Here is a 144,179-nt window from a genome sequence, read left to right on the forward strand (position 1 = left end):
AACGAAAAATTGGCCTGCCTTTGTTCACGCAGACAGGTATGGTACGCGGGGTTTTAGCGTCCCCAGCCTAAATGTTACAGTCCATGACATGCCTGGAGAGCAACTTTTCTCAAGTTCACGTTCGCCACATTGTCGCCCTCTCGACTCCATGCCCTCACGCCCCTCACTGGCCTTTCCTCCTAGGAGTGGGGGCCTTAGTTAACCCCTGCCAATGATGGCTGTACTTGCTCCGACGAAGACATTTCCTCCTGGAAAAACGTTGCCAAACGATCTGAGGCCCCGCCTCTACCCTTGACCATTTTGATTTGTGCGGTCCATGTGTTGTAGAGCATCACGAACATTACAACAGTCATAGCAATTGAAATATCCTTCCACTAGGATTTCATGAGTGCTGGCGACACGCAAAAGGGAAATAAAATATTGCCGGGACTGCACCGGTAATTGAATTGAGATTGATTTGAATTTAACTACGTAGGACAGCTTGGACCAAGAGCGTCATTGCTGATTGTCTTTGGTCTGAAGAAGGTAATCATCGAAGCGATACTTATAAAGAGAACATGTATAGGGAGTGGCGCAGAAGGCCAGAATCCTAAAAAGAATAGGAAGAGAAAGGTTGAATGAGATCATTGCTAGGTGATCAGCCTAGTGTCCTCACCCTAGGCTGCTAGGCGGCTGCAGTGGTGCCCTGAGGCCTCGACTTGAGCTTGTTTTCCTTGAGCTATTGTACCATGAGGGAGCACTTTCGGAACTTGGACACCTAGCACTGACGGGTCCATGCCAGTAGGGTGGCACCACAGTCCAGAGAGTCACAGGTGTTTAGGAAAGAGGAAGTAACGATAAAAAACTATCTCAAATTCACTTAGTTTTTTCTTCAAGTTGAGCCCGAACAGCGCAGTAAACAGGTTATTCTTGAATGCGGGTACCCTAACTAACGCTGCTAGAAAAATCAACGAAATCGACGAACGCGCCCAAAGTAGGAACTATTTCAATGAAACAACTCTTTCACCAAAAGGCGCAGTTATAATAACACAGCGCGAGCTGAATTGCGTTTGTGGCGCAAATAAGCGCCGAGTTACATTGGCGTTTTCATAATCTGAGATCAGAAACGCATACTCTGCCTCTCGCACAAATGATACTGGAGAAATTTGTGCACGAGTGAGCGGGGTTCACGAACAAGCCTCTCGGAACGAAGTGTAAGCCATCTCTTGTCGAAGCCACGTTCAAAATGAAGTGCCCGTAGACCAGCGGCGGCGGCCAACGGCTCGGATAACAGGGGTGCACGAATCCGTACGTGTGCAACGAAAGGGGAGACGGGATACAGCACGCAGGTTCTTCGCAGTGTTTATGCAGGCTGGCCATTCGCGCCGGCAACGACTTTTTATTCAACCATAACACTATAAGCATTCCTCCAGCGCCGCATGACTACAACTTCGGCAAACGTTCCGTGTTCCAGTCTATAGCGTCACAAAGCATCTTTGCTGAAACGTCACTGTCCACGACGCGCATCGAGCGAACATCTACACGTAACAAGCAATGCACACCTCTGAAAGAACAGCAATCTATGGTCCGGACAGGCGGTAGTGCAAATATTAAAAAATAAATGTAATCCACCTGAGAACGTGAGTGCGCGTTTCCGGAGGTGCCAAGTAAATACAGCTCACACGGCGCTAAAGCATAGTTCCATTTCGGCCGTCATTCACGGGCTAAGCGATATTTCTTGCCTGCGCATCTACCTTGCAACACGAAAAAACCAGTAGACACCTAGCGAGCAGCAGCTTATCATCACGGGCATCGCACAGACTGCCTTTCCGTGCGTTAGGAAAGACAGCGGCACAGACATAAGCGGCATTAGTCGAGAACCTGATGGCTTCCGCTGCTTAAAACGCCGCTTACAAACGGGGATAGGAAGTTTGCAGCTGCGCACATAATCTGTTCTGTACATACAGCTCTTCTTAGAGTGGTTTAGTAGATCAAATGAATAGAAAAATTATCGTGTAGACTTACCGAAAGTGGACGATTAAGTTGGATTTCGACGAAAACATAATCCACGAGAGAACACGCCGACGACACTGATACATCCGTGCACACAGTTGTTTGCAGCCCGAATGATTTTCCGCCGTATCGAGGTAAAACGGGTTGAACGTGGAACAGAAACCCGTTTCATGGTCGTATCTTTACCGCTCGTACCCTTACCGTGTGTAGCTTTGTCGGGTATCGAATACCACCGAGGGAAATAGGTTTATAAGCTTGAATTCTTTACATTTAAAAATGTTATTGTTTCCGCGAAAACAAAGCCGAAATCTTTCTGCTTGCCCATACGTGCCGCATCTTCCGCCGAATAGTATGTGGCACACTTTTCGAATAGTAGTTATAATGTTGCGTAGCATAACGTCTTTTTGTGCGTCTGTTCGAGTTTAGAAAACCGGTACGGGCAACATCAGCGTGTCATCGGCTCCGAAGCAGCAGGTGTATGGGGAGGAGCGAAAAAAATACTACTGGCTTTGTGATTGCTGCGTCGCAGCACTTTTTCACGTGAATGCAAACTGCAAAGGTATATATGGAAGATGTTAATCGCGCAGTTGGACAATGCTCTCTGAGACTCTCATAACGGTGTCTCTAAGGGATGGGCGCATCCTTGAATTCTCACGCCCGACTTTCCTTATGTATTTTCAGGACGTTTTAAAGGGAAATGTAGAAACGCTGATAAAATCTTTTTAGATTGAGGCGGTAGGCAGTAACGGTCGAAGGTTGGTTTGGTTTTGTGGGGTTTAACGTCCCAAAGCGACTAAGGCTATGAGAGACGCTGTAGTGAAGGGCTCCGGAAATTTCGACCACCTGGGGTTCTTTAACGTGCACTGACATCGCACAGTACACGGGCCTCTAGAATTTCTCCGCCAAAGAAATTCTAGCCGCCGCGGCCGGGATCGAACCCGCGTCTTTTGGGTCAGCAGCCCAGCACCATAGCCACTGAGCCACCGCGGCGGCTAGTAACGGTCGAAGGATGAAGTGGAATTGTCTCGAGCGATTCCTTTAAGGGAGAGGGTATTCGTTTGTTGTAGTGCAGTCTGAAGGCACTCTTACTTCGGGAATGCCTGCCTTTCCTCGTTTTACATGTTAGCATTAAATATTGTTGAATTGTATTCACGATATACGTCACGGTATAACGAAAAGGAACTTTTCAAGGCTTTTGACAACAATATACAGGAGGCCGTTGTATTGTCCTCGTACAATATTTTTTTTTTATTTCCTGCAATAGCGAAGAAAGTGGAGGACTGTAGACATAGTTGGGGTCAACCGATGCAGTTCCCTTCAGCTTGCAGTGCAAAAAGAAATTGTAATTGTTCTGGACTTAGTCGAAAGGCAGTGTATAGATTGTCAGATAAAGTTGAGATTGTTATCGACTGCTCCATAGACAGTCGACAAGCTATATAGTCTATGGACTATCTGTAGCCTATAGGTAGTCTATAGATCGTTTTTCGAAGAAAGAAAATAAAGACAGTTATAGACTTCAGTCTATAGACCGCCTATAGACGAAATAAAATTAAGGCAGTTATAGACTTTAGTCTATGCATAGTCTATAGGCCGTTTATAGAGAAAAGAATATGAAGGCTGTTATAAACTTCAGTCTATAGATGGTCTGTAAACTGTCTACAGACGAAAGGAAACTAAGGTGATTGTAGACTTTAGTTTATAAATAGTCTATAGACTGTCGATAGATGAAAGTACATAAGGCAGTTATACATAGACTAGTCTATAGATAGTCTACAGACCGTCTATAGAGAAGAAGCAATTATGAAAACTATAGACTTTACTCCATAGATGGTCTACAGAATGTCTATAGACAAAAGGAAAAGCCTAAAGGATGGCTACAGAGTCTATAAAAAGTCTATAGGTCATTTTTTAAGGATTGCTGAGAGCAACCTAGGGAGGCCAGTAGGCCGCCTAAATCACGTGACCTTGCGGCATCATCACAACCTGCCACTGGATAGTGAGTAAACTGCCCACAGCGGCAACCTGGGCCGCACTAGGCCCACCAGGTGGGAGCACCTGCCAACGCACGACAGTGGCGCATCGTTTAACCGCTGCACCACTAAGCCAGGAGGGGTATGAGGGCTCCCAGGGGTGTATGAATATAAAGTAGAGAATGGCCTCCTGCATATATGGGAATTAACCCGTTATGCTATCACGTCATACCCTTAATTCGGAGCTAAGTGGCCCCTCCAATTTTGAGCAGTGGTTTGTTTTCGCAACGCGCACCCAGTAGTTGTAAACATCTGGTACGCCTTCACGACGTGACCATTCTCTCGCATTTATTTGTTTATGCTCTTGTTTCCGAATGGCGTCTTTGCGGCTTTCTGGCTGGCGTGTCGCTGAGGCACCGTGTCCGCGTAAACCATCCAAGCCACACAACGCGAGCACATCGTGTTTCTTTCCTTATTGTTAACTAGAGAACGAATAAAGAGGTGCTGCGCGTGGATATTAGATGGCATTACTTTTGTTCTTCTATCCACATTAAAAACTTGGCCCTACGTACGTTTCTGATTCGCTGTGCTTCCCCTGCATTCTTTTCCAATTCAATGGAACTCCATGCGTTCACCACGACTTCTCAGGCATATACGGTGTGAGTCCTCTGTGTATTCGTGTACAGTCCTTGTCAAAAGTGACCAGGCTGCATAACGCACACACTTGTTCAGTGGATAACTTATGGCACCTTCCGACCTCTAAATCACTGTACCGCAAGGAGAACCTCTTGTCCGCATCCTTTCAAGACCGTTTGATCTTTAGGGAAGTCGTAAGTCGCCACTATACGAGGGAGGAGCAAACTAGAGGATTGCACGGGTTCAGGCCTCGCCCAGACCGCGGACCGCGTCTGGGCCCGGTCCGGGCTGCAGCTCTCATATAGAAGGCACGTGTACAACTTCCATTCATCATTGCAGAGTGAAGTATACTTGGGGGATCCTATCAGTGACCCGGACGAAACAGGGCCATGGTGCTGACTGAGATAAAATCACTCAACGCTTAATGTGCTCATTTTTGAAGTCTGCCACAGTTGCATTTTCCCCACGCCAGAAAATTTTCAGACAATACTGTTTTTTTTTTACTTTAACCCGCAAAGCCATGGAAATGAAGGGATCACGTTGCTCCAACAACTTTCCAGTGCTTTTTTCTTTTTAGGCTTATTCATAAGCCACTACTGCTACTTCTTTGTTGACGCGGAACTAGAAAAAGGTCATTTGTAGATCAAGTTCATTCAGCGTCACTCACAGTGCTAGTTCCAAGTAACCTCGGACGCGCATGCCTGGGCGCATCGAATCCTAAAAGAGAAGCTAAAAAGGAAATGCTGATATTTAGCACTTAGCTGCCCAATAGTATGGCGTACTTAGCGAAGCATTGTAACGCCTGACACACACCTTCTCTGCATTACTGTATTCGTCTACTTTATTATACAACACCGATGGTTTGGACTGTTTCAGCTATCAACGAGCTCACGCAGTCGGATCTACCAAAATATGAACCGCGTATGCGTGGTTTTGGGCTACCGCTCAGGACAGGACATTTGTAGCCTCCTAAGAACCACTAGAGAAGGACCTTCACTAGTGTTCTGTTCAAAGATAGTGCTTGACTGTCTGCCTTCGCCTCCAAAAAACGCATGCCTCGCCATTGGAGAAGAGCATATTGGTTGAGGCCACTTCGGATGTTCAGATACGTATACGACACAATAAACAGGCAATTTTGGTTTTCGTCTCCATAAAAACGCGGCCAGTGTGGCCATGAATACAACCTGCGAAATAGAGCTCAATAAAAAAAATCTGGTTGCTACGACTTGGAGGGCGCTTTAATATTTAGACATAGCGGGTCATAAAAACAAAGATTGATTGGCCACTTGAAGTATATTGGGGCGTGTGCACAACCCTTTTCGTTTCGCTCTCGGAACTTCGGGTGTGTTCACAGACACGATCACTTCAATAAACTGGGTCTTTCCCTTCCCTTTCCCCAGTGTGGAGTAGCAGGCCAGGGCTATGTCACCACCGGCCGACCTCTCCACCTTTTCCTCTCATTAAAATTCATCTCTCTCTCTTTTCTATCGGGCGGACAAACCCTCCTTCTATTGTTTTTTTGCGGTTACCAAACCAATTTCTGTAATACCTTTTTGCGATTTGAGCTCTTTTACTGGTCACTTCTTTACTCAGTTGTGTAGCCGGAGAATGCTTGCACTCAGTGAGCATTTTTCCTCTTGAACTGCTTAGGGAATGGGCCCGAGCGCGGGCCGGATTCAGTGGAGTGAAAATGTCTAAGAACGGCAGACTGGGTGACGTGGTAATACATAAACGAGCTTTTTAAACAGTGCAGGAGAGCAGGACAAAGAACAAGTAATTTTCTTTGTTATGTTGTCCTGCGCTGTTTAAAAATATCGATAGTGATAATGTAGCAAGCTCGAACCTGACCTGGCGGCCTCAGTGCCCAAACTGTCCACACATATATGCAGACATAGAACACTGCCTCACACAGTGCCACGCAGCCTTCCAGTCCCCCGCCTAGCCTTTCCCCCCACCCCCACCGTGGCCCATCTGGCTCGCCTCCCTGGATCTGAGGCTGCAACGTGCCCTCGTCGCCTTGGCCCAGGACGTACTGAACGCCTAATAGAAAGGATGTTCGAATAAAAAATGTCACACCACCACCACCAGGCTCGGGTCGGGCTCGGGACTCAGAATGCGGCCTGTGCAGTGCTCTAAACCAAACCGTGCTTCCTATTTGCTTTCGGCAAAGACGGTACGCACTACTCGGATGCTTCCCTGTGTGGCGGCTGCATTCTGGCAGCTACAGACTGTGAATGGCCCGCACAGCATGTCCAGGCAGTGAATGGCGCTGAACACCTGCCGGGCGTCCTTCGTTCACGTAGCGCCCACGGCAAAATGGAAGACAAGTTTGCACCAGCCTAATTTCGGCGATAAAGACTGCAACACCAGTGACGTTGAACTTTATGGCCGGAACCACTGTACAAGCTGGCGCTGCGCGGGTAATTAACTCTGCAGCCCTGCGGCTCTGCTCAAGGTTGCCGCGTCCCGATCAGGTTTCGTGACGAGTTCCGTGGCCGCACCCTTGGGCTTTCTCATTCGGTGCGATAAGGCAATTGACCGTGAAACAACCAACGGGCGGCACTATATACTCCATATCCTCGCTTATAAGTAGTGATGCGCGTGCCTGAGAAGATGACCACGAAGGCCCTGGCCACGCAGCTGTGAGGAGCACCGTGCTAAAAAAGAAAGATTAATAAGGAAACTTCTCAATCTTCTGAAACCCGAGGAGCCACGCTGTCTCGCCCCTCCATACCTAGGCGGCAAAAAAAAATCTATCGAAAAATAAATGTAAATAGAGCGAAATCAGAGCCCGGACAGCCTCTACTTGACGGCCGCCTTCGCCCCCCGTAATCGAACTGAGTTCCTGCTCTTGGGAGAGGTCGGTCGCTCCTGTCTGCTTATGATCGAGGTGCATATTGCTGTTGCACTGTAAACTAGGCAGGCTACTGTAAACAGAAGTTGGCACTGCTGTGCACAACGTCACGAGGTGGTGAGTTTAAAAACACCGTTTTCTTCGTTAACAATATTATGAAGGCTGGCATGTCGTAGTCGACATCCAGAGAAGTAGTGAATGAAAAGATGCATGCAAAGAACTAAGGTTCGCATGAAGTTTGCTCCTGTTAACTACCTCGCAATCATTTCTAGATGCACACAGATAACGAAGGACTGACGTAAACTATTTTAAGCTGCGTTACCGCTATTATTATCTCTAGACGTTATATAAGCGATCAGCGCGCTGTTACGGCATGAGCAGCCGCACAGAGTAGTAGCCCTTGGCCTTGAAGTACTCGTATGTTAACGAGAGGAGTTGCAAGTCGTTCTGTTACCTTTTTTTTTTTCGTCTGGCCTCAGTTAATTAAATGTACGGTCGCGCAGCTAGCTAACCCCTAGGGACCAGTGAACGATAACCGCACAAATCTCCCGCTTAGTATTAGCATAACTGCACACCACCGCACCCGTGTATCCTGGCGTGTGTGCACTGCTTATACGAAGAGCGCATCGCACGCAGAACTTGGGAGAGAAAATGGCGGGCAAGCACCCTACTCTGCTCGTATAGCATGACTTGGCGGGACACGTTCCTCGGCGGTCGCGCCCTGTTACGCCCCCTGGCTGCGGCCGCTATGGTTCTCGAGGTGTGGCAGCTGCGGGCGTAAGATAGAAAGCCAAACTATATCATCGCTGGGCGTATACTAAGCGTTTAGAACGTAAGGCACGCATGCGCGTATGGGGACTGGTGTGCCGAGCGAGCCTTTTTTTTTTTTTTTTTGCCCTGCATCAAGATAGGAGCACTTCGCGTTCCTCGGGTAATTCGAGACACTCCCTCGCGTGGTTTCTCCGGCGGCCTGAGCCACGGAGATTGCCGGGCGAGCAGAGTGGTTGCCGGAGTGGCTGTCGAGTATAGCGCGTGTACAGAACGGCGCGAATCGTTTTCATTAGGCGCGCGCCGTCCGGTAATGGTGCTCCGTTGAGCAGGCGTGAACTAATGTGGATTCCTGGCGTAGAGCGCGGGCCCTGAAAGTACTTGCACCTGTCTCAATGAGCGCACGTGGACTTTCGCTCTATGAGAAGAGAAATAGTCGGAAATGCCGGAAGAAATCTTTTAGGCGTCCGAAGTTTGTGCGCAAGTTCATTGTTCGAAGCAAGTGCATGCATGACTGGATGCAGCTATCTCCTACTATTAGGTCTCTGATTTGAACTGAAAGCTTTCCCTCGTCACTGTTTTTATTTGCAGTGTCACAGGGCCCGACAAACACCACGCGCCACTGAGAGAGAAGTTTTGGGTCTTCATGAAGAGATGATGTAGTTGATGAATTTAGAGCGTGTCAACGGAGGGTGAGGAACGTATGGCGATATGGCAGAAGCGGGCATCAAAAGCCGGCGCTTTGCCCTCTCCCATCGCATCGATCCGTTCCAGGTCGAAATTTCGTAAAACTGCCGGCACTCGACAGTGCCTGAAATTCTTACCCTTTCGCCCGCTGTTTTCTCAACCTTTTCAGCCGGCGGCAATTCTCTCGCATATCCGCCTTGCATAAGGGGTACTTTACCGCTTATTTTTTCTTTTATAGCGATGCACCGAATGGTGCATGATGCTTTGACCGCAATCTAACAATAACATGGTTTAGTTTCTTTTACTGAGTTTCTGCACACCTTATCCTTACAAAAATGGTCTATAGACATTCTATAGACTTCGTATACACTGTATTGCCTTCCTATAGATATTTCTTTTTGTCTATTCATAGTATATAGACTGACTATAGACAGAAGTCCACTAAAAGTGCATGGCCATAAATCTATAGATTGTCTATAGGCTGTCTATAGCATTTGTATTTTCTATAGACTGTTCCCGAGGATTTGTCTCTAGAGAGTCTACAGACTTTGCAGAAGTCTATCGACACTCTATAGACTGTCTAAAAAATTATTGTCCACCTTACAAAAAATTTTTAGACAATCTATAAACTGTATAAAAAATTTTTGTAAGGGTAGCGTTTCTGCATCTTCACACTTCCTTTGTCCCTGACGTAGAGCTTGAAGTACACATACCTACTAACCTATAGCAAGCTTACTAATTTTGGACAAGCGCATTTTTTTCAACCGGAAGCTGTTTATGATTTTTAGGACGTTGTGAAATTGCATCGCAATAATTGATATATCCGCAGATCCATCCTCAGTGTGCTTGTAGCTTTCTGCTATTTATTGCCAAAAACGCACTCGACTGGTTTTCTATGGGAGTCTTTACTTGGTACGAGCGGAGGCGAAACTTTAAAAGCAAGATCTGTCTAAGCATAGGAACGTTAAACCATTCCCACTAGTATGTTCATAACAGTATATTACTATATTTGACAGTTGTCAGACATTTAAAAGCGGTGTCCAGGGAAGTTGGGGTTGTTTTTTTCGAGTGGCTTTATATTCCCTGATCCTTTCTCTAATCTCACAGTTGTGATGGAAACAACGTAATAACCAGTTATATGATATGATACGCTATGGTATGGTATGGTATGGTATGGTATGGTATGGTATGGTATGGTATGGTATGGTATGGTACGGTACGGTACGGTACGGTATGGTATGGTACGGTACGGTATGGTATGGTATGGTATGGTATGGTATGGTATGGTATGGTATGGTATGGTATGGTATGGTATGGTATGGTATGGTATGGTGTGGCGTGGCATGCTGCGATCTGGTATGGTTTTGTATGGCACGGTGTGTTGTGGTACGTAGAGTTTAAGCCGCAAAGTTCTGCATGGACTATGGAGACGCCGTAGTAGAGGGCCCTGCGTATTAATTGTATAAGTGATCGCGTATCAGTGAATTTCATTGTTGTTTGCATGTAGTTGAAGGGCTTCGCAGATGGATGTACAAATGGAAATTACGTGAAGGGCGGCTGTTTTTTATGGGTGATTCTTGAAAATGTATTTTGTAAAGTAAAATGTATCAAAAGTATAATTCAGTGTCGCAAAATTCGTGCTTTGGTGACTGAACGGACATTATTGGGTCGACGGGAATGTAATAGATATTTAATATCACATTATGACTTGTCGTCAAAAAGAAATCGGCACAGTTTCATGTGTGGCAAGTGTTGCTATGCCTTTTGGCGCTCGATACGGCCTCAGCATTGGTTCAAACATGTAAGATTAGAGAAAGAAACATTGAAGGCTTATGGGCAAGCCTCGCAGAAGACGCACTGCGGATGATCACCCGAGATAGTCTTATGACTACATGAGAGCTCACATCAACATAGCAAGAGGTTGTTTTTAATCGTCATAAAGGCATGTACATTTGCCTCTATGGAGTACAACTTAATTCGCATCGCTGTCATTACAAGGAAGTGCCACTAGAGACAATGCTGTTTCTTTTTTTTTCAAAGCAAAAGTGAAGTGTTTAAGCTCTAATGCATGCGCTCGACAATTTTGCAAGCAATTTTGCAGGTCTTGGCTGACATAGTCAGTGATTACCTGATGACGGACGCCATCGATAAAAATATTTATGCAGCATCTTTTTAATGCGTATCTGTTGTCATCTGAGATGGAGACACTGCTCAGCACCACCATAATAATTATGGTGGCAATTCCCGGAAGGACCTGACTGACACCGCATTTCGTACTTCGAGTTTACGATGAATAAATACCTCCACACGAATAGCTTTTGACCTTGCTATTTTTCTGGTACAACAAATGAGGCATGTATTGAAACACAAAGTCGTTTTTCTTAATATGCATGAAAGAGACATCTTGGCATTGCTTTATGTGCGCCAAATGGTCACCTTGTATTGGGCGCATAGAGGACGCCAGAAAGCACAACTGTTTTTGAGTACAGAATTGGCTTCGCACTTTAGATATTGCACTTAAAAGTGTCTGTGCGATGAACCACCATGTCGTGAGGACATCTGTCTTCTATAAAGACACAACTTTCGTCTTTTTCAGCAAGCGTCGGGTGACTTACACGAGAATGATGAATGTACCCCCATAATTTTGCATATACCACTTATGTGGTGCTTTCCGGAGGGTTCGTGACCTTTGCGAGAACCTGCATGGTTTCGAGCCTTTTACATATCTCGGTCTGTTCACTACGAGGTCATTTTGAGAGGGGACGGAGAGTCGAAACTCTTTTGCTTCGCTTGCACTCTTTCTATCTCTTTTTCTTACTCTAATTGAACAGGAAAGTTTAGAAACCTTGCTCTGCAAATCGGCATGACCTTCACAACCGTTATCGAACACGGCTTGTTCTTGAGTTCACGTGCACCACGATGGTGGCCAATGCATAACTTCTGCAGTGCACATCGAAGCATTGTGAGGATTAGCGGATTGCAGGTAAACACGCATCCTTAGTCGTCGTACACCAATATGGCTGCCGCATGATGTCGATGGAGGTCATCCAAACGTACGCGGAAGGAAGTCTTCATGCAGTCGTGAGACCCTTCGGCTGTGCTTAAGCTGTGCCAGCCGAGTAAATCGTAGGCTGTAAACAGAAAGGAGTGAAACGGAAGCAAGCTGTCCTTTATACGCACTCCCTTTTGCAGAAATGGAGTACGTATAGAGGACACCTTACTCTCTTTTAACTCCCACATACACGTGTTTGTGTTTAGAGTGCGAATCACAAGAACAGACGTCAGACAAGGTTCATTTTTCACCCATCCATTTATTTATACTATCGCTTCCCTATTTACAAAAGAAGAGAAGGAGAAGAAGAAGAGGGCGAGAGGATGTGGGGGGGGGGGGGGGGGGGCATGTACACCTCCGACAGAGAACGTGTTGGCACACACGCAAAACTCCATATAACTCTCGTAAATCTATTTATAATATTGGCGTGTGCGCTCGTTCGGAAATGTTTCATCGCTGGCCTGCAAACGACCGCTGCGCATGCGCGGAAACAAGCTTGTACGCTCATTCGGTCCGTCCCGCTTTAACCATTAGGTTAATCGAGTGGCGGCGCATTATTTCATAACTTAATTACTTTCTCAGTGCTGTACAGTATATCTAACAGGCTGAAAAATGTGTGTTCTGTCACATCGTCTGCATCACCGTTTGAGTGGTGACGCAAAGCGTTTGAATGATAGATTTCTATAGTTGGCTGCTTTATCGGATTTTTTTAGCTTGAATGGAAAATGGCAGCTCAAAATGAGACAGAGACACAAAAGAAGGAACAAGCAAGACATACACTACCCTAGGCACCATTTGCACAATCATTCGCTGTACAAGCACTGCACCAACTAACGTGCCAATAACTGGAAGTGGCAACAGGGTGAAACCGGTCAAACCATCCTGGTCAAACCGGACCAGGACGAATTTCTGCGGAAGCCGTGGATCTTTCCTCTGTAGCCCTATAGCTGCCATTGGGTGGACGCCAATGAGTAATTACTCCCTCATTACTAACCTGCCAAAGAGCGTTACTCGGCAATCATTGTTTACCGGAAGAGTTGCTCGTGCTTTGAGAAAGTACGCGGCATCGATGTTGAGTTCGACCTCAGAAAGCTTGTAGGTACAGTGCTTTTCAAAAGTTTCCAGGACTTAGCGTGCGACTGCAATACGCTCTTCCCCGTGTACTTGTAGCCACCCAAAAGCAAAGTGGCCTGTAACATTTTGAACAACAGTGCGCGAGCAACTCGTCTTTACCTCCGAAATGTACGCTATGAAGTTAGGTGATGAACGCCATGATAAGGGTCTTGTATCGCAAATCGAGCTCGATTACTATAATGGAGTCTATGTGGTTCGTAACAGTGAAAGCTAAGCTGAGGTGCGTGTTGATTTGAGTGTCTTTGTAGCCTTTGATTCACTGATTGAAAGGGCAACATTTTTGAGACAATAAGATGGGAGGGTACGTAGTTCGGACTTCTTGGGCTGCATCTGAGTGCGTTAAGTGTTCCCTGTCGTATTCAATCCGACACGACTTGATGTTTCTGCAGCGGTTTCGCATGCAACCGTGGATGTATGTGTTCAATGTCGCATTCAATCCGACACGACTCGATGTTTCTGCAGCGGTTTCCCATCCAACCGATTTCATCGCGTTGATGTGCATGCCTTTAGCTGGGCCCAGAAAACACTTTCTTTATGTATTGGAATATTACGACACATCGCTATCACAATAGCTGGAAACCAAATACTTGGACGATAACGGGAAAAAATAGAAAGGATCTGAACACAAGAAGAAAACGGCAGATACACGCGACAAATATTGTGATCTCACCACCACTTCCGCACTTCCCGAAGAAAAAAGACAGGCGTGGAAAGGTCAACAACAAAACCGGAACAACCAAAACGATCAACAACTTATTGGACACTCGAATCTCGTCCTTCTGTACAGAGAATAATGAAGTGAAAGCGATTTGCAGAGCTGCCTTTATGAACCGAGCCATTGGTTCAGCTGTTGTTCCGTACACTCTTAACACCATTTAGCCCATATATGAATAAAAAGGGAATAAGCTGTCCTCTGGTGCACTCCTTTTTAAGTAGAAGGCATGCTGCCCTAGTCCCACGGTAGATTTCTATCACTAAATGCACTGAATGCTCAGTCTTGGCAGCAGAGGCATATTCTCACCTCAGAATAATTTGATGCAGGCAGCAATGGAAGGCGGCTTTAAAACGCCACACCGCAAGCCTTAAGATTAGTGAATAGAGATTTACACCTAACTGCCAGAACTTGGCATGTTTTCAAAAACAGAATTTGTTTCCGCTGCCAACCGTAACCATTCCGCATTTTTATGATGGAAATCTACCCCAGGGCTTGGGAAGCGTACCCTGGTCTTAAACGGGAGTGGACTAGAGGATATCTTATTCCCTTTTTACTGCCATGTAGCCTAATTCGTGCTACTTTGGAACCCATAGATGCAGCCCGATGCGCCCGCAAAAGCTTGGTCAAGTGAGCGTAAAATAACGACATACTAAGTTTTCAGAACGTTTGGAGGAACACCGGATATTTCAGCACTGGCAGCCGTGTGTCGACGCAGCGGTTATCGTACGAAACAATTAAAAAATTATTTCCTTCGTGCGCTTGCCGTCAGCGCCGACTGGTGGTGCCTGTGTGCTGACTTTAACGACTGGCTTCAGCTATTGCTTTGATTTCGACGTTGCTGTCACTCTCTCTCAGGCGTGCAGAAGCGTTTGTTAAGTTGAAAGTGTTCGTTAAGTTAAAAAGTAAGTGCAGATTCTTCGCACGTGACGTCACAGGCAGTGCCTGACGAGCACAAGATTTTGGATAATGGAGCTTTGGTCAAGCTGCACAGCTGCAGCACTTGGTCGAATGTCTGTTTACCGAGCAAGCAAGCGTTGAAAGTAGTTTTTCATTGATGGCGATTATAAATCAACAGCTGAAAAACCGGCTTCCGATCTGTTTCCTGAAGAGCTCTCACGTCAGTTCTCCTTGGGGGCCACAGGTAACGCAACAGTCTGCAAGTCACGAAATCTCCGGTCAGAAATACTTGATGTAGTTTGGGGTAAATTAGGCGTACTGACCTTCGACACCCGCGTTGTGAGGAATGTGACTAAGCCTAATTTACCCCAAACTACACCACTGAAAACACGTCTTTTGAGCGATGAAAGGCGCTGCTGACCAGCGATAACGTGGAGGACGTGGAGGATAACGTGGAGCTCGAACTCTCCTTTCTTTAAGAAAGTTTTTCCTCCCTCCTACTGACCTTGATTAAAGACTTCTTCCCTCTTTTCTGCAGCAGTCGTTCTGCGCTCATACCGTATTCGAGAGCTATGAATGGAAGGACTTGCGTCCACCCTGCATACGTCGCTGCTCTGAGCAGCTGGAAACGAATGCGGTTTTACATAATGAAACTGAATTTGCTTTGTATTTTCTTACAGTGTTTGCGTACGGAAAGGATAATGCACCCGATGAACGAAGTTACTTTTGCCCGTGGTGAACAGCTGTGACGTCAGCGCAAGACATCCGTATGCATTGTGGGTTGGGGCCGGGTGAAGTGCGCACATTCGCTGAAGTAGTCGACACAGCGACAAAAGGAAGGTGCTGCCATTGCACATAACGCGAGCTCTTTCTGGCAGAGCGAGAGACTAGAATCTATACAAGAAGGGCGGAAGAAAAAAAAATTAGGAGAGGAGTGCTCTCATGCACACATCGTAATAATCATAAGCGTTTCGTGCAACCATTTCAAGTTCTACAATCGCTGTCTCTGTACACACACACGCACACACACACACACGCACGCAAAGTGTACACAGTGCCCTCAGGATACAAGATCTTCGTTTTTTTGGAATAGTCAAGAAGACCAGTTCAGGACTGCGAAGCAATAGTCTTCATCTACAGTCACTTGTGCACCCAAAATGGCGGTCTTCGTTCGTGGAGATGGCTTAAGGACAAGCCGGTGGTCCTTGTCGATGCCGGGACGTTGCATTTGGTTCGCGTGGTGCACTAGGCACCTCCCCAGTGCCACGCGATTGCACACACCAAGAAAACCACCAGGTCGCGCTCACAACACGTCGTTGACGGCTCCAGCCGGACCGTTGACTGGTGTTCTCTCGTTCCCGTGATGCTCAGTTTCCTGGAAGGTCGCTGCTCTCTTTTCTCAAAAACCCGATGGAACTAACTTTGGAGCGACCACAGCGGGTAATTTCATGCGCTGAGGACTTAATCAGGTTAATGCAAACTTTCCAGGCCGCGTGGTTTGCTCGGGCTATGTGAGAGATGAAAAAAGAAGGCAAAGAAGCATTCTCAGTGCATGGTGCAGGCTATCTGTCCCGTCACTTTGACCGTCTCTTCTTATTACGCGCACGGACGAAGGGTTGTCCACGCTCATGCCTTGTCGAGCACACATCTCCTACACACAGCTGTCCACGTAAGTACACCACATCGTTGAATCACGTTAAAGGTCCAGCCGGCACATTTCGAGCTTAACACTTAGCGACTAGCTTACTCGGGCGGAGGTGGAAGTCCTCAGACGGTCAGAGTGTGAAGTCCATCCTGTTACTTGCTTGCCTAAAGCACACAGACTCGCACTTCATTGACAAGGAGGCGAGGGACATAACCAACTGGCGCTGAAAAGAGGACAGCTGCTGGAAACTTGCCCTTAAATTCGGAGTTTAATGATGCATCTTCTAATGGGCCCTCAAAGCAGCATGCCTTGGTCGTGACTTGCGGTTTGGGAATATCAGGGACGAGGTTGTCGTTGGTAATATGGTACCGTGGACGGCTTCCGGACAGGATTAATTGCATCTGCACATTCACCGGTGTTGCCAATTATTAAGCTTCATGCCGCGGTTATTCCTTTCTTGCTGTAAGTCAGACACATTTCACTGCGCGGAGGCGCCCGTCCGGTAGACGGCACCGTATTTTTTTGATCTAGCTTCATCGGCCAGGTACGTACGCCATTATTTGTTTGTCCCTGCGTCCTGTGCAGTCTATTCACTGCTGCAGTCTAGTCTTGTCATTCCCGTGCTACAAGCAGTCCCGGAACCACGCCTCATCAGGATTAAAAGCGGAGCTGCCTTACGACGTCTTCTACGAGGCTTAGCGGCTACGGTTTGAGGTGGCAGCATGAGCGGCTTGCGCAGCGTCCCGCGTCCTCTGGCGGGTGAAGACGCCCAAAAACCGTTGCAGTCCTCGACGGCAGCGCTGTTCATTCAGCAACACTTAATCCTGAATCCACTCGTTTGTTTGTTTTTACGAAGCCGTCCCATCGATACCTCTTTCGCCTAAGACCGAACGGTCTGTTGTCCCGACTGGTGCGTGTCCAAAGGAGAGCTCGGACTTCGGGTTCTTTGGCCCGGCCATGTTGGACCTGCACAGTATGGCCGCCAAGATTTCCAAGGCGGCGGTACGTGGTTCGTGAGACTTGGGTCCAGGAGTCCCGTTACGTGCAGAACATAGACTCAGTCCTCGCCGCTGCTGCAGCGGCCGCTGCTCCCCGGGTCTGCGCCGCCATCAGGTGCGGTTCCGGCGGGAGCAGGCAGAGCGGGGACCAGGCGGACTCGCCGGTCCCCGCGACTGATTGTCATAAGGCCTGGTAATCGGGCGTCAGGCCCAGGCTGAGGTCGCTCAGTGCCGCCGCCGACACCAGCGGATGTCCGAGCCGGAAGCCGCTGGCTCCTGTCCCCGGAAGCATGGAGCTCGGGTCCCCCCCAGCTGCTGCGGCGGCCGCGGCGGCCGCTGCCGTGAGGGTCGATGACGGGTGCACCGGCGGCGCCAGCACGGGGGCGCCCGTCGAAGACGGGCTCTTCAGGTCCGAACCGAACAGGCCGTTCATGCTGTGCGGGTGGTGCAGGGACAGTTCGGTGGTGGGCGTGGCCGGACTGCCCGGAAGTCCGCCCAGGTGGAGGTGATGCGGCACGCCGCCGGAAGTGACTGAGGACGGTTGTGGAGGAGGGGGCGACGCCTTGCTGTGGTGCTGTCGGTCCGCCTTGAGCAGTGTACTGCTGTCAGGCGGACTCATGCAGCCGCCCGAGTCCGAACCGGATTTGCTGGAGTGGTTGCTGTTGCCCGATCCTTTAGTGGGCAGCTTGTCGTTCGGGTCCCTGCGCAATCAAGAGTAACAACAACGAGTTATGTAACAACGAGTTTTATAAGAACACGTTACGAGTGTAGCGGGACAAACGATTAGCGCAACACCCAAACATCATTGAGTCTTTAATGCGCGTATTTAGTTCGCGATCCAGTGCTGTTTCTTACATCATGGCATGCCTCAGGATTTCGTGACATTCGTTGTCGCTGGCGAGCCCGCAAACATGTTATGCAAACGATAGGTCGCTGCATTCATTTCCAATTATTCAGTTGCTAAATTTGCCCAAACTTGCACGGCATATGCCCATCGCTTTATGATACGTGCTTAAAGGCTGGTTCAGCTTCAAGCAGCTGAGCGAATTCAGCGAATGAGCGGCGCGTCGCGGTGAAAAGATCGCTCGAAACGGGTTTTTGTGCCGAGGCGGCGGAATCGCAAGCGTATTCGCTCGCATGTGAAATAGGCTTAATGTAATTTCGTGCTTTCTTTCTTCTTATTCAAAACAGTAAGCTCCGCGGCAGCCATCGGTTAGGGCTAAATGGTCAATGCCACAAGGCCAAGAAAATGTGGACTGTGGCTGTTCATTCTGTTCACAGATAAAAAGAACAGGTACAAACCGGTGTGTCGGACCCTGCTGAAGAAAGCTGTATGGTGAAATAACCTCACAGAGGCGTCTTAAAACAAATATCATACAACTTGTATGATATTGCAAGACATCTGTATGACAAATGTATGATTTTGGAAATATGAATGACATTTGTATGCCATTTGTAAGATAATTGTAGGAAATTTGTAGGACAAACCCTACGAGGTTATTGCGTCATATAACTCTTTTCGGTAGGGGAAGGCTGCCTAAAATCCAAATGTACCCCGATCATGAAGTCTAGAACATCGCGCAACCGCCTTTCCCCTCTCCCGGTTAGGAAACAATGTAAACAACTAAATAAACAAAAACTGATACTTGAAAACTAGACGCCTACGTACACAGGGCCGTGCAGTGTCGCTGTTGTTTTCCATTCAAAATACGGCCCGGATGTTCAACCATCCCTAGTGTCGACCGCAGCGCCACGTTCATCACGGTGGAGAAATGGCGAAAATCGCGTACGTTCGCGCGAGTTCGATGCCTATACTACAGCCACGCTGCGTTATGGCTGTCAGGTCAAGGAGTCGTCCGCCGCTGTCTGGCCGGTTTCCACCGGGAAGAAACGAATAAGCGAAAGGAAAGAAGGAACACGAAGAACAAAAACAGAAGACGCCGAGAAAATAACCGAATGGTACATTTCGGCCCGACTGAGTCCGACGTTGCTGTGGTGGCGGTGGTTCTCGTTCCGTCTCCGCCACGCCTCCCGTTTCATCGCGTGCGCATGCGGCAAAAAAATAGGCGCTTTTTATTTTGGTTCAGCCCCTTTCGCTCCTGGCCCTTTCGATGTTCCTCAGCGGCTGCTTGCCTCAATCGCCACTTCTTTCCGCCATGATTTATTTACAGCGCCCTCTCGTGGCCTTTTGTATCGCTTGCGCAAGTCTTCGCTTCCCTCTCCATCCCTCTCCGTTGCGCACCGCATGTCTTCCGTCCTCTCTCTCTCCCCCTCTCCTCCTGGCTTCTGACAGTCCCTCCTCTTTGATTCATTCAAGGATTCGCGCCGCCTGGTGGCGCGATGATATAGAGTCCGCCCTGTCTCTGAGCGCGTCTGTGGCACATCCAAAACGGATTTTGCTTTATTCTCTCCTTATTTTTCCCACTCGCTGTTCCTTTTTCTTCACATTCTTTATTTTTCTATGGAGCCTGTGAGCAGCGCAGTAACCCCTCCCTCCCTACCCTCCTTTAGTCCGTCTATATATCTGTCTGGAAAAGTTCGGTGCAGCGCTTGTAAAGCTACTGCTCTGGCAGATCCAATCTGGTGGTTGGAAAGGATACACGCATTGACTGGGCACTGTGTCACTCCGCGCGTCCTTGCGCTGCCCTTATCATATCAGCTATCTATGGCTTCATATAACCAATACTCGCTAGAGGAATACAAGTTTCTGACTCAGTACGCCTGACTTCATACGCGCCGAACAATGCTATGCAGAGCTTTGAGGTGCGCAGAGGACGCGGAACTATGTCGCCGTGCGGACCGAAAGGAAAAGGCGTAATGAGGTGTCCATACGCCGACAACTTTCCTTAAGTCGCACGCAACTGGTGGTGTCCTAGACGTGCAGTGTGGTCGCGGAGGTGTCGTATTTCACTCAGAGGTGACTTCTTTCGATCGAGACCGCAGAGCGCAGGCGCGGTGGCCTTGTAGCCGTGTTACGTGGTTTTTTAAGACTGCACACATGGATATCCTCTCCGCTGCACACTTTTTTACGAAGTCATGCCTTTCCGGAACCGCATGACTACTGCTTTTGTGAGCGCGTGTTGCCACGATTGCCAATGGGTCCTGGTAATAATGATAATGATATCAATTGTAACAATAATAACGCTTCTTTTTGTCCTTCAGCTGAGGAAAGAAAACTTTTATACAAATAGTTTGACTCGTCATTTGTTTCCAAAAGAACAAAGATGTTAAGAGAGTCGATGAACGGCTAGTAAACAATTAAGACGGCATTCGTAAACCCGAATTTGGTTGTAAAAAAAAAATAATAATTCATCTCATATAAAAACAACATGTCTGAATTCGACGCCACTCTAGCCATTCTATTGCGGCGTAGAGGGGAAAGGGTTGCAAGGAAGGGTTTATTCCTAAAGCATGCCATGTGAGAGGAGATGGAAGAAGGAGCGAAAAGAGAGGAGAGAAAGGGGAGGGCGCACCGGAAGCAACAGGGGTCGCAACTGTTTGTTACTCCTCCTGCACGCTGCAGACGACGCAGTCAGCAGGCTACAACGAAATGTAGCGATGCTGTGACTGGTTAAGCTTTAACGAAGCTGTGATTATTATGTTCCTAAGCCAAGGAAAACGGCTACGAATAATACCTCGGGAACTTGTAATGGATTATCGTTGCCGAAGATCATCTCTCGTGTCGGATAACTGAGCTTGGTACCGCGCTAACTACATCGGAAAATGAAATGCGAAACGGCGACTTAGTATGCATACAAATTGTTCGAGCACGAAGCAGACGGCACAGGATTGTACAGCTGGCTCTTTACAATGTTATAATTTCATCTCTGTTAATCGGGCGCAAAGAGCACTTAATCCTGTCTTTCGTTATTCGTGTGTGTCGTCGTTCTTTCGCTCGGACGACATGAAAACGCACGCAGATTTTGAGAAAGCAGTATACAGTTTTCTTCGCAGTGGCGCCGTTATCGCGCTGGTCTCGTAGGCGCTCAGTGAAGTATCAGTTAATCGAGAAATACTAATTGATGCCAGAGAGATCAGAAGTTCATCGAAAACCCCTCTACAGAAAAAAAAAAAAAGCTGTATGATGCAATAACCTGATACAGGCTTCGTCATACAAAATGTTATAAACTTTGTATGATATTATATGACGTTGTTGTGACCAATGTATGACTTTGCGAAAAAGAATGACATTCGTATCACAGTTGTATGCTAGTGACAGTGCGACATTTGTATGGCAAACCGTGTGAGTTTACTGCATCACTGAAATTATCTTTCCTGCCACAGGCTAGGAAGCCGCATATGATTCACGCGACAGAAACTTGAAAAAAGAGCAACAAGTATGAATCTGCCTGCAAGACGGTGCTGGCATTAGCAGCACAAACACGTAGAACACATCATTAATCGCAGGCTGTGCGGTCACATCCCTAAGGCCCTCACCGACCGCAATCACGAGTTGAAGCGCCGGAAACGGGCGCGTCCGGCGCGTCGTGGCGGATTACCCGGAACATTCGCGACGTCCCCTCGGCTGAAACGGTGCCTTGCACCTGTCGTACCCGACACATATGTCCGAGCGCCTTCGCAGGTTAGTGTTCCTCCCGGGTTTCCTGTACATATGCCTCCTTGTGCGTGCTTCTTAATACGTGAGCGTAAAAATAAAACGTTAGAGAACAGTGCGGCGACCCGCACTCGGAGAATGCGAAAACATTGATGCCTCCTTCACACTCGTCGCCTCTCTTTGCTTCACTTTAGACTTTTTGCCTCTCTTTTTTACTTCTTACAATTTTGACGTCTACCGCTATTTTCACGTCCTCCCACTATACGCCCGTCCGGGGCTATTTTGACGCCTAAATGACCTTCCGGCCCCTGATTATTTAGCCACCAAATTTGGTGTACAACAACATATGATCATCCTCTGTCACGTGGTTGAGTTTCTTTCCCGTAATTTTGACGCCTAGTATTGTTTTCACGTCCTTACGCTATGTAGACTTCCGATACTATTTTGACATCAAAGTGACATTTTTGGCTTTAATTAATTAACTAATTACTACACATCGACCAAATTTTGACGGGCATCATCCTCACATGATTCTCTATCGCACACGATCATCCTTTTTCGCTTAGCTCTCACACGAACGGAGTATATACACAGTCAGCCCGCGAGCGCCTTTGTATCGTGACCGGCGCATTATATTCGATACAGCTGCAGTTGGAGAATCGTTCACTGAAAGACAAGGTGACACATATTGGAAGATCGCATACGGTCTTGCTGATACGTTTACCTTTCCGTTTAAAGTGATCGACTACATTTTACTTAATTTCTATCTTTTTCCAAAGGAACTACGCTGGGGAGTCTGGTTCAATATGTTGGCTAAGACAAAATAGACTTTTGTTAGAAATGTACACAATAAGGTGAAGAACTGAACTGTAACGAAACCTTGCACGCCTGTACATTCGTACAGTAGCGAGAAGCTTAAAAAGAACTTACAGGAGAGTTACTAGTTTGGTTTGGTTCATGGGGTTTAACGTCCCAAAGCGACCCAGGCCATGAGAGAGGCCGTAATGAAGGGCTCCGGAAATTTCGACCACCTGGGGTTCTTTAACGTGCATTGACATCGCACAGTACACGGGCCTCTGGAATTTCACCTCCATTGAAATGCGACCGCTGCGGCGGGGATCGAACCCGCGTCTTTCGGGTCAGCAGTCGAGCACCATAACCACTGAGCCACCGCGGCGGCAGTTGGGTCAGTGGTTATGGTGTAACGCGAATGCTCAAGGTTAGCTGTAGTGGAGAAGGGAGCAACTTTCCAAAGCAAGAATAAGTTTGGGGGAAGTTCTTTATTTAGCGCAGTGATAATGCCCTTGTGATCAGTAAAGTGAATGTTAATGTACTCCATGTCCTTGTCTAATTCTCTAGATCTACAGAAGCTTCCAGAGTTTTGAATTGTCGAGATCGATGCAAGTGTTTTTTTATGCCTCATGGTGGCTCAGCAGGGGAGGATGGGGACTGAGGGTTCTTGCGGACAGACTTATGCTGTATGCCCCTTTAAACTCATGAGAATACGAGTCACAACAGAATTGCGCGGAGGGCAGGTCTGAACGGAAGCGCTGGTTCCGTCCACTCCTTGTATCCGTTGACTTCTGCTGCACTTCGTTACTTCTAAAACGTTCTAGCAGCTGCCCCAACAGTGAAATTCGTTAGGGCACATTTGTTCTAACCTTCTTCGACAGCTCCATTATGATCGGACCATTTTCCGCGCTCCCACAATGGTTCAGATGGAAGTCGTGACTAAAAGGCGACAATGCGTATTGAGGCTGAGGTTGAGGTCGTTGCAAGTTACCAGTGGGGTTAGCAATGCGCGCTGGCTCTCAGACTGGCATGCGCAATTTTTGGACAACGACGGTTGACATGTTGCGGGTCTGGACAATACCGAGAAGGGCGGGTCGGTTGCAGTGCAGGCGTATGTTCTGCGCACTTACAGCGAATCCACAAAACGGAGTCCTCGGATTTCGTGCTAATGTGAGATCGTGCGCAAAGAAAAAACAAAAACGGACATGCTAATTTTAATTCCCACCCGAAGAATAGGTTAGGTCCAGTCAACTCTCATTGTATCCTACATATATCCCTATATATATCCTCCTATATATCCTCCCAGTCTACACGACAGACACGCAATAGACCATAACCTTACCCCATACTTTGCGCGAACAAATATATTCAAAAACTCATTTTTTCCACGAACAATCACAACATGGAGCTTACTGCCAGCAAATGTCTTTTCGGCTCATGATGCCGCTGCTTTTGAAAAGAGTGTCGTACCGCATGTGGAAAACTTAGCGATATCAGTGCACTCTGTTTGGTTTCCTTTGTTTATTGCCGGAACGCTGGTTTTGCCTAGTGTTTCATATTATTTTTGCTTTTTGAATGTTGCCCCCCTGCATGGTTTCCATGACTGCAGTATGTGTAAATAAATAAATGAATAAAAACTCACAGTATCTCATGCGTCATCATGCACACAGCTGCCGCCGCGATGGCTCAGTGGTTATGGTGCTCGCCTGCTGACCCGAAAGACGCGGGTTCGATCCTGGCCACGGCGGTCGAATTTCGATGGAGGCGAAATTATAGAGGCCCGTGTACTGTGCGACATGTCAGTGCACGTTAAAGAACCCCAGGTGGCCGAAATTTCCGGAGCCCTCCACTACGGCGTCCCTCATAGCCTGAGCCGCTTTGGGACGTTAAACCCCCATAAACCAAACCAAAGCATGCACACAGCCTTATTTTTAATCCTGAAGACATGATGAACCTACACCCGGTCAAACGAGGACATAAACGCTCTCTGGTGTCTAAAGTACAAGTTGAAATGAAACGATGATGCGAGCTTCCAATACGTGTTAAAGCTATAGGATCATAAGACAACACGATTATGCGAACATGCAGGGATCGCACGTTACTCGATACCTGCCACTCCTGAACACCGGCGCTATACCACGCTCTCGCGTATTTCCACTGAATCCGCGCACAACACGGAATCCTCAGATTTCGTACCAACGTGAGATCGTGCTCCAAAACAAAAAAAAAAAAAAGAGGGGAGGGGCAGGGAAACTCGTACACGGTATTTTTATCTATTTTTCTTGACCCTTCCTCATCAGCTTTTTTCTTTCTCTTTCTTTCTCATCCCCTCTTTTCATCTCCTTTCATATTTTCTTCTTGCCATCTTGGCGATTCCACGCCGGCATATCCTGTTTCATGCCGACACGTCGTGCTCCGAGGAAGGCAGCTCCAAGGCCGATCCAGGGATGGCTAGTGCACGAATGCACGCCCGGTATGGATGTCCCGCGCACGTCCGCGGTCCGTGCAAAATCGCGACCGACCACGACAAACGTGCCCGAAGCACCCTTCGCGTGTGCGGAGCCTTTACGTCGGACGAGAAGCCGTGTCCCACGAAAAGACTCGTGTCTCTCGATATCGGTTTACATGATCTCTCCGCGGGACGCTTCAGAGCACGCCTCGAGAAAAGCCACCTTGGACGCCGCGGGCATCCAAATGTCCCTGCCGCTCGCGGATTATGATCTATGCAACTGTTGCGAGTATGGCTTAAAAACATTCTTAGGAGTTGTCTGATAAATCACACCTGCTTTATAATCTCTTCGCAGTATACGCTTAATCATTCTTACTTCTTCTATCATTTCAGGAAGAATTATGAAACGATAGTGAGAATTCGGAGCGTTTGAAATGCAAAAGGTGCCATCAATATATATATTTTTAATATATAACTTTCGAAAGCCATGCAGATTGGTACGAACGCGAACAATAAGCGCTCATATTTCAGGAAGATAAGTAGAGATAACACCGAGCTCCCTCTATTTTCTTTTTTTCTCACTAAAACGCTTAGACATATTCCAGCTATGGCCGTATATGGGGCACCTTTCTGCAAGGACGATGGTGGCGTAGTCGCGCTCAAACGAAATACCCGGTACCTCACGGTGTCTGCAGCCTTGACGGCTACAAGTGGCCTGGGGCAGTATATTGCAAGAATTATCTTCACGTTCGATTCTTTGGCGTTTTTGCATGTGCTCAACTAAGCCTACCATGCCAGCGCCGACGAACGACTTTACTTGCTGCCGACACAAATGACGTCACGGGTGTTAACTATAGCAAAACGGCCAATGAGTGGAGCCGGAAACGTGTAGTTAAAAAAGGCTGTCCGAGCAGCAATTCTTCTGTTTTGTTTAAATTTGTACTGAATAGTGGCGACACTGTAATGCACAAAAAATTAAAACGCTGCTCATAACTCGTAACTTTCTAGTATTTAGTCCCTACAGTGATCCCTACACCAGAAGATAAAAGATTAGCGACTTATAATAATCTCTGTGTCTGAAAGTGATAAAACTAGGCCCAAACATAGTGGTGTGCACAATAAATCAACAAAAAATTCAAAAGGTTCGATCACTTGCCATTACAGAAGTAGGACTATAGAAATGTTTTGCTGTTGTGCAGTTTGCTTGAACATTTGCCGTGAATCACCTGACAGCAGGACTCCTGCGTCACTGGCGACTGGCACTTTGACTTTGCTCTTATAATCAACCTTGGAAAGGGCCGTTTCTTCCATAATCCGAAGAACTGATAACACACTTGTACGCATAAAAGAAAACTATTCGCGTTTTTCTACAGCTTGCATGGCACGTGATACGAAAGGGCGTTACGTTAAGTATGCAGCAGATGTCCACGTAACCGTCGTACTTCCCTGCGCTAAACGCAGAAGCAAGAAGTCAGTGGGGCTGATAGTCGTGTAATAGGAGACAGCTGGGTGATATAGTATTTAGTCGTGGCAATATATACGACAGCATCACGGGGTAACTGTAACAGAGTGCGGATTCGTATAGATTATTGAACCCATCAGAGGAACAATGATGTAAAGCCGGGCATGCTACAGAAGCTCGCGAACGCAGACTTAATTATTGCGCATGTACAAATTACAGTACCGTCTCTCCAGAGCAGGTAAGAAAATATGGGTGCCCACAATCAAGGAGACAAGACCTAAGACATTCGACATCAATGCAAGGAACTCTGCCGCCTAGAAGTGGGTTCTATAAGCCGAAAAGATAGGAAAAAGACAGAAAATACCTGTCACGTATACTGATGTGTTTTTGTAGGTGTAGCAAATGGAAAAAAAAAAACGGCGAGACAATTGCGGATGCAATGACAGCTTCCTACAGCAAAAGCTTCGCCAAAAATAAAAATTCGCGTATTATGATCAACCACTGTGTATGTGTAACAAACCTCGCAGTAAATTCAAGCGTTCTACTTCCTTTGCAAGAAAGCATTGTGGCCAACAGCCTCTATGTTGCCAAGTTTTACGGAGTTCGGGAATGAAATTTCATTCATTTATTTAGTAACCAGGCTTCACTTAGACCCGAGCTCATTTAGGTACTCCTAAAGCTTATCCACAAATTAAACTACAAAAATATGTGTCTATTTAACGTTTTACTTATTCAAAATTGATCTCGGTGCTCACGCATGACACCTCGTTTCCTGCGATAAACCACAAAAAGGGGTTACGTTTCAGCCCTAACTTTGTTGCCTGCACACCTTTTGTTGCACTATAAAACTAGTCTCACCGGTTTTCCAGGGCGACGATTAGTCACCCACGTGCTACTCTGTTTGTGTGCTTAACAACGGCACCTATGTCCTAAATGTTTCAAGCATAATTATGACAACACACTAAATAATAAAGACAAGCGAAGCGTTATTCATGCCAGCGTAATCACGTAACCGCCTTACGAGTGCTGCTTGCGTGAGCCGCCGAGCGCGGGGGGTGGTATAAACGCGGTCATTAAATAATTTATGTCGGCATCACCTCACCACCTTGGGCATAAAAGTCCAGCCCCTCGCGTCTTGCCTTCCGCTCATGAAGAGAAAATTGTTCCATAAAAATAAAAATAAAACGGTTCTTCTAAGAAACAACAATAGCCCCGACGATATATCATCGCCTTTTTTTTTCTACTACGTTTTCGCTATGCGCGGGGCGAAGGCGAGAGAAAATAAGGCAGCTGTTTCCTTTCCCATTGTTCCGGTTCCTCTCGAGAGCGTGAAAATGCACAATCGTGAATAAGCACGAGCACCACCTTCCCCCTCTCCACAGTTCTCCTTTCATGTATACCCACTGTCCCTCACTCTCTCCTTTCCTGGCATCGGTCTTCCTTTCCCCTCCTGAAGTTTCTGACGTGTGTATTCTTCGTTGTAACTACCAACTCACGCACCGCCCATTCGCTATAGCGGGAGAGAGAGAGAGCACGAACGAAGGTTGCACGGACTCGCTCAAGTTGCGTGCATCAGTCAGAGATTAGAGGAGGCCCCGTAAGGAAAGGCGATACAATAGGCGTCACGTTAAACATATTAAGGGATAGCTGCTTGGTCTATGGGGAAAAATGACCCCCCCACCCCCTTTCTCTGCGCAAACTTTTTCAATGGGAGGCCGCACACTATTTTTGAGGACGAAAAAGAAATCCACAAATGTTAACCCTCCCTCACTGCCCCTTGAGCTCTAATTGATATAGCTGCTGCCTTCTGCCTTCCTTCTTAGTCATCGTATATATGAATGTAAATATACATGAATATAAATTTACGATCATGTGTACAAGCCGAAAGCGAGACCAAGGATATCGCCTTTTCCAGCGCCCTCTTTCGACGGAGAAATCAGGCGCACCTACAGCTCTTAGTTTGTGGTAAGCTGTGGATAGAAGGTGGAATGGTTTACGGGGGTTTAACTTCCCATAGCGACTCAGGCTATCAGGGACGCCGTAGTGAAGGGCTCCGGAAATTTCAACCATCAGGGGTTCTTTAACGTGCACTGACATCGCACAGTACACGGGCCTCTAGAATTCTGCCTCTATCGAAATTCGGCCGCCGCGGCCGGGTTCGAACCAGCGTCTTTCGGATCAGGAGCCGAGCAAAATAATCACCGAGCCACCGCGTCGGCTGTAGTGGATACAAGACACGAAATGAATGTACCCCGCTGTAATATATTACAATAATATTCGTCCGATTCTATTCGATTGTTACAATTCGCTTGCGCGACTGACCTATTCCACTGACAGGTATTGAGGGTGAGGAGCCAAAACTATGTTCCATTTTTTTTATTGCACTTAATTTTGGTCCCAGAAATGGAATCAGAACGAGATAATTATATCGCTCCCCAGCTCGGCCTGCGTGGATAAAACAGCCCCATCTCACCAAGTACGAATGCCGCAACACGGCCTGCCATTCGAGACAGAGCCACGCACAAGTATCTTCGAGTTTGAAACGCGTCCATTAGTCATGTGTGCTCATAGCGATGTTTGTTGTCACATAAGAACGCGTATTCAATTAGGCACGTCTATTCCGAGGAAATCATCTTTTATAGGCTCGGTGCCTCATGGCAACTACACTGTCACGATCTTGAAAGCGTCCCATTACAACGTGAAAAGTTGCTGTTCTCAATTTCACTGTGTGTCAGCAGAAAATTCACGCAACGACACTGATGCAATTGTCACATGGGCAATCTCAACTCTTCTTGAGCTAATGACCATTAATATTTTCGATAGTTATGCAGGTGCAGTGATGCCAAACGGTCAGTTTCAATGAGGCCACCCGACAGATGGAGCTAGGGGTAGCAACACTGAGTATAAAGAGACGAAGTGAAACGGTGATAAAACAAGGCAAATAATGAAGTTACTGCTATTTTAAACTGGACGTTCGTTTCGGAAAAATATGTTCAAATACTTCCCAATTTTTACGCAGTCCACAGACAGCGATGGTGGGCCTAATGTGAACAACGACGGGCTCTTCGTGGAGGAAGCACTCATTTTTCGTCGCCTTTGCTGCCACATAGTAATGACCGTCTTTGTCGCGTTTATAGCACAGTATATAGAAGCGCCTGTGGGACACTCCTTGGTCTCGGTTGTCGCGATGCACGCAGAGGCGAAAACGAGCCGACCACAGCGGCACTCCGCACAAGAACCCCGTCGATTAGTTTTCATTTGGCGATCGACAGACGGCCTGCGAAGACGTCAATCTGACCACCAAATGAAAATTGAATTTTGTAATAAAGTCAGGTTGTGTTTTATTTGTTTCGCGCTTATATCTTCTTTTTTTTTTCACGTTTAGCGCGTATGAGGATGCCCTCAAGGGCTCTTGATACTTCAACGGTGATTCGCGAACCTCCGTTAAGCTGATCCTTTTCGAGTTGAATGATATCATTGAAATCGCTGTGTTGCACCAGCCGATACACATTATATTCGACGACAGGCATTCAAACTGCCAGTGTGACATGGGTATTCGCTGCTCTTCTATCTCGTTACAGTGGAAACATCCATATAATGCTCCCACTAAGACATATTTTTGCAGCAAAACTAACAATATCCTAATTTCCGGCGAAGCTCTTACGGAGCAAAACGTGGTTTCGTACCGGCCGATCCATCTTAGATTAGTTGGCGGCGCCAACGCCATGTGGGATGGATGTCGCGAAAATCACCAATACAGCTAAAAAGCAAACACCGCGGCCTGGAGATTTTTGAAGAACGCTGTACGTCACTTCCACATGTGTTTATACATAGGGCACAGTAGATCTGTGCATCGCTCTTTACTTTCATTATTTAACCAAAACACAACCACAACTAGAACCATCCAACTCGCACTGCGCGCAACTCGACAGCCCTATCTCGCAGCGTCCACCGCAGGGAACGATTACTTTTCTCCCTCCCTCTACCTTCTCAGTTAATGCACCGAACTAGCAGTAATCTTCTCTTCCCCCTCCTCGAGCGCCGGGCTTTGCGTTGAAGCTCACGCGAGCGGCGAATCGTGACCCTCTCTCGAGGTTGAGTTTTTATTGTTCGCTGATTCGCCATCACCCCTGCTCCTAATTTGGACCCACCGCCACCAACCACCTAGGCTCTCCTGACCCAAGCAATCCATTCCTTGCGAATCGGTCCTCCTCTCTCGTGGTTTGAGGGCGGGTTTTCTCTCTTTTTGTGCCTCTCTCTCTCTTTCTTTACTTCCCTTTCTCTTCATTCTACGTAGCTGCAGAAGACAAAGCACGTGCATTTCATGCGCCCGTAACTGTCGTCCGATGTAGTGTCGTTAAATGTATCCAGTTTCATTTATTTACACCGTCAAGACATGCAGCATTGTGGAGAGGAGCGGATTGCATAATCATACCTGTGGCAAAAGAAAGAGTAACGCAAAATCATGCTTAGTCTGGGAAAAAAAAAAAACAGCCGGGAACATGATTTTAGCAGATGACTGAAGAGAGTTGTGTGCTGAATAGAAAATGCCGAAAATTGAATGCTACAATTGTTCAGAAACTAGTTCGTGATTACTTTCACTTCCTTTCAACACTGTGCATACTTAATTGGGAAATTCCACCTTTTCATTTTTACTGCGCTCACCTTGTACCTACTATTCACAAGTACAGGTATATTACCACTGTTTTGGGACTTTGCACAAAACCGTAGCCATTCGTCTAGAGTGGGCGTGTGTCATCCCCAGCAATGCCCAGCAGTTAAGTCTCGTGCGGCTCTTGCGATTTCAGTGTTAATTCTTTGGGCACAAAGACAACGGGCATGGCCCAGGTCTGAACTCAGTGTATGTTACTGAGGTACGGACTAACTTTGCTGACTAATTCCTTGTGCGATCGCAACGCGCTATGCTGCCTCGTGTTCAGAAGCATAGCCCTTGACACCAAACGTGTTTTCCTTCCGAGTTTGTTCTATTACTCATTGCGGTTTGATGCAAAGGTACAAAACGACATGGGGTGTGCGAACATACCTTAAGACATCCATCACTGTGCCCCTGATATACAGACACAGCTACGCTCAAAAGTAAAGAGGCCAAGGGAGTTGCTTCTTGCCCACTCTGAGTCTCGTTTCGAAGCACCAGCCTTCGAATCTTTTGAGGGCCAGATAAAATTTTGCCCTCACCCCTCCAAACGTTAAACTTAGGCCTAACGTTTTAGTTTTCACGAAGGCTGTACGTTTTCGTAACTTTAGCTGTGCGTGATAAAGCATACATACAAAAACCGTTGAAATAATAGTGGGCGTTTACAAACACCTATACCTCCACGAAAGCCTAGTCGTCATCCTCATTTTCCGTTGCCCTTCGTGTGGGCAAACTCTGAGCAAACCTGCGAAAGCCGTTGCTAGCTCAGCGCTCGTGGGAAGCATAACGGTGCCCTCACCTTTCTCCTTGAAGCGAGGCATGAAATACCATACAAAACAGGAGACGTGCGAATTCGTCATCGTTATAGTTTCTAAAGCTCCACTTTGCAAAAGAAAGAAAACTCGAGTTGGGAGGGAGCGAGTCAAGAAAGAAATATAAAGAATAAAGCAAAAAGAGAGAGAGGTGTTGCTTGAGTAGGCGGGTAGTTAAACAGTGGTCCGAGAGAGGGCGTGACATGCCGGGGCCAAATAGTTTTGTGGGAGGACCTCGGCAGAAGAGCGACGGTCATTGTCTGTACAGAATAGCGGAGGATGAACCGGCGGCGTGCACTTGACGATTCATTACCGAAATTACAGGGTGTGCGAGGTGTGCCCCAAGGGCACACACTCGATGTACACGGCAAAGTGCGCACGGTCGCAAACCAGTTTCCTTTTATTCTTTCTTTGCTGGTTGTTTACTTTCGCTGCCGCCACTGCGTGCTGTTGTTGTTCCCCGCTATAACCGAGAGGCGTTGTGAGCGCGAAGTCGTTGCCGTTTGCGGTTGAAAAAACGATTTTGCTCCCTAGAGCCGCTGGTCCGCGTGGGAAAAACACGAAAGGTGCCTCTGTGGGAACGCTCTGGAGGCGTCTTTGAGGAGTTGCGTTTCTAATCTCGGGTGCCCGAAGCCGGCGATTTATTTTGTGCACGTGAGGGATCTCGCATTTGCTTGCTATGTCTTTGCAGTGCTTTTCTCAAAATATCCTCACGTTCTTCTCATTAAAAAGTGGTGTGAACGGTACTGAGTTCTTCTAAATGGAAGCGAGTGATTACGTATGTCCCCTGTACGTGTATGGGTCTAAAGAGCAGAATGGATGACCCTGTGTAGAGACACGTATCCGAATATTCGGAGCGTATTTTTTCTTGTGACGTCACCAACGCGCCAAAGGGCGTGTCTCACGCTGCTCGGTAATGTCAGGAAGTCAACTCGTGTGCTTTCGAACGGCAGTCTGCTCGGTGAGTACATTCGTATTCGTAAAATAAAAATCCCGACACACGTCACTTCAGCCGACACCAGTTCATCAACGTTTAATGGAAATTTAATATTACCGTTTGAATCTAAAGATGAGAAATTATCGCTCTTCAGTTCTTTATTCCACCCTTTATCATATTCCCTGTCGCGGGACTTGCCTGAATGAATGAATGAATGAATGAATGAATGAATGAATGAATGAATGAATGAATGAATGAATGAATGAATGAATGAATGAATGCTATACCGGAGAGCACATATTGCCCTCCTTTAAGTTCGCTGTTTCGTGCTGTGCTTTATATTTTGTGATCAAGTCGTCACACTCTTGTTCCTCACTGCTCAAGAGCCTTTATAGGCTAGCAGGCAGCGGTCACGCATGTCTCTGCGTACGTATCCCAGTCGCCGGCTTAAAACTGTGCCGCTCATTCCAACTTCTGGCCACCGCATAAGGGTTTCATCATAACTTAGTGCTATTACTGCGGTTCAGCGGAACCGCATACGCTCCACACATCTTTCTCACACATTCGCCTTTGTGAACGCATTCGCCTTCGTTGCAACGTGCCATCAAGTTCAGTTTTCCGTGCAGCTGAGAACGGAGGTCATTCCATAAAGCAGTGTGAATACGGCCGCACCGAAGAGTAATGAAAATAAAGTCGCAAATCTAAAGAGTACGAATGATTCTATCGTCCTTGGAAGCATTTTTTTTTTCAATGCAAGGTGATTAAAGGTTCGAATTTTTGAAGCTTCTAGGTGAGGCATGTCAAGTATTTTTTCGCTAGCATCTAAAATGATGACGTAATCACAGATTAAAACGGCGACGTTGCTCAGGCTTTTCCTCACCGCTTCGAAGAAGTGTGCAGATGACGTAATTTTTTGCCGAATTTTTATACTTCCGCTGCCTTCACCCACTTACTGCCGCGCATCGTCCGATGCCGCCAAACACTGCTTCGCAGGCTTTACGTTGGATGGCGTGGGTTTTCGTCCTTGAAACAGCCGTTTCTTCGCTATAAACGTAACGCCACCGTACATGACGTAATCACTGCGGCCCCTTACCGGCGCCGTGTGCTGCGGAGAAGCCTCAGAGATTACGTCACCATTTGAAACGATAGCACAAAAATTCTCCACATTCGTTACCAGCAAGTTGCAGTCATTCGACCCATTTTAGCTGGTCGAATTCTAAAACCTCTTCAGTTGTACCGCGCCGTATGGCGATGGGGTCAACTGTTATGAAGGTTACAAGAGCGACCTGACATATCAGGTGGCTGTGCATGGTGAATGTACAGCGCAAGCCGTGTGCGTCTTTTTACTGTTTCTGTCCATTGTCCTTGCCTTGCGCTGCGCATTCACCATGTTATGAAGCGCAGAGCCCATTACGGCCAGAGCTCCGCCGTCATTCTGGAAAGCATGTTTCATACCATGCTTCAAACGCCAAGGCTAACAGTTCAAAGCGTTCATGATCGGACGATGCGCACACCCTGCACATTCCACACCGTGGCTCTTGCATCTTGGTACGGTGGCTACGAAGTAAGGAATGAGAAGAACACATAACTGAAGGAAACTAGTAAAGAAAACGCATAAAAGCGGCGACGCACTAGAGGCCCGCACCTCCTTCTTTCATATACTGTTCGTTCTCTCCTAGGCAGCGACCAAGGCAAGCCGGGCCTTCCTTCTTTCTCAGACACTCGGAGAGTCCTGACTTCCGGTGCAGAAAGAAAAAATGCGCTCCCCTCTCTCCGGGTCTAAAAATAAGTCACTCCGCAGCAGAGGCGCGGGCATGCGCGCATCTACAGATGAGAAGCGCGGCTCTTTTCTCGGGGAGGCCCTCTGCAGCTTCTCGAAGAGAGCAGGCGGGCGCCCAGGGACGCGGACGCGTGTTCCCCTTCCCTCGAAGTGCCAGGTTCTTATACACCAGGCAGCGACCGACAGCGCTTGGGCTTTTGCTTCTTCGTGACACAGTAGAGGCATTGCATGCGTAACGGCCATGCTGCTCCAATTAATGCGAGGATGCCGGAACCTTGTCTGAACTCGCCTCGTTTGCTTGCTAGTGGCAACCCGAAGAACGAAAACATTCAAAGGCTGGAGTTGCTTCTTTGAGGATTGTCTTTGGGCGAACTTGTTCGTACTTGGCTTAAGGAGAAGAACTGAGAGAGAGAGAGAAGAGTGTACAAGTTTATTGGGGTGCAACGTCCCAAAACGACTCAGGCTATGAGGGACGCCGTAGTGGAGGGCTCCGGAAATTTCGACCACCTGGGGTTCTCTAACGTGCACTGACATCGCACAGTACATGGGCCTCTAGAATCTCGCCTCCATCGAAATTCGGCCGTCGCGGCCAGGATCGAACCCGCGTCTTTCGGGTCAGCAGCCGAGCGCCGTAACCACTGAGCCACCGCGGCGGGTGCTTAGGACGAACAATTGAGAGAGAAACAGAAGAGTGTATGGGAGATTCACAGGAGAATGGCGTTTCTTTTGCACACAGTAGACGTAATTTGGCTGCCGCTGATGATTAAAGCGATGACGGTGATGGCGAAGAGGAGGATCCTTTGGGATAGAAGGTGCTCCTCTTTGCGCCAGGGTCCCCTCCCTGAACAGGGTTGAACTAGCAATGCCCCGGACCAAGGTCATCACCCAGTGGTTGACTTCTTATGTGTAGGCAAATAAATGTTTAATCACTCAGCAAAAGTGTCAGCTTGGGAGATGCGAGACCATGAAATTTGATGGGATGGGGTGGTCGGAGATAGCGCAGGACAAGAATAACTGGAAGTCAGCGGGAGAGCTCAAACATTGTCCTCTGGTGGGAGGAGCAGAGGTGATAGTGATAATGATGATAATGACGAAGTGTAGTTGCGTTCTGTTTGCCGCGACGAGGAGGGAAAAGAAAGCAAGTATAATGCAAGAAAGCGAGACGGCAAACTTGTTAAGACTGAATATACCGTGTGAGTTGGTCACGCTTCACGTTCAAAGTTCAAATCGCGAATACGCAGGATCACGCACCAAGAAAAGGGCGAAAGATTCAAGCAGCACAAGGCACATATATATCCTTAGCCAAAAGCGTTGCTTCACCTCCCAGCCAGATATTCTCGTGTCTTCTCCAAAGCCGGCTGTAATCACCCTTGGATTACTTTTGTACAATATGATACGTCAATGCGCACGATATCTTGATATCAAGGAGAAGCTACCAACAGTCACCATGCTCCTTTTTTGCGCACTTAAAGTGGCCATGCTGTGGCCTATTTCTTTTTTTGGCCGTATCGAAACAAAGCAGGGCACGAAAACCATGCAGTATGCCATTAAATTCATTGCAGAACAACGTTACTGGTCCAGACCGAAGGACCTCTGTCCTAGCGACAACTCTGTTCGGTTGGATAAAGTTGGCTATACGAAAGCCTTGTCGTCAGCGTACACTTCGCACTTGATTCGATGCGGCAAGAATGAAGGCTGAAATAAAACAGTATCGTTGTTGTCACTGGGAGAATATAGTATTGAATTTAATGAATAAATAGCGGGAACAGTTAGTTAACACTGCTCACGTGCTCACTCATGCCAGTAAGCATGTGTCTGCTGTGTCCAGGAGGCGCGGGTAAGACTAGGAGCTATCCTTGGGTGTGACCTGTGCCAGCATTGCCGCCACAGCCTTTATAGCCCCGTTTGTAAGAACATTGAGCCCACTGCTGGAAGCTTCAAGGCTTTTATAAAAGGAAGTGCGCTACACGACAGCGCACTCCTTTTTTACTGATTTTATGATTTATTCTTTCAGAGTACTCTTATCGCGCTCGTGTAACTCAAATAAAATCCCAACTTGAACTTCGTACCCTAGCATCCCGTCGTCAACTAACTCGCCTTTCTCTTTATCATACGATCATACGTTTTTTTTTTTTTTTTCACAGCTTGCCACCGAACAATGTACTCATCCGCACAGCCCATCGTTTATCCCGCCACAGCCATCCCAAAGCCGTCTACTCCCAGCGCGCCCATACCACAACGTTCCAAAAATCTTTTTTCCTCCGTACTGCCCTGGATTGGAACGACCTTCCCGGCCATAACGCTTCCCTAACAGATCTTAAACAATTCAAGACTGCCATCGAAAATCCGTTTTTGTCATAACTGCCGCACTCCCCGCCCACACCTCATGTAATACCCCTTAAATTGGGCCTTTGAGGACCTAATAAATGGATAAATGAATGAGTATATAGGCATATTTGTGTTTACAGTGAGTGTAAAGTCATGTCCCATTGGTGTACAGAGGTAGTGTTCTTCAGCCGTATGCCAGTTTTGACAGCGTCTTTCATTATTCTTCAAGAACTGAAATAAGAATCCTGGAGACTGGGTTGTTCATAATGGCTCATTACCAATCATTTTCTTCATCTGAACTTGGTACCTTCCTCATAAGCCTCGTGACCTGCTCAAGCGCAACGATTTGCCTACAGACAGAAGCCATACTATAACGAGAGTCCCTGGCTCTCCGCAATGAAGCTAGTCGAGATGGTCTCACGACCGCACATACAAGCCTTCGACGGAAGCCATTCGTCCTTTCTCCACAGCGGCGGCGGGGTAGTATCAGTATGCGACAGCGCTTCTTTTTCACGCAGTGGGAGGCTGGGCAGTCGGTTTCTTTTTTATCAGCGGCGCGACTCGGGTGTTGCCAGCGGCGGTCAGGTTTCGAATGTCGCTGACGGTTGCGCGCGGTCGCAGATTAGCAGCCGCCCGCCCGGACCGCAAGCTACCATGCTCCCGCGAGAGTGTGCGCACTGTCGGCACCGCTGGATGGAGGAAACCGCGCTCGCGCATTTCTGCCGACGCTGCAAGCATGCCCCAGTCCGCACTCGGACATAGGCGAACCGCTATAGTCGTGCTATACGTGGTGTGTGTGGTTGCCGGCCTTGACGCGTAATCGCAGAGTTTGCGTAAGCGAGGTCGGCATGGCCTTCTGGAGATATGTGATCAGAGATCTGCCGAAAAGGCGCGTAGACCGGAGGTCTGCACAAGTCAGTCCTTGCGTAGATATTTCAGTTGGAAATATGAAATATGATGGTCGGACTATACCTACAGAATTAAGACAAATGTACAGTACGGTTCACTGTTAAAGGGAACATGTGATCGCGTGGCCTCTGCGCTTCGCGGAGCGATGCCGCCGAGAATTTGTGGGAGTTGTGGGCACAAGACGCATGTGCAGTAAGTATGGCAGCTGGTCTTTCTGCGCATGCGCTTCATGCCACCTGTTCTCGCCGCATCTAGGCAGCAAGGCTTCGTGAAGCGCGGAGGCCACCCGATAGCATGTTCCCTTTAACAATGGACCATACTGTACACACAAGCAGCACGGGTAATTGGCCCAGTATAGCAAATGGATGGTTTCAGTGTGGTCCTTTGTAGGACGTGCTTTTGCCAATATATTTTCAATATTGGGACGATTGTGCTGCTGGGGATATATGTCCCCACCAGTGCCACTAATCATTACGGACTTGTGCTGTTTAACAGCCCATTTCAAAAGTTTAGAAAAATTAATGAGTGGCTGAAAGTTAGGGCAGCCTGCGTGCCTTTTTCCCACAAAATTCGTCCGCGTTTAGAATGCTCAAAACTGGTGACGGCCATTTTGGTCAAGGCGGGCAGATAAATTTTTTCCTTCAGCATACTCGAGTCAAATTTATTCGGGAACTGACTAGAGCACACAAGGCTGCCCGCAGACACTGTTCCCCATTGCGGGTACGGCACCGGAGACGCATATCCAGTTAATATTTGGGCCGAGCCAGTTAGTTCAATCCTGACAAAACATACTTGCAAAAAAAAAGAAAAGAACAAGGAAAAGGAAAGGGCGCATAAGACATCTATAAAGTTTGTATTGCACAGTCAGGCCGGAATGAAACGCAAACATGCATTGTTGGCTTTTCTACTTTCCGGCGAGATATTCCTTTACAACCAGTTTATGAATACAGTCGAACGTCGTTATAACGACGGGTTATAAAGAAGCTCCGGCTATAACGAAATAATCGTCGGGCGCCTTCAACTTCGTTATAACGAAGTTCAGCTCAATGTACTCTGGTAGACCATTTGCCCAGAAACATGAATCAGGCCAGTTGTACAGAGCAGCTTACAGTAAAATAAATTGGTTTTTGAGAAAGGGAAATGGCGCAATAACTGTCTCGCATCTCGGCGGACATCTGAACCGTGCCTTAAGGGTAGGGAGGAAGGTAGGAGTGAAGGAAGAAAGGGAGAAAGAGGTGCCGCAGTGGAGGGCTTCATTTCGACCACCTGGTCATATTAGCGTGCACTGACATCGCACAACACACGGACACCTCTGTACACAGGTAAAATATTTTGTTTTGTTCGCAGGCGCTGTTCGCGCTTCAATCCGCCCTAACTGTAAACGTATTTCGAGACAAATATTCGCCATTTTCGAACAAGTACGCTTCTGAAACCCGCATACACAAAAACAAGACTTGAAGCAGTCGCAAAATTCATAATAATGTCAAGAAGAGTGAGAAAGCCATATAGTTGATGTTTCGTAGAAATGCGTGAACATAAAAAAATATACAGAGAAAATTCAGGCGTTGCCAGCGTTACTTTTTTTTTTCTACTTCTTCGGCAGTCAAAGCATCGGTTACCGGAGCGCTCCAGGTTCAGGTTTTACGTTTCCGTGGACGCGTTAGTTAACGAGCACTGTTCACATCAACGAGTACCGAAAAGCGCAGAAAAATAAAAGTCTTTCTTTCACCCGGCAAAATCCCGGCCGCACTTCGGCGCCAAACAGGCAGCAGAGCTGGAATAGCGTCGGCAGCACCGGCTCTCTGAAGAGCGCAGAATGTATACGCTATCTCGGCCAAGAGTGATTAATATTCCGTGGGCGCAACGCGGTGCTGCATAAGCCCTCCGCGCGAGCACGCGTACCGTGACCGTTTGTTGACCTGTACCCTGTTTACTGCTGCGCTTTGCCGACCGCGGCGTTTTCAACGCGCTTTATTTTTTATTTCTTTAACTTTTATTTTTTTTTATCAGTGAGTCTTTATTTTACACGTTAATTTCTTTATCCCACGCGCCTTCGGTTACTCGCATCGCAGATGTCATAATTTCCACCTCAGAGATTATCTTTATTTCGCTTTTTACCCTTAACTATTTAGGACTAACTTTGGTTTGGTTTATAGGGGCTTAACGCCCCAAAGCGACTCAGGCCATGAGGGACTCCGTGGTGAAGGGCTAAGACTAACTTTACATTGCACTTTTGCATTGCACTTTTTTCGCTGTGGTTTCATATTTTTTGTTGTTGTTGCCGTCGTCTGTGCGGTGTGGTGAATGCTGAGTCTTGTTATTACTGCACGTGTTTTTTTTGTTTTTTTTTGCCTTGCCAGCGGTTGAGACAGGCCGGAAGCTTTAATGTGAGGCTCGGAAACCAGCCCAGAAAAATAAAGGAAATGAAAGAACCAGATAATGAGGATGAAAAAGCAAAAAAAAAAAAAGAAAACACCGCCTGTGAGAAGAACAAGCGATCTCCGCAGCAGAAGTAGGTGATGCCTGAGAGATCTTAATTCAACAGATTCTCCACACTCCGGCCTCCTTTTAATTCCTTTTCTACTTTGCTTTTTGGGCATTCGGCTTGAGTTTTTCAATCATTTTCCTTTTTATCGTGGAGCTGTTCGACGATAGTTCTCAGCAGTGACACGACCCGCATCTGGCACCCGCACATTACGTGACTTTAATGAGGCATCAAGAGAAGACATCTGTGCCAGAGCCAGAAGCTTTATGCAGCAAAAAAGTTAATAGAAAAAAACAGAAAGCGGCAGCGAGTGATTAAACCCACGAAACGGGACTGCAATATTTCGCCACAGAGCAGCTGCTCACATGCAAACAAGAAAATATACGCGGACAAAGTCGGGAAATAAAAAAAATATAAACAGATACGCGAAAAGGAGATAAACATTCACCGAAGACTTTCTCGTTCGAATATTTAAATTACTGATAAAACAAATTCGTATGCAATCGCTAGTCTGTAAACACCCTAATAAATTGAAGCTCTTCGGGAAGGAATTTATCGCACACGCATGAATGCTCAAGTGGATGGCCCACTCACGGCGTCGTTTTGACGCATTTGGGAGAAGGGCGTCATATGGGAAAAATTAAACGCAGGGGAGATTCTAGCACGCAATGCCATTTTCGTTGTCTAAGCCCGGCTACAACTTTGTTTCTTATTCCTGCAGATTTTAAATTCGGCCTTTATCCCTGCGGAAAGCGCCGAGATGGTCCGGATCACGCAATCGCTCGCAGGCTGGCTCCCGCAGGCCAGTCACGTGACCTCTACCCCCCCCCCCCCCCCCCCCCCTCGTTACCCATCGCAAAAGCTCTCCTATTCCTTCTGGCACAAATCGCCATTTTTGCTTCTTCACGCACTGCTCTTGTATTTGCCGCACTCCATCCCGGCATACACGCGGGCCGGAAACGCGAAAATCATCGCTCGCGACTGCAGCGCGCGCACCACGCACATGCGGTGGGGTGATCAAATAATCATAGCTCTACTCAGCGCGAAAACACATTCACGCGCGAATAAGAGAAACGTATGCATCGGCGACGATCGTTCGGAGCCGCTCCGAATAGCGTGCTCCTCTTTGTGCAACGGCGGCCGTAACGTTAACAACGTGCCTCCCTGAGCCTCTCGCCTCCCCCGCGTCTCCCGGGACCCGACCGACGCATTTTGCCCTTTTTGATTCGCGAACGCCCGCCGCGCCCCCTCGCTGCGCAGATTGCGTGCACGCGGCGGCGGCCCGGCAGGCATTGCGGTTAAGGGGAGGGCGGCGCATAAAAAAAAAAAGTAAAAAGGAACAGGTCGGTGGGCAGGAGTTGGATAGGTTGGGCGCGTTGTGATGATGAGGTCGTTACTGCGCATGCGCTATCAGAGAAGGCGGGAAAGAGAAAAAAACGCGTCGTCTGCGATCGCGATGGGTGAGAACAATGGCGCCACGGGGCAGGTGTTGACGCGAGCAGGGTTGGGTATGGTGGTGGTTCGTTTCTCCCTTCGCTGACTCGCTTTGCAGCTCTTTATTTACTTCCTTCTCTCTCTTTATCGTGGCTTCGCTTTTTGATTGGCCGATTGTCTAGGCCTCCATTCCGCGCTGCACAGGTTAGGGCGATGCTCAGACTGAAGGACTGATGGAACAAAAACGAGGCCATACGTGCCCTGTTAAGAGCGTTAGTTGCCGGGGTTCTTGTCCTGTTCTGAAGAAGCCGATGGCAGCTCTCTGCCTTTCAGAAGCACATTTATTACTACCACTCGTCTCCAGTGAAGCCTCGGTATCAATGTGCGCTGGCTGTGCGCCGGGCTCGGTACCGTTACCGCCAGATGTGCCACTCTGTGGTCTGATACGTAAAGGAGACGTGTTACTTTCTTTTCAATTTCATTTTAACGATGACATTTCGTCAACACTATTTGTTTTGTTTTTTTTTTCTTTAGTTTATGGTGCTCAGGTGGTAGTAATACGTCTGTCGTTTAGCAGGGAACCCATAGCGCACTCTCTTCGGCATCACGTGATGACCTTTTGAGTGATGAGAATGGAACACATACTGTGTTCACATGCTGGTGCGCAATCTGTGTAGGGTCGTCTAGTCTTGTCAAATGTATACTCTACACCCACAAGGTACACCCAAGTGCACACACTACATCCATTACATTGAAATGTATACGCTCATGCCCAAAAGATGTAGCTAGATGTATATGCGCTGGTGAAACTAGAACAAAAGAAGGCGGACAACAAATACGAGCTCGGCCTTGGCGTCTGCCTTCTCTTGTTGTTTCAGCTGAATATTTGCCCTGTAATAATGAATCATCAATTGGTCCAAAAATCAACTCTCGTAAGCTACAGCCTACACCCAGAGAGGTAGGCATGCGACTCGCTTCTTTCGGGAGTTGCAGGATGGCAAAGTTGCCGCAAACATTTGTTCATCCTTTGGTTTCATGCATGCGAGAAACGTAGATGGCAACGCAAGGAACGCAAAGCACGCGGATGAGCACAGGTTAAGTCACCACGACAGTGAGAGCTGTGCATAAGGTGGCTGCATTCGGTCTTGTGTGGACACATAGGAAAGAGCCCGTGAAGCAAGAAATATCACAAGAAAGACCATGACATAGTGTTACAAAGGTTTACTCCAGTGGTATAAAGTGCTTGGTCGCAGCGATATCAGGCGCAAGTCTGATTACCGTGGCGATTTGTCAGCGCTCGTCCTTGTGCAACGTGTTTCTTAATTTCTCCTCTAATTTTTTCTGCATCAGTTGAAACCAAACTCTGAAATGGACCGACTATAGTCTGAGAACTCTTCTTCGTCAGGGAAGAATAAATAGTCTATAATACTTTCTACTTTTTTCGTTGTTCAACACTGAAGGAAAGTAACTAAGAAATATTTCTGTGCCTTGCCAATCACTTCAGTACTTTCACATCTGCCGTAGCGGTGGTGGTGGTGGTGTTTGTATACAGGCGGTAGCCATAGAGTGGCCTGTGGAATGCAATTGCTCTGCCCGAGTTATTCAATGCAATACGTGTCTACCATTATCCCGCAATGACGTTGAAATCGTTTTCTACTGACCAGCTGGGGCCGTAGTAAAAAAAAAAAAGAAAACAAATACTTCCAAGCACACCAAGGTTTCATTCCCCATGAAGCCAACATGGTTCCCATGAACATGCAAACCACATTCTCGACAATGCCAACTCCCCGGACATCACTGTCGCTGCAACGACAACACAAGAGCAGTACCAAGAGCAACACCAGAAGAAGAAGAACGAATGGCCTGGTTCCAAGCAATTACAGTGCCTGTCCCGAGTCGTTAAGACTAAAACTCCTCAAGAGCGGCGCGAATTGTTGACGTCAGACAAGATGCACGCAACCGTCGCAGGGGCAGGCAAAGGGGGGGAAAATCTTTTTTCGCCTGCCGCGCTGTTCGGCGTGAGTCACCCCCTTTGCTCGGGCCCGTCAACGAGTGATGATGCCCTCCGCGCCGGTTCCTCGAGCACAAAAACAGCGGACGGCGCATACTTTCCCACGCGTCGTCGCATTTGCCGGTGTGCTGCAGGGGCGACTTCGAGGCGCCAAGAACGAACTCACTGTGTGAGTCTCGCTGGTTGCAGGGTTGCGAAGCTCGGAGCAAGTTTCGCGCTCACGGCAGTTGCACGAAAGAATGAATGAATGGACGGCGTCACAAAGGAGCTAAGCTGTAATTACAGCGATTGATGGATCGCTCCCATGGTGTCCCACATTTTCTTCTTCTTTCCGTTTTTGTCCAAAAGTTGCAGCTTGCTCGGTGAAAAGAAACGGAAGTACTCATTGCTCAGGGCTATATATATATATATATATATATATATATATATATATATATATATACACGCACACACTCTTCTGTGTAAACCCTAGAGAAAGAAGGTGTATAACCGGAGTAAAAAATTTACGTACCGATAGAACCGTCAAATGCAAGAAAGATGCATATATTGTTCGCCCTACACATAAATACGGGACAATGGCATGTGTACTGCCGTGATACTTTACATTTTTGTACAGCCTGGTCAAAACTCTTCAGGCCATGGGATTTGCTTTCGAAACCAACAGTGGAGCCCTCACGGCACCCCTAAAGACTTACGTATTTTATAATGTGAGGATGAGGACTCTCCACTCCTTACAGGGATCTAGCGCTTAACGGATGAGTTCCTCACTATATTGGTGGTCTTGGTTAGAATCACCAAACTCGTTGTGCCTTAATTGTGCCATTAATTACTTCAATATTTTGGCGAGCAAGCTAGCACTGATCACTGGCAGTATATTATTGGTGGTATACAAGCGGTAGTCATTTCATTCCTTTTTGGCTAAAGCAACCACTTTCTCTGAATTTCGCTGAAAGAGAATTATGCCATTTCTGAGCTGGGAACTGCATATGTGGTGAAGATATACACAAGATTATTTGCTCTCTAAGTTAACTAATAAACTAATAAAAAGGAGCTGTTTGTTTGTTTTTTTCGTGGGTCGTTTCCATCGCCATTATAACAGACAACTTGGCACGCCACCTAGCACGGTAGATGCACCAGAAACGTTAAATTGCATGATGTTATCCAGGGCCCCCGAATAAAACTAGATCTTGCCAGTATAGCAGCCCGTACGAATGGTTTATAGAATAACGCAGGCGAGGCGCTCTACAACTGATGAGAACAAACGCCAATAAAGCTTCGTTTCGTTCCTATCTACTCAAAGCTAAGACGTAGGGGGCGCTGGCGTATGGGCTTCATTACGTATACGGCGAAGTCTCCATTCCGCCTGTCGTCGCATGAGACGAACAATACACCTCTCGTCACGCATCATGGTTCCTCACCACTGTCGACGTTCGCACGAGGCGTTGACGTCTCATTGGCTTCTCTGTTCTCCCGGCGCAACCAATCGGAAGCCCGCGGCGTTTATCGCCTTCACGCCTCATTGGCCCGTCGGGAAGCCTCGAAGCGTTACCGCGAGCATCTCCAGGCGTGCAACAATTGGTCTGTCTACCGCAGGAGCGAACGAAACAATTGGCGTCGCTCAACATCGTCGTCTAGGTTTTTATTTTTCATTCAACCCCGCTGACGAGCTGCTATTGTTTACAGGAGGCCCGCAGTTCTCATGGAGATGTCACGTTACAGATGGCTTCTCGCCACATATTGTTAGAGGTAAGGCCTCGAGCTACAAGCCTGTATACCCTAGCCTATAGACGCGTACAGCTCGTTGTTTTTCAATCGCGGCTCCGCTGCTGCCAGGAGTCGTCACTCAAACGCTATCCGTCCGCTATTGTTGCCTCTTCTTCATGCGAAGATGCGCTGGGCAACAAGAAAAAAGAACAGCAGGCGCGTATGACGCTCTTCTGACAGGTGCTGACGGGACAATGGGTCCCGTCAGTCAACTGCGCCGACTGCGGCGTACTGGAAGTGTCTACGCAGCCTTCGCCTTATTGCGAGCTCCGCGTATGAACGCCTCCCGCAGTCACTGCGAGCTGTCACTCAAAGTTGTCGCGATTGTTTGCGCAGTGGCGACAGCGTTATCGTGGACTTCGTTAGGGCGCGACGTATCGTCGTTATGGGGCGCATCTCTATTCCCAGACATGCTCGCGCGTCCACGTTCGTTGCGAGCTGCTGTGTATGGGCGTCCCTGCTACGAATACTTTGTCTGGTGCGTTATAACGAGACGTATTTATACAGGAGTATATGGCCTGCAGAGAACGACTCGTCTTTACCTGCCCCGTTTTAGGACCAGAATATCAATCGAGGCACTCGAGAGCGGTCAATGAACCAGACCACTTGAAAAGCAGTGTTAACTAAACGTTGGCTGCTTCGGAGCACAATGAGAATCTCACTGCATACGCGTCGTTCTATAGGGCCATCTTCAAGGGACCAAATGTACTTAGAGAACTACAGAGTGGGAAATATAGAATCAACAGAATAATATCTTCCGCCCGTTCACATTGCCAAACCGTGTAAAATCCCGCCTGACCGCTATACATCCCATAAGATCCGTCATCAGGTGAGTCTTGGCAAGACCTTTATGTGTAGCGGTCCATTTTGAAGTTCACGGTTTATGCTGTCTACTTCGTTATGACAAGCTGGCGTATAACATAGCTCGTACACGTGGTTCTTAAAATATGTAGGCGGTGTAATAACGAGTCACTCGCCAGGTGTACTCGGTGGCAAAAATCAGCAGGGGGTTAGCGACTGAAGTCAAGCTTTGAATGACTCGAACTTAGCGAAACAGACGTCTCAGAATAATTCCCTGGTTTCTACTCAACTTTGGCCGAATATTCTGCCGATCAGAGGGAGTACTGTTCACGTCATTCATACTGACACCGCTTTCGGCGAGCTTAAGCACAGGCTTAGCCAGGTAGATCACCACGACCTCGTTTCTCTCCGGCCATCACCTGTAACATGGTTTCCGTTAAACCGTGTCTACGATTTACGTGAGTCCAACAACCACTATTGCATGAATTCATTAAGGATTGGAGGGTAAGCTTTAGGGCAGGCATGCGGGCAGGCGGCGAACAAAAAGCCATCGTATTTTGCTGCCGGCAAAACTCTATACACTCGAAACACTAATAAGCCTATGTGGGAGTAAAAAAGGGGAGCAAGCTCATCCTAGTGCACTCCCTTTTAAGGGCCGGATATCCTGTCCATGTTTTGGAGTAAATCTCGATCACTATATACTCGTATACGGAATACTTACTCTTGACAGCGAAGGTATATTCCCACAGAAAAAGCATAGTAATTTGATGTTAGCAATGGAAGGAAGTTTTAAAACACTGCCCCGGAGGTCCTGAGGTTAGCAAAAAGAGGATATTTGAACCTCGTCGAGAATATTCGTATTTGCAAGAACTTCGCATGTTTTGAACAGGGAATTTTGTTTCCATTGCCGAGCATAACTATCCCGTGTTTTTAGTGATGGAAATTACCCTAGGGCTTGGGCAGCATACCCTGTCCCTTAAAGGGAATGCGTTAGAGAGCTTACTCTCTATTTACACCTTTTAGTGTTTGGAGTGTAAGCATGCACGCATTTTTTATCACTAACTCAAGTTAAAAGTTTACATGTGCTTGTGGCTCGCAGTAGGCAAAGGAGGCAATGCAACTTTGTATCTGCGCTGCAGTTAATGCACATGTATAATGTGTTTGGATTCGGGGAAGTCGTTTTCCCTTTTCTGGGAAAATATGTCCGTGCTCTCATTTTAGCCCTCTCGTAATGACGTCACATGCATCGGCGTTGCGGTTTCACGGTTTCTTCAGACGGTTTCACGCCTTTAAACCTCGTCCGTGTTTTCGGCCAAGGAACAGCGCATGCGCGAATCCCATAGAGGCAAAATCGGTACTAACTTTTTTTCAGAATAAGGGACCGGGCATCTGCGTATTAACTGGAGCACCGATCACCTCAAGCGGGCGCTCGAAGTTCGTTCCCTACACTATGAAATGTAAAGTACCAGTAGTTCCCGTTTAGGATATTGAAGTGATGGACACTCGCAGGGAGCCTGTTTCATGCGCTGGTAAAATAATAACCATGGACATTTCGCCGCTTCAGGTCATCAAGGGTTCTCACAAGGGCAGAACAAGAAGTGGGGGAAGCAAAAAAGAAACGAATATTGGAAGCAGTTGATAGCGAGCACAAATGGTGGCCCTTTCTCGTGTTTCGTTGAGAAGCCCGCCGGCTGTCGTTTCAAGCGAAGACCGCGAAGAAATACGCATTGAAAGTACCCACACTCCTGCCATGTAAGCACCTTGAAAAGGCACGCTCCCGCTCAGGCATGACAGAGGCGTACTTAGGCGCAGTATTTACGCGTGAATTTTCGTATCCTGCATCAAATTGTGTACTTGACGCAAGAAAAGCGAGAAATTTGACATGCAGAAACGATATTGAACTCAATTTTTTTTCGGTGGAAAAAGTCAAAGGAATACTTAATCCAATGGAACCAACACCTCCCCACCCCCCTTAACTGCCGTCAGGGCTGTGGCATGTTGCAAGTTGCGCGTCCGCGCCGAGGGTGGCGCCACGGTTGAAACGATTGCAGCGATCCTGGTATCGGCGGTAAACGCAGCTGCAGTTAAGCCTAATAAAAGTGAAATTTCTCGACCACTATGAATAATAAAAACATGCTTATGAACTAAATTATAACCAGCCATAGGTATTAAAAATAAGATATCAAAGAAATTAGTTGCGAAGATGACGACGCGGGTAACGCAGCAGCAGACGACAAGCAGACGACGGCCGGACAACCGCGCAAGCGAAAACGGCGACGTCGGTGACATTCGCACTGCAGCAGCGTCATTGGCGTCATGTCGAGTCACACAGTGAGCTTTTCTTGGAGTTTTTATACGAAGCACTAGCACTGCAGCCTATTATGTTGTCCCTAACCCAACGCACTTTGATTTCTTCTGCACGAGTCAAAGGTTGAGCCGCCGCGGTGGCTCAGTGGCTATGGTGCTCGGCTGCTGGCCCGAAAGACGCGGGTTCGATCCCGGCCGCGGCGGTTGAATTTCTTTGGAGGAGAAATTCTAGAGACCCGTGTACTGTGCGATGTCAGTGCACGTTAAAGAACCCCAGGTGGTCGAAATTTCCGGAGCCCTCCACTACGGCGTCTCTCATAGCCTTAGTCGCTTTGGGACGTTAAACCCCATAAACGAAACGAAACGAGTCAAAGGTTGAAAATTTTCGCTGCCTTTCTCTGGGTGTGTTTGTTCATAGCCACAGACTGATGCGTTTCAATACATGTCAGATGTTTTACTTCCCTGTTATTTACCTGAATCTCTTACAAAGTCGCGTACAAACCTATATTCAGTCATGTAGCATTTTATTATGTACACTGTAGCTACCTTGATACCTTTTCTTTATCCCCTATATATTCTCTGTTCGCTCATGTCTTCTAGGTTTACATAATGGCGTTTTTTTATTTTGATTTTTAGGATGCCTGTTACTGATACTGCAATGTCACTGATGCCTAAAATCACTTTTTGAACATCGATTGTCACTGCTGATGTTCTTTTAATAAACTGTTCTTTTGTACAAAACCATTTGCGCTTCTCGTTCTCGAGCGAGCGCAGCTGCTAAGCAGTCGCGCCGCTCGCCAACATGCTCCATGCTACGTCAACAGACACATCGAAATACAAAAGCGAGTGAGCAGATTCCGTAAGTACTTAGGAAATCAAGCTTGAATGCAGCCCGGGAGCAGTTAATCGCCAGTATTTACAAAGCTTGGATCGAGCTAGCGGCCGCCAGCACCAGTAACGCGCGAGTACAGTGCACTGTAGCGCGAGCAACCGGCCGCAACCAGCCGCCTAAACGCGCGCCGCCATATTGGATTTTTGATGCGTTTACCGCCTCTCCCAGGTGCCGCCACCATCGCCTTCTAAAAAAAACGTCCCCATTGGCTCTATGAGAGTGTCACTCCCTTGCTGCCGTCTTCAAGACTGACACATAAACCTTCCCCTGGCGCAACCGCACTATGTGTGGGCAGTCGTAGCTTGAGGGCACTTTCGGTGAGGGCAGGAAGGATCGTCTACAGTTGCTATCCATGCCGAACGGGATTGGGATGGTACAGTCTGCTCCTGGGCATTTCTCAGGTTACAATCACGGGCTCTCTGGGTAAGATGCTGTGTGGTTGTTGGATAATCCTGTTGGAAGGTTATTACCTCCTTTAGGAAGTCATCGATCTTCTTTCAACAGCAATGTAACGGTTCTTCACTACCGAGCTTGGGTTTCCATAGGCAGGACACGGCGAGAGCCCTGAACCTAGCTTTTCGGGTTCCGCCTCTTTACTCCTTCCATGCGGTCACGGCCAGACATCCACGTCAAGTGAAATGTGCGGGTGTCACGCAAAGTGCAGAACGTGCACTGAACCACCCATTTTCGTTCCAATTAAGTTTTTTGAAAATGCATTGTACACATGGGAGCCGACCTCTTCATAAGTTGTCTTTAAATGTGCTCTTGATGTTACGAATCTTATGGGCCAATTCTGTTATATTCCTGCTCATCCACTTTGTCGGTTGGTCCGTCAGAGTCAAGCGAATTCATCCAAAGCAAATATTCAAATATAGAAAAACGCGGAAAAGAATTTGAACAAACGATATAAAACGCTCCCCTTTTCTAAATGAACAAAAGAGATTGAATCCCCTGCACGCGGCCATCTACTCTGTTCTCGGTGCCATGACGGTCGTCCACGAACACGATAACACGAAGAAAGGTACAGCACCATCGATACAAATCGATATCCCCGATTCTCTGAAGCGGTTTCGTGTCTCTGTCCGGAGGCCGGAGCCCGAGATCCCCAACGGAGAGCGTCGAGGAGCGAGCGGTTTGCGGCAAGCTGCTGAGTCTTGGCGGGGGAGAGACGCCGCTGGTCGTTTCGAAATAGCGTCCTCGTCGCCGACGCCGCTTGGGCTCGCCGGGCGGCTCCGAGGTCTGAACAGCTTTCCCAGAATAACAGGAAAGAGAGAAAGAGAGAAGAGGGAGAGAGCAGCCTTCCCCGCTTTGGTTCCCCCTCAATCTTTAGTCTCTCTGCTTCGAGGGAGAGAGAGAGAGAGAGAGAAAAAGCGCTGCCGTTGCTGCTGCTGCACTTTCTCGGGGCTTACGGCGCGTAGTTGGTCCTCGTGGTTGTCTCTGTCGAGCGGCTGGAAGCGTTGAGACAGATCGAAGCTCAAGATCGTGCATAGGTCGCGGGATCGAATGCCTTCCCCGGTGGCCGCGCATTTCGATGGAGACTAAGCGAAGAAGGTGCCGCGCACTGAGACTGAGGCGGATTTCGAAAAAAAAAGGCCAAGACTTAATCCAGAGTTAATCTCAGAATTAATCGAGAGAAGCTTAAACTATGGCTGCCAGATAGCCCATATCGTTTCTCCGGCACGGAAGGATAAGTGAATGAATGAATGAATGAATGAATGAATGAATGAATGAATGAATGAATGAATGAATGAATGAACGAACGATTGAATGAATGAATAACAGTCAACTGATCGATTTTCCTTAATGTGCTTCATTCTTTAATCTTCTCTAATGCGGGGATGTGAGGCCTTTAAGGATACAATAATCAGTGAATAATACCAATCGGTAGCTAAATAAAATCAATCAATTAATCAGTCAGTCAGTCAGTGAGTCAGTCAGTCAGTCAGTCAGTCAGTCAGTCAGTCAGTCAGTCCGGCTATCAATCAATCACGAAGATCCGCCAGGACCGCGGGTTATCTCTCTCTGTTTTTAATATGAAGCGTGCAGAAGCACTGGTGCTTCAGGTAGGACAGCTATTTCTTTTATATCCGGTGCTTTCCATTTCTCTTCAGCTGTGCTATAGAGCGCTGGAAGCTACATTCGGGGGCATAGACCCACGACAGCGCGTGCGACGCCCGTAATTCATTGGCAAGCAAGTGCCTATGTGTGCTTCGCATTCTTTGTGCTCCTTCTAGGAGGTGCGCAGCATAAATGTTCTTCGCCTCATACGTGTACGTAACTAATCAAGTTTAGCAAAAGTTAACACCCACGAAATATTTACACGGTTTCGCGCGGTGCTCCTGCCGACACATATAGCGCAGAAAGTTGTACAATCAAGCTGAATTGAAAAGCGAACACGCACACGCTGTATTTTTCTACTTTAAAGCCAGGCATTCCTTCAAAACCAGTTTACGAACATATACACTTCGCTGGCTCTGTTAGGCACAAACATGAATCACTCCAGGTGTATACAATAGCTTAAAGTATAAAAGGTCGAATATTGTGTTTTGTTCGTCGCCGCTGTTCGCGCTTCATTCCGGCCTTATAGTACAATCGACTGAACTTCAAAAACCTTGTTATACTTTTTTTGATAAGCGAAACGAAAAGCATGCCTTCCATTTAAGATGCTTTGGACCGATGTGGTATGTCGCAAACAACTGAGGTCAACAGCGATACAAAAATGAGAAACTCAAAATAAAACTTTACCAATGTTAGCCATGTGATATAACTGCAAATAAATAATTTTTGTTATCCAATGAAACTGTTACTTCAGAGAATTCCGCTGAGATGTAAGAGGCTGCTTCACTACTTTGTACGCTATAGGGAACTCGTGCGCTTTACAAAGGCATCGGCGCATCCTGGGCATTGATGTCCGCTGCCGCAAAGAAAAATAAAAGAATAGCTGTAGCTTCGAAAAGCAAATGTCAGTGGTAGAAAACAAACCCAAGCAGTTAATATCCTGGCGACGACCAATAGGAGGAAATATAGTGTGTTGTGTTGTGTTGTGTTGGGTTTTATGGCACATAGGCAGCTAAGGTCATCATGCGCCAAGCTCGAGGTATTAAGAGGAAATAGGGTCGGAAAGGCCATCTAATGGGATAAGCCGGTAGCCGGTGCTCATTTAAGGTAACCCAGCGGACTGCAAGGGAGGCGAGACGGATGGCCGGGTGTGCGTGCTTTTAAGGCGAAAGCCCTTAATGGCTCATACTGTCGTCCGTTAACAAAGCGTGTAACACGTGCTTAACTCGGGAACTAAAAAAGACAGAAGAAAGCCAGTGGTTGCTTCAGATAGAGGAGGAAAAATTGAACCTAGAAGCTAAGTTTGATGACTATAGAATAATTAGTTAATTAATTATGGGCAAAATGTCGGAATTGCGTCGAAATAGCGCGGACGTCGATATAGCCACGGGAACGGTCTGACGTCACAACCACCGGAAGTCGTCACGGCACAGTGAAAATTGTCACAGAATGGTCGGAAAAACGGCGGATTTGTGTCAAATTAGATGGGAAAATGTGTAATTTAGCGTAATTAACACTTAAGACCCCCGAAAGATGTACAATTTCGGTATCGATATAGCCACGGGAACGGTGTGACGTCACATCCACTGGAAGTCGTCACATCATAGTGTCCTCGGCTTTCGCCTCTCAACCCTTTAGTTGCCGAAGTGTCCTCGCAATTTTTTTTAAGATGACGGAATGGAATTAGCGGGCAGTATAGTTGGCGCTTGGCAGAGGTAATTAGATCATCAATGCAAGCGGTCCTATTAGAGGTGATACTAGAGCGAACGCAAACCATGTTTGAGGAGTTGCTTCGAGAATATAACCACCAATTGGACAACCCTTTCGCTGTCAAATCTACGAGAGCATTCGGTGTCGAGCAGGACAGGGCACAAGTTGCCAACGAAACGAGTCGGCGCATACTGTTGAAACGTGTCCCACGTGTGCTGCGGTCCGGCCTTAAACCGCCACTTTATCAGGCCTATCTTATCGCGCAGACCAACTCGCGATGTCGTGAACACTCTCACGTATGACCTGCCAGCTCCTTACAGCGAAGTGGTAAGATTATGCGGAGGGTGAGCCATCAGGGACCAGACGAGATTTAGCAAGAGACTTTCCTGTTCCAACCCCTCCCCCTTTCAGAAGAAGACAGATAAGTAAAAAGGACTAAAGTAATTACAAAGAATCCACGTTCTGCGGCAATCTTAAGATCGCGCACGGTGCATCTGACATCTGATTCGTCGAGAACTGCCCGACCAAACATCGAGTTCTTTAGCGCCATTTCCTATAATCTCGCCGATCGCCGTGTCGACTGGCCTGCCGTCCGCAGCAATAAAACGACTCGAGCAGTGTGGGGCGCCGCCCAGCAGTTACTGCGTGATAGCCATAAAGACAACAAAAAAAGCTAATCCTTGAAAAAAAAAAGCTAAAAAAGCAAAAAGTGAGCAGGACCAATTCCTGAAAGCCTCAGGCGACATATCGGAGCGAGCTGAATTCTCGAATGTATACAGGTTTGCAACTTCGGGACCGGCGGCGGTGGCTCGCGAAAAGTGGGGCGCGTATACGCAACCCCTTACTTCCTTCCTATACACACACGTTGCCTTTCGTCAATCCGTGCACAATGCGTGTATATAGAATTTCACGCGATGCAACGCGGAGCACCCGGTTATACACCCGCGGTGTATAGAGAATTCCGTGCTATATATATACACGCATCACGGGCAACACCAAATACCTGCTGCAGCAAGCTCCAGAGCTAGCCCTCACCCACTGCACCCTTTCTCCTTCACTCCCGTGCTTTTTGGCGTGTAAGACGCAGTTATGTATAAGTCATGAGCACATCTATGTATTCGATGCATATTTGGTGGGCACATCTTGAGGCAATAGGACAGTAAGCTTGTTACTGACGTGAAATTAAGGACAGGCGACATTTAGAGCGGCTCACTGGTGGCCTGTGCGTTCACTACTACTAATTACAGAGTATAGTGGATACAGGCAGCGCAGTTAACTGAGGCTGTGTACGGATGATGCTGTTTCCAGATTTGCTCTGGAACTCGAATGTAGGCGAGCGTATAGACAACAGATCACCAAAGGGGATCAGCAGTGCGGTAGAAAGTCACTTTTGTCATAGACACCCCCCAGGTGAAACATTTCACTGGAACTGCGTTTCGTAGAAATGACAGGGTCCAAATTGCGCGCTTAACACAGGTTGTACAGTCCGCTCAGGAGAATGCAAAATATTTTAATTTTAGTGCTGACACCGTAAAGCGTTGTAGTAAACACCGTGTAAAAATTAAAGAAAGTCACGTTATTCATATTAAAGAAACAGAGAAGGAAAAGGAAACAACCCTACTGAAAGTTTCCATATGACGAGTTCGATAAGAAATTTCATGGAGTGAGTATGGAGCATATATGGAGTCGGTGTGGGCTGTGAGGAGGCACGTATGGACTTATGGACTCCATATGAAGTCACGTACACTGCATGGAAATGGCATTAAGTATTACGTGGAATGCTTATTGACTCTGTACAGACAATATATGGATTTCCACGTATATTTTCATATCTTATGGACTCCGTATTCCAATAATTCCATACGAGTGGATCATATGGAAGGTTTCACTAGAGAATTGTGCGAAGGCAAACACGGTATGTATGCGAACTACGGCGTGCAATTTCGTTTAGCCCTGGAAAGCCGGGCGGATTCCTCCTTGCGTGAAAGAAGACGGTGGAAGGAAGGGATGGGTGGAAGTCGCTGGCGAGGGAGAACCTGCGGAGAGGGTTATGTTTACGTCTGTGTGTATCTCCTCGGCCCGCGGAATGGGAGAGGAGGAAAACGGCGCGCCATCGGAAAGCCCAGGGAAGGAAGGAGGCAGCAGCTTAAGACGCGAGGAAGAATTAAGAAAAGTAAAAGGCAGAGTTTGCGCGCAGGCGCGTGTTTATGCTAAAATGAGAGACAAACAGGCCCCCTCTTCAACCTTGCTCGGTGAAGGACGGAGCTGCCTGCGTGTGGTGTGGCTGAGCGGACGCTCCAAATTTCCCTTTTCTGTTTTTCTTTTCTTTTTAGCGTCGCCCGAAAAAAAAAAAAGATCATTCTCCCAGGAGTTTACACCAAGACGCTCGTAAAGAACGCGCGGCTCGTCATTACTAACGTCGTTTCCTTTCCCCCTTCTCCTCTGTTTTAAACAGATATGTATATATAAATATATACACAGAGTATGCATGACTCAACCGGAACCTTCGAAAGAACAAAGTGGGCGTTTATGTGGAAGGAGATAGACAGCAAAAGGGAGAAGAGCACGACAACGCTCTGCAACACTGAAGCAGCCCATAGGGTGGAATCTACTACTTCGAAGATTAATTGTATACAGGAATCTGGTAAAAGACGCCTGAGAAACGAGTATAATCAATGACCGGAGGTGAAGTTTAGAAGCGCTGAAAAATAAAAACAGAACAAAAATTGCCCGCTGTTGCCTCACATCGCATGCTGTGAAGAAACCGGCGCCGGTCCGACGTCTTCCCCTATGTTGACAGCATGTGTGGAGGTAGACACATGACGTGCCTACGCGTCTTGCGTCACCACGAAACTGCGCGGTACACGGACTCATTTCACGGCTGGGGTCGCTGCATGTGACGGGGTCAGTTATAGCACCTTTGCTTCTTTGTCTTGTGACGAGGACTCCTGGTTGCTTCGTTTGAAGCCTGATTGAAAATGTAAGAAGGCACAATTTTGTTGCTCCAATAGCCTCCTTAATGCTTGAAAGGATTACCAGCACCCAATGACAACTACGCGAAATGGCGTAGAAGCGATTCAGAGCTGGCTCAAGCTGCATGTCTAATCTGTAAATATTGAGCTCCAGTGATTATGATGTCTGCTTTGGATGATGACTAACGTGTTTGTTTTTTTGTTTGTTTTTTTTTCTTTGGAATTAGGGCACTCTACAAGCGAAGGAACCTAAAAGTTCGCATTCCCCACTGAATTGCTGGTGTGTTCCTATCCTTCGTTATAAGCCTGAACTCCCATATTTTGCTTTGCGAATCAAATACAGGGCCCACTAATCCAGCAACAGCCCCGCCGCAGTGGCTCAGTGGTTACGGCGTTCGGCTGCTGGCTCGAAAGCCGCGGGTTCGATCCCGGCCGAGGCGGTCGAATTTCGATGGGGGCGATGTCAGTGCACGTTAAAGAACCGCAGGTGGTCGAAATTTCCGGAGCCCTTCACTACGGCGTCCCTCATAGCTTGAGTCGCTTTGGGACGTGAAACACTAATAAACTAATAAACCAATAATCCGGCAACACCGCTTTTTTCAGATCACGTGATTATAACTTGTACCATGACGCCCGCTATCATCACGAAACTGAAACTAATAGAAAGCAATCCTGCATCGTTCTTAACGTCAGGGTGCTCTAGAGGGACAAAAATGTTTTGTTTAGATATATTCCGACGCTTGTTGAAGTCATGTTGTTGTTGTTGTTGTCGTTGTTGTTGTTAGCCTTTGAAACGACGGCACATACCCACACTGGGGGATCGGCCAAGAATCGGGAGGCAGAGGTTGCTATACAATATAGTTTAGCGTCTCTTTTTGTCAGTACCATGACGGTGCCGCCGAAAGGGTTAGCGCAACGTCCTTTCCACGTTTTATTCATCCCACTGTGCCAGGTATACGTGTATACCGAGTTAATTGGCTGGAAGAGGAGACGGTGGCCGCTACATGGCGCTGATTTCGCGCACGCTTGCGTACCCGGCTCTTTGGCGGGCTCACGTCCGCGTTACAGCGGCCACCGACGCCGCTCGCGCTAATCCCTCGGTAACGACGTCGGCGCGGAAAAAAGAAGATAACGCGAGGGAGCAACGGCTCGTGTGGCCTGCTAGCGCTGCGCTGGCCGAACGTGAGCTCTGCCTGGCGCGGCTGTGGTCAGGATATGCCCGCGGCGGTGAAGTGTGCGGTTGGTTAATTAGCTTGAGTAAAAAGAGAAAGAAAGCGGTTGCCGCATGCATGCACTCAACGGCAACTCTTGCCTCGGGCAGATATATAGGCGGGCGGACGGGGTCGCGCTGTGCCAACGATCCCCTGAGGTCGCGCAGATCGCATCTGTATAGTGCTGCTTCACGCAGTGTGGGCTATGTATACACGGGCGCCTTTAATTCGACCCTTGGTGAGAAGTCACGAAGCTTTCGGTCTGGTCTTCGATGGAGTTGTTGACCCGAGCGGACACGGAGTGGAGGTCGGGATACAGGTTCGGGTTACGCGGCTTTGATGCAGGTAGACCGGTACAGACGGGGAATCGAATTACGGGGAGATAGCGTTGGAAAAGAGATGTGAAACCGACTGTCGAAACAAAAAAATGATGGAGGTGGAGTACAGAATTTACTCGCGTAATGAACGCGCTCTTCCCTGCCCCTAAAAATCTCGGGAAGTGTGTGTATGTGTGTGTGTGTGTGTGTGTGTGTGTGCGTGCGTGCGTGCGTGCGTGTGTGTGTGTGTGTGTGTGTGCGTGCGTGCGTGCGTGCGTGCGTGCGTGTCTGTTTGTAAGGGGGGGGGGGGTATTCATTATGTGGGGTGAAACACTGTGGTTAAACAGGGCGGGAAGTAAGTTGGCACAGTAATTACTACACCCGGAACGACTCACACTCCAATAAAACAAAACGCACTTTTCAGTGCATGCTCGATTACCTGCAGCAGCACTGGCGTACACTGGAGATGTAATTCATGGCGGTGGTACTTGTCCGTTTCTCAGACACTCTTAATTCCAGGAATCTTTTAAAAGAAGTATATATAAAAGTAGTAATTACAGCCCAGGCAGCCTTTTTCACGTTTCACCCTTTTGCAGCATAAGATGTTATCGCTTCGATATAGCTTTCAAATATGCACGCAAACACATGCAGAAAAGGGGAATCTAGAATGCGACCTATAAGATATGTTACTTTATAGCTGCATTTAGGATAGAAGAACAATGTCAACATAATGTTCGCCTTTCAGTAATCACTTTCAACCTTTGAGGAAAGGCACTATTCGACATTTTAATAGCGAAATTCGTCGTGTTTAAATCATAAAAGAATATTCTAGCATCGCGAGGGACGTGCTATCAGCTGCAAATGAAACGCGATCACGATAACTGGTAAGTGAGCAAAGACTGGGTTAATTAACACCTCCACGCGACGATTTTCGCGTCATACAAATAAAGAGACTGCACTAGTAGTCATTCTCCTTGAGCTAAAATCATATCGTCCTTTTTCTGTTTCCATTTGCAATATCATGTTCGCGTTTCATGTGACGCTGACTGTACATTTCAATCTAACCGTGACACCAAAAACCCACTGCGACACAGCGGCGGAGCCCACGCAGACCTTCTGTCGGGTCACAGGGAGTACTGAACTGGCTGAAGACTATAGTTTATATGAACAGAAATTGCCCTGCGTTGCCTTTGAAAGCTATTCATAATAAGACGTGCGTGTATAACTAGGCCAAGCTACAGCCATGCAGGGAACAAAAGCTCATATGACTCAAGCTTAATCGCTTGAATATTTCACACTGTGCAATACTATAGGTGCGTACAGTATAAGTGGATAGTTTGAATATATAAGCGCAACGAATATCACTTTACCGCAACCCATTCGAAATGTATCGCACAAATAGAGTTCATGACAGCTATAACATGTACTAATCTATAATCTTTAACATGTACTAAAATCTTATCAGTGCTTTTTCATTCTTTCCGTGCCAAAATTTTTGTGTTCTTCATGTTTACGTCTTTTAATTTTCTTTTGCCTCTAATGGAGCTCTGATGTAGCGCGAAGATTGCCGCGGCTGCCGGTTGTCGCCGCACAAGCCCACTTGTGGCTTCGGCGCTTCCGTTTCTTTGTATGTTCAGATTATGCTGAATAAAGATTATTATTATTATTATTATTATAGGCAAAGCTTATGTGTTGTGCTGCTCTGACGTCACTTCTTCACACACCTTCCAAAAGCAAACGCTACTTTCGTTTAGGGCTTCGCTCTACTAGCACTTAGCTGTTCTCCCATATTTTGATGACAATTCACAATTCGAGGCTTGAAAGATCTATTTCGCTAGCTACACTCCACCTAGCAAGGCAGGAGGCTGCAGAGTTTTAGTGAACCACATATGTAATGTAACGATCTTTTGTTATATATATTACGTGCGACTGTTTTTTTTTTTTTCCCCACTCCGCCCAGGCCTAGACAGTCAAGCCCACGCTGCATGCCGCCGCTTTGCGCATGCGCCGGCGACAGCAAGTAGCACGTGCACAAATGCCGGGTTAAACGCGTACGCTGCGAAAACAAAAAGACAGACAAAGCAAAGCGGGAGAGGAAGGGTTGAGAGAAAGGGGGGGGGGGGGGGGAAGGGCAACGTGGCGCGCTCAAAAAGTGTCGCGGGTCGTTTACACCGGCCGCAGGTGTGAAGACCGCTGCTCGCTTGTACAGCGTATACGTGTTATCCGTATCAGCAGCAGCGTGTATTCTACACCCCTACCTTTTTTAACTTGCAAATTACTCACGCCTGGCGCGTACGTGTGTTTCTGCACCGAAACCCAGCTCTTTCCCTCTCTCGCACGCACACACAACACACTTACACACTACTCGCCTATCGCTTTGAGCGAAGCGAGAACGGCATTGTCCCCGAAACAAAGTTTATTCTTTGTTCGGATTCTATTCCCGTTTCTTTCTTTCTTTCCTTCTTTCGTTCTCTCTTTCTTTCTTTTTTTCTTTCTTTCTTTCTTTCTTCCTTGCTTTCTTTCTTTCTTTCCTTCTTTCTCTCTTTCTTTCTTTCTTTCTTTCTTTCTTCCTTCCTTTCCTTTCTTTCTCTCCTCCTTTCTTTCTTTCTTTCTTTCTTTTCTTCCTTTCTTTCTCTAACTATTCTCTTCACGCGAAAGCGTATTATATGCCCTCTCGTTCATTAGCGAGCCGCGCTGAAGCCATAGCGTACGGGTGGACGCCGCGCCAGCGCCGCTCCCCCGTCCGCGCGGGGGCGCTGCGCGCTAATTGGGCGGCCAGGCGGCCGGATATCCATTGGTCAGTGCAGGGGCGTGTTTTCAGTGCGTCCGAGCCGGACGCTGTTAGCGGCACGGGGCCTCGCCTTTCTTGCAGGAGGGTGGAGGTGGCTGGTGTGTATTAACAAAACCGTTCCGGACACTGGGCGGCTAGCGCGCGTGCCGTGGTGCCGAGACTCTGATATTGGATAAGGCGCGGCGGCGCGCGCCCGCTCGGCTCTTTCTAGTGTATCGCGGGCGATGGCCGTGCTACATACAGTGAGACGACGTTAATGAGCATGGCTTAATACATGGCTCGACGCTTAATACTTTTCTTGGCTCCCTCGCCTCCCCCCCCCCCCCCCCCCCCCCCCTCAGCCCCCTCTCATATAGAACTCAAGCGTTCTCTCTCCCACCTATCGTATATCTTTTCTTACCATGGTGATTCAACAAATGATTTTAAGCTGTTATTTTGTAACGCGTCTTCGTACTGGATTGGGTGTATACGCCGGTTTGAGTGCAAGTCGCGGGTTCGGTTCCCGGCCGAGGCAGTAGTCTTTAGATGGAGGCGAAAGGCGGAAACGCCCTTGGGTGCTGTGGCTACACAGATGCTATACATAGGACAGTGGCGGTAATTGTGACGATTCATTTCCGTGTCCATTATTTACGCCCTTTAATTATTAGCAGTTGCCGCCTGTGACGTCAGCGTTAACAGAGAAAAAGCAGCGCCATATGTCAACTCTGTCTCTTATGAAAAACAGCGACGGCCAATAAAAAACAAAAAGACGAAGGAAAGGAAAAGGTTGCTTACAGAATAACACACAAATACAGATAACATACAAATTGGCGTCATCGCTGCTTTTGGTTTGTTTGGTGCGCTGTGTCTGCGTGGTTACCAGCAACAACACTCAACGTATCGTATGTAATCTTGCTACGTTGTGCCATGCATGCGTACATCTACACCGATTATTGTAAAAAAACAAGCTTTAAAATTCAGCACTGTGTGTGGCTCACTTCCTGCCTTTGTGTCTCCATTTGCAAGCCCTAAGTGGCGCTAGGTTGTACAAGACCTAATAGCTAGGCAAGAAGGCGGTGTCAGTGATGATGATGATGTCCTCGGACTTAATATAGACAGTACCTCTGTTTTCGTCTTTTTCTTGACAGATCAAATAAAGCAAAAAAAACAAACATAAAGAACGAGGAAGTGTAAAGATAAGCGCTGAACTTCAACCCCGCAATTGGAAACTAGGAAACCTGTCGTATCCTTCTTTTTCCTCCCTAAAACCATCTTATACATTCCTCTGTAATTGTCGCCTGTATACAGATGATTCCTTTCGATGGCTTAAAGTATATTTCGCTATCGGAGCTTGGGCTGACGAAACTGCGGGCCCGTTGGTGGCACTAAACACCTCCCTTATAGCTTGTGCTCAGTTTTATGAGCAACAACTTTAAGAGGGAAATGTGGAGTCGGCACCATAACGTGTCTCAAGCGAAAACTCAAGCTTAACACCGTCGAGCCTGGAGAAAATGCACCGTCTGAGGTGTTTATAGCCCAGGTTACGCCTGGGAGTGGGGTATACTCTGCTCGTAAAACGGTCGGGCAGCGAGGACAATACTGCTGCCACTTCAGTGTAACACGCTTAAGGCAGGAAGTCTGGAAGTTCTTTTGTTTCCTTTTGCCTTTCTTTCAGGCACGAAGCAAGATGATGCGAACAAAAGGCATCTAAGAAAGTGGGTTCTTCTCCCGACGTGTGCTACACCCTACAGGCTGGTTACGGCACACAGGTTCACAGTGCGAGCATCCTTGACAGCGATACCGAGGATGGCATTTGAGCACGGAGCTAGACAGAGAGATTAAGTGACAGGTCCCAATTGTTTACACCTGTGAACTGCGCGAAAATGTTGAAAATAATTTTCCCGTGGTAACTAAACAACTATGGACTTTATTACCCGGAAGTAATACGTCTGTGTTACCGTTTTCAAATGAGATACCTCAATCCAAAAAAAAAAAAAAAAAACATTTATAGAGTCACGTTTTTCAATCATGAAAAAAATGTTTTTTTTTTTTCAATCAACCACTTCAAATGAAATTGGTTCCCTCTACAAGGCGGCGGGCATGCCTATTAATAAAAAGGCATATTTTTCTTTAAAAAATGCTTTAAATGATTCTCTGAGGACTCTAGTAAACACACAACCGCAGCGGTGGCTCAATGGTTATGGTGGCCGGCTGCTGACCCGAAAAGACGCGGGTTCGGTCCCGGCCGCGGCGGTCGAATTCCGATGGAGGCGAAGTTCTAGCGGCCCGTGTACTGTGCGATGTCAGTGCGCATTAAATAACCCCATTGCGGTCGAAAATTTCCCGAGCCCTTCACTACGGCGTCCCTCATAGCCTGAGTCGCTTCGAGGACGTTAAACCCCCGTAAACCATCTTGTAGACACACCAAAGGACATTTTCATAAAGGTCTGGCACCCACGCTACGCTGTACAACACGATTTCGAACGGGCATATCCTCTCAGGCCATGCCCACCTCCTCTGGACGACTGCTGTACGAGTTGATATGACCCGCTTGAGTTAAGCGCGCTCCCAGCTCATCTGCATACCGGGGCCATATGGGTGGTGCAGCACGGCGAATCGGCGGGACGGGCGTAGTCCCTTAATTGCCATCCGTAATTAGGCGCAAGGGGCCTATCCTGACGGTCGCATGCCCACGCGGCGCGTTTCAAGGCATAATCAGGCTCGTTTGTACGCAGGCTTGCGCCTTGGGACGCCCGTACATCAGCGAACATTTTGATGCCCTGTACATACACCCTGCTTCTACGCGTCTTCCCATTTTGATGCTTTGGGCGCGCCGCTTTCGGGAGGACACAAGGGTCGGCCAAGTCAAAACGTAAACAAAGTGACGGAGTTCAAAGGAGCCCAACGGCTCGAAGTGGATATGGCTGTCGGTTGGAGTTGAACCGGCGACCTTCCTCGCGAGCCGCGGCGTGGAGAAATTGAAGGAATGCGGGTCAGAAGTGTAGAGGCCAGCCGACCTTTAAGGAGGGATGCAAGTACGAACTTGGTGGTTGCGGTTGGATGTCTGTATACTGTTCTGGGAAGGCAGGGGCGGAATTCAAATTTGACTTCACACTGGTCTTTCCTGCTCGATCTAATTGTAGGACGCAATTTGTATGCGATGAATGAAGGAAAAGTACCGAAAAAGGACGTCTGATGTGCTTCGTGAAACGTACACAGATAATGGTTAGGCGGGAGCAATCTTTACGCTATTAATAATCGAGGACGCGGCCCACAATACTGAGAAATATGTTTGACTAATTGCGCATTGAAGCATTAGTATTCCGTGGACCTTCGTGAGGAGCAATTAAATTTACCACCATAGCTAATCACTGAGTGCTTCAATGCGATGCGCCTCCATGGCATACTGCACTTGTGTGCTTCATTTTCACAGCAGCAGAGCACGTCAGAGAGAGAGAGAGAAAATATATTTAATTTACTTTTATATCGCCCAATCCGGGAGCTTTTCAGTATATGGCTGTCTACCGGGTCTCGCCCAGGACATACACGGCCGAGCTATAGGGTGCCTAACATCACGCCAAACTCTTTATAGTGAATAGATTCCATTACCCAAGCAAAAAATGATTTGGTTAAACTTTAAGTTCAGTGTTACAGTGCGAATGAATTTCAAAATTAGCTATACCTTGAACCTTCAAAATGTTAAGTAATCTGTCATACCCGCTAGTTCTGGACAAAAGCATTTTGGAGCGGGAAAGAATTTATAAGATCAATTTTTTTCACTCATTGTAAGACTTCACTATAACAATCAATATATCCGCAAAACTCCCGTCGGCAGGCTTGAATTTTTTTTTTGTTATGAACGTTTTTGCTGTCATCACAAATTTTCCCCACTGGTTTTCATACATGGCAGTCTTGATTGCTCGATGTTAGCGATGGAAACACTATAAACGAAATATTTTGTAAAACACCGGAAGAATGGACCATTACCTGCTATATTTCTTTACTACTGCGTAACAATTTTCTGATATCACAAAGTTTCGCCCAAGAATGTTCGACACGACCGCTGTGATTAAGGTACACGTGACGCGTGTCGCAAATGCTAAGAGCGACTTAAACCGTGCATTCCGCGCGTCCCAAGACGCGAGCACGGACGAAGATCTAGCCGGGGAGAGCCTTGGCGAGGTTCGAGAGGCCTCGGCCCGAACAACGTAAACATCCGGAAACTGCGCCGCTCTGCGGCAGTCTGTAGCTGCGCCGTGGACGACCGACCGAGCGGCGAGTGCCGGCTGCGCGCTGCTCCCGCCCAGCTGTTCCCGGCGCAGAGTTGGCGTGCATGTGCGTCGGGCGTGCGAGGACTGCTGTGCCGACGCTACCGTGTGTACTCTAATTGCAGTTGCATCCGCGATTCCTGCGGCGGGTAATGAGGGAAGGAAAAAGGCTCGCTGTTATCTGACACGCTGTTATCTATAACAAACATCTGTCTCCTTTGTTCCGAATATACCCGATCCCCACACCTATAGCGCATCGTGTAATGGATGCATGTGATGTCAGAGACGTTGCTGCGATGGCGCTGATGCAGGTTTTATTTGCAGTTAGAAATGTTATTCATCGTGCAGGCAATGAATGACGGGGTGAAAGGAAAGAGTTGCGGTTACCCAGCAGAATTTTAAGGCGGAAGCCTTTAATGCCTCATCGTTGTAAGCAGGAGTTGTCGACAGAAAATGTCACGCTTTTCAATTGGTCGAAATGCTCGTGACGTCACAGTGCGCGAATTTCAAATGGGGCCAATTGTACTTTGGCTAGTAACCATGCATGCAATCAATCAAAGGGATCGTATAGTGATGCTCCAACTAAGTTGGACTGAGTTTAGTTAATTGCTGAATTAAACAATTAGCCTAATTAAGCGACAACAGCGTCCGCGGAAGAAGACGCTGCTGAAATAAACAGATAAGTACGAAACCGCGTTCGCTCCACCACCACGCCCTTCCCCACTCAGTTCGACGTTGCTCGTTTCATATACGTTGTGTCGAACATCCTAGACAGTTCCAACAATTGACAGGTGAATGACAGAACACGATGGATAGAAATACAATAATATAAATATGAAATAGCCTAATTAACCTTTCTAGTTAGACCGCATAAATAAATAAAACCGAGAACGAAATTGGTCGAGTTGGGGAATCGAACCAGGGTCTCCGGAGTGCGATACGAGCACGCTAGCCACTCCGTAATGCCAGCTGAATGGTTTGGAATGAACAAAGGCGCGTCTAGCTAATACGGCGTCTTCGTTCACTCCCATCTTCCCCCTTTCCCTTACGGCGAGGTGCAGGTGTCCACCCAGATATGCGAGATAGATACATTTCCTTTCCTCAAAAAATAAATTTACCGTCCAGCAAGGCGTACAGCCGAATTGTCGATGGCGTTCTGTGCACTCCCTGGCAGCGTTGCAAGACGCTGTCGCGTTCCACTCTTACAGGCGAAGCTTAACATGTTAACCAGACATCAGTAACACACGCAGACAGCCAATGGACGCGTCATTCGCTGGCAGCACTTCAATCATCATTCACAACCACATTCGTGACAGAATGCTGTACTAAGGCTTTCGCCTTGCACCACTTTAGTCGCCAAAGTGACTCCTAATTTTTTTGTCTTTTCAGTTGTCGCAAATGCCCCAGCGTATGCCCCAGCAAATGCCCCAGCATGTATGTGCCGCCGCGGTGGCTCAGTGGTTAAGGCGCTCGGCTGCTGACCCGAAAGACGCGAGTTCGATCCCGGCCGCGACAGTCGACTAGAGGCCCGCGTACTGTGCAATGTCAGTGCACGTTAAAGAAACCCGGGTGGTCTAAATTCCCGCAGCCCCTCACTACGGCGTCCCTCATAGCCTGAGTCGCTATGGAACATTAAAACCCCCGTAAACCATAAACCATAAACTATGCATGCATGTATGCGTTAGCACTTTAGCATATAGATGTATGTATGTGTATATATATACCCCACTCTGTACCACATCTCGTAGCTACATTATTGTTCGCCAGTTGTTCAGGAAAGAGTGAGTTGGGGTATAAAAATATTTTCAGTTATCTAACAAAAGTCATTCCGCGGGTAATCAGCCAATCAATTATCAAGAAAGATTTGCTCTTATCTATGTGTGTGTGTTTTTTTTGGTTGCGAATACCCACGCGCCACGTAGCAGATATTTGAAGGAAGCTGCGGTGTCACTATACCGCAAATAAGTTTCCTTTGAAGTTCTATCAGTTCTCCTCCAGTGATTAATTAATGAATGAAATGAAGTAAGCCATGCAGTTATTTGAAAACAGCTGCCGTTCCTGCTCCAAATACCCAGTCGTCACGCAACGCAGCACATGACTGATGAGCCGTGCGCTGTCAGCAAGGTTGCTATTCGATGTCGCTATGTCACATGTATTAATTGTAGTTGTATCCGTTTCCCAGCCCCGTGTTGGATGATGAATGGGGTGAAAGGAAGGTTGTAATGTAATAGAATTTCGTCCTCTGCTGTTCCACTAAGCCCGTAATGAATGGAATTAACACCTGTTGACAGACAGTTTTAGTTATCGATAGCCTGCGCAAGTTAAGTTCAGTTTAGGTGAACGACTGTTGTGAGTTTAGTGAGTTCGGCGGGTTATTTGAAGAACTGAGCTCTTTATACAGGCTAAAGCTGTAGGTTTGGCAGGCACATTCTTGGACGAATAAAAATAAAACAGCGAGAACTGATGTATAGATCCCGAGTTTTGGTAGTGGTCATGATATCCATGATGTTGATAATTTTCTGCGTTGGCGAGCGCACGTGAACAAATCCGGCACCGATAAGTTCCTCAGCCTAAAAAATTGTCTCGAGGACGTTGTGACAAGATGTGTATCTTACAATCATTCTCCGCTTGTGCCTGGCACTGCTGCACCATCAAAAAATGCGTGCAGATAACCGCAACACTCGTTTCCATTGAATATGAAACAATGAGGATTTTCGCATGTGTAAGCTTTTCGCAGCTAAACGAAAAAATGTAGCGATAGCGAGAGATCTTGGCATACATTACTGCCGCGACTCCGCTGGTTTATACAGTTAATGCAGATTAGTGTTAATTAAGTTGATTACTTGTAAAATAACGCTCAAATCCAAATGTTTAATGAAGCTTTGCCTAAATCTGCTTATTCACATGTTGAGCAGTAAAGTATGTAGAGAGAAATAATACACTAACTTAATCCAGGCACGCCACTGATATTTAGTACAGTGTCCTGAGGAAAAACTCCCAAGGTGGAGTAAATTTCACATAGGGGGTAATTACCCGCCGCGGTGGCTCAGTGGTTACTGCGCTCGGCTGCAGGCCTGAAAGACGCGGGTTCGATCCGGGCCGCGGCTGCTGGATTTCGATGGAGGCGAAATTCTAGAGGCCCGTGTGCTGTGCGATGTCAGTGCACGTTAAAGAACCCCAGGCGGTCGAAATTTCCGGAGCCCTTCACTACGGCGTCCGTCATAGCATGAGTTGCTTCAGGACGTTAAACCCCAATAAACCAAACCAAACATGGGGGTAATTACTGATTAGCATCAATCTAAACGTAGCGATAGGGTTACAAAGAAAGGCTATACACACTTTTCTCAGAAGCTTCGTAGTCGAAGAAAAATTAATCTTTATACGGGGTCGAACCCGAGACCCTCACCTGTCCGGGACAGCCGCTATACCAACTAAGGTAACCAGGACGGCTAGCAGCTGGTATACGGCGAGGCCGGACTGATCAACAAATCGAATCGATGTTGATCGAGCTAACCATTTCGGAGCCTGGGTGTCTCAGATTCGCAAACAAAAGCCAAAAGTATCGACTATACTATACTCCCACTGTAGGGGAGGCACCTGGCTATATATAGGCTCATTTGCTAATGAAGAACACGTGGCATTCATTTATCCTGGCATCAATATACGTCTGGCACCCCTGATTGAAGCTTCGCAAACGCGGGCCGTTGACCGCACGCTGTAATAATCATCTGACCAGTCTCGGTCATATATGGGGGCCACGGGGCCAGCCACTCTGCCCTCCTTATCGTGCACGACCAGGATCAAATCGACGAGAGCGTGATCACTGCATACGGGGGCCAAGTTGCGCTGAAAACGGCCTGCTACGTCTACAGGCTGGGCAACCCTGGCATGCGTGATGAGCATGTATGCGAAGCCTCTTGTACATTGACCTTCTGAACGGCCAGAGAAGAGCACGACCGAATATTCAGTCTGAGTGATTCCATCGCGGAAGCGTATATATATATATATATATATATATATATATATATATATATATATATATATATATATATATATATATATATATATATATATATATATATATATATATATTGTAACGACGAAGAAGTTCTTGTTCAGGCGAAGACGACGACGAACTTCTGACCGTTGTGTTGAGCGGCATTGCCATCGCTTTGTGTGTGAGCTCTCGGTGCTCGACCTGTGCGTCTACGAGGCCTGTGTCTCTATGTCTACCACCGGCGCCCTGCTCCTCTAACCGTCCCAGTGCCCATCTTACATTATATATATATATATATAAGCTTTCGCGATGGAATCGCTCAGACTACAAATTCGGTCGTGTGTGCATATATATATATATATATATATATATATATATATATATATATATATATATATATATGTTTATATATATATATATATATATATATATATATATATATATATATATATATATATATATATATATATATATCCTAATTGTCTAAGCACTACAGTTCGAGCATTAAAGTACTTACATACAACGGCGCACGTTTTGCTGCAGCTAACTAACGCTCGGAGAGGACTGATGTTATGGAAGCCGAGCAGGTAAAGCCGCTTATGCATCTCATTAATGTACGCAGCGTTTCGAAAAGGTCGACCGAATGTGGCGTCAGGGTGATTGCAGGAGCTTTTATAGTTCCTCGGTATCTGCACGAGAATCCAAGTACTGAGGAGCATGTACTCCGGCATGCATTGTGCTGGACGCAAAGAACTGGAGGTACGGGAAATGAGCGGCCGAATCTCATTAACTTTCTGAACACCTCACCGTGTAGTAACGTGTCAAAGACGAAAATTTATATTGACAATTCACATGTGCTTTCTGAAACAAGCGTGAAAAGTAAATTTAGCAACACTTACAATGACTAACCATGATTTTTTTCAACAACGCATTTTTTGGAACATTGGCGTTTCTCATATGCGGAATGGCAATCTCGACTGAAACTGGTTTTACGTTCTGTGCAGTACAAATTTTTTTCTTGCTTTTTGATGACTACCTAATAGGTGCTTGTAATGTCTTCCCAAATTATAGAGAAATCCACTAAGCTTGAACAATGTTTTAACGTTTTCTTTCACCGCGCTAGCTGTATCGCATTCAGAACTTTAGAAGCCGTGGGAGGCAGGAAAGCATTTTTTGAGCAATGACTTTTGCAGAATAGCTACGGTACGCGCGTCTCACGATGACCCAAGCGTGCCTCTGTGCTGTGATATGTGCCCACCCTTTACAAGCGTTTGAATAAGTGGTAATAAATATTATAATTGCGACGCTTTCCACAAACATCACGCAGTATGCAAGCGAAAAGAAACACTTCTAAGAAAGGGGTTTCCTGAAGGAAAATAAAAATTGAATTTCATAAGTTCAAACTTTGGAAAATTGGCAAGTAAGAAGTTCAACAAGCAGCGTTGCGGGAACCACAGCCGAGATAGGAAAACCAAGGGCCATATACACGACGTTGTGCTTACGTTAGAAGTTTTTGTTGACTGGTCGGCGTCTTTGTTTTCACAACAGCAGTGTTTATAGTAAATGGAGAAAATATTGTGTAAGTTGATATGGCAACAAATAAATGAACGGAAGGTGCATGGGTTCAATCGACGATATCATCACCTTATTTTTTTGTTTACATTTCTTGTGCTGCCTGCGTCGGTTCTCTTATAGAACTGCTGGGTGGAACAGCTTCTTAAGTGACAACATTACGTACTTGCTTCATTCCTAGCACATGTACATTTGTGTATCACTTTCTTTTGATACTTGAATGATCACATTGATCACGATAGGACATCTGAAGCGCTGTTTGGTGTCCGCCTTTGCCAGGCCTCGTCGACTCAAAGAAAAACAGTCTGCATGTTACGAAGACAAGGCCCGTCTCTATCAAGGAGGTCATTATGATGTTTGGCATATCCTCTTTCAAAACAAACACGCAACCTGGTCACATGAGCGACCGACAGGCTAGCTCACACGCACGTAATTGTGTAATAACTAACCGAAAGGTACAACGAGATTTACTGGTGATTAATATATATATATATATATATATATATATATATATATATATATATATATATATATATATATATACGTGTGTGTGTTTTAGAAGGCCTAAAATTTTTGACAATACGGTTTCTGAGGTAACGAGAAGCTTTCTTGCGGCATGGAAACACCAGTGCTGGCGGAGGTCGAAAAACTGGCCAATGATGTTAACTAGTAAAGTTATTAGCGAAATTATAACAGCTAACTTTTAGCTATTAACGACAGAATTAGAGATTTGTAGCCGGTCGGTACTTTTAGCCATAGCAGTTTTGAGAATTTCGAAAACACGATAACTCTCGGTCGGTCGTGTGGCTCGACAAAATTTGGCTATTTCTACTAGTTACGCGCACTGGAGGGGTTGTTTCGGTTGCATGCTTTTGTAAAGGGCATATATCTTGGCACGATGTAGCCAAAGTTAGTTGAGCCACAGCGGCGAGGGTAATCGCGTTCTCGAAATTCTAAAACCTGATTTGGGTATTACCAACCGCCGGCTACGAATCTCTAATTGCAGTAAGGTGCCTATTTGTAGTAACTAAAAAGTTAAGTATTGGAACTCAGTCAATCACATTAATAGTCAACATGATTCGCCTGTTTTTGGACCTCCCCCAAAACTTGTATTACTGTGCCGCAAAATGCTTATCTTTTTCCTCAAAACCCTTTTTTTTTTTTAATTTAACAGACCTCGAATGTGTCAGTTTCATAATGTGCATCCCTGTGCGCCCTATACAAATTGTTTCTCTTCTCCGCAGACGTGGAAGTCTCCACAACAGTCCAGTTCTTGCATCCGATTGCATAAGACGTAGACACTGACATAAAGAAATGAGAGAGAGAGAGGGATAGACCATGCTTAAAGGGCCACTGACCAGGGTCCGGACATTTTTGAAAAACAAGCCCACTGCATAGATGAGCCATCGAAGATAACCTCTGCAAAATACTAGAGCCATGCGCGCCCCGAAAAGCTGCGAAAATTCAAATCAAAGCCCGTTCGTTCTTTCCTTCCTTCAAAAACGGGCCCGGCCCACTACTCTGCACCCCGCTGACGTCAAGGGGGGCTACTTTCGCTAAAGGCACTCCATTGGTGCATCGTTCTGACTGACGGGAGAAGGTTGGGCGTAGCCTTGGCGTCGCGTCGTCTGCACAACGCTTTCCGCAGCGCCTTCTGTTCTGGCTCATGCCTACAAACCCGCATGAAGGAACAAAAAAAAAAAACTGCGGAGGGAGCGTGCGGCGACAGCCTTGAACCCTAGCCATAAAAAGTAAAAAAACAGTAAAACTGAGGGAGTTGGCTCGCCCCCCCCCCCCCCCCCCCCCCCCCCCCCGCCGTGATCCCGTCACGAGACGCTCTGCGTGCGCGCTCCCTTCTCAGTTTCTTTTCTTCTATGCGAGCCCCCCAAAACAAGGTTTTAATTAGTAGTGCAGCAGAGCCTTTCCCTCGCTCGCCCACTTTACCGCTCCGCACACATACCGCTTATCTTTCGTGCATCTTGCGTACGCCTTGACTCCAATGAATGACATATGCTTTGGAGCGGAGAAAAGACACAAACACACAGAACACAAACACGCATGGAGAAAAGCAAACGGGCGGTTGCCGGGTCCGCGCTTCGCCGTGTGTTTCGAACACAACCGACTTCCGCCCCTCCGCTCGTGAAACGGTGGGGAGGCCTAAAAGAAAATGAAAAGGTGGCTCGTTAACTGGGAATGACAAACAGATGTATGAAAGGATGCGCTCGCTAACAAGTCTAGGTGGTCGAGCCGATCGCGCCTCTCGATCGTTCAGTGTGCGGAGAAAATGCAAAAACCAAGAAAAGATTTCTATTGAAGGCGGGGCCATGACGTCGCCCTGTGACGCACTCCACAGACACCACGCCTCCGGCTTACACCGGAGAAGGAAGGGGTGATTTTGCCTTGCCGAGCCTACTCGACGAGGAGCGGGAGAGAAAAATTTCGAGGAGGGAATGGAAGGAGAGGAGGCTCGCTCAAAGTGAGGTAGAGAGTGTCTGCTGGCCGCGGGTGGGCAGGGGGCCTTTAAAACTGCCAAGGGAAGGGGCACAACCCTGCCTACTCCAAAGAGGAATCAGAACGGGAAGAATCTCAATCTAACAATACAGTTAGTCATCACCGCCACCGCAATGATATACGGACGTCAAATTCATTGTGCAAAGGCGCATAGATACAAAAGATCCATAACACGCAGGATCTTCGGCATTCATGTCTTCCACGGTGTATCGGCGTCTAGCGCATTTTGCCTCCGTGCCAGCGTCACTACTTTATGACATATCGTTATGATGTGTTCGCACACCCTTATACTGCATCGGTTGGGAGAGCGCCACCGATAAGGAGACCTATAAGGGATATCCATTGTACTGAATGAGTCGGCGTTGCGCGTTGTTGTGCATCTGTGCACAGCCATAATATGACTTAATTTCGTGCAAACGGCGCCTATTCCGAAGTTCAGATTCATACTGCAGCATACAGACCAAGTGTTCCAAGCGAGATGATGGGCGAAAATATCAAACTGGTCGCATCAGACCCTATAGTAAATGGTCGCGCGTAAGCATTCTTGTGCCATAACATATTATTTACCTTGGGAACAGCGTCACGCGAGGCTTAGCTGTTAGCTAAACAGTTTGCTGTAACGATTTCTGGAAATGCCTATTGCATCTTATGCGTGTCTGCGAAGAATATCTGCAAGTATTAGTGCATAAAAGACGCAATGAAAGAGCAAAGACCCACCGCCGTGGCTCAGTGGTTATGGTGCTCGGCTGTTGACTCGAAAGACGCGGACTTGATCCCGGCCGCGGCGGTTGAGTTTCTATGGAGGCGAAATTCTAGAGGCCCGCGTACTGTGCGATCTCAGTGCACGTTAAAGAACCCTAGGCAATCGAAATTTCCGGAGTCCTTCACTACGGCGTCTCTCATAGCCTTAGTGGCTTTGAGACGTTAAACCCCATAAACCAAACCAAACCGAAAGAGCAAAGTTTTGTTTCGTTAATTGTGTCTTTTAGCTAGTACAATATCTCCATTCTTTAGTTTAGCTTCAATGCCCGTAGCCAGCTCGGTTAACCCCTTTTGCGCACCCTCAGTTCTTCTCGCAAGCTTGTTACGCTGAGATATCAGCGAAGCCGGCGCCGTGGCCGCCAGATGTCAGATCGCCATGAGTGATCAGAATCAGAGTCTTGTGCCCACACGCAACACTATAGTATCGAATGGACATGGCGATAGGAAGAACTGGATCATCGGCAAGCACGTACGACCTCACGGAAGCTGGACGAGGGCCAGCATGTTCTCCCGGGCCAAAAATCAGGCGTGACCGCAGCTGGCGGACGCTCCATCATCGGCTGATACGTATCTGTGGAAGTGAAGACATCGCTCCCTCCTCCTCCTCACCTGACCCAGACGCAAGCTGAGTTCTTTCGATCCAAAACTATTCGCCGCGGTGGCTCAGTGGCTCGGGCACTCGCCTACTGAGCTGGAGTTCCTGGGTTTGAAACAGAGTATATGGCGGCCGCATTTCGATGCAGACGAAAGCTAAAGGCGCCCGTTTGCTATGCGATGTCAGTGCACGTCAAAGGTCCCCAGGTGGTCGAAATTATTTCCGGAGACCTCCACTACGGCACCTCTTTGTCTCTGCCTTCTTCCCCCCCCCCCCCCCACCTTCCTCCTTTCCCTCGTGGCGCGATTGAGTTGTCTACCAAGAAGTTTAGTTTAGGTCATAGTTGTTTAACGTCCCAAAGCGACTGAGGCTATGAGCAACGCAGTAGTGAAGGGCTCCGCACCTTCGATTTCCTACCCTGGGGTCTACTCCCCTTCCTGTCAACTGTGTGGCCAACATACCACTCTATTCCACATACTCTGGGCTTGCCCTCGGGACTCCCCCCCTCGAGGCTTGCAGCTCTCGAATCCAGACCAGTGGGAGGCCGCATTGCTCAGTTCCGACTCGGACACACAGATCCAGGTTGTGACAAGAGCCCTAGAAGTCGCCGAACGCCACGGGCTCATGGCCACTTGATGGGGCTGTAACCCCACACCTTCAGATACATTTGTCGACGAAAATAAAGTTTATCCTCCTCCTCCTGATAACCAATCCGAGCTCACTGAAAAGTGATGTTAGAAAGCGCGGCATGGCCGTTTTCATGAAACACTCATCAAAGCATGATTTGCCTTTGTTGTATACGTGCAGGAGCCTGCACTGACATCGATATCTGAAGTCAGTGTACGGCTGGAGGTGCGTGACTGACTAAAGTTTATGGATCGTATACAGGGAAGTTCTAAGGCGGAGTCTGTCTTAATCATCAAACAAAAACTCTAATGGAAAAACTTTGTTGATGTCTTCAATGAACGTCAACATTTTGCTGTAATATGCGTTTCGTGTAAGCGGTATTTTCTTGAACATAATTCATTTCTTGAAATGAAACATATTTCTTGAAAGTGAGGTGCGGTGCAGCGATGTTCACCGCTCCTCGCCATCTCGCTGCTCCAGCGCGAGCGAAACAGAGATTATGACGTGATACGTGCGTCACGGAGTGACGTCATTTAATGGGCATCGCTGTGCGCTCTCCGCAGGCGCGCGGTTTTCGAATTGCGCGATTCAAGGCCCAAATTTTTGAGCCACAGCGGCGAGAGTATAATCGCGTTTTCGAAATTCGAAAAACAGATACGGCTATTACTAACGGCCGGCTATCAGTCTCTAGCTGCAGTCAGATGCCAATCTTTAATAGTTAGAAACTTAGCTATTACAATCCAGCCATTTACTTTACTAGATAACACGATACGCGTGTTTTCCGACGTCCGCCAACACTTGTATTACTATGCCGCAAAAAAAGGTTCCCTTTATCGCAAGAAACCTATATTTAATAATTTGTGGCGGGCTCCCCTGAAACGTCTGGTATACTTTGTACCGAGATACAGAAGTGCTGCGCGGGAAGGCGACAAAGATAAGTGTTTCACAACGAACATCCGCTGAGTGAAAAATGAAACTGACCACCACGCGGAGTCTTCATCTCCCCAGGATTCTTGGGCAACACGACAACCTTGGCATCATCTTCCGTTACAGTCGTTGCGAGGGGAAAGCTTGCGGATACGTTCCACAAACGGCTTTAACTTGCGCGAAACTTTACCAAGAAACACACGCCACTTTCTGCGAAGCTTTGGCGAACCGACACGAGTTGACAGTCTACAGGCATAAAGTTTATAGAGACCTGCTTGAGGTCAGAACGTCCTTTGTGAAGGTATAGAGGCTCGGCTCTCTAACGAAATAAGCAGTGGGCCACTTGGAACGGACCAAAAGCCTGCCTTCCCTTAGATAATAATAATAAAAGATCGAGTTCAGGTTCCCGAGGCCAAAAACACAAGCCGGTTCTTTCATAGGTTCTGAATTTTTCAAATTAATTTCGGCAAATTCGCAACTATCCGCATAGCTTACAGTTGAAATGATCTTGGGAATTCAGCGGACCGTCGCTGACACGCAAGTACTACATGCTTGATTCTTGCATGCTAAGGGTGTGAAGAGACTGCGTCAACAACACCTCTCTTCCAAATATTTTTGGTAGTCAAGCACCGATAGTCTGTTAACCCTTGCAAAAGTGTAGGTATCTATGCATATTTTTGTTTCAAGTTTCCGGGCATCAGAAATCATGAGGGCGGATATGGTGTCACGCGTAATTCACTATCGTCGATGCACCAGCACAGGAAGCTAAAGAACGATGGCACCAAAATCAGTGGAGCTACTTTTCATTTATGATCAAATATTCTTTGTATCTTTTCGATCAAATAATTCATGCAGTGAAACAGACGTTACAACGCAGGAATAAGATATAGGCATGTAGTTGTGGTTACACCAATGCATATGACGAGCGGAGAACGTGGAGTTTAACAGGAACTTGCAGTGTGACAGTGTATATAAAGGCGCGTTCCGCTTTATTACCCTTCAGATCTTAAGCGAGGAAACAAAGAAGTGATAGGGGCGTCTAGCATGTAATCGGATTCTGTTTATCTTCAAGCAATCGTCTATCCCTCCTCAGGTGCACACTATGGCGACGCAGCTCCGAGATTATAGCAAGCGTTTGCGTACCCTATCCCAAAAGCTGCAGTGTATATGGACATCGGGCGTATACAAAGAACCACAACGCTGAATTTGCTGTCTAGAGACAACCGTCCTCGAACTTGCTTACATACTAACTCATCCATTAACTATGTAGCATATTTTCGTGTGCCATTTCATAGGAACCTTTCCGTCTTGTTCGGAGCAAACCGCATGCATTCACCCCACATGAAGCCCAAGTCATTGATAGTTTGTTTCTGGTCGCATGCGTCGACTGCAGACTACTTCAGTCTGTTTACAACAGTACGCAATATGGACGACTTTGTACAACTCCTTGCATATTTAGTACACCGGCATAGGTATGCAGAAGTAACCAAAACTTGAATACAGGCTCCGTCCCTGTAATACGCAGTGCCAACTGAAGCACGAGGCATGGATGTCTTTCTATGGTGCAGTGCCGACTGTGGACCTACGTGATATGGGTACCTTCCTGTGGTCTGCATACACCATTAGCGCGTCGAACTTGGTTACGAAACCAAATATTTGCCTGGTAAACACAAGGGTGCGTACTGCGACATGCACAACAACACACGGGAGAGAAACGGATGAGGGCGCTCACCTGTCCTTAGCCTCGGCGGCCCTGTCTCGTTGCCGGCGGTTCTTGAACCAGTTGCTCACTTGCGTGGTGGTGAGCCCCGTCGCCTCGGCGAGCTCCCGTTTCTCGCGGGGCGACGGGTACGGGTTGTGCGCGTACCACTCCCGCAGAATGTTGCGCGACTTCTCCTTGAAGCAGTAGCTGGTCTCCTCGCCGTCCCATATGGTTCGGGGCAGGGGGAACTTCCTGCGAATCCGATACTTCCCAACTGCGCCCAGCGGCCGACCCCGAAGCCGCTCGGCCTCGATGTAGTGCGCCTTGAGCCACAGCGCCTGCAGCTTGGGGTGCGAGGCAGCGGAGAAATGATGGGATTCCAGGATGCGGTACAGTTCCTTGAAGTTGCCCCGGTGGAAGGCCACCAACGCCTTGGCCTTCAACACACTCTCGTTCTTCTGCAGGTGCTCGCAGGCCGGCAGCGACCAGAGGAAGCGACCCAGCCGCTCGATGTTGCCCGACTGCTGGAGCACCTCGCACACGCATGCCACCTGCTCCTGGGTGAAGCCGAACGACGGGAGCATGCTGGCCGCTGACGCCGCGGGCCCGAACTGCATGGACATGCACCCCGGCCGTCCGCCAACTCAGCCCGGCCGGATCACCGCACTCGTCGGAGCAGAACACGACGTCGTCGACACGTCGTCCTCTTCTCGCTGGTCGGTCCGTGCTCGATGTCGCCGCGGGAAAGCCGCCGGGGCCACATTCACGATCGCTGCCGTGGCCGTTGCGAGCACAGTGCAGGGGAGGAAGACACCAGGAGGCTACTACAACGGCACGGGCCGCCACGGTCGCTCCCGGCGATGCTCGGGTTGTTGGTGCTGCCGTGCCGTCGGTGTCGCCGTCGCTGTTGATGCTGCTGCCGAGCCGTTGCACGGTCGCACATCACTTCTTGCGCTTACTTTCCACCCCTCCACTCGCGATCGCTATCTTCCTGTCCCCCACTCCTTCACCCCTCCCTCTCTCCCACTGTGCGGCTTTCGACAAACCAGAAGAGAATCTCAACCGCGAGCGCCAAGTTTTCTGCGGGCGGAAGCGCCCGTCCCCACACCACAGTTGCGAAGGGGGACCTTCGCCGCTACGGACTGACGCGGCTTTTCGCGGCGCGGACGGTTTCCACTGGGACCGCCGGCTGGGGCGGCAGCAGCGAGCTCCCCTCCCACGTCCTCCTCCTCGAAAGCTCCGTTTCGGGGGTCGGCCGGTAGGGGAGTTAAAGGCGGGACCTTCGCTGGGCGGGCGGCGACGGTTGGGGCGGGTTCTCCGGTGCCCGGCGGTGAAGTGGCCCTGCACGCACCGTTCGATATTCTCTTCTTTTCCTGCCGACTCCCCCTTCCGCTCAACGAATCGCGCTTCCCTCTTTCCCTCTTCTTTTTAATACTAATCTATCGATGCCCGCTCCCTTCTCCTTTCCTCCGGCTTCACGCGTCGTCGTTCCCTTCTTTGTCGTCGTTGTAACTATCGCACGCATGCACTCGCACGTATGAAAAAGAAAAAAAAACGAAAACCGCTTCGCGTCGTCGCCGTCAGGCTGTCCCGGTTTCGCGGCTGCGTGTTGGGTGGGGGATGATGTGGGGGACGGAATCGCCGCCGCGGTGACATTGCGATGCGGTTTCGCTACCCGGTGGTTTTGATGCGGCGCGCTCCCATTGGTTGTCGCCATGACGATGGAGCGACGCCCGTCGTGGCTCCGCCTCCCCCCACTCCCTCCGCCTGCCCCGTTGCGGCGTTTTTTGTCTTGTCCGCGGCTCCGACGCCGCCGCCATTTGTGCTCCCGCGATTTCTTTCGCCTGTTTTTGTCGCTCTGTCACCTGTCTTTCTTTGCGTCTTGTTTTTCTTTTCCGTTGGATCGTTTCGTACGCGAATTCGGAGTTGCCGGTTTGGCATGTGTGTGCCGCTGACAGGCCCAAGAGCTCGTGTTGTTAGCGGACGAAAAAGCGTACAAAGATGCGGGGCCCGCCGACTCTCGTCAGTGGTTTCGGTGGCTTGGCGCTCCCGACGAGTGTGGTTTTTGTTGAGCGCAACCGCCTGGGGAGTAAGATTTCGGCTGCGGTGAATGAAGTGGCGTTGCTGTTGGCGCTCGCGTTTCGTATCGTATGTAACCATGATTATAGAACTGATACCCTCTCCCCATTCTACTATCTCGTTGTGTTACGTTTAAACGACGCATTCGATAGCCCCCCTGCTTTCGCATTGCTTTTGTGACGTCAGAGAAGGCCGCCTTGTTACGTGGAGCAGTGATTCCAACACTGGTTCGCCTAGTTTTCCCATTGTGGCGTAGAGGTATGAGCGTAAGTAGTTCGGGCGCGCACTTTACAGATGGCAAAGTCAGTGCAAAAGTCTTTTCACCATGGTCTCTGCCCGCTTCGTACTGAATTTAGATCTGAAGAGATACAGATTTTACTGAGTGTCGTTTTACTTCTGGATTAAGGGACTCAGTTAAGCAGTGAAATGAAAGTTGCAACGAATTTTTCCGAGAGATCACCAGTTAAGCTCAACACTGTAAAAGCAAGCAAACAGTTCAGGTAGCACTGAAACGACACAACAATGTTACTTAATTTAAACGTTACTGTACTCTGTTGTTAATTTGGCAGCCGCTGTGGCTCAGTTGTTGTGGTGCTCGGCTGGTAACCTGCAATTACGCGGGTTCGACCCGGCCGTGGCGGTCAAATTTCGATGGAGGCGAAATTCTAGAGGCCCGTGTACTGTGCGCGATGTCGGTGCACGTTAAGACACTCCAGGTGCTCGAAATTTCCGGAGCCCTTCACTACGGCGTACCTTATAGCCTGAGTCGCTTTTGGATGTTAAAGCCCATAAACCAACCATCTGTTGTTAATTTCCCGTTTTCGTAACATTTCTGGAATGTTACGAATAAAGGGTGGAGTAACCATGCCTTGACCTTAACTAAATATTTAAACAAAAGAATGTAACTTCCTTTAAATGGTGAACCAACCTTACAAGAGCGTTCGGGCATGCAATTTGTGAAGGCACACAATTAATAAACGCTTTGCAGGGACCAATAACGAAGGCCAAACTCCAGTTCTACAAAACGTCACAACCTTTACATCCAAGTAGAGTGGAGAGCTGGGCGAGTTAGTACATGGCTGTGGAAAGGAAACCGGCGCAGTGGAGAAAGACACAGAACCGGAACACAGGACGATGCGTTGTCCCGTGTTCCTGTTCTTTGTCTCTCTCCATTGCGCTGGTTTTCTTTCTACATTACATGAAACTCACTAACCTCCGAACGGATAACGATAACATGGAGACAGACTTACACCGCCGTTATTGAAGAGTGTCCCATGTGTGACGAATGGGTAATAAGCAAAGTCCTTTAAGAAAACAATGAGGTTGTTTGCAGTCTATGGCAGGCACAATTTAAGAGATTGATTGCAAAGTATTGCTAGTTGAAGAATATATTTAGTCTATAAAACCAGTGGGAAAAGTCTCTGGGTATAGTGCACGGAATATATACGTAATATTATTTCATAGTTACAATTTAAGTATTACAATGATGTTTAGAACGCAGTATTAGGACAATGTTTACTCAGAACGTTATAATAATATTTACTATACAACATTTGTTAATTCTGACATTATAATAATACTCAGAACGTAGCATTCGAACGATGTTAACCTTTAATGTTAAACTAATGTTTATGGCACAGCATATAACGTTATTTGCTCATTTTTTAGCACTAAACTATACATTACAACGTAACATGTAACGTTAATACAACTTACATAACAATTTTATGTTACAGTCATGTATGGTGCTACCTGGAAGAAGGAAAGGTACTTTAATTTTACTCACGAGCGTACATTTGTTGCACTTAGGCTTACGCGTCAACGTGAATTTATTGCAGGGTCTGGAGCGTGTTCCAAGGGGATTATTTCATTATTAACTGCCCGCGTATAACGTCTACAGAGGTTTACTGGTTTACCTTGTTCGTTGCTACTCGCGCGCTGTGTAAGCGTATCCAGCCTTTTTTATTGCAACTACACCAACACTGGAAGCTTTGGGGGAAATAATGCGGTAGACATAACGCTTAGTGAATTCTCTGTGCTCTATCCAATAAACCCTTCTTCTCAGTGCATTTTTTGTTATGACTCCATCTTTGAGCATTAGTTCTGATATTGAAGCTTCGATATTTGAAGTAACCGGAAAAAATGAAACGCACAGAATTATGCATAAACTAACGTCGAATACATTTCCTCTGTTTTCCCTATGCATGTATATTTTTCCGATAAATTATTGGCGGCTTTTCCATGCCCAGAAAACACCAGCAATATGCACACAGTTATTCTCGGTGTTATCATTTACCATCGAAATATAAGCGAAAAAAATTATTAGAGCGCGAAAACCACAGTCCACACGTTCCACCAGCTGTACACACTCGCGCCCACCCTAAATGCATAGGCCCCTGCTACAAACCAGCAACTGCGAGTGGATACAGTGAAACCAGCGACACCGTTTATATGCCCTTACAGATGTAATGGATATTCGGACTCTGTGTATACGCCCCGACTTTACGGCGAGAAGCTTCTGTTGAAAACAACCCCTCATAGCTTCAATGGAGGGGAAATGAAAAAGTGAAAGAAGATGTTTATGCTGGAAGCACTAGGGGACAGCGATCCAAAATCCGACACCCGAGTCGCATGCGGCGTCGGGGGGAAGCCGCAAAGTGACGAGGCGCTTGGTGGCACGCGTGGTGGTGGTGGCGCTGGTGTCGCCCCTTGTCGCACTCCCGTTACCGTATCCGTAAGCGCGGCCCACGCGGCGTTCGCCCGCCGAGCTTCCCCGAATCTGTGTTTTTCTTTCTGCGAACAAGTTTGGCGTAATCCGATCTCTCCTCCGAGGCAGGAACACCGCCTGTCTTCTTCTTCGGATTCTCTTCTTCCTCTCCTTTCTTTCTGACGGAGAAACTCTCTCTCCTACCCTCCCTCTACCACCCACCCCTACTTCCTCCAAAAAACAGAGGCTCGCTCGTCTCGAAAAAAAAACAAACAAGGAAATATACAAACTAAGTAAGGAACTTGGCTTTCTGTAGACAGCGGCGTAGAGCCATGCACCATGTGGTACATGCGGCCGTGCCAAGCCGCAGAGGGCTAGTAGTCACGTGACTTCATGCCTGCAAGTCACGTGATGTGTAGTTAGTGCTGATGCTCGCCAAAACCGAAGGCGGTCTTCAGTACAGTACGGTCCAAACGTGGAATTATAATCAGGGGCCAAATTTTTTTTTGTACTTTGCTATAATGTAGCCCATCGGGGGCCAAATTTTTGACTCTGCTATAATCTCGCCCGTATTCGGTTAGTGGTGTCATGGCGTCCCACGTGGTTGTGTATATACCGGGGGGCAGGGACCACATAACGGAGGCGGCTGGGGTGTAGGACAGAGTAGGGCTCTAAACGGCCTTCGCTTCATCTACAGGGGTGCTGGCGGGAGGTGTAAAGAGTGTCGGAAGACGAGTACCTCCTGGGGGTTTTCCTTCTCTCCTTTTGCCCTTCGCTCATTCCTCCGTTGGCCCGCTCGCGCTAACTGGCGGCCAGCCTTCGAGCCAGGACTGCTGCCCGCCCTGTTCCTTCCTCGGGCCCCTTGTTTTGCGTCCGACGCGAGGGTAGCGTGCGGGTGGTAGTCCGGTTGGAAGGACGGAAGACATCTGCGACGGTTCATTACGGTCGCCGCAGCGAGCTGTCGCTCTCTATCTCTCTCTTTCTTTTGAGGACGTGTTTTCTTTCGTTTCATCACTGTTTTATTTCTCAGGGTTGCGACGGACGCCTTCCGTCGACACTTCGTGGAAGTCTTTGAGCCGTCAAGCGGCGGTTTAGGCGCCATCTATCGAAGCTTGCATGCAGCGCTTCTCTGGCTGTGCTTGTTTCTCTTTAAAACGACATAATAGCTATAGCTACCAAGGGGCACACTTCCAGGGTCATTTCGTCTTCCCGAAGGTGGTAAAGACAAATCTAAAACGGATTGGCGCTCTTTTCGAGCACAAAAGAAAAAAAAGAAGCTAATATGACGCGAACAAAATGAAACAGACGTGACATGTTGCTGTGACGTTATTATTTAATGTTGTCATAGCCTCGAAGGGAACGTTTTACTCGCTTTAACGCCCCAAGACAAATTTTCGTTTGATGGAAAAGAACTCCCGGGAGATTATTGAAAATTCCTGACTACTGGTGCTGCCCTAATGACCGATTTATCTGAGATTATAGGTTATTTTGGATATAATGTCATAACGATAATGTCTGCACTGTATATGGAGTCCCCCTCGACGCCCATTAGCGATTTCTGATAGTCTTCACTTCGTAGCGGTTCCTTCTGCACAACCAGGGACCATCCAAAAATATATCCAGCATGGCGTACCGATCTACGGACGACTATATATTGTTATTTGTAACTCATTGTAACGGATTTAGTAGCCTTCTGCTAGAACACAACCTTCTTTAATGTATTTGTTCTGAAGGGTAGGGTGTAGCAGGGTGTTGGGAGGGGTAGCGATGCCTCTTTGACCCGTTAAACACCTTTATTCGAAGATCTGATTATATTAAACGATTTTTTTGCTCATTAACGGCATTTCTATTCTACGGTGCGATCCCCGTACAAAGATACCATTGGACACTCCACAGTGCCCACATCAAAAGCTTATAGACAGCCCATTAACTGTACAGTGAAATTTTCGCAACACCTCTGCAATGGCGCTGGCGCTAAACAGGACGCCCTCGACGCATCGCCAGCGCCACCATCATCGGCGCCAGTCCGCGGTGTTTGCAGAAAAGCCGCGTCGGACCTTCGTCGCTTCAGCCCCCCGACCGAGTGGCGTTAGCTGGAAAGAGCAGCCGCTAAAAGACGCACTCGCGGAGCAAGAAAAAGGCCTGAGGAGAACGGAGGGAGGGACGCGGCCCAGCTTCGACCCAGCTGGAGACGTATCGGGTTTCTTCCCCGCTGTTCTCGGTCGCTTCTGCTGCCTCCCCCTCGTCTCTCTTCAACCCCCCCCCCCCCTTTTTTTTTTTTCGCTCACTCTGCCTTTTACTTTCAAGGGTACACAGCAGAGCAACGGTGGTGGTGGTGGTGGCGGCGGCGGCTAGCATCCGTGGCTGGAACGCTTGCCTGCCTGCTTGCCCGTGCCGCCGCCTCGTTGTCGTTTCGTTCGCGGCTGGAGCCTCTGGAGAAGAACTCGCCCCGGCAGACGCGGGGCGAAGACATGCTGCGCTGCATGCCTTTGCCGCCTCCAGCGCAGGAGGCGGCTCGGCGCAAACCGTTCTTCCTTCTCCTCCTCGGTCTGTCAGCTTGGCTGCTCTTCCGCGTATACTCCGGTTCCCCTTGTTTTCTTGTGTTGCTTTATTTTCTTTTTTCGTATACTCGAGATTTACTGTGGCTTGGCGGCGTCGGCGAGATGTTAACACTTTTTGACCGTGGCACAGTTCCTGGCGAGATATGGCATGGCTGCTGAAGACCATTAGGGTTACTCGACTTTAAAAAAAAAACACGTGCGGTGTCGTGAGTGAAAGCGAAACTTTAATTATTAAGAGAAAGCGAGTCCAGACTCCAGTGGTCGTGTTAGTGGTTGTTTTGTAGTCAACACGACTTCAGTGAGAAATGGCTGACTTTAAGCCAGACAGTCGAGCCGTCTTGGAGGGCTTACTACTCCCGCGCAGTCTTCCTCGTTGTGTGTTACGTATGCGGTGGCGAACATAGAGCAGTGCGCGGGCTCTGGCTAACCCGAATGCCCAGGCCCGGCAGGCGGATCAGGCTAGGAAAAGAAATGCGCTGTTTCGCTTTCTCGGGCCCGGGCCTGGGCTTGAAGTTGAGGGCCGGGCCGGGATCGGGCCCTTACATACAAGACCTGTTTCCGGCTTTTGATTCAGTTTTGGAAGGTTAATTGCAGTCAGTGGGTCCTAGCACTGACATGGATGAAACATGGCCATGGCGTGAGGAAAAACAGTGGAAAAAGAAACGACCGATCGCTTATTTGCTTTTTTTTTTGTGCTTGCTATAGTTTCGTTTTCGCCAAACGAGAAAAGTGGTCAAATGTACTGTTGTTTTTCTCTTTTTTTTTTGCCTGCTGCCTAGAAAGTCTCGGGAATGAAGGAATCACGGCGGTAAAATCTTTCCAGGGCGTTCTTTCTTGACGCGGAATGAGATGAAGCTTAAAGACATCATTTGTAGACCGAGTCGCATCAGCCGTCACTCACAGTATAATATACGAGCAATTTCACACAGGCGACCTACCGGATTGAGCGATACAAGAGTAGTATGTGGTTATTTATTAAACGAAACAAAAGGGAATGAAAAGGTATTTGCCAGCCGCTGCATCCGGATTCTGAAGCACCGGAGCTGCGTCCAGGGGACAGAAAGGGACAGCGAGTAGACAGAGAGAGGAAATAAAAGTGGGGAACGACAGGGAGAAAGGACGAAACGGTACAAGGGAAGAAAGGCCATTTTTCAGCTATTGAAGACAGTTCGCGCAGATTCTAAAGCATAGAGTCCAGCAGCGGGCAAGCTCATTTGAGTGTATTGGACTTCTAATGTAAAGTACAGAGCACCGCTGGCATGGACTGCCGCAGCTATATAAGCGAGCACACGCCTTGGAATCTACACCAAAACGCCCCTCGCATACGCTTTGTTTTGCGTTGACGCTGACAACTACAGACAATTCTAGGGTACTTCCTCTAGCTTAAGCAGGAGAAAGTACCCTATTCCACTATGATGGTTGGTTTGGTTTATGGGGTTTAACGTCCCAAAGCGACTAAGGCTATGAAAGACGCCGCAGTGAAGGGCTCCGGAAATTTCGACCACCTGGGGTTCTTTAACGTGGACTGACATCGCATAGCACACGGGCCTCTATGATGATGATGAAATAACTTTATTTGCACCCGTCAAGGAATCAGAGGGCGAAAAAGACGAGTCTTGACCGCCGTCATCTTCCTCCCCTTTCAGCAGGCTGGGATCCCTTGGGATTCAGCGGTGTCCAGGGCCAGACGGATGACTTCTTTTTGTTCTTCTTCTTTCTGGCTAGAATTTCGCCTCCATCGAAATGCAATCGCCGCGGCCGGGATCGAACCCGCGTCTTTCGGGTCAGCAGCCGTATTCCACTATGAATCTAAAAATGTAACCCAGGAAACGACATATTATTGAAGCCTCGATTGTAAGAACTGCTGGAGGAGAACCTTTCTTCAATTGCTGGACGGGTAGCTGTCCGCTTCAAGCCTTTCACTGTGTGCCCTCGCCTCCCAAAAAATACATCTCTACATTACTAGAAACGCCATTGGGGAAGAACATATTGGTTTAGGCCGCATCTGGTTTTTAACGCATGCTAAACAATAAACAGGAGCGTTCCGTGTACATTGAACGCGGCCTAAGCGGCCATGAATTTCGCTCGCGAAATTGTGTTCGTTAAGAAAAAAAGAAATGCCATGGCTACGTCTCAGAGGAAGATTTAATATTTCGCAAATCCGGACCTTAAAAAATGACCTATCAGAAATATAGAGGTAACGTAAAATTGGTTAAAACGGGCAACCCTTTTCATTTAGCTCTCCGAACGGTGGGGCTACGCACAGACGAGATCACTGTTCAAAAACCCGAGCGGGGGAACTCTTATCTTGGTTTTGAGTTTACCGAACCAATTTTTTTAAAGCGGTATTGCAATTCGAATGCCTTTTTTCGGACACTTCAGATCTCGTAGGAGCTTATTTGCACAGAGAGGGAAGTTTAATTACCTCTTGAGCTGCTGCGGGAACGACTCCGGGCCGGGCACGGCGCGGGCTCAGTAGAGTGATCGTAGCAGGTCCCTGCCGGACTTGGACTTGAAGCCGAAAACCGGCCTGGGTGAGCAGGTTGTGACGTCACGTGACCTATGTTGCCCACCTGCCTCCTAGGTTGCTCTCTAGGGACAACCTGCCAGAGCCATGCCCGTGATTTTTCGCTCACAACGCTGACGCCGAAAAAGCCGACAAAGCCGACACCGGATTGTCTGGTGAACGGGGCCTTTAACGCGAGAGCTTTAAAACCAAACTTTAAATGGGTGTCGATCATATTTTTACACTGGCAATATGACACTTCAAGCAGACATGCATGTCAATCTGTCTGCTAAAGATCTGCATACCTGCAACACTAAAATTAACGTCCAGTCGAAGTTATAGTATGATTTAAGCTAGATGTATACGTGGGATGCTAATGGATTTCCAGCACGGTGCAGACATGGGTAGTCTCCATAGCCAAGGCAATAAGGTGTGAAATAAGTGCGATTGAATCTACGTCATACCAAAGGATGAAATCATAAATTCGTACATTTCAGTATTTATCGCATGGGGATGTAAGAAACACAGACGTCTAAGAACCTCTCATGTGCACGAATACTCTGAATATTTTTTCGGTTAATTTGAATTACTGTTCCAATTTAGCATCCTACATAACCGCATCATCATAACACAGACACAATAACGCTAGTAGTTCACACATCCCATCACTGGCCCACCTTCAATTGTTACACATGAATGATGTCCTCATGAAGGCTAGCGGACGACTGCTGTCTAGCAAAGTTATCTAAATGAGGTTTGTGACTTTTTGTTCATAGAGCCCGCGCCCAGCCCCTCACTAGCGAATTTGGCAGGCAGGATGTTTTGTACAGTGACGTGGCGCTCAGCCGGGATATTACGACACATGCAACTGTGGCGACCCTGTGCACCCGGGACTCAGGGGATGCAGAATGCGTCGGCCTAGCCCTAACCATCGACCATGCATGGTCGATAGGTAGGGTTATCGACACTGACACGACGAACATCTGCACTGATTCACAAACCACACACAGGCGCTTTCTACGTGACATCGTCCCTCGGAATGCCGCACATGTACTTGAGCACTCACCCGCTCCGCAACACTCCATAACTGTCACGTGCGGACCTGGGCACGAGGGTATCCTCTGTAATCTGCGCGCTCATGCGGCTCGAGAAATGTCTTTCCGAGAACCGGTGGAACCCTCTCTAGCAGCGGCGACGACGGCATCTCCCACTTATCATGCGATCATAACTCCAGAAGAGGCTCCTTTAGCCACCGCCACACCATTCCCTCACACTTAAGAGCGCAGTCTGGAGGCAGCTCGAGAGCAACTCGCACATTTCGCCGGGAATAGTCAGTTGTATTCACCCGGCCCTTATACCCAACACAATGCTCAACATGTCAGGCCCCAGTGGCCGACCACTACGGTCTTTGGGTGGGCTTGCCTTCAACAGCGGGCTGTAGGGCCCGTCCTGAACCCATCTCGCTCCTCCTGAAACGACACTGTGCTTGCCACCGACCTGTTGAGACGGCGAACACTGGTCACCCAGACGAGGCGGTGGCCAGAGGGCTCCTGGACTTGTAGGCGCCCTCCCAGAATGCAAGAGCTATATTTTTATAAATAAAATTTATATCTCCTCCTCCTCTCTCAAGAAAGGTTGGCAAGTTTAGGACCAGAAACAGAATCAGTTTGTTCTAATAAAAAAAGAAAATATAAGGTGGTAAAATTTAAGCCGAAGGTGGTTTCGTAGTGACTGACTGTACTGGGACCTAATCAGGACGTTTCAAAGATGCTGACTATGGGCGTAGATGTCTAAAATCAATAGGGACGTTGCTTGGAGGTTTATGGTGTGTTGGGATCTTTCTTATAACTTTACCGTAATCTATGCTTGTGTAGACCTACAAGTTTCTCTTAATGTAAAGCTAGTAGATTTTACTGAAGCATTCTGAAAAGTGGCAGAGACAACATGCGTACCACAACCCTTATCTGACCGCTTCTGGGCTCGGCCGAAACATCACAAAACAGTTGGCAGCACATTTTTGTGTGCGTCCGCGCTTCTCAGCTGCACGCCCGTATATTTGGTCTACGGGAGGTTTTCGTTACGATACACAGCGCTGGCAGCGAGGCCGCTTACGCTGGATGAAGTACCCCATTCGACTATGACTCTAAAAATGTAAAGATGAAAACAGCGTATTAATATTCAGAGTAGATGAAAGATGGCTTCATCATTTTCCCCCAAGAATAGAAACAAATAGTATAGCGGGTAGAAACGCTTCTTCTCTACCTTTCCGCCGTTCTTTCTTCTATCTGCGCTGCTCGAGCAAAGAAGGGCATGACGTGGCTCGCCCGCAGCAGAATGCCCCAGAGCCAATCACGAAGCGGAAACCGGCCCTCGGAGCTGCACACACACAAACACAATCCCCTCTTCCATCGTGCTCGCCGCTTAGGAGGAACGCGCGGCGAACAAGAAGCGTGTCCTCACGCGCGAAACAAGATAACGTCACGACCCTGCGCGAGCGATGCCGCCATCTCCCCTTCCAATGGGCGCGCGGCGGCTCTCGGCGCGAAACACCCTAGACACTCGGCTGGCTCGATCGCTCGCGTCGTGATTTCTCGAGTTCGTTGCTCGTTATCGAGAGACGCGCGGGGCCGCCGCCGCACTTATTCGCGCATAAGATGAGAAGGGCTTACTCACGGCTCGGCAGGGCATCTGCCGCGCAGCCGTGCGCGCATGAACGCGATCCTGGGGGTTGCGTGCAGCAGAGATGTAAGCTTCGTGGTCCAGTGTTTCCTCCAGTGCGTAGTCCAGTTCAGTGCAGTGCGTTGCTGGGTGATATAGTGTCGCCAGTGCCGTGCTGGGCAGCTCAGTACCAGGTAGTACAGTTCTCCCTCCACTGTGCAGAACAATGCAGCGTAGGGCAGTACACGGTTCGCCACCCCAGTGCGTAGTAGACCAATGTCGCCTCCACTCTGGCCGACGCGCGGTTGGTGGACGGTGCTCCGTTGTCCAGTGCTTGGTTGGGCAGTACCACCGTGGCTAGCCCAGTGCGTGGTAGATCATAGCTGGTTAGTCGAGTGTTCCCTCAACCTCCACCCATTTTAGCCCAGTGTGCAGTACACTAGTACTGGTTAATTCAATGCTGGGCAGTATCGTGATGACTGGCCGATAAACGGTAGTCCGGACGGTGCTCCGTAGTCCAATGCTGGGAAGTACTCTGCCTGCGTGTTCTACTGAATGGGTAATGTATTGACTGGGAAGTCAAGGTGAAATCCGTCAAGCCGATGAATAACAAGCGAGAATTTACGGTTGGCAGCCACCTATGCTAAGCCACTTAGTCTCAAGGGGAGGACATTTGGCGAAACCCGTTCTCAGAAAGCATTAGACGCTGTGAGATATTCTTGAAGAAAAAAAGAATAAGAACAGCGGACTTGCAACTGCTCCTGACACAGAGAAACATTTGTGCAAGAACCCAGCGACAGCATTTTCAGGGTTCAACGCAAGAGAGGGAAAAGAAAGGCGAATAGCTACAGAGAGGTTCATGCCTAGAGCGATGGCGTGCTTCATGAGACTCTCCTGATTGGATAAGTTGCTGCACCGGCTTCTAACAGCAGTGCATGTAACTACTGGGACGAATTGTACGTCCGGCAGCAGCAACAGTTCGCAGCGCGGATGCGCCAATCTAGAGAGAAGGAGAAGGCCAATGCGCGGGGATGGGGGAGTGGATCTATCGTGCGCCGCATCTCTTCCTCTCCTATCTGCGTAAGAAACACCGCTGACTCCGAGAGGAGTGTCCAATCACGACTCTCCGACCGTCCATCTGAGTGTTGCCGTCGTAGTTGGTCGGGTATACCCAGCGAGGGGTCTGGCCCGAAGCTTGGTTTCTCGTGATTCCTATGATAATTGGGCTTGTGTTGCTTCTATATCCACAGGGCTATTTGAGATCCAGCTCGTGTTGTATACATAAATGCCCGAAGTTGATTCATTCGAGTATACGTTAGAAGAGCCGATCTCTCGACCCGCTGCAACGACTCAAGAGGCGGGTTCCATATCCCTGCCGCGGCGGCCGTATTTTGGTGGAGGCGAAATGCAGACAAGCCATCGTGAGATATGATTCTCGAGCTTTTTAGGGTACTCCAGATGGTAAAAACTTCACAGGAATGATCAGCTATATAGCGCTGCACATGGACTGCATTGCTGCCACTTAAAGATGCATTATTAACCGCTCACATTCCCTTTATTCAGCATTTATTACAGTAGAGAAAAACGCGAGCACAAGGACTAAAAGGTGCAATGTACGCGGCTTGAAAGGCCATCATGGCCTCCTTCACTGGCAGGGTTCAGCGGTTGCAAATGCTTCAGGAATGAAATATAGCGAAGGTCGCACAATGCTCTCTTTCATTTAGCTACATGACTAATGTGACGGATTGTTTTTCTTTTTTTGCATTAAAACTACCCGATGTATTTTTGTCTTCGCGGTAAAGCCCCCACAAGGCAACACCAACTGATATATGCGCAAATAAAGCCTTATATAACATTGCCTTATTCCTACTTGGAACAAAATGATAGCGTCTACACTTGCCACAGGCCTTCGCGAAGCTTCCGAGCGCGATATACTAGTGCAGTATAGCAGTGTCGGCAGTATAGTGACGCCACTCCGCCAAACCTCGGCTTCGGTGCGTGGCACGGTAAAGGAGTGAAGCCTCCAGAGGCGTGTGTGAGCATATGAATGAAGCCTCCAGAGGCGTGTGTGAGTAAAGGAATGAAGGCTCCAGAGGCGTGTGTGAGCAAATGAATGAAGCCTCCAAAGACGAGTGGGAGCGAAGGAATGAAGCCTCCAGGGGCGTGTGTGAGCAAAGGAGTGAAGCCTCCAAAGATGTGTGTGAACAAATAAATGAAGCCTCCAGAGGTGTGCAGAGCAAAGGATTGAAGCATCCGCCCTCGAAATCGCCATTCACCTCCCCTACCGCCCTCCCTCCACATCATTCAGGCGCCAGCGGATGAGAGCAAAGAATATGGAACAATGAAACAGTGCAATGAATTCGTATGCGACGATGAAATTAAATTCAAGGACGCAATCCAAGGCGGAAGTGGGCAGTGGCGGTGGGTGGGTGGTGGGCTTCTCTCAAGGGCCTCTGATGGGTGGTGGCTCCTGAATGGTGGAGGTGCGCGGTGGGTAGCGTTTCTGTTCAGGGAAGGCTTCGCTACTGGCTAACACCCCGATTTTAATGAATTACACTACAACTGCTGTCTCATCAAAAAGTGTCGGCGAAATCATTCAAAGCTGCCATGGGAAGGCGATCCGCGTAAAGGACAAGGTAAAAGCACCCTGCGGTGGCAGCTTCTCCACACCGTTTCTTACGATCGGCCGTCAATTTTTGTTCCTCCATTTTTTTTTTTTTGCTCTAACCTTCTGCCTTCATTCTCTTCCCATTCAGGGCGAGAGAACAGATGTTCCGGGTGCGGCTTTTTCTTCGCTGCGCCTTCCTTCGCATATACACGCACTCCTTGTGGATTCAGTGTAAACCTCGAGGACCAGAGCACTCGTATCGCCCAAGGTAAACACACACGTACTCACAACCTCCAGACTGGCAAACACTGGCTACCGGCTACTTAGCGAACAGCCTTTTTGGGGGGGCTGAAGTTGACCGTCCATTCAGGTTTGGAAGCAAAAGGAGGCTGTTAACCGCTGTCATTGGGTATGTATATAATGCGAGCAGATGTGTGCCAGCGTTGGACCCTCGGTTCAAAATGAAAGATGGCTTGGACTTTTTGCGATCATGAAGATGCGGCGGAACATACATGTGATCGAACGTCATTTCAACAGTACGGGTTTTTGTTTAGAATGAACGGTCGAAAATCTTTTCTACTGAAAATGTTTTAGATCGTTGACAGCAATGGAATGTGTAACAGAGAATAGATGCGCAAGTGCAGACTGGCTCTTGAGGCTCTTAAATGGATTAAATGCGTCTAACTAATGACCCACTACACTCGAAACCATTGGATATTAGATTAATAGTGCCGCCAATAGAATCTAGAATACACTTTAGTTACCTGTTTATGCAGTAAATAAAGTTTTTTGTACCTCAAACTGCTATGAATTTGCGAGGCGCAAAAATTTCGCCATTTTATTATTAATTTCGTGCATAGCGGTTGATTACTGTTTCCTGTTCTGGATTCCTGTTATGGATTTCGTGTTACTGTTGAGGTTTCATGTCCCGTTCAATAGTAGAAAGAAACTAAAACGTGTTGCACGTACTTTCTGCTCTACCACTTTGTTGCAAGGTTTCAGGGCTCCCCATAGGGGCTTCACAACAAGTTCTTTAACTTTACTGTTCGTTTCAGACATTTATTTCACACGAGAATGTAAAAGAACTTTATTTAGCTTTAATATAGGTACGGGATGAGCATTCACCTACAACACCCTCGGGCCAGCGACCATTTGGGGAAGAGCCGAGGCCTGCAAAAGTCAACTGTTAACTACACGGTTCGTATAAGACTTTGTGGACAATCAAAGTGTCCGGAGAAGGCATCAGCGGAGAGTTTCTAACATTTCCTCCTTGTAATAAAATTTATCAGGTAGTATATGTCTGTGGATCTCATGGTACCTCCCTCCGTATAGCTAAGACAGACGGAAAAATAAAAAAAAAACTTTATTAGTAGCCGTTTCTGGCAGCGATAAACCGAAGAAGTCTTTTCCGAAGAGAGGAGGAGCCATTGTTTTGACAAGACTAAACAGCAGTCCTCATTCTCGACAGCGACATGTGCCGGTGGTCACTATGTCCAGAAAGATTATGCTCCTGGATGACATTCTAAATTGCAACTTGAATGTATATAATTTTTAATTTACGTCCCGCAACAAAAGGCACCGCCATAAAGGAATAACTTATTCACCGATCGCTATCCCCCGCGCATCCACCACTTGTAAAAGTGAACCTGCACTTTGTCTCGTACAAGAAATTTTTGATATAGAGGGAAGACCATGTTACGACAGCTGCCGAAGAGCAGTGACACTACATAGCCAACTTATGGAAAATGAACACTGTGGCTACAGCGCTGAAGAGACAGGCATAACAATACGTGAAGGTGCATTCCACAAGCAGCAGCGGACCGCGCCTTCCTCTTGAACCCTCTTTCCCGAATGACCAAGAAGAGAGATCTTAACTCCCCCACCCTTTCCCCTCTTTTCCTTCTCCGTCGCTCATTCGCCTGCCTTTAGCACAGCATCTCGTTCCACAGTGAGCACGGCTTCGGCAGTCAACCAGACTCGGGTTAAACTTCTCGGCGCTGTTGGGTCGCACGTTGTAGCGCATGCCCTGTTGGTCTTCAAAACGTGTCTGTTGAGAGAGAGAAGGAAACATGGCGTCTCCCTTTCTTTCTTCTTTTACCCACGGGCCGAACGCATGCCGACGTGGGGTTCTTTAGCCGCGTACTCCGGGGGTTTCGCTCAGTAGTATACGCGCGGGGGGTAACACACTGCGGGCTGCACATGTGCGCGACATGTGCCGGCTCTCACAGGCCGAATCCACTGACAACCCGAAAAAGAAGTTTTAAAACAAAAAAAAAGAGAAAGAAACGAGGAACGAGGTCTGCGCGTTGAAGACTTTGCTGCGCTTCGAAGATAGGCATGCAGAGTCTACGTTTAGGCAAGAACCTAAACTGCAAAGTGCCGCGGCTCGCCTCCACAGAGGTCTCCCGTTCTCTGCGTGCTATATATGCGTTTGTGTTAACAGTTTTCATCTTTGTGTTTGTCTCCGTTGTAACCGAGGGGGCGGGCAGGCTTCTCAGGACGCGCTGTGAGCTGCAGGAGGATAGCATGTGCTACAAAGCGCTCGGTTTGTTCTTCGCAGAAGAAGCGACCAGAGAGACCAGGAGGCTCTGTCTTTGAAAGAGGCGCAAAGAAGCCGAAGTGGGAAGGGGATGGATACGTCTTGTAGGAAGCCTTTTTACGAAAACAGAATAAACAACTATAAGAAAGAACAAGAAGCAAACCAAAAAGAAGGAGACACGAGAGGGGGTTAGACTTCGGGGCCCGGTTGTCGTCGGATGTCCCCGGTGGCCTGAAAAGAAACGTTTTGTCTCCAAGCGGACCACGCGAGCGGCCACAAATGAGGAGTACTCAGATAGCCAGTAAAAGAAAGAGCTGACAGCGCGACTTACGAAATTAGTATACGTAGTACATCGTCGCCACTCCGAGACGACGGGCGACAGACACGGCAAGCCTTTCACGGAAAGAATTCTCCCAAGTTCCTCGCCGTCAACGCTCTTTCTTCCGCAACGCATAGCGGAGGAATTCGAGGGTTTCGCTCTTTTTCCGACGCACGAACCATCTCGATTCTTTTTCTTCTTTTGTTATTATTTCGATTCGCTAATGACTGAGGAGCTATGATTTTTAGCGCTAGAATTTCAGTGCACGGGGAATTCGGAAAGTCGTCCCGGGCCATCATAGAATTTCGATTGCGGGTCCCCTTAGGAGCTCAGACAACGTTTTCAGTGTTCGTGTGCGTTCTTGGTGACGACGGATCGCTCGCCCTTGACCTTGCACGTGATTCCAGATTTAGCAAACATTGCACTCCTCGTGTTGTATTTCGTAGGAAGCACAGCTGGAGTGACGCTGTCAACGTCATCGTGCTCCGCCTTCCTAGCCTTGTAACGCACGGCTCACTTGAAAAGGGTTCCGTGATGAAAGCGATCTGGTCTTGAGACCATCGCACCTTCAACGGTGATCTCTGTTTCACTGGGAGGTGTATGCAAGTAAGCTTGATTTCTCGTTTCGCTCAGCTCACTGCGGCAAACTTGCAGACCATGATTTGATCGAATTGTATCGAATTTATTTCGTTAACACCTCCCCCCCCCCCCTCCCCCCACATGTCAAGCTAAAACACCTAGCGTGTGGTCCGCGAGGCAATGAATTCTGCGATCGTGATTGCAATGTAATACACTCTGAATCCCTATAAAAGGGAACACTTTAAGGAAAATGGAATCGAATAAAGTGGTCCACCACATAGTTTATGCTGCGGAGAAGGCCGAACTAAACGTATGAGATTATTTGGCTCGAAATCTTCTTGTGAAAATAAGAGAGCGCCGTACCAGAAATAAAAAGGCGTTTCTTTGTTTTCGTCGGTTGTCATGAAAGCGCTCTCGCCTTCAAACCGACACTGACTGCACACGTAAGTATACGGATAGTCTGGCCTTGCTCCCAGCGCCAGCGTTAAGAGGCCGCTTGGTGTAGAGGTCCAAGCAGCGGCAAAACTTTTATTTTGCTCGCATATAGATATAACTACAGGTATCATAAATGCTAACTTGACTTAAATGGTCGACCAATAGAGCACGAAGCCGCTGGTTCCGAATCCGGCCACGGTGGCCGCACTACGACGGATATAGTACTTTTTAAAACGCTAGCTAGTGCACTGAGAATACGATGCACTCGGGAGTGTGAAAATTTAATCCAGAGCCATCCATAATGATGTGTTTCATAATCATATCTAGAAGGTGCCGAGTTTGGCACGCAAACATCAAGTAAGCATGCTTCATCCTATAGACTCTATTGAAGGAATAATGCTGATAAGCATATACAAAACGATGTCCAGTACTTTTAATTAAAAGTATAAGATTCAGCGTCGAGACCGGGTTCGATCTTTTGGTACCGATGACTACGGGTGCTTCTAGATGCCTACCTGTTGACGGCAGTTGTGTATGATTAAAAAACGAAAGGCCCAATAAAACGAAAACTATAGGTGACTACACCAAGGGGACGAGGACATCAGGGATCTTTCTCTTATGTCGTGCTCGTTACTGTCTGCATTAGAGATGGTCAGCAACTCGGCATCCTTTACCCTGATGTCCAGAAGCTGTCATATAAGAGGCTCTTGATTCGAAGCTGAACTGGATGAGCTCCTGTACACAGTTGAATCAACGACTTCAGGATTGTAGTTTTTTCAGCGAGGAGGAACAACTACTTTAGTTTTTTTTTCGGTGGCTCAGAATCCGTGCACTGAATGTGCTTGGCCTAATCAAGTGCACCAGGCTCACAGCACCAACGCCACAACTTGCAGGACGACACGAACCACCACGCTCCCTCGTCGAAATCTTCCAGTTTTTTTTTTCTCCAGAACGTTCTTTCATCTTGGGGCAGAACACGGAAAAGGCGTGGAAAAAAGGGGGAAAGAGAGCGGGCGGAAGGAAAACAGATCAGACAAGAAAGGAGGGGACGAGGATGAAACAAATAAAAGAAGAAAAAGAAATAAAAGGATAAAAAAACAGAGCTGACGAAAAACGGGTGGCTTCGCGAAGCGCAGTGAACCAAAGAGGGCGACAGCCGCAGACGTAGGGAACGAGCGAGTGAGAGAGAGAGAAAAATGGGGAGAGGGTTCTCCCTTTGTATGTCGAACACGTGGCTCTGACCCGCACTGAGTGCGCCAGCCCCGTCGGTAATGGGACGAGAGACAAAAGAAAGCAATAATAGACGCCGACGAAGGGAAACTGACGGAGAATAAAAAAGAAAAGGGTAAGGGGAAAAACTGGGAAGGGAGAGCGCCGTAAACTAAAGGGTGGGGAAGAGGGGGAGCAGCCGACGAGGAAGACAGCGCTAAATGAAGAATGAAAGAAACAAAAAAGGAAGCAAAGGAAGAAGCGGCGAGAATGGAATGAAGAGAGAAGAGAAAACAGTCCCCGTCGCCGGACGTCGCAGTAGTATAGCACCGGCGGCAGCAGCTCCGGCCACGGTGAAACGACGGTGCTTGCAGAAGCAGAAGAGACGCAGTGGCGGCGGCGGTGTTGGGTTTCGCTCTTCTAGCACGCTTTCCTCCTTTATTTCCCTTTCTTTCGCTTTGGTCTCCTCCGCTTGGTTCTCTCGCTCTCTCCCTATTCTTCGCTTTCTTTGTTGGTCTCTTCGGGTTTTTGTTTCCTGCGCAGAGCGGACGCGCTCCGGGATCCCATAATGTCCGCGGAGGCCCGAATGCACCGCAAGCTCGGTGTGTGTGCGTGTGTCGGCCGGGGAACAGCACAGAGCCGCCTTTCCCGAAAGTGGGCAAACAAAGGACGGGCTTGGGCGAAAGAAGACGTGCGCCTGCGGTGGTACGCGTGTTGTGTGCGGGGCCTCCCCTGTAACACCCCCTCACCCCAGTACAGCACGCCAGAAAGGCGTAGTATTACTTCCTTCGTGCTCGAATGGAGTGGCAGTATGCGCTTTTACACATTTTGTGAAAGGATGAGGAGTGAATTTTCGCTCTCCGTAGAGTCTTTGTTGTGCGCTTCAATTCCCTTGGCAAGGTACGCAAAGAGGGACCAGCTCATAGTGGTTGAAATGTCTGATTTTATCACTAAATAGCCTCTATCACTTGCTTGTGGTTTTCAAGCAACATCGAAATAACCTTCCACAAACTGCCTCTCTCTGGCTCACTTCTTCGCGCTGTAAAGTACATGTATATAACAGATGCATTCCCTTTCGCTGTCCCTCTTCATGACGCATGATGAGATGCAGACTCGTCATCAGAGATGAAACACCTGATGACGTGAAAGCCCGAAATTAGCGTTATATCATGAAGGTCAAGGGAACCGCAGCCATTGTTTGTCCGTACTTCGGGGTCACTGCAGGATATCCGGTAACGGGCTCGATGACAAAGCTTCCCTGTCTGCCCAGATGCCGTTGTCAACAACTGCCGGCGAAGAATGCCTTTCAGTGCGAAAGCCCAAATCCAGACGTACCACCCGCGAGCAAGAATCTTGTCTAGTGTGATCGGAGTAACTCGGGTAAGCTCGGGTTAGTTCGGAGGAGCGTAACTGATGCAAATGTAATTGATACGAATGCTTCAATTTTATGAACGCGTAGACGTTGATAATGGACTGTGGAGTAATTAGCCGCGCACACGGCGAAAATAAAAGCATAGGAAAGCAATAGTTTTGAAATAGCAGAAAACACACACCTACAGCAAAATCGAAGACATCACAGATGTACAATAAACACAGCAAAAGAAAAGCAATGAAGAAGACCTTACCAGTGCATCATGCATTCGAGCTAATATCGCCATGCACGCCAAGGCTATCAGTGTGCACCAATGATGACGTGATTTCTCCCTCAACAGGGTGTAATGTGCGTTCATGGTAGCGAAGGCGCAGTAGGGATATAAGCTGCGTTTTGTGGGCGATATGTGACAGTATAACGAGGAGATCCCTAATTTACATAAACATGCCTGAATGTTTTCACTGCGTCACCTGATCTCCGACGACGATGCGGTCACTCGCTGAGTAGTCCATTTTCTCGCTGCCTGCGCTATTGATCCAGTAGGTGTGACCCAAGCTATTTACTCAGTGCACTGACGTTATATAAAAAAGTGTGTTGTGTACCGTGACGCGTCGAAAATTTGGCGCTGCTCAGTGCATGAAAACAATTGTTGAGTTCCATTAAGATATTCCTTTACTCTTTCCAGCAAAAACTAGTAAGAACAACACTATATCACCTTGAAATGAAAGTTGTCATAGGTGAACACAGGTTGCTATTTTGTTTTCCCGCTCAACGGAGCACTGTTCTCAGAGAGCGTAACAAACAGAATAGTGCTCATTCGAAACCATTTTATTCGAGCAAGGAATATTTTGCGCACTCATCGCACCACCAAGGGCAAACGTTCTGCTACGAAAAAAAAAAAATTGTGCATGTGCATTTACTCCATAAATAAAATAGTGAAACCCAAGGACTGCAACTTCAGAAACGCATGCTGCCCCTCTGTCGGGATTACGCTTTTGTGTGGTGTCTTATCTACTGGCCACTGCCAAAAAAACAAGACACTGGGTTGAGAGGTCGGCGCAAAGGACAGTGCTTTGTTTGGTCCAGCTGCACTGCCACCTTTGAGGTCTATAGCGCCGGCGGTCAAGGCTTGGAGTTATGCACGTGCACACGTATCGAAGGGTATGGAGTCACGCTGTTTGACATCATTACGCCCGGCCCCATGGGTACACGCCAGTGCCCTGAAGTTTACAAGGTTATGTTGTTCATTATTAGTTCGAAAGCAATACTCTAACCCCGAGCAAGAATCCTGTCTTATGTGGTCGGAGTAATTCGGGTAAGCTCGGGTTATTTCGGAGAAGCGTCGCGCAAGCTGTAGCCGAGTGGAGAGAGGGAGTGAAGATGAAGAGCGAAAAAACGCAGTTGCGCGCACATGGCAGATGGCAGCAATGAGATGCGAAGAACAAGCATATACTTTCGCGCGTCTAATCGGTTTAACTAACGTTAAAACCCTACCACTTTATTATCATCGACACTCATTAGTCCCTTAAATATCCCTGGTGTGGCATTACATAACGGGGAGGGGCGAATAGCACATATAGTACACACACACAAATTATGGCAACATATGGCCGGAACAAAAGCAGTAATCACCAAGAAAACAAACACTGGTTAAATTTCAAATAAAGAAAAAAATGCTCGCTCTCATAAACAAGGAGTGGCAACAGCAATTTCGAGTATGCGATGAGAGACAAGTCGTTCCGTAAATCTAACGGGATCGCGTTCGATGACAACAGAGTCGGGAAACTGATTCCACTCTTATATCTTGACTGGCAGAAAATAGTTGTTAAGGGTCTTAGTTGATCCGCTTAAACGTTGGATGCTGATAGAGTGGAATAAACAGGATGGCATGCACAGAAGTGGTACTAGAACTGACACGCACAGATCGTGAAAGTTGTAGTACTACTTATACAGCAGACGTAGGCAAGAAAGTTCGCGTCAGTGGGATGTACTGACACCGAGAGATGACTGAATACTGCGGTTGTTTTGAAGACAGGCATATTTTGAAGTTATAAAACGGGCTGGATGATATTAGTGGCGGTGCATGCTGTTCGTTCTTTTGAGTGGTGCGCGAAAGCTCATGTCAGAAGCTACGCAGTAAATTTACTGAACCAACTGCCACGCTGCATTTGCCAGAAGCCTCAAGAAGCCCCGATATGACTGCCCTGCGTATGTTCTGTCAGGCGCCCACACTGTATGCTGCGGCATGTCTGGGGCCTTTTTATTCTCTCCTGCCTGTCGCAAATATAGATCTCCCACATGATCTGATCTCTTAGTCATTTCCCCTTCAGTCTCTCTTTAAAGATATTCTGAGATCACCTGCACGCCTTTAACAGTTGGTTGCTTGAACGTATTCGGCATCTTTTAAACTTTTTTTTTTCATATCGACTTGCATGGGGAATGTGGTATTGGTAACGATATAGTTTTATTTATTAAATGTGCATTTTGTAAAACTGGTGTTTCGTACATACGGGACAGCTGGGTAATTTAAACGCCCCCTGATTTTATTTCCTTCTTATCTTATCTAAAGCACTTGTGATGTTTATGTTTGTACTCATCCTGGCTTGTCTCCTCTAGTTCACGATTTGAAGGAATATACAACGCCAACTAATCCCACTGCCTGTCCTCTTAACCCTCATTTGGTCGTCACATTTCCAAGGGGCATTGACAACTCCATCCCAATATTGTTCTCTGGAAGATTTGATTCTCTGGCAGTTCTTTGGATATGTTGATGTCCGGCAATAAAAGGCGCCCTTAGCGGCGAGAAAATTGGGCTTATAAATCTTCCCACCAGTCGGTTAATACTCGTGACTTCCTTACTGAAAATGTCGGGTCATCATTGTTTTGATGCGATTTCAGTGCAGCGTAGTGTCTGGTATTCGCTCCCGAAAAAAGCTGTCGACGCATGCACTTGCGAAATCAAGTAGTGATGACGACATCTGCATTTTAAGGTGAAAGCCATTATAGGCTCATTACTCGCCGGCCTGTCCGTCCGCAGTTGTCCCACCCTAGCTGCCAATCAAACTGATGACGTCATCAACAACGCGTGGTATGTGGTGGCACGAAAATTAATTGTCATACCTTAGCTTTCAATTCATTAAAAACCGACGTCATTACCACGGCGTAGTATGGCGTAAAACGAAATTAATCAATACAATAAATTAATTAAAATCAATTTCAATAATCACTAAAAATAAATACTAAAAATCATCTTCGGCGTGAGTGGTGCGTGTGTTTGGTGCGTGTGATGTGTGAGATGTGTGTGACGTGTTTGGTGTGTGTGGTGGGCGTGTGTGTGTGATTAGAAAGCGGTATGGTGTAAGAGAGGCGGTCAAAGTACCTGGGCATTGGCCTCTCGTAAAGCTAACTTCTAAACAAAGTTTTAGTGCGAAAGCAAGTACTACTCAGACGCACCAACCCTGAGCAAAAATCCTGTCGCATTGTGCGAAGCCTCGGAGTAACTCGGGTAAGCTCGGGACAGTTCGGACAAGCGTCGCGCCAGCAATAGCCAATGGGAGGAGGGCGTCGCGCCAGCTGCCGGAGCCGAGTGGAGAGAGGGAGTGAAGATGAAGAGCAAAAAACGCGGTTGCGCGCACATGCAGATGCCAGAAAGAAAAGGCGAAGAATGTATTAGTATTAATATTGTGGAGGTTTAACGTCCCAAAGCGACTCAGGCTAGGATGGACGCCGTAGTGAAGGGCTCCGGAAATTTTGACCACCCGGGTTCTTTAACGTGTACTGACATCGCACAGTACATGGGCCTCAAGAATTTCGCCTCCATCGAAATTCGACCGCCGCGGCCGGGATCGAACCGGCATCTTTCGTGTCAGCAGCCGAGCGCCATAACCACTGAGCCACAGCGGAGACAAGGAGGCTAAGAATGAACACGTGCTTTCTCAAGTCAACTCGGTTTAACTACGTTAAAACGCTACCACTTTTAATTGTTCCTCCAAAAACCATCGTGCTTCCCATCCGGCGGAGCCCACGAAACCGCGTGGATTTCGCAGCAATAAGGAGAGGGTGCGGGTGACACACTCCCTCCCATCAACCGCCACAGGCGTGAGCGACGCCGTGTCTTTCGTTGGTGGTGGTGGTGGTGTCTTTCGCCACCGTCCCTGCGTGCCTGTTTCGGACTGGAGGGACCGTCATCGCCGCACGTCGGTGGCGCTGTCGTCGTCGCCGCATCTCACCCTCCGCCGCCACACATCTTTGATGCGGATGGGCCCCCATGTTTGCCCAGCGCGTTTTCGCTTGCTGCGCTCTTTGTCGCCTGTCATTTTTGCTTCTCTTGCAGCTCTAGCTATAGCTGTCTAGCTGCTCGGCCGCGATTGCGCCGTCTGCCGGAGGAAATGGGGACCTCTGTAGAGAGGCGAGCCGGCCCCGCGAGTTTGCCGACGTTACTGCATTGCTGCATCAGCAGCAACCGACAGGCAGGCTAAGCGAAGCTTGTACAGATCGATCGCTACGTGCCTGCTCCCTTCCAGTTCCTCCCTTTAATGATGAAAGCTGTTATGAACGACGCCGGGTTTAAAACGAGAAAGCGGTGTCCGGTGTTACACCTCTAAGTCGATGCACTGTACAGTAGCTGGTATCTTTGTTTTAGGAAGGCGATAGTTGATTCTCAACAAAAGGCAGGCACTGCGATGCTTGAGTGCTATCTCCTTGCTTCGAGTGCATTCGAGCAGTAGTTCGCGCTTGTAATTTGAACTGCATGACGCAAACGTTAATAGTATCTTCACAAAACTAGGGGCTGGAATTAGAGTTCTTATTACGGCGAAAGCCTTACTGGCCCTGTTACGAGAAAAGCCGGCGGATTTTGTTAGTATGTTAGTTTGTTAGTGTGTTTTCTTGGGATGGCGTTGCGCACACGAAAAAACGTGCACAGGAAAGAGCAGAGACGACAGATTTTGCGCTCTATCTGTCATCTTCTGCTCTTTCCTGTGTATGTTTGTTCGTGTGCGCAACGCCATCCCAAGAAAGCTATGCACCAACTCCCCCAGCAAGAAGTTCTTCTACATTACTTGTTAGTGCGTGTGTGTACTCGAAGATGGTAGCGAAAATCCCAGCGATGGCGAAGAATATGGATGACGTCATCAAGCGGCCGCAGGAAGCACACAGCAAGCCGAGCACTGCCATTTCGAAAAATCGCATAAATTTCGTGCTTCTGTATATACTATCCATTGGCTGACCTCAATCCGGCTCCAGTTTTCCCGACTGCAGTCGTACCAAAGCCGTGAGCAACCGTTTGTCGTGCAGCGTTCCGAGTGGTGTCGGACGGTTTGTCGTTGCATATAGCGTACATGCGCTCGTGAAGATGGCGAGGCTATAGCGTGCGACAGGGATTTCAACCAGCAGCATATTGTGACGAAGACGAAGCTGGCAGTGGCGCGGGACGGAGCGCTCGCGCTAGGCCAGCGGCCATTAAATCATATCTCGTCCATGGTTCACCACGCCTCATTCTTCGGCTGGCCGCCACGTAACATTTGGTGGAGGTGCTGGGTATCGATCCCAGTACCTCCCAGTACGTAACAATATGTACCTTCAACTCTATGCTTTCCCAGACTCTACTTTTTTCAGACTCTACTTTTTTCCTTAATGCACAACTGAAGTGTCCACCGAAATGTGAGGCAGTTATTGCGCCATTTTCTTTCCTCAAAAAGCCAAATTTCGCATTAAAATTGACAAGGAACCGTTCATTCTAGCAGTCTAGAAAGAAGTAAAGAAAGAAGAAAAGAAAGAAAGAAGTTATTATGGCACGAAAGGTTGTGTGAAAAAGGAAAGGAGGGAGTGAATGAAAGAAAAAAAAAGGCCGGAAGAAATAACGGAAGGATGGAACAGAGGAAAGATGGATGGAAGAGAGGAAAGATGAAACATAGAAAGAAAGAAAGAGAGAAAGAAAGAAAGGAAGGAAGGAAGGAAGGCGGGAAGGAAGGAAGGAAGGAAGGAAGGAAGGAAGGAAGGAATAAAAAAAAGAAGAAAAGAATGGAAGAAGGAGGAAATAACGAAAGGGTGGAATAAAGGAAAGGTGAAAGAAACAAACGGGAAGGAAAGAAGGGAAGGAATAAAGAAAGAAGAAAATAATGGAAAGAAAGGAAACAACGAAAGAAGGAAAGAAAAGAGCAAAAAGATTGAAGGGAGGAAAGGCGTCGCTAAGATACGCGTTTCCCTGTTCTATCCCTCGCCATCTCGGCGGGCCGGGATATAGGGTGTCGTGACTGGGGCCATTAGAGCCGCGTTACCGGGCGTCCCACCTCCGACCCGTGCGCGTCCCATCGAGCGCTGGCGGCGCCGCTTTCCGAGATCATTACCTCGTACCGCGGCGAGGGAACACCTTGGGCACAGCCGCCTCTGATTACTCGACCTTCTATCTCCTTTCCATCCCCATTCTCCGGCGACGTGTGTCCCTCCCTATAAATACGTGGCGTGCGCCGGCGTTGCCTGCACGACACTGTGCGCGCGCGTATGGGTCTAATGGCTGGGGACGGTCCCCAAAGAGGTTCATCCCGTTTTCCTTTTTGTTCTCCTCCCTACGGACCCGCCTTCTATATACGCGGTCTCGTGGCTATCAATATTTCAGCGAAAACCGCGACTTCTTGCCCTTCGCGTTCTCTGCCACCCTCCAATCATTGAGAGCGACTGTAGTTTTTGGTCGTTTTCATGCAAGGCTATTCACTCTTTCACCTGTGTGTACTCCAGATTGTTCTCATATCTATTTCACTAGTATGCTCTATATAGTCCTGTCTCCGTATTCAGCCTTCCTCTCCGGACACGCCCTCAAGTGGTGCCTTTCAAATGACCACGCTATCCTTTCGGCCCGCTGTTTGCGTAGTAGTGGCCCTGCCTGGCATAATCAAATACATTGCTCGTTATAGCATCTGCCGGTGAGAAACATGCGGTGATCTGCGTGATTTTCCCATCCTGCGTAGCATTTACTGTTGTGGCAAGTTCGGAGGAGAGGGGTTAGTGCTTATTAACGCAAGTGAGGTGCGAAGTGTGCTTGAGTTGCACGCATCTCAAGGTAAAGCACCTCAACTAGACGAAAGAACATACAACCTACTCTTGGTCTAAACCATGGTCTGAGTACACAGTCACACACGTACTTTATCATCGCTGGCGCGCAAGAAGCTCTCGTTTTCCAGATATATGGACACCTTTTAATGCAGCATCCCGGTTGTTATACTCCATCATAAGCCTGATAATCGCGACAATGGCATGCATATGAAAAATTACGGATTGCCTTGATGGTGGACAACGGATACATTCTATACACCGCACATCAGAGAAGATGGCGTTAAGTGGAGTAGAGTATGGGCGCTTGGTTCCACCATGGTCGTGGTCCACCAACATGGCGACCACTATGCTGTCGATGCGAGCTATCTATTCTGAACGTTGGCCAAAACATGACTATAAGCCAATAACTGCATGACAGTTGATATTGTTCGCCTCATAGTTACCCATAGCCATGTGCTTTCAAGTGAGCTGAAAGTATGCCCTCTATGAGCTCGTGGAAGGCAGGGTTTGCTTGAGCTGGAGCCGAATGAATAGCGTGATAGACGGTATCCTCAAGAGGAAGGACGAGAGAGCGAAGAAGGGCGACGACAAAGCTGGTAAGGCCTTGAGATTATTGCAGCAAGACACGCAGGGACCGCCCTCGCCTGGAGATCACTGCACAGTCGCGTTATAGCGCCGCGGAGGGCTCATTTTCTCGGAGAAATCTTGATCTGGACCGCGACCAGTCACCGGCGCAAGCTTAGACGATGGCTAGCGGCACGCCAATGAGTCGTTCGCTCTATGCGCTCCATAGCACTTGTGTGTCCGGGTTGTTGTTTCTTTTGTTTCTTTTTTAACGCAGGACGTCGTATTTGTGCTCTCTCTTTATGGAGACTTCCTTGAGGGGGAGCTGTTCCAAGCTGTGGCCCGCCTATCGGACAGAGCTTGTTGCGAGCTGTGGTTATCAGGATGCCGGGTGAGTACTATAAGGAAAGTTGTTCGCTCATCTAGTTAAGCCAGCGCACGAGATGCAAACCATCACCCTGAGGCCGTTAGCATCGGTGGTGAATAGAGCGACGTGAAGTCGAGGAGTCTTCCCGCTTCCTGCTTTGTTTATACGTATCTGTTCTGTTGCCCGCTGCGGCGGCCACATATCGCCGAGAACGTTGCATACCAAAGCTCGCTTGGTATGGGGGCAGGTTAACAAAGGTGACCTTGTGGCCTCAATTAACCCGGAGTCCTCGTATAGCGCTTTCATCTCACTCCTTTGATTTCTTTCTTTCTTTCTTTCTTTCTTTCTTTCTTTCTTTCTTTCTTTCTTTCTTTCTTTCTTTCTTTCTTTCTTTCTTTCTTTCTTTCTTTCTTTCTTTACTTCTCCCTTTCTTTATTTACTTCTTCCTTTCTTTTTCTCGTCCTTTCTTTCTTTCCTTCTTTCTTGCTTTCTTTCTTTCTTTCTTTCTTTCTTCCTTTCTTTCTTTCTTTCTTTCTTCCTTTCTTTCTTCCTTTCTTTGTTTGTTTGTTTCTTTATTTCTTTCTTTCTTCCTTTCGTTCTTTATTTATTTTCTTGGGTGTATTTTATTCTGAACGCCGCGTATCAGCGCAGCGGCCGCTGTGTTCACTGGCCGTACCATCGTGACGTAGTCGTTGCCATGCCTCGCGCCATTAATGCAGAGGAGGGTCCGGGGAAAATACAGACGTCATGCGCCATTGTGCCGTTTTGACATTCTTCTTTTATTCCAGCTACGCACTGCTACTCTGCCGGTTACATTTTTAATACCTTTAAAATACTCACATCGTCACAGTCCATAAGGGGACTATTTGAGTCCTCGGCTACTGATTGTTCCGAAAGTATGGGAAATATCCCGATAGTTTTGCAACAATTCAAAGGGGGGAACTCATCTAAACCTCACCTAGTTCTAAATGTTTTATCCCGCAAAAAAAAAAAAGAGCAAGCTTATTGTTCTCGGTGGGCTGGCCAGAGCTGAATTCTGGATACCTTGGGCAAGTCTTGACTGGGCCTTCCTGCAAGATGCCCGAGGACTACATATCGCACAGAGTGCCAAGAAGAAAGAAAAGGCATATGGTCAGAAAGGCCCCCAGTCAGAGGCAGAACCGTAATGACCCGTTTCCTTCGACCAGCAACCGGCCGCGTTCCTTGATAGTAGCCAGGCAAGCAGACAGCCACCTCCTGTCTGCAGACAGTCGGCGTTTATTACGGCCCCAAAGACACCCGGGAGGGGGGGCTCCCACTGGCGAAACCGTTTAGCACCGGCACAGCGAACGGTCGTAAACGACTCCGAAGAAGGGGCGTGAGCACTCCCTCGAGACTTTCCACGAACCCCGAGAAAGAGCGGCTTCCTTTTTCCAGCGTCCTTCCCTCCTTCGCTGGCTTGGATCCCCGCTGGGCAGAGAAGACCGAACCCGAAGAAGCCACGGGGTACAAGCGTGCTTTTCGCCTGGTCGCCACTCCCCGCGTGGCATCTAAACAGGAAGTCCGCGAGAAGGACCTGACTGTCGACACGACGCGATGAAGATCTCGGCTTTGAGGAGCGTAGGGTTTCAAATTTCACGAAACCGGAGGCGACGAGGCTGACGACTAGAATATGATCTCGGCGCGAGGCCTAAGTGCTACCTTTAGAGCAGCTCTTTAGGAATGAAGTGACGGGACCACTGCACTAAATAGTTGCCCGAACTTCTTCGCTTTCGGCTTTTGTATAGTTTTGGTTTGAAAAGTGAAGGTATCGGGGGCGAGGGAAAGCCCAATTCATGCTCAGTTCAAAGCTGAATTGAATGCTGCGACACCCACAATGTGCTGTTCTATGAAAAATGGTGTTAAAAGGCATGAGGGTGAAAAATCCGCATGCAGTTAATGTACTTGTCCTTCCATTGACAAGTATTATGGTGACAACAATTCTGGCCAGATATCCGGAGCTCAGAATCACAACCAGGATTTATTGTTACTCAAACCACAACAAAGATGGACAGTATTCTACTGCAGGAGGCCCCATAGTCAAAGACTGCAGCAGACGGGAACAGTTACTGCCGGACATTCCTCGCTTTTTGGTAGACTTCTGTATTTTTTTCAAAGAGATGGTGCTCTGAGCTGACTGACTGGTATCCTATGATAACCAGTGTACAAGACAGGGTGAAAATGTGTTGTTACTGCAGCAAGGCCAAATCATGGCACCCTCGAAAACACAGATCTATGGTATGTGCTTTGGGTCATGGATGGACTACGCAGTTCAGCATGCTTGCACGCTCAGTTTCAGACTCAATAAATAAATGAAGCCAAGAAGCAAATGACGTGAGAAATACATTGAACAAAAAATCCTTCATGGTCGAGGCAATCTTCAGCTGTCTCCGTTCGGGTGTCCGGATTCATTGTGCGGTATTGAGGTTGATTTCCGTGACATTAGGTTTACCACAACTGCTTGGTTAAAACTATCTGGAGATCACTGTTTTACTAAAATGACTGGACATGAAATTAGTCCCATTGTCAGCTTTTACAACCACGAGAAGCACGTACAGCCTTTGTCAAAAGTCCCGGTAACTCGCTTCTGGGTTGTACTGTGTGGCTAATTATGCATTGATAGCGTTCTATATCGGTTCCCGCGGTGTAAGAGCAAATGTCGTCCTTACCCCTCTGAGAGTTACGACTTCCTCTGATGCTAGAGAGCCCCTATACAAGGCTCAGAAGCAAATCCCTGGGGCTTTTTACTTATGACTGTATTCCGCCACTTTTATCGCCATGGCCATATGCGGACACGTTTGCGTGCTCCATTCACTACCAGCGCCCAAGTTTCGTTGTGTTACGAAATAAGAGCAGCAGACGCTGTCGGCCATGTGGCGCAAGTCCTTTCCCCCCTAAAACACGGAACACAGGAAACCGCAACGTTGTTTGCTGCGTGAACAAACGCAGTCCCTGTGTCTCGCTCTCTGGTCCCAGTCTAAATATCCGTTCGATACTGAGCGAGTTACTTGTCTGGTCTGGTGAGCCTTCGGGTATACTTCTCGAAGTTGGTACCATCCTCAAAGGAAAGTAAAAAAATAAAATAAAGGGAACCAAATAGAAGGAAAAAAAAGGCGGCTCGCGTAAATTGAGAGCAGTTTTATTTTGCGAGAAGCTCTGTGCTGAGAGGTTTGCCGCCTTGTGGAGCCTGCTTGCCACGTGTGTAAACACTTCCGGCCGCAGTGCGCAGAGTGCTTTTGAACAGAACGGAAGCCGGCGTGTCGTATAATGTGTGTATCGTCGCACTTTCACCTCCTTAATGTTATGGCGTGGGCCACGCCGCCTACAGGTCGTAAATGAAAGGACTCCTCTTTGGTAGGACCTTTGGTCGTTAAAGAAAGAACGTGTGGGCAGCGGTCGCCGGCTTTGCGCTTTCAAACGTTAGAGCAGGCGTTTGTGGCGATTGTTGTCGTATGTTATGGCGAGAAATTTTAGGTGTCGGCGATCTCACCACTCATCCGGTCGTCATGCTAAGTAAGTGGAAAACCAGCGGAAAGGACGCGTTCACAAGCAGGAGAAGTACACAGGACAACACTGGAAACCCTTATAAAAATGGTCTATAGACAGTCTATAGACTTCTTATCGACTCTATTGACTTTCTATAGATATTGCTTTTTGTCGATTCATAGTCTATAGACTGTCTATAGACAAAAGTCTACTAAAAGTGTGTGGCCATAAATCTATACATTGACTATAGACCGTCTACGGTATTTGTAATGCCTATAGACTGTTGTCTAGGATTTGTCTATACACAGTCTATAGACTTTATAGGCAGAAGTCTATAGACACTCTATAGACTGTCGAAAAAAATTTTTTTTCCATAAATGTAGAAGGTGCGGACCGACCGCTGGGCAATCTTCTGTCGTGCAGACCTCTTTCGTAAAGGCTTTCAAAGTGTGCACCTCATCTTTAACGCATTCCTCTAGGTCGGTAATAGGGTTTGCAGTAGATGCCTGGGCCTTTCTCCACCTGTCCCAGTTCGTAACTCTTGCGATACCTACTTTGCGCTTGCACGCGTTTGTGCTTATCTCCAGAGAGAGTATGAAGTGATCGCTTCCCAGGTGCTGTTCGGTAATCTTCCAAATGGCGCTTTGTATGTTCTTGGTGAACGTCAGGTCAGGACACGTATCTCTACTAAAACTGTTTCCCAGCCTCGTAGGGTAAGTGGGATCGGTGAGGATCGATAACCCTTCTTGCGATAACCCTTCTTGATAACCCAGACTCCTTAAGTCCCTCTTGCTGAGAAAGGACTCGTACGACAGTTCAAAAAGGAGCAAAGCTAGCTGAACAACGGAGAAAAAATGGCTGAGGCTTAACTTGGTTAAGCCTGGAGAATGCGAAGCATCATCGTGTCGCGTAATTTGGAGGCGCACAACCCCAGCGACGGCGCAAGGTAGGCCCCCGTTTCTCCACTGTCGTGACGTCATCGTGTCACGTGGTGTGACGTCATGTATCACGTGATTTGGAGGCGCACAACCACAGCGACGGCGCGAGGTGGGCCCCGTTTCTCCACTGTCGTGACGTCATCGTGTCACGTTGTGTGACGTCATGTATCACGTGATTTGGAGGCGCACAACCACAGCGACGGCGCGAGGTGGGCCCCCGTTTCTCTACTGTCGTGACGTCATCGTGTCACGTGGTGTGACGTCATGTATCACGTGATTTGGAGGCGCATAACCACGGTGAAGGGCTGAAGTGGTAGCTAAAGTAGTATGCTTCGCATAAAAAGAATGTCCATTACCACTCTAACTCGCCGGCGCCTTCCACTAAGCAAGGCCTCTCTCCTAGCCGAAGCTCAACTCCAGAATGTTAAACCCAACATACCAACTACCATGCACCTTTTCGGTATTCTTTTTACCCGTGAAACTCATTGTATTATGCCATCATCAACCTTCATTCGCACTTTCCTTTTCCTCCTCTTTCCTTTCCCCAGTGTGGAGTAGCAGGCTAGGGCCATGTTACCACCGGCCGACCTCTCCACCTTTTCCTCATTAAAATTCCTTTCTCTCTCTCTCTCCTCGCATCAAACCTGCCTTGGCAAGCTCACTACTACCGTGATCAAGCATTCCATGCACCTAGGACATTTTGTGTACCCCCCTCCCTTCCCTACCCTACCATATTCTTTCGAGAACACAAAATAATGACAGAAAAGAAAAGTGATGAAGGTTTCTTTTGCGCAGGCCTGTTAGCCACGTGCATTCCAGCTTTATCGCGGGCCTTCGTTTACGCGGAGCCAGAGGTCGCAGTAAACTATACGCACCACCGTAGCCTTCGCGCCATGTCGAAAGTGACGACGAAAGCACGCAGACGATTCCTTCTCAGCGGGCAGTCGTGTGTGTTTTACGGCTGCCTGCAAACAACTCGCGAATGCCCAAATACACGCGCAAGGGAAGCGGACGCCGACATCCATGTCTTCGGCTCCTTGGCCCTCTGTGCTTTGTCTTACTCATCCTGCACGCCTGTTCCTTCGCTGTCGGTTCGGTGTAGCTGCGCTTTTTATGTATGCAGGGGCGAGGACCAGCCTATATCACCTTGCGCGGAGAGCGTAGGCAACCCGACATCCATTACAGTATCGGTGAGAATGCTTGGTGCGCCTTAGATCTCCGGATGTCAGTGCTCGCTTTCTTGCCTCTCCTTTAATTTTTAGTGACGCGTAGCCCTACTAGCCGCACTAGCATACGCATATACGTCCCTAGAGCTTCTTTATGACAGGAGGCCTTCCTGTCCTCCGGGTTGTACACACCTAGCAGGCGTTCACCTGGGTGAAGGCCTGTGAAGGCCTGATGCCTTCACACGTTGATGCCTTCAGAGTAAAGGCCTTAAGGTCAAAGAACTTTATGGTAAAGGCCTTTAGGTAAAGGCCTGTAAGGTAAAGCGTTAACGGTAAAGGCCTTCGAGTGAATGCCTTCATGGAAAATACCTCCCGGGTAAATGACTTTAGGTAGAATGCCTTTAGGCCAAATGCCTTCAAGGTAAAGGTCTTTAGGTCAAATTCCTTCGCGGTAAAGGCTTTTAGGTCAAAGGCCATTATAGTTAAGGCCTAGTGAAATGATGCTTTTGCATTCGTAGCACTTAGACTAAAGACCTTAAGTGCCCACCCTAACTAGTGCTAGCTACTGCTCGATATTCCGTGCTTAGCCATATGCTAAACTGCCAGCAAATTTTTTAGCTGTCTTTGTACTTGGATTCCAATATTCGACTGTAGCAAGAAAGTGTCAGCGGTGCTTCTTCTGATTACAAGCGCAGTGCTCTCGACTTAACTGCAATTTTTTAAAGCCGCGCTTGCCTCATGCTTTACCTCAAAAAATATTGTCTTTTGTTATCTATTAGAAATATGTTCCCCGGCTGAAATACCGTTGCATCCTGCATCTCTTGGAGCTTCATTTTGCACTTGAGTGTTTCTTTATAGTTCCCCGCAAAATTTGTATACTTGAAGATCCAAATTATTTGCCGAATGATTCAATGGTTTTCAGTTGAGCTCACTTATAAGGGCTCACTTATAAGAGGAGAAATCACGTGACTTGTGCCGTCAAACACTACTCAAGCATTGCTTTATACGGGAGCGTTACGCACCGCTATACTGATACAGTTCCATGTTGTCCACGTCTTGCTATGTCTACGCCTGGTCATACCGTGCTTTAATTAACATGTGTTGATACGCCATTTTGTGGTCTGCTGCTTTAGGCTAAGCTCTTTCTCGTACTTGCTTAATTTGCACGTAAACATCACAAGAGCTTCTACAGTATTTTTCACGGGTGCTCTGGCCTGCTTCAGCGTGACGTAACGGCACGTCATGCAACTGTGGTTACGTCACGCAATACTTCGTTAACGAGGTTCCTGGCTCGACAGGGTCCCAGCGTCCTCCCAATCGCAGATTCGACCGAGCTCGGCAAAGGAATACCGACCGGCACGCACTGAGAGGGTGGGAGAAGGGGGAAAACCCATTAGCGCAGGTGCAATTACTGCGACCGCTGAGACAGCTGGACACGTGACTGTGTGTGTGTGCGTGTACACAGGTCTGCACAAAACCTTCCTGTGCCGCTGCCTGCGTCGATCTCTAAATCGCGGCACTAGATTATGCTTATAACAACGTAAGTACTGAATCTAAATGCTTACAAATATATGAAAAAGAAGTACTGAACATCAATTCTCCTGTTCCGTCATGTCATTCCGTACACGCCCTTGGGTAGCCTTCTCGTAATTGTCTTACACAACAATGAAAACAACAATAATGCTCGCAGCTATGCTAAACATGCGGGCATCAGTTTGGAGAGCAGGTTTGTTCTGCGATTCGAAATTTCAACTCCTTCTTGTGCAATGTTGGCTATGAACAGAGTTTTCGAAGCACGTAACTTATCTCCGGCTTATAGGACCGGGACTCCTCGGGTAATTTTATATCAAAGCAGTGTTTAATTTTTTTGCTTACACTGATTATTCCGAACCCGTTTTGTAAAATGACCTCAGATCAACGTGGCATATTTTTTCTTCGGATATTTTCTTTTATTCGAGGGACTAGAGCAACCGAGCTCTCAGCTCAAGTTTTCTTTTTTCCAAGTGAATCATGCACTCAGCAATCAACAAGACACACAAAACTAATGTTTATGAACATATATATGTCAAGTTTAGCTACGCCGTATGAGCCTGATTGTAGTAACGCGGTTTGAATAATTATTCTCACCAAATACGCGTGCTCAAGATACCAAAGCATTGAAGATGTGCAGAGTTGATCAGAAGCCCCAGTGGCACAGTCTTCGTGCACTCAGGGCGCCGATGAGGCTACAGATCCTCAGGGGTAATGTTGAGACTCTTCCTCATTCTCTAAAAATTTTGAGCTCGAGAACTGCGCAGCTCGAAAGCAGACACTGTGAGCTGGAACTTTCGACCAACCCTGTAAATGATTTTGCTTACATCTCAATATCTAAGTTTTCAAATACAGTGAAGAGTCGCGATGCGAAAGACATCTCCAGAAAAGGTTGCGGAACTGAATTTAAGAAAAATGACATAGAAGCCGGTTTAGCATTGTGTCGTGTCCGGTCGCTGTGTTGAATGCAGCGAAAGACGCACACGGTACTTTAAGACTTCGTTTATTTAAAGCCGATGAGGGTGCGACCAGCGTCGACCGAGGCAGGAGCCGAACTGGCCGCCCGAAGAAAGGAGGGAGCGGAGAAGCGTCCACGGGAGGGAGTGGCTTCCCAAAACAGGAGGAGGATGCGGGGGCGCACCATGGGGGGGCATCTGGCGACAGCGTGCGACGAGGGGCAAGTGGTCGTTAGGAGGAGGATGCGAGTGGTCGTTAGGAGGAGGATGCGAGTGGTCGTTAGGAGGAGGATGCGAGTGGTCGTTAGGAGGAGGATGCGGGGGCGCACACACACAAAAGCAATAAGGGGACACAACACTTCCTTCCCCCTTAGAAAGTTGCCTGGTATCGTGCAGGGGGTCGGCGCTCACGCGTGGAGGCGCGCTGGCTTTGTGCGCTCGGGGGAGAAACACTTGTAGGCTGGCTGTTGTTCGCTGTGTCTCCTAGGTCTGTCCTGGGCGAAGTCTCTTCTTCCGGGAAGAGGTGCCAGGCTATGTGGGAAGATGGTGCACGTGTTCTCTCCGCTGGCGGACAGCTCTCAGACGGCGTCGTAAATCTACGCAGCTGGTTGAGATGTCGGCGTGCTACTGTGCCATGTATGTTGACGAGCCAAGAGCGCAGGCCTATGCGTCTGACAATTGTAGCTTCCTCCCAGCGTGGCTTTTTCAGAAACTGTCGGGCGAGGACGCGCTGCCCCTCATTAAGCGTGCCGCAGCGCGGAATTGCTTTTTCTTCCCGGAACGTCTCTGCCTTTGGCTCGGGGAGGATGGCTGTGAGCTGGGTTCGCATTTCACGCTCGAACATCATTTTCGAGGGGGTCTCGCCTGTTGTGCTCTGAACCGTCGTGTGCTGCTTGAAGAGAAAGCGCGCAAGGCGGCGCTGCAGCGAGCCTGTCTGATCTCTTTCAAGGGCGCGTTTTAGCTCGGCTACGTAGCGCTCGGCTTGTCCGTTTGTCGCTGGGTGGTAGGGGGCCGATGTAACTGATGAGATCCCGTTGTCGCGATAAAACTTGAGGATCTCCGCAGACACAAACGGTGTTCCGTTGTCCGACACTACCTTGCGCGGCAGGCCGAACGTTGCAAATAGTGATCGGAGGTTGTCAATGACTGCTGCCGAAGTCGTCTGTCCCATTTGCCTTATCTCAAGCCACTTTGTGTAGGCATCTACGACCACAAGGAAAGTGCAGCCCTCAATTGGTCCTGCAAAATCAATGTGCAATGTGTGCCATGGTGTGTCTGGCTTTTCCCATTCTGGGACAGGAGCTTTCGGCGGGGCGCTCCGGCTGCTCTGGCAAGGCTTGCATTCTCGCACCACTGTTTCGATGTCGTTGTCAATTCCAGGCCACCACATGTAGCTTCTGGCACACTTTTTCATTGCAACGATGCCCCGATGTCCGGCGTGGATGAGAGACATAGCTTGTGCGCGTAGTTCTCTCGGCATCACAACTCGGGACCCAAATATGATGCAGCCGCGATGGGTGCTCAACTCTGTAGCTCGCCTGCGGTAAGCGTCGAAGTTGTCCCCTTTGAGTTTATGCACGTTGCCTTGTTGAACAGCTGTGTAAACTAGCCGGAGAGCTGCGCACTTCTGCGTAGATGCTGCAACTGTGCCTGCTGTAAGCGGAGGTTCTGGCAGTGCTTCGAACATCAGAACGTCTCCTGGTGGAAATGGTTCGTCAACAGTTGCGTCTAGTGGCAGACGGCTTAGCGCATCGGCGTTTTGATGTTTACTCCCATTGCGGTAGACCAGAGCGTAGTCGTACGCTGAGAGTTTGATGCACCAACGTGTCATTCGCGGAGACAAAGTTGGTGGCATAGGCCTTTGTGGTCCCAGAATGCCCAATAGCGGTCGGTGATCGGTTATAAAGGTCACCTTCCGGCCGGCAATGTACTGGTGAAAATGTGTCGCCGCGTAGACGATGGCTAGCCCTTCTTTGTCAAGTTGCGCGTAGTTGCGTTCTGCTTGCGACAACGTACGTGAGGCGAAGGCGATGGGAGCTTCCCTTCCTTGCTCGTCAGTTTGCGATAGAACCGTGCCGACTCCGTACGGTGATGCGTCGCAAGCCAAAAGCAGAGGCTTCCTTTCGTCGTAGTGGCGGAGGACTGTACATCTTCGAATCAGGTCTTTCAGGGCATCGAATGACTGCTGATGGCGTGGCGACCATGTCCATGTCACATCTTTCCGAAGGAGTTGGTATAAGTCGTTGGCCACGGTAGCTCTTTGTTCCAAGAACCGGTCGTAGAACGTCAAGAGTACGAGAAAAGCCTGTAGCTCCTGCTTGTTTGTTGGAGCTCGTGCTTCTGTGATCGCTCGCACTTTGTCCTCGGTAGGGTGAATGCCTTCCGCATCAATTCGGTGTCCCAGAAATTGCACCTCTGGCACCGCAAAACAGCACTTCGATTTGCTTATGCACAAATTAGCGTTTGCTAGCCTTTCGAGAACGAGCTCTAGGCGCACTGCATGCTCTTCAGTGGAAGTGCCACTGATGATGACATCGTCAAGGTAGACACAAACTCCTGGGATGCCCTGAAGCACTGTCTCCATGAATTTCTGAAATATGGCCGGGGCTGCAGCTACGCCAAAAGGCAGTCGCTTGACTTTGTACAAGCCTTTCAGTGTGTTAATTGCCAATAATTCAGCAGTTGACTCGCTCACCTTCAGCTGCTGATACGCCTGGGTGAGGTCCAATGTGCTGAAGACTCTTGCGCCACGTAGTACACTGAATACTTCTTCAGGTGTCGGTAGCGGGTAAGAGGACGCTTTAGTCGCAAGATTGACGGTGCTCCGGTAGTCTCCGCAGAGGCGTATGGTTCCGTTCTTCTTGCGAACTACGACAAGTGGTGTGGCCCATTCTGAATGCTGCGTCGGCTCGATGACACCTTGCTGCTCCAGTTTGTCCAACTCTTTTTCAACTGAATCTCGGAGAGCAAACGGCACCGGCCTGGCCTTCAGAAATTTGGGTTGCGCGTTGTCCAACAACTCCAGTGTGACCGGGGGCCCTTCGTTTCCTGGAATCTCTTCCGAGAATACTCTTTCGTATTTCTCTTGCAGTTGCTCAACCATGTTCTGGCTCGGCGTCTGGTGTATGCCGCATATCATCACGCCTAGTGGAGAAAACCAGTTTCTCCCTAGAAGGCTTGATCCTGTGCCCTTCACAACAAGCAGAGGTAGCGTATGGGTCTGGCCGTTGTAGTTAACCTGCACGTTGGCAGAGCCCAATAGTGGCAGATTCTGTCCTGACCACGTTCGCAGGTGCGTGTCGTCTTGTTGCAGGGCGGGTGCGTCAGATGGCCATGAAGTTCGGAACGTGTCCTCACTGATCAGAGTACAGGCTGCGCCGGAGTCCACCTCGAACTTAATCAGCTGGTGATGTACGCTTACTTCTGTAAAAATCTTCGGTCGCGTGCCGAGATTCATGGTGTTCAGGTCGTACAACACAGATGGTGTTGCTGATGTTGTTCCATGGAGATCAGATAGCGGCGTATTCTCTGAGGCGTTGACGCTGTGATTAGGCTGGGAAGGTGACTTTATCTTGGCAAGTCTCCGTTTCGTAATGCATGCTCTTTCGATATGCCCTCGCTTGTGGCAAAAATTACACGTGGCTGACTGGAATCGACATCCCTGGGGGTTGTGTTGGTCGTCACACCGCCAGCAGCGTTGTGCCTTTTTGACCGATTTTACAACAACAGAAGGCTTGCGCACCTGGTTGCTTGTCTGGTGTACCGGCTCGGTGTTCCGGCGAATCCCTCTCTGCTGGTGACCGGCGCTCTCCGCTCGAACGGCGATGTCGTAAGCTTTGCTGAATGTGAGGTCCTTCTCAGCGAACAGGCGCTGCTGCAGTGACTCGTCACTCAGTCCGCACACAAATCTGTCGCGTAACATCACGTCCAAGGGAAGCATGGTGGTGTTAGCAGAAGAAGCTGCGTCTCCCTCCTGCCCGGTAGCTGTTGTCGACAGCGTTCCAAAATTGCAGTCGGCAGCGAGCTTCTTGAGCGCGGCTACGTAGGCGCTCACAGTTTCTCCTCCCAGTTAATCTCGTCGTTGGAAGCGAGCCCGGCTGTAGACCTCGGATGGCCTTGGGTCGTAGTGCTTTTGCAGCGCTTTTACGATGTCGTCGTAAGACACTGCCGCTGGTGTGCTTGGCTGAATAAGGGCGCAGACAGTATCGTAGGTCTGCTCCCCGCACAGCGTCAGCAGGTTGGCCCTCTTCAAGGCTGGGTCTGTGATGTTGTTAGCTTCAAAGTAGAACTGAAGGCGTCCAACCCACGATGACCACGATGAGCCGTTGAACTCTGGTATCTGATTGGGAAACCCTCGCGTAGCCATGGCTTGTCAATAGCGTTGCGTAGCGCGGGTCGAATCCACTTTCTCGTCGCCACTGTCGTGTCCGGTCGCTGTGTTGAATGCAGCGAAAGACGCACACGGTACTTTAAGACTTCGTTTATTTAAAGCCGATGAGGGTGCGACCAGCGTCGACCGAGGCAGGAGCCGAACTGGCCGCCCGAAGAAAGGAGGGAGCGGAGAAGCGTCCACGGGAGGGAGTGGCTTCCCAAAACAGGAGGAGGATGCGGGGGCGCACCATGGGGGGGCATCTGGCGACAGCGTGCGACGAGGGGCAAGTGGTCGTTAGGAGGAGGATGCGAGTGGTCGTTAGGAGGAGGATGCGAGTGGTCGTTAGGAGGAGGATGCGAGTGGTCGTTAGGAGGAGGATGCGGGGGCGCACACACACAAAAGCAATAAGGGGACACAACACATTGTTAGGCCAAATGAGAATGAGGGGCGATAGCACGTTTTAGCCATTGTTATTCTGGTTATGCAAAACAATGGTTAAAGGTGCACTGAAGAGGAATCTGAACTTGTCTTTTTGCCGCGGGAACTCGATCTACACGTTCCGAGCTTTCTTAGAAACTTCGATTTATTGCCCTGTGTGGCCGATTTCCATAATTAAATCGAATTAACATCCGGCTCCCGCCTTTCTTTTTTGAATTCTCCCGCGTACGGTGGGCGGAGTCTACCAACGCGTGGAGTGCCTTTCACCCAGTCCCGTGGCGGCTTGTCGCTCTGCCATCGGCGGAGTAATACGTAGTAGTCCGTAGTAGCAAATAGTCCGCGCTTATTTTTATTTCCGCGCGCTTATTTTGCGGCTATATTATCTGCTAATGAAACTATTTATCCATGGAAACCTAAAAAAGAAAATAAAGCGAAAGCAAAGCCTCCACGGAGCTGGCTGAAAGGCACTTCACGCGTTGGTCGACTCCGCCCACCGTACGGGGGAGAATTCAAAAAATAAAGGCGGGAGCCGGACGTTAATTCGATTTAATTAGGGAAATCGGCCACAGAGGGCAATAAGTCGCAGTTTCTAAGAATGCTAGGAACGTGTAGATCGATTTCCCGCGGCAAAAAGACAAGTTCAGAATCCTCTTCAGTGCAAGCATTCACAGAACGATCAGTTCCACACGATACGAATTGTGTTACAGTACCGGTTATATATGTCAATAACCAAACGTAATATAAATGTCTTTCCCAGGCCAGCCGTTGTTTCATACAGCGTTCTGCCACAAAGTATTTTGCATAGTTGACCACAAAGCACGCTGCAGGTTTATCGCACCCCGGCGGGCAGGTTCCAAGAGGTTTCGGACAGACAAACAATGGCAACTCCGGGTTTACTTGAGATTACTCATATTCCCACAGAACATTTAGTGTAGGTTTTACTCCAAGTCCTGATCATTTCCAAAAAGTTTCCAGCCACGCAACAATTCATTCCTGCGCAAAATCAGTTTTAGAATTTGCCGTTTCGGAGGCAGGGTTCAGGTAATTCCTGCGAGGAACACTGCGTTTGAAACTTCCCCAACATTAATAGTACGTTACTGCCCGCACCCCAGGTCAGGAACAAATTTTTAGGCTTGTGCTAGTTTCTCTTTGGCATTTATGAATGCAGTAATCACCTTCAATCATTATTTCAGCCATTTAACGCAAATACCAGTGATTTTCTGGTAATGTCTGCGACGTCATCGCCGCATCAACACAAGGATCCTCCCTGGCCATGAACCGATTTTCAGTTTAGGTTGGCCGTTCTTGCAGTTTTATAAAGAATTCTAGTTGGTATTTCCAAAAAACAGTTTTTTTTCTCCCTGAGACAGGTCCCCTGCAATGAATATGATGCGATAATAAACTCAAAATCTAAGAAAAACTACCAGTTCCAATTAAATCATGTCTGACCAAATGACCGAGAGTGTACGTGCGCTCGAGCGCATCTCATTTCTTTACAAAAAATCGTGGTATATGTTGTTACAGCGATAACCACTCTTTCAGTTGGTTTTTGAAGAAAAAAAATTTTCGGGACGGGGCCGCGATCATGTTCGTAAATGATAGCAAAACCTACAAGAAGAAAACATTGTAAAATGGGAGTAAATAAAAAGATTCATATCAAGTCATTATATACTTTCATTCACGTTATGGAAAAAGTTAATAGTCATGTGTGAAAATGTACACTTATCTAAATGTGTTTTCTTAGATCAGGTATTGCAATAATTCGAGAACTTAATATGGCAGCCACGGCCCGCAAACAGTTTCTACGCGAAAAACTAGCTGGAGTAGCGTTTTCCGCAATAACACATCTGCCTTTATATTTCTGAAAAGAAAAATTGAAGACGGTCGAGCGCAATGTCTGGGTCATTATAGTTCGCCTTTCATAGGCGGACTATATAGTCCGCCAATATAGTCCGCCTCTCATTCATAAAGCAATGGTATATCGGCTCGTAATTGATAGAGAACGAAGCTCACTCAAGCGAAACGTATTGAGCTTCAAAAATATACTTCATTACACCATCACTCTTGAAATGGATGCCTTTCATGTCCTGATTTTGTGCCACATCCTCCCATGTCTGATGCGTTGTGTTTGTATTCTAGTTTTGTTGCCAATGCCACGATTTTTAGGGGCCGTGAACCCCGTCAAGCCCAGCTAGAGGCTTTTTGTTCACGGTCCTCAGCATCTGTAATGTTGATGTTGGAATAAAATGACGATGATATTTGACAGGCCAAAAATACACTTCATTACACCATCACAATTCGGACTCTTGAAAGGGATGCCCTTCATAATTTATTTGATAGGACGGGCGCGAAGTCAGCTCAGTATATTGCATGAAATTCAGAAACAACTTACTTCTACAGCACTGCCGAAAACCCAGTGGTCCTTCGGGAGCCAAACCCTCGACCTCACTCGACAACAACACTGCTAAACTTTAGGCCTCCTAATTCGTATACGAATTGGAGGGAATTTATAAGTCCTGAAGGCATCGGGCTCCGTTGGTACCTGAGGGAGGGTGGTATTAAGTTAGGCGCGAAAAAAATAATGCTGCATTCATTTTCTATCAAGTTCTGGTTTGCCTCTTTGGCGTTTCCCCATCGGGTCGTGATATCGAACAGGAGTGATCATGCTTGCGGGGTTGGATGATGAAGGCGAGCGTTGTCCCCACTAAGAAGCTTGTCATGCCTTATGTCCTCTGCAGCGACTTCAAAATGCTCAGTCCGTTTCTATCCATGTTTGGTCACATACCCTTATGCCAACTAAAACGCAGACAGGCAGCCCGAACAGAAGATATACAACATCGAAATACAACTCGAGACTCGGGAGTCAGTATAAATAGAGTGACCAGATTGCAGCCAGGAGCTACTCGTATTCTGAAAGAGGGGGAGAGAGACAACAGGAGAGCGGAGAGGGAAGATTTATTAGCGCCAGACAATCATGTGCCGTCCGGAAATACTCCCCAGAAAGTCATCTATTAACCGCGTGCTTCCTTTTTTTTTTTTTCTTGCTATTAGGATTCAGAAACGGAAAACTCGAACGAGGCGAGATTAACCGAGAGAAATGCATACGGAGAACAGAGAAAACGTGTTTGCGCAGCCTGGAAAATTGAGAAACCCTCGCTGGGAAAATTACTTGCCCCCACCTCCCCCACTCTCTCGTGCAAGCCATACCCTCTCCACGCTTTTATACCTATGTATACGCTAGAGCACTGTCTGTTCTGTTACGCGACTACTTTCGCCGCGTCGTTTGTTACACCCGGGTGCTTCTTTCATTATCGCGTTTGTTTCTCGTTTCGTTCTTTCGCGCCGTTCGCCGCACTCTGCAAACGACTGTGACCTCGCGAGTTTCTCTGAATACGGGGTCGAAAGGAACACGCTTCTCCCCATTTATTTTGTCTCGTTTTTTTCCTTCGCCTAACCGCAGCCTCGTAACAGCGGTGTAAACGCTTTTGCACGGGCCTTTTCACTATTGAATGGCGTGAAAGCGAAGCTCGCTTAATGGCCATCGCGGCCGCCGCCATTTTGCTCTGTGCAGCACTTACTGTTTACTGTTTTTGTTGTTGTTGTGGGTGTTTTTCTTTTTTCTTTAACGAGCGGTTCAGCGTGTGTCACTGTACTCGTGTGCCTGCTTCGGTGTCTCCCCTCTTGATCACTGGCTCTCCCTTTTATAGGTTCGTTCTCGGAATCGCCTAATTATTTCTCCCTTGCCGTTCCTTTCTGGTCTCTGTGCGCCGAATGCATGACTTCTCCTCCTCCCGTGGGTCGTCCGTTTCATTCCCATTTTGATGAATGATTCTCGGTCGCTTTGTACGTACCGCCGAGAAAAGGACACTTCGGTTCTTGGCGTATGTGTATGTGCCTACGTGCCGTCCCTGCGGCGGCATTTGCGCTAAAGCGTGCGACGTGTCGCGGGGTTAATGACCTCTTAGCAAGCTTGCGAACCTCGCAGCCGAGAGGCATGCTTTAATCGCCGTTTTTGGGAACGGCATAGTGATGTTTCAACAATTCCAGCCGTGCAAAGCATTCTCTGTAATTTAAAGACCAACGATTTTAGTTCACGAGGCTGCCACCACAGGCCTCGTGGCGCTGGACAAAACTACTGCGTCAATCATGAGTGTTCGTAAAGCGCCCAGTTTTCTAAGTCCGTCGGCACTAGTCAGTGTAGCCGCATCGACGATTTAAAAGTCAGGGTTTTGCGCCGAGTAGGAACAGTATGTCATTACAAAATATGTTCATGCATGCAGCTTATCATCCGTCTTTGTAGTCATCTCACAGCCGAAAGTGAAAATATCGGCCAGTCAGTTATCCAGTGTTCTCATAGATGGCCGCCAGATGGCGATAGTTGGCGATGTCCAGGTAAACTAGGATTGGTTTGTTTTGGTTTATTGGGGTTTAACGTCCAAAAGCGACTGAGGCTATGAGAGACGCCGCAGTGAAGGGCTCCGGAAATTTCGACCACCTGGGGTTCTTTAACGTGCACTGACATCGCACTAGCTAGGATTAATATTTCAGACCTGTATACATAAAAAAACAAAGTACACAATAAACAATACCAGTATTCGAAATTTCAGAAGATCACATCAGTACACGTCCCATCATCGTACAGCAGCTCACACCGCCACATCAGAACAATTGAATTTCATATTCAAAACGTACGAGGGGGTACCCAAAAGAAACCGGACTAAATTTTTTAGTCGGCAAAGCTTCTGTGGTACCGCGTTTTACCACTAGGAGCGCATAGAACGAACATTCCAGAGTCAGTAAGCCGAGTGCCGTCGTTGAAGGAGGTCAGACTAGTTTAGGAAGAGTTTTAATGTGACGGCTGTTTTGTGTGAATGTCGTTTTAGCAATGGCTGATTTTCGTGAATAGCGTGCGCCGGTGAAATTCTGATTTTTTCTCGGAAAAAGTTGAATGGAAACTCTTGAAATATTAAGAAAGACGTACAAGGACGATGCTATGGGAACAACTCAAGTGTTCCTGAATCGAATCCTGAATCAAAGCCACAATCATGCCAATGGAAAACTTCAAATTCACCTCGCCTCAAGAAAGCTCGTCAGGTGAAACCAAACCTCAAAACAATGCTGATTTGTTTTTTTGACGTGAGAGGAGTCGTCCATTGAGAATTTGTTCCGCAGGGTCAGACATTTAGCCAGGCTTTCTACTTGGATGTTTTGAAAAAATTGGGCAACAGTGTGTGGTGGAAGCGGCCAGATTTGTGGCGGTCGGATGACTGGTTTTCCATCATGGCAATGCCCCTGCTCACACAGCCCTGTCTCTACGACAATTTTGGACCAAAAATGGCATGACCCCTGTAAAGCTCGAGGCTACGCACAGGAGGGGTGTAGAAAACAGCCCATTAGTGTGTCAACACCTCGCCGCGATTACCAGCAGAGTTAAGCGGAAAGGGAACCAAGGAGGGAATGCGGCACGGGACGACTGAGACATCTGGCGGTCAAGGGCGCGGCTAACGCAACGGGGGGCTTCCACGAAGGGAGACGGGAAGGGGGCGGTCCCGCGATTCGGCGGCAGGGACGCGCCATATGTAAGCTACCCCGTAGGAGCCGCCGTGCCGCCTGGTAAGAACAACTGATGAACGGCCGGACGAGGCGCCCGCCTGTCGGAGTGATGTCTGTGATGGTCGCGTGCGGCATGGTCGCGGGGGCCGGGAACAAAAGGGCGCACACTTAATGGGGTCCTGGTGGATGCTCCCGCAACGGGAGAAGGGACACCGCGACACTTCGGGGAGCCGAGGGGTCTCGAAGACGTAAACAAGTCGTAAATTTAAGGATGTCACGGACAACCGCGGGGCGGAATGCCAGCAGCTTAGCGGCAGCTGAGAACCCGGGGTTGCCAATACTTGGAAACGATGACCGCACGTGCTTGCAGAAACAGGCGATGCCGTGGGAACGACTCGTCGCACTTGCATTTGTTTTCGCTTGATTTCAGGAGGGGAGAGAGTTTGGACAAAACTGCAGAAGTTGAGGGCGGGGCATGTAATCCCGTGTACCAATCGGGTTGTGCTCGCTTCCGGGAATGTGGTTTGATTTTAGTAACTCTGGATGCTCCTTTTTCAGTATATGTTTTAGGGAGAGGGTTACAGACATTCTCAAAGCTAGAGAGAGCGAGCTACAAGTATGGTAGCCAATGATGTAAAGAGTTGGCCGCGATTGGTTAGTGCTGGTTTTGTCGGGATTGGTCAGTGTTGATTGCGGGCCACGCCTCGCAGTGTTTAAAACCCGGGCACTGTAGCCCGAAAGGTCGTTCTTGGCTAGGGTTTAAGCTAATACCAAGTCTCGGCTAAGTATGCCGAGCTAGCCAGTTCCATGTTTTGTTTCATGCCACCTTGCTGTAAATATTGTATGTATATAAACTTCAGTTAACCTCTTGTCTTTTGATCAAATGTCGCGGTCTAAATTCTCTCAACACCGTCTCTGACCCGGGGCCCACCTTCTGGGGAATTGCACCAGTCTCCGTAAGAAGAACGAACTAGCCACATTCGGCAACATCATCGGGGCGGCATCTAAGAATAGGAAGAAGAGTTTTCACTGGCGCAGTCGACAGGATCCGGTGATAGCACAGGATCGAGACTGGAAGCAGGGAGAGACGACGTTCCTGCAACACGAACGCAGGAGGGAAGCGGCAGTCGAGATCAGAACAAGAGGGGAGCAGCAAGGGCAAGCAGCGGCGCGTCATCAGGACCGGCTGCAGAAATCAAGATCCTGATTCGGGGTGAGCAGCAGCGCGTCACAAGGACCGGCTGCAGAAGATTCCGATTCGGGGTGAGCAGCAGCGCGTCACAAGGACCGGCTGCAGAAGATTCCGATTCGGGGGAGCAGCGGCGCGTCACAAGGACCGGCTGCAGAAGATTCCGATTCGGGGTGAGCAGCAGCGCGTCACAAGGACCGGCTGCAGAAGATTCCGATTCGGGGTGAGCAGCAGCGCGTCACAAGGACCGGCTGCAGAAGATTCCGATTCGGGGGAGCAGCAGCGCGTCACAAGGACCGGCTGCAGAAGATTCCGATTCGGGGTGAGCAGCAGCGCGTCACAAGGACCGGCTGCAGAAGATTCCGATTCGGGGTGAGCAGCAGCGCGTCACAAGGACCGGCTGCGGAAACCAAGATCCTGATCAGCTACAAAGGAGCGAGCGAAGCGAGACCGACGGAGCGAAGCGCCGCGACTTCGGCGGCACCTACGGTTGCCGATTTCGTCTGCCAGGAGGAAGTCTGGGAGCTCTGGAAGCCGGCCACACATCTGCGCCTACTGACGCAACCTGCCGCTGCGGCACTGCAAGTGCCGTGATGGACAGCCCTACAACGGAGTGAGTTTCCCCAGTCTCATTCTAATTGCCTCGGGAGTGCTTGAGCCGCAGGGTTATTATTAACCAAGGCAAAATGGCAACATTAGGTTGGCGAAGTGGTTATGGCTGTGGGAATTGGGATGGCCATGAGCGAGCCGAAACGTCAGAGGCTGAGCGAGCCAGAGCAAAGGAGAGGAGCGACGCTTATATACGAGACCTGGAGCGTCAATTAGCTATAGCCGAAGAGAATCTCCGGCAGGAGAGGAAGAGAATTGAGGAGGAGGAGCGCTCACGGAGAGCGGCTAGAGTACTGACTGAGACGGCACAGTCGCCGTCGTGCCGTATTGTATGGTGCGATGATCGAACGCTGATCGAGGTAGCGAAGAAAGAGGATATCGGCAGCGGCATTCGGTCGGTTCCTTTTGAGAACCGCAAGGAGGAACCTCTGGTTCCTGCAGACAGTGAAGCGATCACTAGCGCCGAGGAGCCGCCCATTGAGCTGTCAGCCACGAGTGTTGACACAGAAAAGCAGGCCTTGGTTCCCGAGGTGGAGGCAAGCTCCACGGACATTCCAGGCAAAAATTCGTCTCGTGATGAAACTGCGCAGGCCAACTTTGGCGAGGCAGCCGAACATGTTAGTAGTGGTGCTAATGGCACTGATGAGCAGAACGGTATGAACGGCTCGGCCGGCCGGGTTGCCCAGCGCGACATTTTGTTGCCAGCTGAAGCGGCAGTAGGTAAAGCAGGGTGTGGCGAGAGTGGCATGGCTCAGAAAGGATCCGTAGCACAGGCTGTAGCTTCCGAGAAGCCGGAAGAACAGCTGGGTAAGCCAGACTGTTCCGATCCGAGAAACTCGGATTCAGGAAACGCCGCAATGAGTTTGGCGGTCGATGAAAGGAGTCTGAGCAGTGACGACGACGACGAATTCATCTCACTCCCTGAAGGAGGCGAAGATACACCGCCGCTGATAGGGTCGAAACGCGACACATCCTGCAATCTCCTGGCGGGTCTCCGCAGCAGGTGGATCGCAAACCTAGAGGGCAGTTACGCTGAATTGGTTGAGCTGGCCATGGCACATTCAAGAGGGCCCTCTAGGCACAGGCACTTAGGGCCTTGTGCGGAGGCTTGTGCACCGTATGCGCACACGGTCTGCAGCTCCGCTGCGGTAGGAGCTGAGCGATACAACCGGGGAGCAGCACGAATGAGAGAATGGTGCACACTGCAGTACGTGACTTTTCTGAGACCAGATAAAATTTTCGATCCTGGTGGCTAGCGACGAATGCCTATGTCCACAGCCTTAACTCACTCTGTCACTGCCAGGTGGCGGTAAGCGCAAAAATGCCTTGCGGCTGGAGCACACGATGGGGCAGTGGGTGAGAGCGGGGAAACACGAACCGTTTACAGCCAAGAGACTGAAACTGTGTGCATGGACGTGCTGTATGCCTGTTGCGTCAGTGCTTGTTGTGACACCAGCTTTATTTTGTTGTGTGTGTGTTTCTCTGAATGTCCTGTACGCGAATGGCCGTAACGTGTGTTGTTGTGCATGCTGTTTTACGCTCGGTAAAGTTGTCGCCAGCACCTGACTACGGTCAAGACGCTTTTATTTCATAGCGCGTAGCATCTCCTTAGCGTAGCATCTCCCTTAGTTTGGGTCTGATTCACGCAGGGGTACGGAACCCTTTCGTGAATCTTAGGAAGGGCGTGTAAAGCTCGAGGCTACGCACAGGAGGGGTGTAGAAAACAGCCCATTAGTGTGTCAACACCTCGCCGCGATTACCAGCAGAGTTAAGCGGAAAGGGAACCAAGGAGGGAATGCGGCACGGGACGACTGAGACATCTGGCGGTCAAGGGCGCGGCTAACGCAACGGGGGGCTTCCACGAAGGGAGACGGGAAGGGGGCGGTCCCGCGATTCGGCGGCAGGGACGCGCCATATGTAAGCTACCCCGTAGGAGCCGCCGTGCCGCCTGGTAAGAACAACTGATGAACGGCCGGACGAGGCGCCCGCCTGTCGGAGTGATGTCTGTGATGGTCGCGTGCGGCATGGTCGCGGGGGCCGGGAACAAAAGGGCGCACACTTAATGGGGTCCTGGTGGATGCTCCCGCAACGGGAGAAGGGACACCGCGACACTTCGGGGAGCCGAGGGGTCTCGAAGACGTAAACAAGTCGTAAATTTAAGGATGTCACGGACAACCGCGGGGCGGAATGCCAGCAGCTTAGCGGCAGCTGAGAACCCGGGGTTGCCAATACTTGGAAACGATGACCGCACGTGCTTGCAGAAACAGGCGATGCCGTGGGAACGACTCGTCGCACTTGCATTTGTTTTCGCTTGATTTCAGGAGGGGAGAGAGTTTGGACAAAACTGCAGAAGTTGAGGGCGGGGCATGTAATCCCGTGTACCAATCGGGTTGTGCTCGCTTCCGGGAATGTGGTTTGATTTTAGTAACTCTGGATGCTCCTTTTTCAGTATATGTTTTAGGGAGAGGGTTACAGACATTCTCAAAGCTAGAGAGAGCGAGCTACAAGTATGGTAGCCAATGATGTAAAGAGTTGGCCGCGATTGGTTAGTGCTGGTTTTGTCGGGATTGGTCAGTGTTGATTGCGGGCCACGCCTCGCAGTGTTTAAAACCCGGGCACTGTAGCCCGAAAGGTCGTTCTTGGCTAGGGTTTAAGCTAATACCAAGTCTCGGCTAAGTATGCCGAGCTAGCCAGTTCCATGTTTTGTTTCATGCCACCTTGCTGTAAATATTGTATGTATATAAACTTCAGTTAACCTCTTGTCTTTTGATCAAATGTCGCGGTCTAAATTCTCTCAACACCGTCTCTGACCCGGGGCCCACCTTCTGGGGAATTGCACCAGTCTCCGTAAGAAGAACGAACTAGCCACATTCGGCAACATCATCGGGGCGGCATCTAAGAATAGGAAGAAGAGTTTTCACTCCCCTATTCCTCAACCCTCATACTCTCCCGACCTTGCCCCGTGCTACTTTCTTTGTTTCCTAGAATGAAAAAAATAGGTGAAAGGAAAGCGTTTCGCTGATGTTGCTGAGGTGAAGAAAAAAACGACGGAGGCACTGTCAAGCGTCACAAAAGATGAATTTAAAAAATGTTTTGAAAAATGGAATGAAAGATTCGACAAGCGTATCATTGCAAGTACTTTGAAGCAGATTGAAGGTCTGTGCTTAAAATGTGAACAAATAAGTTCAAACAAAAATAAGTCCGGTTTCTTTTGGGTACCCCCTCGTATGTACTTTTACTCATGCGGCAGCGGTTGAAGTAAAAAAATAACCATTTTAAGTTACATCTCACTTGAAAAATGATTTCTCTGGCTGCGAAAGCCCCGTAGATGTATTGTTTGTAGAAATAGAAGGAGCAGCGAGTCAGATTTCAAGCATAAAGTTTGTCCAGATTCGACCTTACAATCTAAGAGGGAAACATATTCTGTTTAAAAAAAAATGACTTTCTGTTTCTGTTACCAAGGGGCAGAGCATGTAACTGCCCTAAAGCTTAAGATGCTTTATTTATCTAATACAACGTGTTTCATAGCAATTAGATGATTCGTTGCGTAGTGTAGCACTCTTTCTCTGCTCACTTCCGTCAAGATCTATCAATATACACCTAAACACAAGTTCCTCCTCTTGAGACACTTTAGTGGCAGCGCCTGCTCCATGCTGCGCCATTGAGTGCTGTGCCAATACATCCACTATGAGGCACTGGAACAACAGTAATTTGTATTGGCAGAAAAGACAATCACATATTACTACTGCTGAAGTGCCTCACATACGTTACAGTGGTTGTTACAGAGACGTAGGGCCAGTACTGCCTTCGTTCCGGTGAGCGTTGGACTAGGCACCGGCAAAACAGTGCTTTCATACTTCTCAGTCGCTGCAGAGCTTCTCAGTCGCTGCAGAGTAGTCGCTGCAGAGCTAGCGGAAAATTGGCTCCATAAGCGGCACCGCCTCGGCCCGACGCGCATAAGCCCATCAAAGGCACCGCCGCCCGATCTTGAGTGACTTGGAACAGCTTCAAAGCACCAAGGCTGTCCGGGGAAGGCGGCTTGCCTGATCTCTTAATCCGTTTGGCCATTGTAACGTGGGTGCGGACCTCTTAGCCTTTGCGGCCTATAACGGCCCCCTCCTGGGATTGGACTGTAGGGCGTGAACATATGGGTGGTTCTTGCGGACGCACAGCTCAGTTGGTTGCAAGGATGGAGGGGGGGACACAGCTCAAGAAGGTGTCTGTGAGTCGTTACGCCGAACGCCCTCATCTGATTTGTTTGTTTGCACACCGCTTCAGAGGAACAACTTTGTCAGGTTAAACCACAAGAACGAATGCAATGGCTTATCCGTTGTCTCTCGTTCGGAGAGTGCCCACAGAGGTTTTCGACAGAGGGAGGTTTAAATCACTTCATGGTGCGCGCGACGTCCGCAGACGGATTGACAGGGGTGTCTCAATGAGCTGCGCCCCAGAGAAAGCAGGGAATATACACTAAGAATGCCGGCAATGCACGTCCACATTACACCTTCCCTTTTACAACCTTGCCACTATAAGGTCTCTAACTTAGGGGCCTTATGAAGTGACAAGTGAAGGCGGTTTTTGAAGAGTAAAGAAACAATGAGGGTTTCATGTTGAGACGCCTCAAATGGTGCGTCACTTATGGTTCATTTTGACAACAACTGCCCAACGAAGATGGCAACAGGACAACGCTCCAACGACTAACAACCTTTTTAAAAAAAAAAAATGGGAAGCGGCAATTTACATACGCGACTATCCTACGAGTGGCACATGGAAGCTGAGGAAAGCAGGAGAAAAAATGTAAAGGCAAGAACATGCGAATAACATTTTTTTCCTTTAGGTATCGGTTTCTAAACAATTGAACCAATGTTCATGAACTCGTTTCGGGAGGAGAATGTTCTCTTCAGGAAGCCCACAGATGCCAGGCGAGGAAAACTTAGAAAATCTGCTTCTGTTCGCCCTTATAAAAATGGTCTATACATGGTGTATAGACTCTATTACTTTCCTAAAGATAATTCTTTTTGTCTATTCATTCTCTATAGATTGTCCATAAACAAAAGTTTAGTAAAAGTGTATGGCCATAAATCAATACATTGTCTTAGAGCCTATATAATCTAGGTCGCCTATAGACTTCTCTTGAGTTTGTCTATCGAGAGTCTATAGACATTATAGACAGAATTATATGGACACTCTATAGAGTGACTAAATAATTTTTTGTAAGGGAGGACGGCAGGATCCTAGTTTGGAAATCAGAGAACTCGAAAAGAATTCACAAATACACATCACATGTGGAGATGATTTGACGAAGATAGCACGTGTAATAAGTTCTAGACCAGCAGACCTCAAACAGTTCCTCCGGACTGAAATGACATTTTCTCAAACCTTAGCAGAAATATAGTTCGGTAACAACAATATTTCATTATGTCACTGTAACATGTGCAACCTTAGCAAAAAAGCAAAAATTTGAAGTTGCTTTCAGCATTCATTTCTAGCGTTGTACAAGGTTTCGGTACAGTACAACTAATGAAACCGGGTTCAAGAAAGACGAGCAAATAGACTAAACTATTTCACTCCCACATGAATGACTTTAACTGTCGTGGCGTTGCGGCTTTATTTGTAAAATAAGGCTCAACTTTCAACGCAGTGCCTTCGCTGTTCTCTAGTTCACCTGATGCAGATATACTCATTTAACCTTTTGCGCCAGGTAAGAACGGCTGCCATTGTACATAAAGTTATCCAACACAGTCACCCCTTGATGCATCAATCTCCTCCTTTCCAGTAGACAAGAAGCATCGCATCCGGCAATTACAAATGAGGGCAAAGCATGAAGATGTAGGCAATGAAGAAACTTGCAAAACAAACACAAATGAATCCTGGTCTTTATTATTGTAGAAAATTTCCGCGATCTCTCGAGTTTTTTTTTTGTTTTATCTGTGCCGCTAGATAACAGGCATGCCTTCATTATAGACATATATCCACAGATTTATGCAACGTGAAGAAAGCTGGAATAAGACGTGCCCTTACATGTATGATTGAACTACATTAATCATTTGCCGATCTCTCAAGAAAAATATATCCACTAGACAACTCCATAAAAACATAAGATGATTGTGAACACATGAAAACTTCCAGAAAAAAAAATGCGTTCTGAATCGAAACCTAGAAATATTACAGAGGTTTACTAAAACAAACATGTTCATGGGTTCTGAAACACTAAAATATCACTAGTGCTAAATTTTCTTTCTATTATGAAAGAGGAAGCAGTAAAATATTCCTTTTCTATTTACTGTGCGCGGTTCAAGGCATTGACGTCAGACTCGCTGCTATGTCTAGATTTTTGTGATTTTAATACTTTATATATTTTTGACGTGATAAATATGCTCGCGCAATAACACTACGCCGCAAATGATGCCCTGTTGCTAACAAAGCAGTCTATTGTCCAGCCTTGAGGACTGATGAATGTCTACATTGGTTAGCATCCAAGCGAAGGCTATACTGGGTGCTGTCGAAATGATGGCTGTAATCTTCAAGCCGTTAGTGCATCAGAACTGCCCACATGTCAAACATTCTAGCATAAAAATTTTGAAAATATTTCCATAACGATACTTTTACCGAAATATTGAAGATAATGGCCCATTCTTCTCATATGCAGCAAAATCTTTCTTTTAATACATTTCCATCGATTGCATCGGACAGCTAAGACTGCCATAGAAAACCAATAGGGAATGCTGTTGACGACTGCAAAAACGTTAATAGAAAATAAAGGCAAGACTGCCGTCGGGTGATCTCCGGATATATTGTTTGCTGTAGTTAAATGTTGTTTTATATGAAAAGAATTCTGTTCATAGAAGGATTCACGCGCAAAAATGCTTTTCCAGAATTGTTGGGCATATGCGCAACATATGCATCTGAGCCATATGTTGCAAGGCATATGCCTCATATGTATGCCTCATATGTATGCTCATATGTATGCTCATATGTATGCTCATGTATGCTCATATGTATGCCTCATATGTATATGTATGCCTCATATGAGGCATATGTATATATTAGGTTAGTATATGTATATATGCCTCATATGAGGCATATGAGGCATATGTATATATGCCTCATATGAGGCATATGTATATATGAGGCAAGCGCATGCGCTTGCCTCAGATATTCTTCTTCAGTGTTACCCTTGCAGTGCCCCAGGGTTATCCACAATGACGTCAGATAGCTTACAGGCGTGAGCCCACTCACGGCATTTGAAGTTAGTGCAAGGAATCAGAACGAATCTGATTGGACTGGGTGCCCCCTCGCTTACGCCTTAAATTCTGAGCTTTAAATTTGGAGCTATTTATGGTAAAGAAACGGTGCGATGTGTTTATACAGAAAAAAATAATAATAACAGGAATATTCTTTGGATATCCAACGACATGCACGTGTAATAGGACAGGGGCTCCTACTGCAGCCCACTACATTCTGTCGAGACATTTTTGTTCTCCGCCAACTTCCTCTACTTTCAGACCAGCCTGGATACAATGTGAAGGCAACGCTGGAAACGCCCGAAGTGCTGAGCTAAGCCTTAAGGCTGGCTTCACATTCAAACCATTTCATTTTCCTGCTGCCTGGCTTCAATTGCGCAATATGCATTTCCTACAATTAAATTATCGCCTAGTTAATTTCTTCGTAGCCTGCTTTCAAAGAAGGAAGAACCCAGTGCTTCGAGTGTTCTCTCTACAGATGGCAGCGACAACCCACGGGATATGTTAACAAGAACGGGCGATGAAATCGTAACAGCTGAGCATACATTAAGTACCTACCCCAAGTCTCAATCATTAGCAATAAAATGCAGTGTTTCATGAGTATCACTGCAGCTAAGCGCCCATTCTTACTTCGAAGGAACAGAAAGCGACGAGTTGCGGCGTCGGCGGCAGCGAAAACGACCTCACCCCAACACAACCACTCCACTGCACAGGGTATGTACAACCTTTCCCGCTACGCCGCTATCACCCCATGCAGCGACGCGATACACATTTTCTGCTCTTCTTTCCGACACCGACCTCCCTCCTCACCGATCCGGCCTGCCTGCCAGGGAAGAAAGGAATGGGCCCTCCATCACAGGCTCCCGCCCCGTTTCCAGCTCGGCAACACATAAACTCGAGCGAGCACCCCCGAGTGTTCCGTGCCTCCTTCGCAAACTCTGCCGTAAGCGCGTGGCCGCGAGTCTCCACCGCCCTAACGTCGCCTCCGGGGCGCCCATGCCCGTCGCTTCCTCCAGAAAAGGGGGGGGGGGGGGGGGGGGGGGGGCAAACGCACAGAATGAATGTCTAACAACCGTCGTCTTTCTCTTCCTTTCCCTCTGGACACGCTGACTCCTGGTCGTCCTTTCTTCGCGGTCCTCTGCTTGTATGTGTGTGTATACACTGTCGACAACAAGACGCGCGCACAAAAGAAGCCAGGCGCGAAACGATGTTCAGCTTGCCGGCCAAGGCTGCTCCCTGGACGAAGACCGCCGCGAGGTTTTGGGACACGCTCCTTGTGGCTCCTTTCGTCGACGCGCATGCATGGGCGCTCCGGAGGACGAGGAGTACACGGCACGAATCGTCCGGTTCTCTTCTTTCTTCGCCGGCGTGCGTTCGCTCGTTCTCCGCACGCCCATCCATACGCGCGCGTGTATGCATCGAATCCAGTCTCCGCTGCTAGCCGTGCCTGCAAGATGTAACGCCAAGTGTGCGAGACGGAGGAAGGAGAGACTAGGAATTCTCCGCAGTCTGGAGGAAAAAAGAGAGGCAGAGGGGCTTGCATAGAGGGATTGAGAGAGGGGAGATGGAAAATTCGAAATGGCCGCGGCCACATGGATTCGCGCTTGAAGTGTCATTACGGCTGATTCGGCGCGGCATTTGCCCGCCCGGTCGCTCGGCCACGGTCTCGGGAGACCGACCCCACGGGGGGCGGGATACCCCAACACGGGCTTTGTGAGCAGACCCCTATCCCATAACAAGGAGCTGATTTATAGGTGAAAGCGGCGGCAGCTCTTCGGACGCCCGCTCCTTTCGCCTGGCTTCACCCTCAAACCGCTCTGCTCCCCCCCCCCCCCCCCCCTCCCCATTCGACCCGTAGTGCGTCTCAGCCAGCGTTCTTCAAACAGCATTGTCGACGACCCAGCCGCCGCATGTACCTGAACGCGTCCCGCCGGGCGGAGAAGAAAAGAACTGCCGCTCTCGTCCCGGACTCCGCTTGTTCTCGGCTTGTCCTCCCGCCCGGTGTTCAAGAGGTCGAACAAGGCCCCCAGCCCTACTCTCTTCTCGTCCCCTGCTCGGCTTGCTTTACAAATGGCCGATCCATTGACTCCTGCCGTGTTTCCCCGTGGCAGTCTATCTCCCCCCCACACACGCCTTCCTTGTTGTGACCTCTGCGTTCTTTTCCACTTTTTTTTCGTTGTCTTCGAACTTTCAGCTCTGGATAGGTGTATGACACTCACATTCTCAGCGGAATATTTGTGCGCACGCCAGCAGCCCGGACGAGGCGGTCGCGCCTTTTTGGGCCACAATGGCAGGGGTTAAGGAGTGGAACGAACGGCCGCCCGCTGCCGTCCGCGTGATGGAACAGAAGCTCCGAAAACGAGCCGTACGCGCAACTGCGATGCGTGTAAACGAAGCGAAGAAGGGATCACAAAAGGAAAAGTCATCCCCGCTCCCCTCTTTCCCGACTGCTCCCTTTTCCACTTCTGCGGTGAAGAGGGTAGGTATAGCAGTGGCGCGCGATGCCGCCCCTACGGCGGAAGTGGCAGTCAGCGGCGTGCTCTCCGGCGCCAGGGTTCCGCCTCCCTGCAACGGGGGGTCCAGGACTGGAGGACATTGGAGATATTGTCGGCGCCGTAGGTTCGCGAGGCCAGGAACACGCTATTCGGCCATTGTGGCCGTCAAGTGTTCGTTTTTCAAGAGCGTTGAAACGGTGTGGATGGGTTTTCGGCGCCGATGCTTTGTTGGTGCCGCGCGAGAGAAATAGAAGACCATTCTGGGACGAAAGGTCGCAGCGCACGGCTGTTTAGGTCTAGACAGATAGACGTGCGTCTGTCGTCACGGAGTGGCGACACCGCGCTCGACGGGACTCATTTTCGAGGACTCCGTTGGGTTTCTCAAGTCGTGAACCGTTTGACATGCGTGAGCACTGTAATGCGGCACGACTCGATACCGCGAATGCTTGGAGATTTGAAGCGAAACCAAGTATCCAATCGCTTTGAAGAGAAACAAAATATGTCCTACGTTTTATAAATCTTTTGAAACAACTTTTTCTGAAAGGATTGCTGGTGACATTTTTCGCGATAAATTAAAAAAAGCTGGAGGCTGTGCTGGGCTAACCTTAATCATAACCGAGTGTCACTACAAACCGCCAAAGGTCCCAGTTGTGCCGCAAAAGAGATCGACGGCAATACAGACTTGTTGGTGATTGATACTACAACAGCAGTACATAAGGAGAAAGACATAAGAGGACGAGGCTCCACAAGAGCATCGCTGGTGTAGACAAGCTTCGCCTGCCGCTGTGCTTCATCTCAATGTTATAACAACTGCATCTCACGCAAGCACCCTTCACGTCGGTGCCATTCGCAAGTCCAAAATCCGAGCCGCGCTTTATAAAGGTGCGAATCTCTCTGAAGGTGCAGCTATATATTGTCGCTGAAGTTAACTTTAGGAAATCGATCTTTCTTTTTGCTTGTTCACTTTGTCAGAACGTTAATTTTAGCTCAGCGTTGCTTCGCAAGGATGCATGCAACCGTCACCCAATCCTACAACAAAGTTTTAAACACAGCAGTCGCATGTTTTCTGAAGCATGTGCAAGGAGATTGCAAATTGACATTCCTGCCAAGCGCATAGCACTGTTGAGCAATTCCTGTGGAAAAATAAACCATCCCGCCATATTTAACGCATATAAAGCCTACGGTACCGGAAGAAAAGAAGAAAGAACGAATGGAAAGGAGGTTCATAATAATAGTTTTTAGCATCAATGGTCGGCCCTAACCACGTGAAGGTAATCGCGTGAAAGTGGTTCTTCAACAGCCTTTTCAGGACACGTCACTCTACAGAATGGCCTCTGGCTGCTTTGCCGGTCGTCCCATCACATGGTTTTGCAAGACGGCCAATGACGCGCATTTACAGATGACCGGAACACAAAAAAGTGTGCTCCCCCTCGGCAAGTCAGCGCCACGGTGTACCACGTATAGTGTCTCGCGTTGAAAGAGAGGAGTGAAGCCACCGTCAGGTCCATCAACTCGTCAGAGAAAACTTCTAGTTGGATGCCTTCCTGGTCTTCGCAGTGATGCTCGGCGCGCGAGCCATGGCTGTTTCAGTGCGCAGACGCACGCTCTTCATCAAGGCCCCTAGTAATCTTCCGGGCTCGCGTTGCTCGCGACTGCCACCCTATATATATACATGTCCTCACCATCCTTGAGCATTTTTTTCCACGCCGGGCTACCGGCGTACCGAAGGCTTTTGTTCCGCGCAGAGAATCCATTTACAACCGCGCGCTCGAATGCGGACAGCGCTTGCTTTCTCTGCCTTCTCAAAAGTGTGCAGCGCGGTTCGAGCTAGGCGCCTTACAGTGTAAGAAGAATACTCGCCGTGGAAGCCTGTACGTAACAGCTAACCTCTCCACCAGTCCGAGCGACTATCCCCTTCAGCAGGCTACTAAAGCTCATATCACTTGGAACTTCATGTAGTTCCTCAGCTGGCTATTCAGTTCCCAAGTTTTGTGAATGATCTAGTGGGTGTTATCGATCAACTTTACAACGTCCACAACCTCATAATTCCAAGAAGTACTTGTGGCGGGGCTAGTTGGAAGACGATCATATCCAAGACGTTCGTTGCTTAGTTTGGCACAGACGGGAGTTAAATATGGCAACAAGAAGGGACGACAACACGAAGGCCTAAGCGCAATGGTTAAGCGCAATTGCGCTTAAGCCTTCCGCTTAAGCGTTCGTGTTGTCGACCGTTCGCGTATTGAGCTTAACCGTAGCGCTTAAGCGTTCGTATTGTCGTCTTTAACTTGGTTAATCTATAAGCAGCGCACGTGTTGCATACGATCATACTGCCCATTAGTGAGCAAACATCCGCTGTACATTTCAAAGCCGTGTCCAAGCCCGACAAACTGATGCTTGAGACGTGAAAGTAGATTCAGGATGCGGTTTTGGAGCAAGAGAATGTTGTCCCTTTTACCGTCGCATCGGTTTGCCCACAGTTCCTTCCTCGGAATGTCAACAATAGGACTGCTGCAAACAAACCCAACATTTGAGCGATACCTAAGCAATCCCTTTCGAAAAGGCAAAAATATACAGTACGGGAGCAGCCAAGCACCGTCACTGGAAGAAGCGGCAAGGTAGGTGCAACGTTCTCAAATAGCTCATCTCCTTTGACTATGGAGTACGGCAGTCTGGCTTCTTCAGCTTGTGTTGCGCTGAACACAATAACCCAGATGACGGAGAGGGGGGGGGGAGGGGGGGGGGGAGGTAGAACCGGCTGGAGCGAGAGAGGAGGTGTAAAAAAGAATAAGATGACGCTTTTATTCGTCGGGAAGTTCATTTCACACCGTCGGAAACTCGTAAGCATGTCCGACGGTTGGCATCGCTTCGAGCTAGAAGCCTCCGAGTTGAGTTGCTGCTGTTCATCTTTAGCACGTATCCCATTGCGTCCCGTCTTGAAGAAGATTCACCCGAGAAGTAAATGGAGCTAGCCCTTGGATGACCGCAGAAGTACTATGGGGGTGCGTGCATACGGGGGGAGGGGGGGGGGGGGGAGTTGAGGGGGGGCAGAGAAATAAATGGGATACGCTAGACTCTGCGAGGTGCGACGCATTGTGTTTCGGAGACAGCGAGGGGAGATGACGACGGTGTGCGAGCACACAGAAGCTTGCATTATACTACAGAGAGGACGAACGTGGTTTTAGCATCTGACCGCTCGCCAGCCAAGAGGGGCTCCTCGGAGTCATTGTTCGTTCCGGAGAGGTAGTACTGGAAGACAACCGACTCCCATCTGCACTACTGGCGCGACTTACTAAAGCTCGATGGTGTTTATTCGTTTGCATTTTTTCCCCTCTCTCTCTCTATAGCAATTTTTCATAGAAACGTTCTCACACGCAAGGATCAAGTGAGGCGGCGATGCGCATCCTGAGTGAGTGAGGCTAAGTTTCTTGAATTTGTTGATTCTTTTTTGTTGGTAGCATGGGGTGCTGTGTGTGCAGTCCCCTTAATGACCATTGGCTGCTGGTGTGTGTGAAGACTATAAAGAAAACACTTGGCCTTTGTGATTTGCGTGCAGGCATGCAAAAGAAGCGACGCGGCGATGGCAACTCCTACTGCTCGCCGCTGCGTGGCGCAGGCGTCGCGATGAATAGGGGGCGCTACGTTTTGTTTTGTTTACTTCGTTCTTTCTTTGCTTATTTATTTCGTTACTACTTTCGCTCTTCCTGCGCTTATTTCTGCAGTTCATTCAGTGTCTGTTACTTTTTTTTAAAAATCACGATGCGGCCACAGTACTTCAGCCGTACTGCGCATGCGCTTTACGGAGGCAGTATGAATTTTGGTGCGTTTGTCGGTTTATCAATGATCGTGTAGGGGCCGCCATTTGCCAAACTGGATTTTCAAAAATCACCACTGATAAGAGTAGCCCCTTCTGTGCTTGTGAAAGCACTTATGAGACTACGACGGAGGCATCGAGTCACGCTTAAAACGGCCCAATATATTCTCTGCGTAACACTGTTGTGCGCTTATCACCCGACACCGCTACATCTTTCACGGAAGCTGGTCAGTGTTTCTTCTTTCTTTTATTGTGATTTATAGAACGAAGAAAGAAATGGCGCAATATGCCGTCCCAAAGCAAACAGCTCTTAGATGTACATCTCTGGTGGTTTCCTGCGCTGGTAACCTATAAATCTTGTGGCCCAGGAAAACACTGGCCATTTGTACCCCACGTAACGCATACGGAAGGCAGCAGTGGCGTAATGAGCGCTTTGAGGCGTAAATATATACCATTCGGTGACAAGCACAATAACGCAAAAGAAATTTATGCATTAGAAACAAAAACATGCATTTGCTAATTAGCCATTCATCACGCGGAACAGTGCGCCGGAATATAACAAGCACGCTCTTTAGAAACGCATATACTGTTACACAACGTTCCTCGGTGGCGCCAACAACGCTGCTGCTGCCGCCGTCAGCTCGTCTTCGTCTTGAATTCGTCTTGGATTCGCGCACCCGGAGTGTCTCGTTTCGCGGTTCGCCTTTCCCCCACCACTATCGCGCGCGTATGCAGACAGATGCGCGTACGAACTACGAACCAACGCTCTCGCGCACACAGCCCTTCTCGCGCAGACAGGACTATTCATCTTCGTCTGTCGAGCTTGCGCCGCTCAAGAGGGGCAGGAGGAGAGAGGGGAAGAGTGGAGGGGGAGAGGTGCGGCGGAATGAAACGCCACTGTGTGTGTGCGTGTGCTGAAGTGGTTATAATAAGGCCAATTATAATAATGGCCATCGGACAAGCACGGCGGCTGCTGAATGCGTCGCGTTTGAGGCTGGCGTTGGTGCTGCCACCACCAAGCAGGCACTTGCGATGTGCAACTTCGCGTGAGCAACTCAACGACAGCTGCGCTTTTTCATTCACTCGTCGTGGTGGGAGGGTTTTTGATGCAGGCTCTTCCAGGCCTCCCTCGGCTCTCTGTGCTGCTTAGCCGCGTGTGTATATTTTATCGTGGGATTGTCCCTCAGAGGCGCCTCGGCAAGACGTCGTTTGTAGGGGTAACAATTCTGACGGGAGTCCTGGCAACCTTCCCTTGGCTATGTGAGCTAGCTGCTCAGCTTTATAGAATATCTATAGACATTCCATAGACGTCTTGTAGACTAAATTGCGTTTACTTTTGTCGAATCCTAGATTATAGACTGCCCATAGAGAAAACTCTACTAAAAGTGCATGACCATAAATGCGTAGTTTTTCTGTAGACTGCCGATAGGATTTGTATTTTCTATAGTCTAGTCTACAGGATTTTTGCATAGAAAGTCTATACACTTTATTGACATATGTCTACGGACTGTCTATAGACGTTCTAAGGAAATTTTTCTGAGGGTTGTTCATGGATCTTTACATGGATTAGGTTTGTGTTTATGGGAGTTTAACGTTCCAAAGCGACTCAGCTATGAGTGGCGCCGCAGTGAAGGGCTCCGGATATTTCGACCACCTGGGGTTCTCTAACGCGCACTGACACAGTACAGCACACGGACCTCTAGAACTTCGCCTCCATCGAAATTCGACCTCCGCGACCGGGATCGAATCATGGATCTTGCGAATTTCGCTTTGTTGTCACATTGCTTTATATCCCAAGCATATATGGAAAACATACACGATTTTTTAGGGACGTGTAATTTGCGAAATAAACAGTCGGTAATGTCCAACGAGTGGGAGTTGATTTCTCGTGTCTGATCTGGATACACGCATCTTGGCATTGTGCATTCATGATGAAAATAAGGTAATCAGCAGTATTCTAATCATTAATGTGGTTATAGTTCAATCCGCGAGCACAATTAAGTACTTGGGAGTGTGTTTTGGCAGTAATTTGAGGTGGAACTCGTATCACGTATGCTTACAGCAGGGTACTTTGTTTATCATGGCTATAACGTCTACTATAAAACCTTTCGCTGCTTTGCCTGTTCGTAAGATGGTGGTTTTGGCTCTTGCTTACGCAATTGTATGTTACGCCATAACTATTGTCAGAAATTGCTATTTGCATTTTGAAAAACACGTCCATGGTTTACTAAATAATATTTTGAAGAGCCTGAAGTACAACTGCCCATTCCAAACTGCTGTAGCCTTGTTTGACTGCCTTCAAATGCCGTCTTTTATCTTATTTTCGTGCAAACAGATGTGCAAAGCTATTTTTACTGCAGGGATTTTAAGAAAGCCCATGTCCAATATTGTGCCATGCTGCTTTACACGCTCTGGTAAACATCATAAGGGGAATATTTATCCAGTCTATTGTCAATATTATTCAGTATACTGAATTCAATACAGCCGATATATTCAGTAAATTCAATATCGGCACCCTCATTGTCTGAATGAACTCCATTCTCTCATCCTAATATGTTGTACAGTTTTTTACTGCGTTGGCAGTATTGTCCTCTTTCGCCTAAACATACGTGGTGCGTGAGTGCGTGCGTGCATGCGTGCGTGAGTAAGAACAAAAAACTTCCCCCTTAAACAATAAATGTTTCTCACTCATTTAAAAGCGACGTCTAAAACCAATACTGCTTACGCTAGTTCGTCGAACCACATTATGTAATCGCCTGTGTATTTTTGTCCGTTTATTTCTTGTTATTGAATACTATGTGTTGCTGCGTTTTCTTGATATGTATATCTAAAACCACACCTTCCATCTTTTTCATCAATATTTTCTCGTATCTATTCCGTTGCATATGAGTGGTTTATATATTTGGGACAAGTCTGAAAAGCTTCGCTGGATTTGACGGGACCGCTTTATTGAGAAGCTGTATTCGATTTGCGCAATATATGTTGTTGCTGTTATTGTTATTTTTATATTATTGTTATTACTTGCGTGGTGATGACGATAGGAAATTTGAGGGCGTACAGAATGACAGCGGCTGGCACAGATCAGGACTGCGCTGAATTGAA

The 144,179-nt window shown here is 48.1% G+C and overlaps 1 protein-coding gene and 1 long non-coding RNA gene across 2 annotated transcripts; one reads left to right on the forward strand and one right to left on the reverse strand.

Moving 5' to 3' along the window:
* Positions 1 to 17,269: 17,269 nt before the first annotated feature.
* On the reverse strand, positions 17,270 to 78,736 carry LOC149331538 (homeobox protein six1-like). The gene is made up of 2 exons (XM_089556710.1): positions 77,750 to 78,736; positions 17,270 to 18,049 (listed from the first exon to the last, which is right to left on the reverse strand). Exons 1-2 carry the CDS (start codon positions 78,340 to 78,342, stop codon positions 17,530 to 17,532), a joined length of 1,113 nt encoding a protein of 370 aa, XP_089412836.1. The 5' UTR covers positions 78,343 to 78,736; the 3' UTR covers positions 17,270 to 17,529.
* Positions 56,373 to 78,807, forward strand: LOC149331539 (uncharacterized). Its single transcript, XR_016285075.1, has 3 exons — positions 56,373 to 56,468; positions 56,688 to 56,740; positions 78,184 to 78,807. It is a non-coding gene; the product is annotated as an uncharacterized LOC149331539 (long non-coding RNA).
* Positions 78,808 to 144,179: the final 65,372 nt, after the last annotated feature.

Source organism: Amblyomma mixtum, chromosome 8 (genome assembly GCF_055824585.1).
Source record: "Amblyomma mixtum isolate Tamu chromosome 8, ASM5582458v1, whole genome shotgun sequence".
Lineage (NCBI taxonomy): Eukaryota > Metazoa > Arthropoda > Arachnida > Ixodida > Ixodidae > Amblyomma > Amblyomma mixtum.

Bases quoted from the DNA above. Each gene is read 5' to 3' on its own strand.
- LOC149331538 (XM_089556710.1), bottom strand. From the start codon at position 78,342: ATGTCCATGCAGTTCGGGCCCGCGGCGTCAGCGGCCAGCATGCTCCCG. The intron at 18,050-77,749 runs GTGAGCGCCCTC...TTGATTGCGCAG, and splicing joins GCCGCCGAGGCTAAGGACAG to GGACCCGAACGACAAGCTGC.